We start from the raw sequence: 144,141 nt of genomic DNA on the forward strand, positions 1-144,141 counted from the left end.
GTTGAAAGTATCAACCTTAACCGTGCTTCATCAACCTTCACAGTGTTGCTAAATAACAATTATTCCTCGAGCCCGAATGAGATCTGAGTCCATAGCCCATGAGGCCGAAGGCTGAAAGAGCTATTGACTCAGAAGCCACGAGGGCGAGAGAAATAATTATTTTAGTAAAATCCAACTAGTTGGTCAAAAACATCGAGACAAAACAACTTTAACTAGCAAGACGCAATTCAACCGCCATTGTTTTGGTTATCAAAGCCGGCGCTTTTCGCTACAAGTAGGCTATAACATATAGCCTAGTAGTAGCTCAACCAATCAGAACGCAGCTTTGATCATAGACCACTATTTGGATATTACTGATGTAAGTTATCCCACATAGCCAATAGAACAATACAACGTAACCAGGTAAAAAGCAATGGATATCCGTACCTGTAGTCCTAGTAGTAGTATAATAGGAACTGGTTAGAACCCCTTTTTGCGGAGGAATACATCAACGCCGGTGACGTCGTAAATGAGATTGAACCGCATATTATTCCTAGGATAAAGAAGGCTTTGACGTATTTGGCGTTAATGTATCCCCAGCAAGTTGTTGACATTCTAGCCTGTGTACAGCCGGCCCCTCCACCAACAAAAAAAGGTTCTGGGTATGTAAACGGATAGCTGTGTTACAGTCGACTTTTCTGCTGAGGATACCTTCGTTATTTTTACCTTTTTAGGTGACTGTCTTGTTTCAAGGCGAACCACAGTTTGGTCACTGTAAAGTCAATGACATCATGTAAGGATGAAGTTCAGATATTTAAGGAAATAATGAAGACTTGGTAGAAGGGTACCACACCATGTCTTCATAGCAAAGCTGACTTCAGCAATTTTACACGATGTAAACCTACCAATAATAAATTCCTCCAATGAATCTCATTAAATCTTCTCCTTTTGATTAAACAGTAACAATCACTTAAACAGTGATTCGCGATGAAAATGACCTTAAGCCTTTTTATGACATCTTCTTTAACAATCCCGTAAGATTGGTTTAGTGCCTTTGGTAAATGTTGTGTCTTACACAGAAAAGAGCGGAAATACAAAGATCAACAAAATATGTAGAAAAAAAGCCTTTCGTCTCTAGAGAAACTATTTCTTTTTCAAGAAAACTTGTTTCACTAAATTAAAAAATGACACAGCTCTCGTGTTTATGAAAAGCTTTTGTTGTTGTTGTTGTTGTTTTCTGCTTTTTCATATAAATTGCTATTATAATACACGTTGCTTCATTATTTTCGCCTACAGAAATGGAAGTGTTGTGGTAAACTTTACTTTGGTCTTCATCAGGGGAAATAAATCTGTAGACAACCTGCTACAGGTCTTAAAAGAGTCTGTCGACAACGGCAGTGTTCTAGCAATTCCAGTAGAGAGAGGGACACTTCACTTCATTTTACCTTGTGAGTTAACACTTTGTATCTTACCAATCTCGTTGCTGAAATAGGTTGTTGGTCCTCAACAGGCCCTCGTCGTAGAGCATTTCATATATGCGTATTTTTTGATCCTAGACATTACAGCCCTGATAAACTGCACAATTGGCCACCATATGTTTAATGGTATTCGTGAAGTTGAAACATGTTTTACCAGCCAGATAACCAGATATTGCTATTGGCAAATCACCATTTGCTTAATCTACTAAGCGACAAGGAGGTGCCCTCGTAGTGTGCAGAAACCTAGAAGCCAATACTACTGGTCATGCCACGTTGTCTACTTGGGACAGTCATGTTGCATGTGTCTGGAGATATCAAACGAGAACAGACCACCTGCTTTTGCGAACTTAGCCTTACTGAATACTATGTTGTTTAGATGCAGGCAATAGGAAACAAATGTGTATAAATGCAAAACTAGCACAGGGGACGGGGGCTTCACTACTGTCACGGTCAATGTGTTGGTCAGCCCTAATTGCCGCCTGCCCTTTTTTTACGGATTATCGTTTGTAATTAAGAGGGTGGCCACTGTGTGAAATCATGATTAAACTCGTGACCATAGTCTATTTATAAAAAACTACCCAAGCTGTGACTAGGTTTGAATCTACTAGCAGCTACTACTGGCAAGGGCATTAGGTAACTGTACTATTTTTTTTTGTCCTTTAGCTACCACAGCTCCCCCAACCACAGTTCAAGTTCTGCCACCGTCAGTTGCTGCGCGGAAAAAGTCCATGTCTCCGTGGATAATTGCTTTGCTTGCTGCCATTGGTGGACTCGTTTTCTTGGTGTTCATTTGTGCTATCATACACTGTTGTGTATTGAGAAAGAGAAAAGTCAAGAAGCGAGGTATAAAAGAAAGATCTGTTTGGAGGCATTCTTATTGGTCTGAAAGGCCCAATATTAGTGTCTCCAAAATCAAAAAATGTATGCGTTACAAGATGTTGGGGGCATAGAAAACTTCCGCCTCTATGATGTATTTGTGACAGCCTTCGATAGTCAGAGTCAATTTCGTAAACAACTCTTCATTTCTTTCGTTGTGTTGTTACTTCATTTGAATGGAAAGCAGTATTTTCAGCTTATTGTGAGTAGGTTCTAGCATGACAAATTGTACGTTCACACTTGGTTTAGCAGATCTCAAATTAAATTTTGTGGCTCTTTTTTGGTTTATCTTTATCACTAGATAACTAAATTTGTAGTTCGTGAGGTATACAGTGGTCACGGAAATGATCATTGTGATAAACAGCCATCCCATATGGGATGAAGGCAGTAGCGATAGTTGCTTTTCACTCTTTCCACCTCGCTAAACCACTGGCTTTGTTTCTTGTTTAATGACTTACTTACTTTGCTATAATTCAACATGTGAATATAGGTATAAATACCCTATTACTATGTATTATAGCAAATACTTTCCTATCGGCATGAGACCATAGCGACATCCCAGAGAGATTTTTCCTTTTCAAGATGGAGGCGAGGAGAAACACTTTCGTAATGCTCCCCAAATTTTTGAGGATTGTGGAATGTTTTTTCCCATGACCTGGTAATATAGCGTAAAGACAGCGGAAATAGCCTTTGAAAGACAATAACCATCTTTATTTTTTTCGTGGATTATTTGAGAAACCTGTCGACCATACTTGCGAGTAAAGGAAGGCCCTGGAGAGAAGTTAGCGAATTTGTTTACATTGCATGCCGACCATGAGTCTTACTCATTTGTTGACATGGCATTTGTCCTTGTTTACCTATTGCAGGCATATGTCAACGTTACGAGGAATCAACGTAAGTAGTGGTCGGCTTCTTTATTTTGTTTTATTCCTTCGAAGTATGCCCTCCTTATTACTGTGACCAAAACTTTGCTTTCAGTGCTTCTTAGAAAAAAAAAAGTTATCATTTTGTTAGGGATCCATATTTTTGGCTCCCCTTCAACTAATGTGTTCTTACAACCCCTAATCCCCTTTTACGGGGAAGATCAAACGAATATTTTAAGGTGTTGATTTACTTCCTTTTGACAGTGGTAAATGGATCGATCTGCCTCAAGTCGGTGATGGGAAAGGATCTGACGAGGTTTACGGGTATACAGGACCTGGAGCTTATATTCAGGAGGGACCCACTGTAAGGGTACCAGCTAGCCAGGTACATTTTTTTTCTGACTTCTTGGCAGAAGAAAATTAAATTTGCGAAACCTTGAAACATTTTCTTTTCACATGGGACAAGAAATGGTTTGGACAAAATTCTGTTAGGACAGAGAAAAAGTCAGCTTTTTTACTGCGAATCAGGGAAAACGGGAATTTTGAATACAAAAAAATGAATAGATTAAATATACTTAGGTCAGAGCAGAAATTTAGGGTACTGTTATCCAAGGAATATATGCAAACAATACAAGGTGTTAGATATTAAACAACTACTTGTCCAAAAAGTGTTTCGTTGAAATTCTACCAAACATTGGCAAATGCGTTGGGAAGCTTCTTTATATTTAGTTAGGAGATTTTGAGAATGGTCTCTACGCCAGCCTTGTTTATGGAATATGTTAGTCAGGAGAAATCCATCGTCCTAAAGTAACTTCAGTCTAAATGTTAATATTTTTCAGGAAAATGGCTATCACAGTGGTATTTACGAAAGAACTCCTGATGAGCCAAAGCCATCTGTCGTTCAATTCAGTGATAAAGCTAATGGTAATGTCTTGATTAATGTTTCTGCCTGACAAAAAAGGGCAGGTCGTAATTGATATTAGGTATTTTAGCTTTTTGATTGCATTAGATGAGCATGGGAACCTGAAGTTAGCAATTCTGTATTGTTAAGCACCTGCTTCAGTGCCCTAAATTCCCTGTAATCCATTCTCTTAAATAACTTAAAGCTGGCTCCACACAAGTTATTTTTTTGTCTTCAGCTCACCAAAAGATCGCTTTGTGTAGATACCTTTCTAGTGCACTAGATACATTTTACACGGCGTTTTGTCTCATACTTGTTACCTCTGGGGTACGTTTGTCATGTGATATACTTTTCCCCATGTTACCATCTCCTTTTCTTTTTGTTAAAGGGAACCTCCACTCTTACTACAGAATAAGTTTAAATCGAATAAAATTATGTTGATAAACAAATTTGTTCGAAATTTGTCCTTAAAAAAAGTGTTTATATCAGGAAAAGTGAATTTTAAAATCGCTTATTTTCACTTTCAAATTTCGCGGGCGCCGCCATCTTGAATAATTGTGACGTGTTACGGTTGCTCTATTGTTCTGACACAAAGAGCTTTGGTTAATAACAATAGGGCAACCGTAACACTTCACAATTATTCAAGATGGCGACGCCCGCAAAATTTGAAAACAAAAATAGGCGAATCTATAAGTTATTTCTTTCGGATACAAACGCTTTCTTTAAAAATATTTTAGATTGACTTGACTGTAACAGTTATTTCCTGTGATTTAAAGTTATCTTTTTGTTCAAGTGGAGGTTCCCTTTAAGCCTGTCAAACCTGTATTAGATATAGGCAGCCGGCCTGTTGGTCATTTTTTAAGGGCTACTGCTTAATGCAGGTGTGACGGTATTTTATCTTTATCGTCCTACCTTCTGGGGTCGGGACTCGAACCCCTTGTCTTGTTATTGGCAAAGTGCCTTCGTAGGCTTTAATCTATTTATGCTTCACCGATCCAACTCAATTTTGGTATCTCTTTTTAAGGTGCGTCCACAGAGTTTTAGTAAGAGTCTGCGGTAAGGTGATGGTGGAAAGTGATCCATGGGTGGTTATGTGTAAGACCCATACTCCTCGCAGCAGTTTAACGTTATCAGAGTGGAAACTACATAGCATTCTGGTTATGTAGAGAGACATCATCCGCCTTTATTTTGTCAGTGGAAAGATTTGCCAGAATCAGAAACGAGGAAATCTCGTGGTGGAGCACTCTATTCTTTGGACTGCAGTGTATACACATTTTGATGTTATTCTGCTTATTGTGTGAGCAGCAATTAAATTTTTTTTTTTATTTTGTACCTTTGACTGACTTTTTGGTGAATCGAATCCGTTCATACTTTCCAAATTAAATTGGTTACCTCGTCTTTTTCCAGACATCACTAACACCGAGATTGGCGAGGTTTACCGTTACAGTAAAAAAAAAACCGCGACTAAGAACCTGCATTTTGACAAGTTAGCCTAAACAGGTTCTTACATAAATGGTAATTAGCACAGATTTAGGCTATTTGGTCTCTTAAATAGGTTCTTGTTTTCTGAAGTAAAAAAAATCATGGTACGTATGAGTATTTAGTGAAATTTAGCTTATTCCTTAGCATACGAAATTAGTATTTATGTAAAAATGACTTTTAGAAGAAAGACTGAAGCACTGACCACATGAATTTTAAAGTTCCTTTGTCCAAGTTTACAGAATTTTATTCATAAATTTTAGAAAATAACAACCTGTTGGAAATTTTTAGGCTAAACAGGTTATTGTATAGAGGAAGCATAACAGGGCCTTAGAAACGAGGTTCTTAGTCACGGGTTTTTACTGTACTATCACCTAAAATACGAAGAAAGAAACAATGCTTATGCAAAATGTTGGGGGCGGGGGGCAAGTAAGGTGCCTTATGGGAGATGTGCAAGTGGCGAACACAATAATTGCTAATTAATTATCCATGGTGCTTGACACTCGACGATAGAACAACACTATGAAAAGATTACCATAGTTATACACCACACTTCCTTTGGCGAAATAAATTTTGGAATTAATCGCAATTACTTTTGGAATTGTCCGTCTTAAAGTGTCACCCATCTTGGGCAAAATTTACAGAGAGGAAAGGAGTCTAGTAAAAGATCATTGCAGAAAATGTGGGAAAAGATGGTCTAGGGTTGGTAACCACATCCCTCCGTTCCTCATTGGGGCGCAAAACGTTTTCAGAACCACTTATTAACTGACGAAGCAATGGTTGAACGAGTCAATTTCTTAGTCCTAACGACAACAGAAGGTCCGTTTTGAAGATCAATAAAAGCAGGGTTCATGAGAGCTTCGTGGCTCCAGTCCTCATAGTTGGCCTAAGGTTTAAGCCTTTAAGTGCGTTTAGTTATACCCATATATACGGGACACATTAGCTACTTTTTGCAGTTGTCTTTTTAAACAAGGCAGCGTAAGAACCATGCGACAGCTTGAATCACATCATAAGCGGGTCAAAGGTAGTAAAAAAACAGTGTAACAGACAAGACCCGCTACAGGATTTCCATGAGTACGTGTCTACTTACACTCCAGTTGCCGTGTTAGAGACTATTGTCTACTCAGATGTATTCGACTTAAAAGCGCACAAACATAGGTTATTTCAAAAGCTAATATTGGTACTTATTTTCGTGGGTGTTCAATTTTGCGTTTTTCGCGATTGTATTTAAAAAGAGAGAAATTCAAGGCCCGCGAATAAAAATTATTGCGAATGCATTTAATACCCATATAGAAAATCCAAATCACAAAAAGATTATTTCCAGAAACTAAAACTGCCGCGAACTACTCGTTTGCTTAAAAGCTGACATTTAAATATACATTTTGCTTGTGCTAGTTTTTAAAAAGCTTAAAAGTTCAGACTTTTTGAAAAATAAAATGAAGTTGAGAAGCTTGAATCGCGAAATTTAATGCCCTTTTTTAATATTTGCCTATTGAAAACGCGAATTAATAAAACCCCACGAAATACTGGTAATAACTGATCACTAATTGTTTACATCGACTCACAAACAATGAAAAAGAATCTGGCCTCTTTCCAACAAAAGTTTATTTTGGCCTGTCCAGTATAGCAAACGTGACCACAAATTATCGAGCCCGTCTGCTATCAAACGATCTTGCTATCAAGGGGGCAGTCTGGTTAAAAGCATTGTTTTTTATTTCCGCCCTTTTTCTTAATATCTAGCCAAGATTTCATTCAATCAAATAATGACTCATTTAAGTTGGAGTCCTTGGTTCAATAATTTTTTTAGAATTTTTGGATGGTTTTTCGAATGTTTTTAATGTAAAAAAATTAGGGAGAGGGATTTTTAATATTTAGGAAAAACTGGAAAATACTGGATTTGGGGGTTGTCAAAAATTAAAATATGACGTGAATAGATAGATAGTCCACCACCACAACAAGGTGCCTCTGATTCCATAACGGACTAACTGGTTTATGTGTATACCTTTTCCACACTAATTTATTTCCTTTCCAAATCAACATCATTTCCCCAAAATAAGACATTGGAATGCCCCTTAAACGCACTGTTCCTTTCGCTTGGCGCATTTTGCGAATGTACGAAATCTCTTTCAATTACTTGCACAAAGTCAAGTCAATCATCAAACTTTATTCACGTTATCACTTCATCATTAAAAATACTCTTCGAGTGAGCCATTTACATAACAAGTTGCAAGAGAAAACTACACTAAAGCTAAGAAAATGTAATAGACAATGAAAATGTACAGCTCAGTGACAGATATTTGCGCCTTACATCCTTTAAATTATTATATCAAATTATAAATTGCTACTGATTACAGGAGTACAAATTATGTGAAACTGTCTGCTTTGAAATTTAAAGGATATTCCAAATATAAACCTATTTACCAAAGAAATTAGAAAAATTTTAAAATCACACGATTCTTGATTAACAATAGTCTACAAGCGAATCCAATATAGTGACTTGAGTTTTTCAATACGTCATTTGTAGTGATCAAAACCATCTGCTAATAGTTAACTAGCTTATTAACCGAACTCAAACGTCCTCGAAAACCTCAAGAGAGCTTGCTAAAATCTCCTACCATTGTAATATTCAGATGTTTAGCAGGTATTGACGGACCACTGGATTCATCCAGTGCATAGTGTCATCCACCTTCTGAACAACTAGGGCCTGGTTGATCAATCAAGTCCCGATCTCATTAACCGTCTGTTAGTTAAAGCCGTGATATAATTGGCTATAAAGACTCTAACGCCCCGTCCAAACGGAGCCGAATAGTTTTGAAACCGCATATTTTCTACAAAAATCGGCGCCTTCTGTCAACTCAAAACCAGGAATCGGATCATTTATCCACGGCCAATTCGTTCTAAAAAAATATGTGGTTTTGTATGGAGGGGGCTTAAACGTGAGCGGGGCGTTTCGATTTGTCAACATGGTAAAAATCAGCGGCACCCAACAACGGTTTCCTCCTAGTAAACACATTGAAAAGTCTTTTTAGGCTATCCAGAGTCCTTTTTGATCTCTAGAAATGCATTGTAAGCGGCGCTTTAAAATTTGTATCTGTTCGGTCATCCTAGACGTTGGGGCAAAGGTTCAGTGCGAAGGTTGTGGTAGTTCATCGGTAGAGTTATTTTAAAATCGTGCTTTCAGTGCATTCCAGAGTAAGTTGAAGTGGAATACTGTTGAACAGTGATTTCACGCCAGAAAAAAACTAGTTTGAGGTCGTCAGGTATCTGTAATGTATTCATGACGTCAACAGAGTTCTCAGTAGACTGCAGTTAATGTCCAAATTCGTATGTCAAAGGTTTCATCAGTACGTTGGTTGTGTATTTAGGAGGGGGACATTGGGGGGTACCCAATACCGTAATACCGTAAGAAAAAATGGCAAATACCGAAATACCGCGTCGAAAATTGTCCAAATACCGATACCGCATATTTTAATCATATTTATAATCGTTTCCGCATACTTATAGTTGCTTCCATCTAGTACGTTTACTTATCTCAGGCATTTATGCACCAGATGTGCATGTTTTTTTTTAAATATTTTGGTAGTTAGCAAAATTTTCGCAAATTTTCACGGAAAAGTAAACTACATTCGTTCAACCTTTTGGTAGGTGGACCCAACAGCTAATTAATAAAAATAACTCTTGAAAGCGCGAAAAACAAACCAATCCAAACCCTTTCCACGCACGTCTAGTGCGAGTTTTGATAAGTGACTGACCATTAGAAAACTTATGGGGGGGGGGGGGGGGGGCGAAGTACAAAAAAAAATATTCGCGCAAGAGAAAATTAAATGAAAAAAAATTCATACAAGGATTTTGATAACGAAAAAAAATTCCTGCGCCTCGAAAATTCTGTCTCGACTGTCTCACACGCCGCGCCGGTAAGAGGCAAACTTACCAAATTTTAATTCTCGAAACCCGACATCTATACTTTTCTTGTTGCGATAATGTTAGCCTCCTTCGCCCTCTTCCAAGAAACTGCCACACAGTCAATGATAACCACGCCGCCTTCAACCTCAGCGATCTCAGCCATTGTGAGAAAACGTGTAAGACCTCGAATTACCACCGGCTCAAGAGTTTGACTAATAGTCGCGGGTCGCGGGTCGCGAGTCGCGGGTCCAAAGTCGCGGTCGCGGGTCCAATGTCGCGGTCGCGGGTCCAATGTCGCGGTCGTGGGTCCAATGTCGCGGTTGCGGGTCCAAAGTCGCGGTCGCGGGTCCAGTGTCGCGGCAGGGAAAAATGATTTGGGGTTCGAGGTAACAGCTGAGTGAAAACGGCTGATATGAACACAATATAAAGGAAAAAACTCTTTTTTATGCACGATACTCCACGGTTGCCAATTTACAGGTTACGGATGTTAGAGTCAACAAAATAATGTCTCAAGAAAAGACCTAAAAAAAAAAGCTGGCCGACTTCTGTGTTCAACGCAAGTTTATTTTGTTTTCTTTCTATCGAGACCAGTTATACTTATGCATAACAGTATCTGATAAAAAAGTTACCGTAAGTTACCATGCTTTTTTCTTGTCGATGAATTGCTCACAAATGCTTAGGGGTTCATTTACTGAAAAATATGCGATACACTTCATAGACTACAGATTATAAACGTTACAACAACTTAAAGCCTTTTTTTAAAAAAAGCGAACTCGGGTTCAAAAAGCTACGAGTCTGTCGGTAGAAGAAACGAGAACTCTTATATTTAACAAATGTTTTCGACAAAACTGAAAGAAAATGTAAACAGGCGCATGAAACTTCATCAAGCGGTATTCAAGGCATGAATTTAATATGGAAACAAGTAATAATCCACAGAAAGGAGTCTGTTCCTCGAAGCAAGATTTTCGCTTAATGCTTTTCTTTTTACAACTGAGACGGCAACCCGGAATGTTCAATATAACTTCTTGTTCTCTTCACCTAAATGGCAACCAGGACAACCTGACAATAGGAAGCCATTCAATGTGCGTCTCAGTCAAATCTTGAAAACATGCATCGTAAATAACCAAGTGAGTAAGTAGGTAAGGAAATAATAATGCCCGATATCATGAAGCTGAAAAAGAAAGTAAACCAGACACTGAAAACGGTAAGTTATCAACTCCACCAGAGCTAAGAAGAGACAATAAATTAGGTAAGTAATTCCAGACTCCAGGTACTGGATTGAAGTCTTTGTCAGTAGAACCAAGAGACTATGGTCTATTCTGTCTTGGTAGAACTTGGATTCCGGATTTCAATCGTTAGTGGGAACAAACTCCTTTCTGTGGACAAGAGAGGATAAAGCTCGAGCTTTATCCCGTCTTGCTGTGGATTATTACTTGTTTCTATATTAAATTCATGCCTTGAATACCCACTTGAATGTACTTTACTGGCACTTAAAGCCCAACGTCTCTCCTCCTCTTTCCAGTTACTTGAGCAAAGAGTTTATTTTGGGAGTTTGCGACCAGGAAGTTTTTCAACAAGCGTTTTCTTTATTTTTGCCGAAAACATTTGTTAAAATTGAAACAGTTCTCGTTTCTTCTACCGACAGACTCGTAGCTTTTCGAGCCCGAGTTAGCCCTTTTTTTATAAAAGGTTTTTAAGTTGTTGTAACGTATATGATTTATAGTCTATGAAGTATATCGCACATTTTTCAGTGAATGCACCCCTAAGAATTTGTCAGCAATTCATAGACAAGAAGAAAACAATGGTAACTCAGGGTAACATTTTTTATCAGATACTGTTATGCATAAGTACATTCAAAGCTGAATTTATAGATAACTGGCCCGATAGAAAGAAAACAAAATGAACTTGCGGTGAACACAAAAGTCGGCCAGCTTTTTCTTTTACGTCTTATCTTGAGACATTATTTTGTTGACTCTAACATCCGTAACCTGTAAATTGGCTACCGTAGAGTATCATGCATAAAAACGATTTTTTTCCCTTCATATTTTTTTCATATCACTCGTTTTCACTCAGTTACCTCGAACCCCAAATCATTTTCCCCTGCCGCGACATTGGACCCGCGACCGCGACTTTGGACCCGCGACCGCGACTTTGGACCCGCGACCGCGACTTTGGACCCGCGACCGTGACTTTGGACCCGCCACCGCGACTGTGGACCCGCGACCCGCGACCCGCGACCCGCGACTATTAGTCAAACTCCCGGCTCAAGTACACAGATCGAAAAGCCTGGTAAGGCGACTTGAGATGACTCATTATCATTGGATGCAGCAACAATCACATTGTATATTATCGACCATTAACTGTCACAAAATGACCCACAAATGGTGTAATCATTTACTGTTATGTCTCAAGACTTCTGAATTTTAACTTTTATTGACCTTTATGTCCTACTGTGTTTTGTTTTGCGTATTGTATCGAATGAAAGCGCAAATAAACGGTACCGTAATACCGTGAACAATCTTATTTCACCGAATACCGTCAACCAAAATGATGAAAAACCGCATACCGCAGAACTAGATGATACCGCAATACCGTACTTTAAAATGAAAATTACCGAAATACCGCATGAAAAAAAGCCCAATACCGTAAACCCCCATGTCCCCCTCACAGTTGGTAAGTGGGGAACCCACAAAATAAGACTGTGAATAAGCCGCACAGGTACGCTGGGTTTGTGTAGCTTCGGTAGTTCATACAGTTTAGATGGCTGTTGAACTCTACACCGCAGCCTGTTGTAGCGTCAAAGGTCGATTGTTTCAGTTTTAACAGTTTACGTTGCAGTGTGTGTGTAGGTCTGTTTGTTGCTAACAAGTGTCCATTTTGTCGTGGTAGTCTTTCTTGTCCAAAACACAGTCACTTCTCTCTTTTCTGCGGGCAGTATGACTATGTTGTCATTCGTTTTCAATCGTTTCAGCCCCTGCTGTTTGTCCATAGTTAAGTTTTGATGTCTAGTAGAGAGGCAATTGTAAAGTACAGGCAACTCTATTTCTGATGTTTTGCTTGATCGATTGTGATAGCTCGTGTTGACTAGACAGAACGGCCTCAACTACATACAATAACCTCCGTCAATATTCGTTTAGGTGTCACACAGGTTAGGACATTGCTTGTGCTTCAGTCTCGTCTAAGGGATGGGAAGAAACATTCCTGACCCATTTGGCGTCCGTTTTCCGTCGTTTAGCGTTTCTTTCTCTTGGAGTCGTGTCTGTCTGGTTTTTGCTTTCGGGCTGTGCCTTTCAGCAGTCTTGTTAGCGCGTTTGTCGGGAACAGAATTTATGGTACTAAGTAAGTCGTCCTTGTAATTTGGTGATATAGTGGTCAATCATTCGTCTACAAGTGGCTTTGTCGATTTGAATGGCCTTACAAACGACTTCTCGACAAACTCGAGCAAAACAGACGAGCTGGGTGCAATCGACGCAAAATGCAAATAACTCGAAGACTTTATAAGAACTTGATGCTGTCAGGAACGAGAACCACACCTTACAACAAGAGTTACAAGTCGCTAGAGTTCACTAAACCGAGCTACAGAAAGAATTTAAAGCTATTCGAGAAGAAAAAGATTTCTTTGAAACAAGCGCTTCAAATAGTCTCCAAAGATTTGTATCATAACTCATTTGTCATGCAACCTGACAACATCCGCGTCGACACGGAGTACCAGGATGCTCAACATTTTGTTTTAGTGGGAACAAAAGAAGAAGACCGGTGACCAACTAAACCAGTCTTCTACAGAGACAAACGCAGACAGGAGACATTCGCATTCGCGGAGTCCCACAGGCCAGTATTCTTGGTCCTACTTGGTCCTTAATCTATATAAACGATCTTCCAAACTGCCTATTACAGCATGAGCAAACATGTTCGCAGATGACACAAACATTACCATTTCTGGTTCCTCTCTAGCTGACCTTGAACAAGAGACTAACTCAGAACTACTGAACCTTCACTGTTAGCTAAAAGCCAATAAGCTTAGTCTTAATGTTGCGAAAACCCAGTTTATGGTTATTGGCTCTCGCCAGACCCTTTTTAAGGAAAGCCACAACGAAATAAACATCAAACTAGAAGACCAAGTTACCAGCAAAGTTGATCACGCAAAATCATTAATTAGGTCTCATTATCGACATCGGCGTTCCTGATCTTATCATGTTAACGAATTGCGTAAGAAGGTAACTTCGGATGTTGGTGCCCTTAGACGTATCAGGCCCCTTATCTCCCAATCTACCGCGGTACTAGTCTCTAACTCCTTAATTCCTCACTTTGATTACTGTAGCCTCGTTTGGGACGGCTTAAGGTGACTCGACCCAGTTTTTTTGGGGGGGGGGGTACCATCCTACTTTGAAGCTCTCTGGTATCCCCACCTTTACTTTTATCGTAAGTCTAACACATAGAATGGATAACATATAGATCAATCTACAATATAACATAAAATTTTTGGCGATCGGAGTAAATGTCACGTGGTTATAATGCCACGCCCCTTTGAGGTCTGAGTCGAAAATCGGCTGTTGCCGGCATTTTTTTGTGAAAATCTCTCGGCTATACATAGTGCGCATTAGTGCCTTGAGCTGAACAGAGTTTCACCAAAATCGCAAAGACCCAATTCGAGAAATTCAGCGCTTTCCAAATTTAGGTCATAATTTATGCGAAAATGATAAGCAAACTTTACACGGATTATATATAATAAACTATGAGATTCATCCCTTTATTTTGGGCATCGTTATAACAGATGGGTCCTTACAAGTCAGCAAAACGCTTAAGAGCCTTGTAAATGCGCGCGATTTCGAGCAAAGCAAACATATAGAAATTATAGTTTTCGCTATTTGTTGACGTTTGTTAGCGTTTAAGAGTCCTTCTCACGAAAAAAGAATTTTCTTAAAAATTCGTAGTTTTTTTTCCTTCAAATTTTTTCAGGGCCACAATTGATTAACTAACTACCCGGACTCTGAATTTCATGGTCATTGAAAAACTGTGACATTATCTTCTATAAGCCCAAACTTGAGTAAACATTGAAGATTTTTAGCGTTTTGGCTGAGTTTGTGCTTTGGGAGTTCTCTATTGTTTCTAGTCTGTCATGATACAGCATTCTTGTTCAGCACGCGTGCAATGACCGCGCTTGGCTGACTTCCGAACGCTCGCCGAGATATTATGATTTTAGTGCAGTGAGACAGGCCATCGCGTGATGCATAGAGGTTTAACTAACAATTTTTAATCAATTCTGGTGCTTCTTGTGTCTTTGCAAAAAAATCAAGAAGTGCTACACACTAAATCTACTTACTATTACAAAAATATCATTTTTTCATAGGTTTAATGCAAGCCAATAATTAAACCAACTCGTGACGGGAATATCTCGGTGAGCATTCGGAAGTCAGCCAAGCATGGTCATTGCACGCGTGCTGAACAAGAATGCTGTATAATGACAGACTAGAAACAATAGAGAACTCCCAAAGCACAAACTCGGCCAAAACGCTAAAAATCTTCAATGTTTACTCAAGTTTGGGCTTATAGAAGATAATGTCACAGTTTTTCAATGACCATGAAATTCAGAGTCCGGGTAGTTAGTTAATCAATTGTGGCCCTGAAAAAATTTGAAGGAAAAAAAACTACGAATTTTTAAGAAAATTCTTTTTTCGTGAGAAGGACTCTTAAACGCTAACAAACGTCAACAAATAGCGAAAACTATAATTTCTATATGTTTGCTTTGCTCGAAATCGCGCGCATTTACAAGGCTCTTAAGCGTTTTGCTGACTTGTAAGGACCCATCTGTTATAACGATGCCCAAAATAAAGGGATGAATCTCATAGTTTATTATATATAATCCGTGTAAAGTTTGCTTATCATTTTCGCATAAATTATGACCTAAATTTGGAAAGCGCTGAATTTCTCGAATTGGGTCTTTGCGATTTTGGTGAAACTCTGTTCAGCTCAAGGCACTAATGCGCACTATGTATAGCCGAGAGATTTTCACAAAAAAATGCCGGCAACAGCCGATTTTCGACTCAGACCTCAAAGGGCGTGGCATTATAACCACGTGACATTTACTCCGATCGCCAAAAATTTTATGTTATATTGTAGATTGATCTATATGTTATCCATTCTATGTGTTAGACTTACGATAAAATTAAAGGTGGGGATACCAGAGAGCTTCAAAGTAGGATGGTACCCCCCCAAAAAAACTGGGTCGAGTCACCTTAAGTGATCAACTGAGTGACAAATTACAAAAGTTACAGAACCGTGCAGCTAGAGTAATTTTAAAGGCCAACTAAGGGACTAGCACGAGCCTGCTTCTTGATATACTCAAATGGGACATGTTAGTTATAAGGAGAAAAAAGCATAAAGCGATAACGATATTTAAATCTCTAAATGAACAGGCTCCAGTGTACTTGAAGAACCTATTTCGGGAAAGAAGCACAGACTATGATTTGCGCAATTCCGTTCATAAATTGACATTGCCCAGGCCGCGTACTAACTACTTGAAACGAAGTTTCAGTTACAGCGGTGCTATGTTGTGAAACTCTTTACCCGAAATGTGAGAGAAATTAAATCAATCAGGAAATTTAAAGAGCAAATCAATCATCTATTTGAGTCGTGGAACTCTCACTCGGCAGTCTTTTAAAACAGTATGTCGATAGCTTTTAGTCTAATTAATTGAAATTAGATTTTTACTCTATTATTACTGAAGATTTCACCGAGTTTTAAATAAAGGATCTACCCACTTACCCCACAGGTTGACGAAACGTCAGTAGCTGTCAACAACAGTCCTTTCCAGGACTACACTCACCCAGACGGTCATATTCCAACAACTTTTTATAACTCACACTGGTGAGGTTTAACTCACGTATGAGAAAACTTAAATATGTTAACGAGCCAAAGCACCTATCTCAATACGTGCTCTGGTGCGTTTTCACTCCATAGTGCGCAAGTTAATGTTCTTTGCAATTCTATGAATCGCCATAGCACTGGTTACATTATTTGTACTGGTAGGGTCTTACAACCTTGGGAATAGGTTTATCGCCCCATGTAAGGTAATCCTGAATCCGGAATCCAGGTAATTTTGGTCTGTGGAATCCGGAATCCACGGCTTTGGAATCCGGAATCCAGCTAATGGAATCCGGAATCCAAGCATTGTAATCCAGAATCCAGGTTGCTGGAATCCGCTCTGTTGTGATGGTTCCAGGGCCTCTTCTTTTCCTTTAGCGACTGTTGCGTGAAAATCTCATGTCGCAAGGACGCGCAACAGGCATGTTCACGCGTGTTTCACTCGCAGGAACATCCCTTGTCATTGTGACATATCGGGTATCAATTTGAAACAATGGTCACATTATAATGACGTGACAGAATCCCAGGGAGTGATTCATATTACTGTATATTATCGCTCTTTATAAGACATCCTTTCGACCTTTTTCCCCGTTGCGCTTTTGGAGTCGGAGGTTTAGATTCTTTTCCTGTTTGGGCGCAATTGGAACTAATTTTTGGATTTCAGGTAACGTCAAAAGAATAATAATATAAAGTATCCTTATTCTTGGCCGTAGTATCAGTAGTCGCGGTGGTTGCAGTTACTGGCTTCTTTCAGGCACATGTCATCAGTGTCACTCAAAGAATGACATGCTGCACGTGGTGTCGACGTGGTGTCTTTCATTCAGTCCAGATTCAATCAGTCGAAATCAGACATCTCGAGAGATCACTTTGAATTTTTTTTCTCAATCGATCGTTATCAATCTTTGTCAGCATGGGGAAGCACAAGAAAAAGCATGAGTCGGAAAGGTACGTACGTCTATAAATTCGGTGTTTGTGACTTTGTGATGGAAATGTTTTGGCGGCGTGGTTTTGAATAGATCAGAATGTGTGAAACAGTAATCTAAAACTTCGAGCAGCTATATCTGTCTGTTTCTATCATGTTCAGAATTATGAGCTAACTATCTTGCAAATTTATGTACAGGAGTCCAAGAAAGAAAGAGAGAAAAGCGGAGAAAGAAAAGAAAAGTTCAAGGTCTGTGGAGTTGTCGTTGTTTGTTCTATTCGTGTTTTCTGCTCAAAAAGCGGTGGTTGTGCGAACACTTACTGAAGCGTTTCTGTGATCAAACTTATATTCGAAGGTGACAGCGTTTCCATACCATTTACAGACATGCTAATTAAATAGAGCATTTGATCAATGAAACGAACATACCAAAGTGAATCCAAAGTAAATTATCGAATTTACTTCACCGTAGAGCTCCGGAAATTGCTTGAAAAGGTCGGAAAAGGTCTTCTTCGCCCTTGTAGTTTGTGCATGAGAGAAGATAAAGTATGCTCAAGACTGTTCCTATTGGTTTGGGCCACTGACTGCGATCCCAAGCAAAAGAGCTTTATGAATTCCATGCTAGCAGACAGGACGAAGTACCCCTACCAAGTCCCTATTCCTGACTGCCCACACAACATCAAGTCAGTACGTTCTGCAGAGTTCTGGCATTGGATTGACATTGATGGATACCTAGTGAATGTAAGGCTGCTTTTGGTGCTACGTAGAGAATACGAAGACATCAAGAAATCAGTTTTATTGAAAGCAGTTCGAAACAAAGATCGGATGGATGTAGAAACATTAGTGGAGATTCACCGGAAAGCGATTCAAGATTCCATTCCAGATGAAAGAGTGAGCACAACATTAGTTCCAGAACTGGAATTCAAGCACTGGAAAAAGAACGGGGCCTCTCTTTTAAGCTACCCGGTAGGATTGGCATTCTCCCCAAAGCATAGCAGGCTGTTTATTACCGATAGACGTCTCCATGCAGTCTTCATGGTTGACATGCACTGTCCAGCAAATGTCACATTAATCGCTGGTGGTGGTGAGCCCGGGCACACTAATGGATATGGCAACAAGGCCAGATTTAGAAACTCAGCTGGTATTGCGGTGAAAGAGAGCGGGAAGCTGTACGTTTGTGACCAAGGAAACGGAAGAGTTAGAGTAGTCAATTTGCGAACGCTTTTCTGTCACGCTTCCCAGATTGTACAAGGGAGCGCCGAAGAAAGCCAAAGTGAGGAAGAAGATTGCGCCGGTAGACGTATCCGTAAAGTCCATGTACACGATCTTTCCCTTATTTCTGAAGGTAATGTACCGGATCTGGTGTCACCATTTGCCATATGTGCGTCTGCAAAGGGTAGCGTTGAACTGTTTGTGTCAGACGTTGGTCTTGGCAAGATTTTTTCAATTTCTGGTGTTGTAGACGATGAGGAAACTAACTGCGCCGGCCAGTTAAATGAATTGTTTTGTTTTGATCGATCTAGTTTATTAACTTCATTAGCCTTAACACGTGACGAGCAATACTTGTTAGTTGCAGACGGGAATGGTTCATGTATTCATCTTTGTCAAGTGAGAGGACGATTGAAACTGAGAACAATTTCGAATATTCCAGGCCTCATGGGTATTGCAGTGACAGATGGTGGAACCGTGTTCTTGTCCTCCAGCAAAGAACACGCACTGTTCAGTTTGAAGGAAGAAGAGATGCTTGGGGGTAAAGAAACCCTAACAAAAGTGTGTGGAGAAACTGCAGGCCATCGTGATGGTGTCCAAAGTCGATGGAACAAGCCTACTGCTTTATGCGTATATCGAAACACTGTTTTCGTATGCGATACCGGTAACGTAGCAATAAGAATGTTGACGTTAGCGAAAGGACTGATCCCCCTGCAAAGTAAGATGGCCCAATATGCAAACCGGTTCCGACTCGACAAGAAAGCCAAAGAAGAAGACCTACCACGTACATTTGAAGATCATGTGAAATCTGTCGAGGAGTTGGTTGCATTCCTCTCTAACCACGAACAGGAAGCCCTGTGGAGAGGACGGGCAAGCGAAATACCAACGGTCCCGACATGACCATACCTCGATGCACCCGACAGTCCTTCCTCATAGTGCTAGAATCGCTGACCAGCCTTACCAACACGCTAATGGAGATTGGGCATAGTCACCTTCTGGACAGGATCTGTTTCGAAAGTATGACAACTTTGGGCGTGGAATGCTATTTCAAAGGAATGCGAGCAGACCACGACATGCCTACAGTGGCTAACTACGCTTACAGAAGAGCGCACTGCGTGGAAGACGATATGCTGCGCATTTACCAGAAGGATTTCTCATATTTCACTGGGCCCAATTCATATTATCCGGAGAAAATTATCAAAGGTGAACCCCCAAACATCAAGACGCGACCAAACAAGCTGTCAGCAATCACTGAAGGAACAGGTAGCAAAGAAGAAGACACAAGGCGAGAAACTGTGATGCGAGAATTTGCTAAGGAGTATGGAAGAGGCGTAAGACAGGAAAATGTCCGCTCAAAAACGAAAGAGCTAACTGGCACCCTTCCTTATGCCCTTAGTATGTGTCCCACTACCATCACAGCCTCATTAGAGGAAAGCGAAGACGTAACAACAGCCTGCCAAGTTGTGGATGCTAATGTGGCATTGCGGAGTACGGCTGTACGGGTGCAAACCATTTACCAGAAAGACGACATATTGGCAGTAAGACACAACCGTAGAAGAGAGATCTCACCCTTCTGGTTAGCAGTTCTTCTGGAGGATGTACAAATAGAAGTGAATGGTGGAAATTTTGTGCAGCAAAGAGTATCCCTAAAGTGGCTAAACCAAACAAGTGATTCACTAACATACACCTCTGGTGATGTCTGTAATGGGAATTCCCCCAAGTGCATTCTAACCCGAGTACTCGACTTTTCTTCCGATGGATCAGACATCATTTTAACAACAGAGGAGGATAACAGGCTCTGTCGAATTGCTAATGGGGACTACGGTGACGATGATGACAATGAGAATGAAACTGCACCACCAACTGCAGAGGATGAGGGAGAAGTATCCCTCCCGATAAGACTGCCGGGAGTTAGTTTATCAGGACGGAGAACGACACGGTTTATTCTGAGATAAACGTTTCCGTTGCCTGCGTAGCTTGTAGTATAGTAATTGGACTATCTTCACGCTATTTGTTGGTAAGCTGTAACTGAAGTTTTACATTTCTGTGTGGCAATTAAACAATTCGGAGACGAATTATGTTTGAACCTGAAAAGCACTGATTTTGGCAATGTGTACCTCTTTTGTTATTGTTGACGCCGTTGTTATTATTAAAATAAGAATAGCCCTTCCTCGTTAGTATTTCTTCAACGATGTGGACTCAGTGGACTTCAGAAACCGCTCCTATATTCATAATCCTCTCGGGTAAGGCCAAGAATTATATTTTATACTTATATTTTATATAAGACAATGTACACTTCCGGTAAAAAAAGAACAAGCTTTTTTGGTGAAAACAAAGTACAAAGGAAACGTTGAAAACCAGAAAATAGAATTTTGAAATCTGGAATCCAGCCACTTATGGAATCCGGAATCCACGGATGTGGAATCCGGAATCCACAGGCATGGAATCCGGAATCCACTGCGTGGAATCCGGAATCCAAGACTCTCTTGGATTACCTTACATGGGGCGAGGTTTATGTTCTTTGCATAGCAACAGTCAGCTAAAACACTTCATGTCTCATATATACTTGCTATTGCACAGTTTTAAAGCCTTTCTCACAATACTTACTGTAAGAAACGTTTCATTGCGGTCTGTCTAAGTTCTTGCTACTTGAAACTTAACGACGGATTAAAGCACTTATCAAATACTTGCGCTGATAACGCTTCACTCCTCTGTGGGTAAGTTCGTGTTGCTTGCAAGCTGACCAGTGACTAAAAAACTTGTTACAATACTTGCACTGCTGTGGTTTCAATGTCGGCGTGTGTGTAAGTTGGTGTTGCTTGCAAGCTGACAACTGGCCAAACCACTTGTCACAATGCTTGTACTGATAAGGTTTTGCCCCTGTATGTGTAAGTTCATGCTGCTGACAAGCTGATCTCTTTTTAAAGCACTTATCGCAATACTTGCACTGATGAACTTTCAACTCTGTGTGTGTACGTTCGTGTTGCTTGCAAACTGACCTCTTGCCAAAACACTTGTCACAATACTTGCACTGATAAACGTTCACCTCAGTGTGTGTAAGTTCGTGTTGCTTGCAAGCTGACAACTGGCCAAAACATTTGTCACAATACCTGCATTGATGAACTTTCACCTCTGGGTGTGTAAGTTCCTGTTGCTCGCAAGCTGAAAACTGGCCAAAACATTTCACCCCCGTGTGTGTAAGTTCGTGTTGCTTGCAAGCTGACCATTCGCTAAAACACTTTTCACAGTACTTGCATTGCCTAGGTGTTCCGCGTTTGTGTGTAAGTTCGTGTTGCTTACAAGCTGACCGCTGTTTAAAACACTTGTCACAGTACTTGCACTTTTCAGGTTTCACTTTCGCGTGTGTAAGTTCGTGTTGCTTGCAAGCTGACCATTCGCCAAAACACTTTTCACAATACTTGCACTGATGAACATTGACCCCCGTGTGTGCAAGTTCGTGTTGCTTGCAAGCTGACCATTCGCTAAAACACTCTTCACAATACTTGCATTGCCTAGGTGTTCCGCGTTTGTGTGTAAGTTCGTGTTGCTTACAAGCTGACCACTGTTTAAAACACTTGTCACAGTACTTGCACTTTTCAGGTTTCACTTTCGTGTGTGTAAGTTCGTGTTGCTTGCAAGCTAACCATTCGCTAAAACACTTATCACAACGCTTGCACTGATAAGGTTTCATGCTACTGTTGCGAATACTTGATGTCCTCTTACATTATCCGTCCCCTTTGATTGCTTGCTTCCCCTGTGAGTGTTCAGAGGAGGAACGTGTTTTTCAATCTTACTTTGCCTTGTTTTGAAGGAGCCCTCGCCACCAGCTGATCAATACATGTCGTAAATCCTTTCCTTCACCGGGATTAAGATAATCTGTAATCAAATGAAAAGCCAACCAATGAGAATGACATTTCTGTATTGTTTTTATGAAAATCCCTCCATCCCGAAAATGAAATTTTTCTTTAAATTAAATTCCTTTTATACGTAAATTAAATTGCACAATTATTATAATAAAGAATTCCATCAAGTAATGTTGTGGCGAGCCAATTTCCACAATAGAGACTCGAAAATAAAATGATTAGCTAGTAAACCCGTAGCGTTTCCATGAGTTAAGTGGTTGAGGGTATAAAGATGGATGGATGAGTGGCAGGATGCATGGCTGGGAGGCTGGGTGGATGGATGGATACATTTTACTAACCCACGGCAGGGTTCTATCTAGGATTTATCGTTTGTCTGGATGATTTTTCCGATATGGTTACTTATATACTGTAATGATAACAACATCTCTTGGGAGGAAGCTTCTACCCCTCAAATACCCTAGATAGAACCTTGCAAGGTAATTTTATCAAAAAGGAAGAATTGTTTGAATTCACAGGTCCACGCAACACGTAAAAATAACTGACTGGTTCCTCTTGCCGGATCTCTAACTAATGAGATGCTGTAGCCAGACGTCACTCTTAAAGTGCAAAATAAAACAAAACTGAATGCAGGGCTGGCACTACGGCAAAGGGCTGATTTATCTTAGGCTAATATTTCGGCTAACAAAATTAGCCTTCCTCAGGGCTAGTGCACCGTTTTTCACAAGAAACAGTGCATTATTAATACCTTACGTGTAAACCTTCTAGTAATCAGTTTAAACCCTGTCTGGAACTTAGAATGAGTCATGTTTAAAAGTGTTAACTTGGTATTTGAGTGTAATTATACCCATGTGGATTAATTTTTAAGGTCACGGCGATCCACCGAAATCCACGAAATCTACTTGCTTTAAATTCTTAATCTGGCACACCTTTTTAAGAAACGGTTTCTCAACCCGGTAAAATGCCAAATGTTTTGAAACTACTAATTCTTAGAAGAAAAAATGCCGTTCCAAACCCAGGTGTATAAAAAATAGTTTCGGACTTCTCACCAGAACCGAGTAATAACGCTCTAAAATCACGAGAATCACAGCAAACTTGTATTCGCACATTCCTCCAACTAAATAACCAGAAATTAGAGCATTTCTTCATATTATCATCGCTATTTAAGCAATACAATACACTTTCTATGGGTTTACCAGCCTGATAACCCACGCGGAATGTTGGTAGAACAAGAGAAAGCTTGTAAATCACGAACCGAAGGACTAGGCCAAACGTCGAACTTTTCATTAGACGAACCAAAATCTAATTTGGGTCGACCTAAATTAAGTTGAGATCGTCTGTTGGGTCAGAAGTCGAAGCCAGGACGCATCGAACCAATCGACTGAATTAGATCAGGAATAAATTTTCTCTCCAACAAGGCTAATTATACATTATCATACAAATTTTAATTTATTAGTTTAGTTCGTCGCATGTGAAGATCGACTTTTGTGCCGGAGACGATCTTCAGACGTTTTTTACGTCTGAAGCAGACGGATAGAACGTGTCGGACGACCCAAACTCATTCAGACGAACTTAACTGAGCCAGAAGTCAAACTTTTCATGAACTTAACTGATTAAGTTCGGTTCTTCTCATGAAAAGTTCATCGTTTGGCCCAGGCGTAAAAGAGGCAGACGTCCAACTGTTCATGAATGTAACTTACTATAAGTTCGGTTCGCCTCATGAAAATTTCGTCGTTTGGCCAAGGCCTAAGTCATGATAAGCCAATCGTTCACTCAGGATTTAACAGCGCAGCAAAAATTATCTACCATCGAACTTTCTCAAACGTCAGTTCCATCAAACAAAAAAACAGCAGTACTCAAGAGTCCATGTTTTTTTGCACTCATTGAGAACTCACGTTTGCTGTTTTACAGGAAAAGTCAACACACATTCATGGCTTGTAAAGCAAATATACACTGAAAGAATAAGTTCACTTGATGGTTTGTTTAATACAGAAGCAGTTGGATTTTGTTGAGTCGATATTCAGTAATGTCGTGTTGACGGACGGAACTGGCAGCTGGAGTACTTCATTCACCGCAATGGTTCAATATCTGTTGTCTGGACTCTTTGATGATCAAAAACTGTAACGACATGGTTGCATTTTGCGAAGATGCATGTATGTACATAGAGCGATCGATAGCATTTCAGTAGTAAGTCTAAATTGGGAGGCAGGATTTGTTGCCTTAGCTTGATTTTAGCGTTAATATTTCTCTTGGAAGAGCCAGAGGCTTTAAAAAAGGTTATGGCATTGACATTACCCGAACGATTTGTGCAAATATTAAATACAAGTAGATTTGCTGATAGGAGCAACAAATGGGGATGCAAGAGGTTATCACAAGGACTGCAGTTCAAGCTTTCGTTCGCAGCCGAATGCTCTCAGGATTTGGTCCCAGCGATTTTTTCTCTGGGAACTAGAAAGTTTTTATTTTCTGTTGAAACTGAAGTCTACGGTGGCCGGTAAGGGACATTAAAATATATTTTTTTTGCTTAAGTTATCGCGCGATAAGATTAAATTATCGCGCGATAATTAGTCAGTTTATCGTGCGATAAATTGCAACATATCACATGAAAAAGAGAAGCTGGAACGTTGCATGCATGTATGCGTGCATTATCTTGATGTTGACCCTTTCTTTATCATACTAAGAAGGAGTTATAGTCTAACTTTTAAGCCAGATTAATAGGGTTCATTTGAGTTGCCAAGCTAGTTTTCCCAGCAAGGATTACAGCATTTTAATCCTGAAGGAAAAGGAGAATAATTAGATTTACAATCAGCTATATATATGTAATCAAGTATCTCTCGTTTCAAAACTATACAGTGAGAATCAAGCCAGGTTACTTCTTAGCTTCAAGTTTAAAGTATTTTATTGTCCAACAGTGGTCCCTTTTGTTAAGTGAATTGAATAAAGGTTATGTTCTTGTTATGTATTTACAGAAAAGGACTGAGTTCTCCGGCGGATTAGAATGCGAGCCTCTGTCAATCAAGCGTTCTTTGAAATTTGAGTTGCTAGCCTTAAAAACATTCTTATGAAACACTGGCAACTGATAGAGAACCAACCTCTTCTTAGACAGATCTACAAAGAACCTCCAATCATATCGTACAAACGAGGAAGGTCTCTCAAAGATATAATTGCAAAAGCTAAACTCTGAGAATTAAAGGCTATAACCACGTGGGTGGAAAGCGTGAGTCAGGCTTCTCTTTATCATGTGATATGTTGCAAATTTATCGCGCGATAAACTGACTAATTATCGCGCGATAATTTTCTCATTTATCGCGCGATAATTTTCTTATTTATCGCGCGATAACTGTTCATTTTATCGCGCGATAAGTTTGAATTATTGCGCGATAACTTAAGCAAAAAAAAAAAATTGTAATGTCCCTTACGGGCCACCGTAGAAGTCTACATGTAGCGGGTTACCTTTTAAAAAGTCCTCAATAACATGACCAGACTGGGCCGCATGGAGTCATAATCGAGTGGGTTTTCGCGTAGGTGTAACGTGACCTAGGTTTATTTGGGGAGGGAGGGAGACAAATATAACAGTAGAGAGTGAGAGAGGCCGAGCATAACGTGTCGGAGTAAAATAGACCAGTAGCATTCTAAAGAGCGGAGTTGAGTGTATCATGCTGTTCTGAATACAGCCATCTTGACGTGGAGTCGGACATCAATTAATAACTATCACTTTCTAGCAACCAACTTAAATGTTCCATTTCTGTCCCGTTTGAACTCTCAACAGCACCTCTAAAGGACAATTCTTTCAGCTTCTTTCCGAATGCGAGATTAACGAGAGAGCTTAGTCGCAAGGTACCTCAAATCTTTGTTGCTTATTATTGACGAAAACGTGTCACTAGTTAAGTTCCAAAAATTTTAGATACACAAGGTGTATACTCTGTTACTAAAATTTTTAATCGAGACGGTTATGTTCAGAAAAGAACGCATCATGATTTTGCTCAACTGGCGTTATTGTCTATCATATTTTTGACCAGGCATAACACGGTTTCCAGAAGCCAGCGTTTCATTGGTCACGACAAAAGCTTAAGGCTTTCACTGATGGAGGCTGTGAAGCATTAGCAGAGATTTCGTATTGAGTATAATAAGTAAATAAAATAGATGCATAACAAGGTGAAACAGTCATTAAATATTCGCTAATCCAAACAACCGTTATCTTTTCCTTTTTCTCTCCTTAACCGTTTTGTTTTGCAGAATGCGGCGATTTTCCCTTATAAGTTCTCTCTTATGCCTTGACAGCATAATAGTGAGAATTGACAGAGTCAGGTTATACAAAGAAAAGTGACAAGGGAGAAACAGCCAGAAAAAATACGCTAGAGGACAAATACCTGAAAATCTTTGGGGTCCTTGAATAAATGATTGCAAAGGTTTTGCTTTATTGCAATGAGAATATTGGAAAATGCACACGCTCAACCAGATCTCATGATGCTCTATTAAACCAATCTTAAAATGCCCAGCTCCAAAGAAGGGCAAGTAAGAAAATGATTTTTTAGTCAACTCTCTCTGGTTTGCCAACTAATTTTATTAGTTTTTACACTAGTGCGAGCAGATGCCCTTCGATCTTCCTATACAGGTTATTTGGGAAGATCGAAGGCCCTCTACTTACAGGGTAATTGGTTTTGCGCCCCTATTATGCACAAAAAACGGAACGCACCTCCTCATATCTGCCTTTGCATTCTTTTTTTTTTGTATGCTCTTGACAAGAATGTCGCAAACAGGAGTTTGTCAATATTATGTGTATTTAAGTATCCGTGAACTCCAAAATTGCTCAGACATGCAGTTACCGTCACCGGGACAGTTGACTTTGTTTTTTAAAGAACATTTGTCAAATCCTCACTTTGCTTGCAGTTGGAATAGCCCCTCTCACTAGATAGTTAGGGCTTTACCTAGGAACAAACTGCCCTTTCAATATACACACTTTACCTCGTACCACCCTCTGTGGGTAAATAGAGGTTTTATCAAGGGCAAAGCAATGAGATTACTGTGAACAATCTCTTCGAAATCAGCGTGTGAAGAATCATAAGATCTAAGAATGCCTTACGAACTTCAAACAACGCCTCGAAACAGGCGGGTATCCTACACAATATATAGAAAGGTGTTTGTCAAAGGTTAACTTTAATTCAAGACAATTGCCTCACACAAAAGGAAAAGAATATGTAGTAACGTCCATGTTTCCACAAAGACGCAGATGGTGTGGCCAACCTTAACGGGTTGTGGGATTGGGTAGGGATGGCACCTTGCATCGGACCTGTGAGTCCCGTTCGTGCCCATTCCCTCTGGGCAGGCCTGTGTCCAGAAAAGCTTGTAAAACTAAATTTGGTTTGGCTATATCTTGTTTGCTAGACATCAAGTGTCACTAGCACTCTTCCCTTCCGGAGACACGTAATATGGGGGTTAGGCAAGTTGGTTCGAGCCATGTTCGTAGGATTTGACGTTCATTGAGAATTAAAAAAGCAGCCGGTCTTAAAATACCGGCAAGATTAATCTTAAAATACCGGCAAGATTAACTAAATCTTATCAATAAATTAGCTTATCTTGGCAATAAATCCATTGTGAATGGAGCTGTTTTACCCCGATGTATAAGCCGAACACAAGCTGATTGTGACAAATTATCGGCCCATCTCTGTGTTGCCAGCGTCAAGCAAAATCATGGAAAGAGTGCTACACAATAAAATGACTGCATATCTTGATCGATTTGAATTCCTGTATGGACACCCGTATGGTTTAAGCTTAAACAAAATACAGCACAAGCTGTGGGGCACTACTGGGTGCTTTAAGCCATTGATACTTCTTATTTTTCGAGTTTGATAATGAAAGTACCGGGCTGTTGTGTATCTTGTCGTAAATTAACCATAATTTTTAAAAAAGGATAGTCTTAGGCTCTACAAATTCACGTTAATTACGCTTTATTTATTCTAAAGTAGGTGGTGGTTTATTCCTAAGGTATGCTACTTTGGCCACCACACATCCATATTTGTTAAAATTCCTTAGCCCTCCGACCTGAAACGAAGTCAGGTCTCGAAACTAAATTTACCTAACTTTTAGTTCCATTGGATAGTGAAATACTTCCGAAATCGGTTATAGCGGATGCAGAAGAAGAATACTTTAGGGGTAACTGGTAGACTGTACTGAAGATACTGAACAAATGATGATTGAGTTGATACAGTTTGCTACTGGATTGACTTTGCTAAAGTATATAAATTTACACAGGCCTACTGCGGAGCTTTCATTAAAATCTTGGCACAATCGCCATTAAAACGGGCGAAGGCCAAGTACCCTTAGTACCTTGGTGTCTATAGAACTTCTAGACTCTCCACTCAAATGCGAGACAAACGAGAAAACCGCACATCAGGCCACTAAATCTTGTGATCTCAGTGTAAGCGAGGATTCAAGGATCAAATCGCATAGGTCATACACATTTTTAAATATGAATGACTGTCAATAGTGACGCCTTTTTGACACCTTAAAAGGCGTCACCGGCCGGCTTTCCTAGTTTAACAGATGTAAGGTATGATTAAAGATAAACGGTTTCCGAAGTTCGCTTGAAATTCCCGAAGTTCACCACGGACTTGACAATTTCATCACGCATTTGTCAATCAAATCGCGAACTTGAGAGCGAAGGGATGAATTTCACGTGAACGTTCGAAGTTCGCAAGTTACTAGCCAGAGTAGCATGGCGGTTTTGTCGGGAGCGCTACTTTCGCTGCCCCAATCTCTTTGCCGTTTCTCTACCCTGGCCCGCCTTTATTACTTTGCGCGCCCAACTAAAACCGCCATGCAACCCACGGGTTAGCACGTTATGAGTTTCTCAAGCTCACAAGTACTAGCAAGTTGCTTTTGAAATTGAACTGCGTATTTCATAACGGTAGATTTATCGAATTGGATGGAAACCTTCAAGGACAAAATGGATGACAAAAGTTATCAGCTTATTTTTGACACACTCGCTGCGAACTAATTTACGAGTTGGTTTATTACTGAAACTTCTTAACTCTGATCAAGTCGACATGCTGTTGTCAAATTTAAGGAACTAACCTTACCTTTGGGTGTAAAAAGCTTGCTGATTTTCAATCTCCACAGGCTCAATACAGTGAAACCCCTATTAAGCGGACACCTTAATTCGGGACCTTCCCAACTGTCTGCTTAATAGAGGGTTTCCGCTTAATAGAGGTTTGTAAAAATTGGGCAATGTTTGTGAACGATTAAAATTCAACGGTTACTCTGTACTGTGATTTAGTTCCATGTTGTTGAGGAAACTAAGGAAGCTAAGGAAGCTGTGCTGTACTTTGCGCAAGACTTTTGGGTGAACTTTGATCGCGGATGACAATTATACTGCAGGATATCGGTGTAATCTACAGTTTATTGACAGCTAAATGTATTGATTTATCTTTATTAATCGACTACAGTATGTATTTCAAGGAAGAAATCCAATACTACTATTGTCAATTCAGTCCGTAGCCTGCGAGCAAGCTCTCCTATTTGGGTAAGCGAAGTGAGCCTCGCGAGACTCGCTTCACTCGCCCAAATAGGACAGCTTGCTCGCAGGCTATTCAGTCCGGTGTCCGCTTAACAGAGGTTTTTAACAATGAAAATTAAACAAATACGACTTATCTTAATGTCCGCGTCCGCTTAATAGAGGTGTCCGCTGAATAGGTGTTCGTTGGAAAGGGAAATATAAGACGTTAATTTCGGGACCCGGCTTAGTGTCGGCTTAAAAGAGGGTGTCTGCTTAAAAGAGGTTTCACTGTATAAACATTAACATCGTCAGTACGCCCTATTCAACCGAGTTTTATTTCCTCCTTTTTCGGCTTCTGAATTCCCTCTACGAACGATGATGGTGGCAAAGATTTTTTTCTGCAGTCGTAGCTCTTTGTGTTAGCCCTTTCCCTCCTAACCAGCTTTCAAAAATGTTCTCCCTAACAGAACTTGGGATTGCTTTTCCTTGCACTGTAAATGGATTCATTTTAAAAATAATTACAAAAACAACTGTATTACCAAATAGCGTGAACTTCCCTCTCAACGAACGTGGCAACTTCCCAGCGAAGTTCGGCGTGAAATTTACAACTTTGGTTCAAATTTCGCGATTTGAAATTCGTGGCGAACTTCAGAAACCGTCTGTCAAAAGTACTGTGAAACGCACTGTATAGTAACTTCATTTCTAATCTTGTACTTTACACAACCCCAAAGCTTATGCTTTGACTTTTTATCGTTTTTAAATAAAGGACTGAATTGGATTGAATGATGGTTGATGATTACGTGTGACGCATTCGTGACACATACCCGACGTTTCCGCGTCCAAACTAATACCTCAAGAGTAAACCAGACGACTTTTTCGACATTTTCCACAAAAGCTCTGGATATTTATAAACTGTCACATTCTCTCATATATATGAGTACAACAAAAAGAATGAGCTGCTTTAAAAAGTCGAATATATTTTACCCCACAGTTCCAAGAATTGTCAAGATATTCTGAGAAACGTATCTCCTTAATTCACTTTCACTTGCTTGCAAACTCTTTGGCCCTCACGTCTCACGTGAGTCAAACCAAATGCACAAATTTTTATCGAAATGCGCGTTTTTTCCTTTTGAATTCGGTCGGCCTAAATTCGAATTCGATTCGGCTCATGTGAAGTACGGCTTCTCAACCGGGCCATTGCCCTGGCCGTAAACCTTCGCTTGATATTCCAAACAGGTTCCCCACTGGAAGTTTGTTACATCCCAATTTATCGACGGGTTGTGTTTTTCTTTTAAAGTATTTTCGTTTCATTTCCAACGATAAAATGATGTGTTTTGTTTCTCACTTGTTTGTCTCACAATAGGCAAATTAAACCAGACTCGTCTGCCATACTACTCAGCTTCGTAGCAACAAAAGCAATAACTCCTCAGCTTGCGGTTAGTAGTTGACTTTTAAGTCCCGAGGAGAGGCCCCTACATAAACTGGGCGATCTACATCCATATCTCAATCGCAAACGGGAGAGATACCAACTACGGAGACTCTGGAGAAATCTTCTGACTTTGCGTATTGAAGAATAAATTGAATTTTTTAAATATTTTCTTGAGGAGATCGAGCTCTGATGCATACTTGACTGTCCGATTTCCACAGCTTAAATCGATCGTACTATAAAGTCTTATGAACGTAAGTTCGACTAATGTACTAATCGACTAATGTAGTAGAATGTCTGATAACATTCGCTGGAAATTTTCCTTCTTAAATAGCTTGCTGAACGGCGCTCGAATGACGTTTGATGGGATGCTTTTGCTAGCACGATGATCAAAATTCTGAACAGTCACCAGCTGGATATTTCATCATAGAAGTAAAACAACTATTGTCTTCTTACCTTCAAGGAGAACATCGACGTCTCTCTAAAAGCAAAGGCAACTACAAGACGCAAAAATCCTTTCTGTTCCAGAGCTATAAAGCAGAAAAACGCGGAAGAGATCTCCGCAAGTTTCCCTGCACTAGTTACTCATTCTCATCCCAAGACAAGACCACGTGACCAAGAGAAACAAAGGGCTCTGGGGACGAGAATGCCAGTTCCTTTGCATACCTCATCACAGACTCAAGAAGCGCTTTTTTTTGGAGGTCGTTCCGAGAGACTAAGTGAAATAAACGAGGGGCAGATATTTGCTCCTTGTGAAGCCATTTCATTTGTTTTAGTCACTTCAACACCACAGTCTCTGTTCGAGCCCCCCTCTAAGGGTAAAGCGCAAACGAGCCAAAGGCCCACACAGCCGGAGCTTATACCGGTTTCCGTAGCACGATGCATGCCTAGGAGTATTGCTACTCCCCCCTGGACGGGATACTGGTCCATCGCAGGGTTACCCCCCAGCAGTATGTCGCCGGTACCCATTTATACACCTGGGTGAAGAGAGAAAGTGGAGTTCTTGTTCCTTGTCTAAGGAAACAACATAACGGACGAGGCTCGAACCCCAGACCTCCAGATCCAGAGTTCGGGGAGTTAACTGCTCGGCCACACACGCCTCCACAAGAGCCCCCCTCTGTGTAAAGTTAAAATCCGGTGTCATAATGTAATCTTGGAAACGGCCACTAGTTTTGAGAATTACTGGTAAACTAGGCCCAAATTGAGTAAAGTGACAAATTAGGGCATTAGAAATTTTTTTAGTGCGGACACTCAAACCGGGACACTTGGAAGAAGATTGTCCAACTACAAAGTTTACTGAAAACAAAACATTGTCAAGTTTTTGGCAAATGGATCAATAAAATTCACGGTTTACGTACGGTTTAACTATGGCAACGGTACAAAAACTTTGAAACCGTTTGTACTCACCTGACCTCTCAGGAAACAGCTATTAAATTTATGACTGCTGTTGATCTGTTGGCAAAAAAATTGAGAATCTTTTGTTTTCAGAAAAAGTTGTGATTGAACAATGTTCCTCCAAGTGTCCTGGTTTGACTGTGCACACCGTAAAAAGGAGTAGTACATTTTTTATCCCCCAACATATTCTGTTTATTTCAATTGCTGTTAAATTCCTAGCTAAAATCGAAATACTCCTCTCCTTGACTTCTCGATATCCCCCTGATTTGTTTCGAAGTACTTTTTGTAGTGGTTAGTTTTTACTTTCCTGGTATTAGCATACGTTGTTTGAACATCTTGTAGTCAACAAACTTCGTGATCTTTGGTTTCCCTTTGGGAATAAATAATTCTCCAACGACGTAGACAAGAGAATGGTTACTAATACCAATGTGACAGACCCCGGAATGCGTATAACGTTTTTGTTATTTGTAAGAAATAAATTAATAGTAGTTGCGGATTTGTCAGTGATTTAGATGTGCACATTTATAAGCTGCTGGTATAGGCAAAGTTGCAGATTTCTAAGAGATTCTTTCTATGCGATTCTAGTGGACAGGCAGCCACATTAAAATCTACGCCGCCCAAAATATTCACTTTTAACCTTTAATATCCTGTAGGTGAAATTGCGTCTACATCAGCGTGTGGGAGTCTACTCCAGGTACTCACAATAAAAGGTACAATTATACCAATCCATTTGAGGGTTTCGAAGGTCATGAAACCTTAAGGCACTATGTTTAAAATTTTCATCCAAATGTTTCATTAGTACTGAACATTATTTTATTCCAAAAAAACTTGTATACAATTGGAAATTTCTTTAACGGATCTTCATAAATAAACTTTACCGATACACATACAATTGTGCTTTAAATATAAAAATACGATCTTGTTGAAAATATAAACTATAAAAATATTTAAATTAATATCCAATATTCTTCAAATTTACCCTTCATTACTTTAATAATGATACGACATTGGACAGCCTTAACATCTCCATGATATAAACCTTGATATTCGTAAAACTGATGATAATTAAAATTATAATTTATACAGTACACAAGTAACTTCAGTAGAGCAAAATATCTGAAACGTATTCAAGAACCCATTTCCTTTGAGAATTCCGAAATGTACATCCACTGAGCAATCTCCATCTGTTGCTGTCCGCATTACAGATATTTAGAGTGACATATACGGCAAGTGGCAAATGTCAAATTTAAGTTCAGAATTTCCCAAATTAAAAAATGTACAGCTAAAAACAGTCCAATACATTTGTTATAGACAAAAGTAATGTGAAGCTACTAATTCTGGGTAGAAGAAATTAAGAGTAAAGCACAAGTTAAAAGGGGAAAGTTGGTCACGTGAGATTGCCGTTTGTCTTAAACGTGACTCTAAATCTAGCAAAAATATCCTAACTAAATAATAATTCGTTTTTCTCGTTTAGTATAAAAATCTCCAGCTGTCTTTTCAAATAACTAAATAAGAACAAACAGCCCAGCTTGAAAGAGCATTACTTTTTTTCTTAGTTTTTCGATTGTTTAGGTCACAATGTGGTTCATGATGTTCAATTATTAATACATGTAGCTTTCATTGACAATTCATCAGTCGAAAAGAAATGTTGGTCTTTCGACGAAAGATGAAAAAAATGTCGAAATATGTACTACTTAGCTATTAATAATAATAATAAGTTATTACAATTATTATGAAGGCAACAAGAGAGATGCCCCCCTTTTTCCCTGTCAATGTCCTGGTCTTTAAATGAATGTTGTGTTACTTCCCTGTCGGAAATGCCTTGCTTTTGTAACATCAGAGGTTTGAGACATGTTCTTCTACGCCATCAATTAAATGAGTGACGGACTGAGGTGGATACGTTCCCTGCATTGCCTGCAAACAAAATGATAATTAAAAAGCATTTATTATAAACAAAAGATAATTATTGTCAATATTCGTCATTTTACCCAAACAAATTGAAAAAATTACAATATTGGATGTTTGAACTATTACAAACCGCAAAAGGCAAAGTTTAATGTTAGAATGATATACTCTGTAAATTTAAGGCTGAACAAACACATGCAGGAAACTACAAAACTTTTCAATTTTAGTATCCCCATTATCATCATCTTCGTTATAGTCGTCTTCATCATTACCAATATGATGGTCATTACTAGGAATGCTATGTTTAAGCCACAGATTGTCTCCTATGAGGTTGTTCAAGTGAACTACATACAGAGCGTTTTCACCTGTCGTCAAGGCGGCCATATTGCTGTTCCAAAACAATGAAACGGTGGCCATTTTGGTGTACCAAACTAGTCCTGTGGGAGTTGAGCTATTTTCTTATGCAAAAGCTTTATTTGTTCCAAGAAATTTGCCCCGATGTTTAAGCCGTAGAAAACCCTTCCCGGCTATATTGTGGTGTTTTATGTTTGACAATTCCAAAAAAAAAAATTAAAGTCGAGCTCTTTTTAAAAAAAATAACAAGGTTTCGTTTTGCTTGTTGTCGCAAAGTTACCTCGCCTAGTCTGACATCATCAACACTGAAAGAACTCTTCATCGGTAGAGCCTAAGGAAAAAAAAAAGAACAATTATTGCGTGTATTATTTTATTCTTACCAACTAAATACCCATATCTCTAAAATTGCCATCTTTGTTTTGCCGCTATTGGGTGACTACACTGCATTTTCAGGGTAAAAAAATTACCATATCCCCGGATATAAGAGTTAGACGAGAACAAGCTACCCAAGTTATTAGTTTCACGACATTTGTATGTTAAACTAACGCTTACCTCGCGGCTCGCTCTAACGTCACCCAGACTAAAACCTCCATTAAGATGATAATTCTGCAAAGTAATAAAAAGCAAGATGAAGCGACAATGAAAGGTCCTCTGTTCACGATAGGTAGCCTGTTTCCGGATCGAAGAAAAAGAACAACCTCCTTAATTACGTTCGAAATAGACCCACACACACCTAATACAGACAGTTAAAGCAACTGTGGGTGATTGAACGGATCTAGCATACTCGCAGAATCTACAACGGAGAATGATATCATCACCAACTTGCCAAAGGAAAGAAAGCCAGTGATCAAGGTCGGTCGAACCCTTTAATCAGCTTTCTCCAGTAGATCCACGATGTAACAAAGGGCCAAGAGACTGGCAAATTAAGCACAATATAAGGTTCTTTCCCATATCATACTTTTACAGGGTTGATAAACATTATCGTTCATTATACCGAGGACTTCGTTTAAGCGAATTGAACAACATGTCGGGAATTTCACCCGCTCAAACGTAACCTGGCCTAATCCCAAGGGTAGCCCGGAAGGAGATACCTAGCTCGGCCTGTTTGTAGGAGAATATGTTTGTTTAGCGGCACAATGCAAAGCTTCCTTAAGATGTTTTATACTTACCCCGTGGCTCGTTCTTAGGTCATTAAAACTTAAGGCTCCGTTAAGATGAGGAAACTGTGAAAACAAAGGAGGACTAAAATTATGTTAACGGTTCTCGGACACTTGGTCTAGATAAAATAAGAAAATGCCACTCGATGATTTTATAGTATGCCCAGTCATAACATTGTGCAGCGAATTTCTTTTGTTTTTTTGTTCAGCTAATTATAGTGAATGTGGAAAATTTAATAATTCTAACTTTTATAGGCGCGGACATTTTAAAAGAACAAGGCCATTGCAAAATAGCGGCTATCCGCCTCAGCGAGAGGGGCTGGAGGAAATTTAGTGTATTTCCAAATGATGCAGCTTGGAGACAAACAAACGTTCACCACGTCATTTTCATATAACAGTTCTCCTAAATAAGGTACAACCCACCTCACGGCTCATTCTAATGTCACCAAAACTGATGGCTTCATTTAGTCGAGGAATCTGTTAAAATGAAGAACACATTAGGGATCAGCGCAACCAAGTTAATTCTTGCTTTTTTCGTGTCTATTAAGTCCCTGCAGAGCTAAGCACTTATTTTGCCTTTCTTGGCAAAAAAGTGAGTATGAAGTCATGACAAACTTTGGTTTGCATTTTTGGGTTGCCAATTACAAACATTTAATTTTGATCCCTTCGTGGTCACTTTCATCGTTTTAAGGAAATTGCTTACATCTATTGTTCGTAAAACATGTAAAAGCTGCGATTACCGACACGTAGCAAAATCATCGGCCGCGAAATTAAAAGAATTCTGAAGCCACTGTAGTTTTACAAACACTGTCTTTGAAAGGTAGGGTGTAAAGAAATCTAACAGGTGAGATGTGGGTAGATTTGTTGGATAGCAGTGACCTAACGGGTGAGGTGTAAGTCAATTTGCCGAGAAGTCCTCCCGCCGAACTAATCTCGTCGAGAACATTGAAAAGTAGCTTGCGCTTAAAAAGATTCTGCCTGCCAGTTGTTAGAACAGCAGAGTAGTATTCTTTTGACCCCATTACATTCAAAATTCAAGGACTTTTCAAGGACTTACACAGAAATTCAAGGCTTTTTCAAGGACCCCCCCTAAAATTTAAGGACTTTTCAAGACTCTGCGAGGAGGAAGGATTATTGGAGTTGGTTGGTGCGCGTCCTTCTGTGCGGGAATTCACTTTTTAAGTGACGTTTCCGTAGCCGGAATAATAAGGCTAATAATGCGGCTAAGACTGTTATCTAGTTGTGTCTTAAGAAATGGGCACCACAGCTGCGTGGATCTAGGCAACGGAATTTTTTCCGTCAGTCACATTTTCCAAGGAACATCTCCGGTCATTTCTGCTAATCAGCTTTCTCTGACTGGTTCATAGTTTTCGTGTAGAGAAAATATAGTCATACCTCCGTTTGTCCATTCACATTATCTACGTAAAAGGCCCCTGGGCCAACATGAGCTTCCCTTGCATCTTTGGGCCTGTTGTTTAAGAGAAAAGAGAACAACCTCTTTAGTTGGAAGTTTTCAAAACAAAAACACATTTACATCAACTCCATTTTATGCCTTTACCAATAAAATAATCACATCTTGCAGATACCAACACGAAGCAGATTTATAGGGTCCTTATGGAAAGGAAGTTTTACGTTTCTTTTCTAAAATAAATAAACATTTACTGCCCTTTTGCCCTGAGCAAAAAAACAAATACAAGCAAATCCGCCTTCAGTAAATTTTCAACTTTTGTCAGCCATATTCAGTTCCCAACTGCTGTAAAATAACTTACTTCCGAGTTTTATTTTGAGGTTGTGATGTCTTTCTTCTGTTGTCTGTCAGTAATAAGAAAAAAAAGGTAACAATGACAGTTAGACACTAAATACATGATTTTCCGTATTTTCTAAAGATCTCATAGTTAGCTCAGCTACCTGCAGCTCCGACTATTTCTTTAACATTTTTTTAAAATTGTTTTTATTAATTGATATTCCTTCAATAAATGAAGGCATCTCTATAAAGATTTTATACGTCCACAACCATGTGTATGTGAAAGTTGAAATGTGGATAACTCCTAACGTTTGATAAGTGACAGTTAATAAATGACTCTGCCATAACATAGCCCTAAATGTGTCTATAAATTAAAATACATTATATAGTTATCGTCGAACATTCGACTAAGTAGTGCTTTAGTGTTTTTGTTCCGTTCTCATCTTATTTCTAACATCTCTAACCAACTTCAAAGTTTCTAAAGTAAATAACACTTATGTACGAAACCCGTTTTAACCGTCTTACCGGGTTTTTTCTTGCCTTTCCTGGCACAGCAAATGGAAACAACTATAGCAACAATTATGATTAATAAGACTCCTCCACCAACAGCTCCGTAGGCCCAATTAGGGAATAACTCGTAAGCTATAAAACAAATAGATATATCATTAAGACGCTCCTATAACCTACAAATATATAGATGGCAAGAGGCGACTGGAACGAATCAAGTCATTCGAATGTTTTTTCTTGCCTGATGCAGTTCAACAGACTAACGAAGCTTTTTGCAATTTTTCGACGATCGTCAGAATTAGCCTGACACACCCCTCCATCCCTTTTTCCGCTTTCACCGGCACTTTTCCATTCTATTATTCAAATGCACTATAGTACTTCCATCTAAAGTCCTTGTCACCACTTAAGTATTTTAGCACTTGCTGAGCTAAAACTGTTTCATGCATTGAATTATTTGGGTGTCTTGAGAAACAATTAAGCGGTACTTTACAAGACCCACATGATTGTGAGGTTGTCACTACTGCCAGCTTCCGAAAAACAATATATTAATCATTTTTACAGAGCACATTTAAAACAGTTGACTGAGCACAAATTTTACACGATGAACTTTCGAGACGCGTGCGCCAGGAAAAACGCAAAGGAAACTTGGCTTTAAAAAAAGAATCACAATGGTATTGTGCAGTGATTAGAGGATAGTAATTTTTTTTAAAAAATGGTATGTAGTGGGATGTGTTCCGCCAACTGCTGTGAAATATTCAGCATGAGGAAAAAGACTAAAGGAAACATAATTTAGCGTGAAACAAGGTGAGGTCAAGGTTATTTCGGAGCTTTTGGCCAAATATTTCTAGAGACAAATAGAGCAAGGGGAACGAGCGGTCTACAAACGCACAACTCAACTCCGTTAAGTAGACCTACCTTCAATAACATTATTTTTTTGCATCGTCAATAATTGCTAGTGGTCAGAGTTATTTCTATTGTACCACCTTTTAGTAACAGCGGCAGCAGTTGACGGAATCGTCTACGCCTTTTTTTCTAGACCTAACCGTTATCAGATATAATCGAGAACGGTGCCAGTACAATTAATTTTTAATGCGCATTTTTAAATGGTTTTTAGTATCACGGCACGGAGTAAGCTTTCTGTGTTTTGCGTTTTGTCAGAAGGCGTCTACAGCCACATCCTCATATCCAAAGTTAGCAGCACCTCAACTTTTAACACTACAAAATTGCTTCCTTAAACTATCACAAAACATTACGTGAACCCTCCAAACGATGGTCATGTAAAAGGCTCATTATTTTAACGTACTATGTAATTTTAGACACACGGTAGCTGTGATATCGGCGATACTTACTCGCCAAGCTAAATAGGAGGGGTTACTGCAAGTGGTTTTATTAAGGCAATGAGCTGCCAATCCGGTTTTAAGGATTCTTTTATTTCTTCCTTGTTTGAAATCAGATATCGCAACCACCACCGAGATTTACCTTAGTAAGTTTCTTGAAGTAAAAGGAAGGACGAGATAAAAGAGAAATTGAACTTCAGTAGTTTTGCTAGTGCAAGAATGCAGCTTATAGCTTTGGAAACAGATTTTGCTGAGAACAGCGTACGAAATGTCCTTAGGTACGTCTAACTCTTCAAAGGAGCTTTATCTAGTTACCTAATTAAGTAACTACTTTGGTTACAAAACCTCTTCGATAACCTGTACTAATCAAAAGCAGATACGACACACCTCTGATTTCGTTTGAGCATTTTAGATAGAGTCAAATGTAGCGAGCCTGTTTTAAGCGGTCACTTACCAAACTCCCGGAAATCATCTCTCTGATCTCTCGTTTTAAGCGGTCACCTCAACTAAGCGGTCGAGCTCACATTTTCTGAAGTCCAACGCAATATTGTTTATCATCTTTGCCTCTATTAAACGGTCACTTTGTTGAGATGTACCATTTTTTAAGTGCAATAGATACACTGTAGATGGCGTTTAAGTTTTGGCGCCAAAGAGGTAGAAACACTTGAGGTCAATGGATATTTCAATCTGCCCTATCTTCATTTTTTAAATCAACTCTTAGCTTTGTCAATTGCTCTTAACTACAGGCTTGATTGTACACCAACAATTTTTTTTAAGCGGAGAAATTCATTCGTGAAAAACTCGTTACATTCCCAAAACTGAGCCGAAGCATCATACGCACAAAACCTGGGGACGGGTCAAGCAGATGACTATTTCGAAATGTGATATTGCTACATTTTCTTACCTTTAACTGTTACAGTAAAAGTGACTATAGCTTCGGGCCCTTCTCCTACTTCATTGGTAGGCACACAGCGGTAGGTTCCTTCATCTTCAGTCTTGATACTGGGAAACGAAAGTACTCCCTTACTTGTCCTTCTAATTAATTTTCCATCACGATAAAATTGGTATACGGGCGTAGGATTGGCTCGTGCTGTACACGTAATCTTGAATGGTTCCCCTTCTTTAGCCTCTTTTGAGGGGGCGGTAAGTTGGGTCTCTGTTGGTTTGTCTGTAAAAGTGCAAATGAAGAGACATTGTTGCGGACGGGTGCAATAACCAAATGACGTACAGGTAATACAAAAGACTGAAAAGACACTGAACAACACCCACACCACAAAACAATAGCTAACAAACAATAGTTTCCGCAACACCAAGAAACACCCAACAGACGTGATTTTTTGACCGTTGCTCAGTCACACCGTGACGTTAAAAATTTAGAGCAAACAGCAGCAAAGCAAAAGCTTTCATTTTTTTCGGCCTCCATGAGCGGCTACAGCCTAAACGGCTGGTCTTTTTCAGTCAGTTAAGTGAGGAAAATGCACCGGTTTGTTTGGCTAGTTTGGAGGTAAGAGCAGATAAGGAAGCGTTTCTTAGTGTCCCCCACACGAACCCTTCCTGCGTGACAAACCTGATACGGACTATAAGAGTATCAAGAGTACGTCTATTGAATTATCAGTGTTTCCGATGCGGCGGGGGGGCGTTTATTCGAGGGCGGCGTTTGTCTCAAAATAACTTTTCTTAAATCACTGACAAGAGTTACTGTAATTCGTTTTTAAATATTATGTACTTGAAAGGTTCCAGAATCTCTCTTAATTTGCTGAGCTGAGATAGAATCGTATGTAGATAACCAAGTTGTACCCGAGTTTTTTCGCATTGATCCTCGAATAGACGCCCCATTCTTTTGATTAGGTGCGACGTTTATTCGAGGGCGAAGTTTACTGGTAATTTTGCCTCTATCTGCGGCTTTTTTAAAATATCAAGTAAATTGTAGACTTCGCCGGCTACTCTGAAACTCAGCTAAGTTCGCAATCCTCGCTATGATAATAATATGCTTAAAATTAAGGACGGGTTTGGGGGAAAATGTCATACTGAAGTGTAACTCTCTCCAAACAAGAGGGTGGAAGTATGCATTCCTTACTCTTACTGTCCTATTTTACGCACCTAAAGGAGGTGCTTAAATCATATTATTCTCCTATTCTCTCCGGATTACAAGGCTTATAGAAGAAGTTAGGCATCAAGGCTTCAAGGTGGTCCTTGGATGGATTAACGAAATGAGACGTCTGGTTGGTGATCATAGTGACCCTTCTGTTAATGCCGAATAGATGGTCTTTACTAATAGCTAGCTTACATCTAAGCTGGGTGGACGTAAGAAGCGGTCTCTTGTACTTTTTATATAGCTTCCACTTGAGTAGTGTCTCACAAGTTATTTATCGGCCGCCTTGCGCTGGAGTTCCCGACTTTGGTTGAGAAAAAAAGACCGAAAAGGTGTCTCAGTCTTTACGCGCAGGCTACAAAGGGCGCAAAAAAAAATTTAGTGTACTAAAATTTTGATTTAGAACATAAAAAGGTGAAATTACTATGATAAATATTTGATTAAATTTTTACAAAGTTTGCCTCCGATGAAAATAAAGGTCTATTTGAGCCACGAATCTCAAAAAGGGAAGCAGTTTGTTATAAAGTGATTTCTTACTTTTGCCTAGGGCAAAGCACCTGCGAAAGTCGTTTTATTTCCGAATTTCAAAGGAAAATTTCCATAAATTTTGAAAAATAAGGAAAACTTCCGTGTTTCGTTTGCAAGAAGTGCCGTGATGTTTACATGTGGTCATTTAAAATACTGGATAATTATGTCAGGTTGTGGAGCTGAAAAAGGGAAAACTGTCAGCCATTCTGTTGTTGCAGCTTGTTTTCAATCCGCATATTTTTTGAAGACAATATCATCTTGTGGTTTTGAGCTACGCTATATTAAGTTTTTGCAGGGGAACAGCATTTCCGACGATCGACGACAGAGCATTTTAAAAAACCACCGAAATAAGATAAGATAGATGAAATAAAATAAAACATAAAAACAAGTAATCCTGTCTGTTTAATACGGGTTAATAATTAAAAGAAATCTTCCTGGATATAGCTCACAGAAGATCGTAGAACCTCTCGCTCGCAGGGTAGCAACTCTATAAACACGTATCAAACACGTAGCCCATTGCAAATCGATCTACGAGTATCAGTTACAGCGGGAAAGCCGGATTAGAGAGGGGCTAAAGACGTGCCTCGATTGTTCGATGACATTAAAATGTCAAGCATTAACTCTAACATCTTTCCGTAATGAAAAATATCATATGCTCCAAAAATATGGGACACTAAGGTGAAAATGGTTATTAATTTTGGTATGAGCGAAGATCAAGTCGCGTACGTTTAGGCCCGGGTCGCACTAGAGCGAATAAGCCGTTCAGGATTTCGTCATTTTGACAAGATATCACTGCGAACAATAATGTTTTGACAGCCGTGATTTTGATTTGACAATGTTCGACACATTTATTAGGGGCTTACAGCGCAGGATTACTCTTGTGGTTTGTAACTGGCAGGCAAAAGTATTTCTCAACGGAGTGATTTTAATAATTTTTCTCTCCAAGGGTAACATAAACAACACGCGGTTTATAAAGTCAACACGATCTCGCTTGGGAAAATACAATTTCTGAATAACAATGTGATAATTTAGTACCGGGACTCAATGACCAAGAAATCGTGAACTGGTGATCTTTGAATACGCGTTACTTGAAACTATGTACAGGTAGGCGACTTTTCCTTTCTTTAACTTAGATAATGTTATTCACGTAAGCAGATGTGGTTGTATCAAGTCTGTGTTCGATCGCGCGTGAAATATTTGGAAATGTTGGACCATGACTACGACATTTCACTGATGCTTTGTTTGCGGATAAAAATTTTGCAGAATGTTCTTTACGCTCATGTTTCTGAGATTTTAGTGTGGTTTTCTGTTGATAACATATACTGACTAAATATACTCACATTGAACATTCAGTTCAATCGTACTTGGAGTTGTGAAGAAACTGCTGTAGAAAGCACACTGATAAAACGTGTGATCCTTAACGTTTATATTCTTCAAAGTCAAGCTGCCCTCAGTGAATGAAATGCGTCCAGGATCATCATGTATAATTTTGCTACCAGTCAACTTAGATTTTGCGGCCAAACCAGTCCAGTTTTTGCTGTTCATGGGCTCTTCTCGCGTCCATGTTATCAAATGGAATACATCGGCTTCCTGCTGCTCTTCTGGAGTGAGAATATATTCGCAAGGTAGCGTTATATCTGACCCAACAGCTACATCTATTACATCGCTTTCTTGTTGTCGAAACGACCACTGAAATCCATCTGAAATAAGACAAAAATGAATCAACAAGGCATCTAAATTTCCGAATAAGATGACATTCGATTACGTCGGCCGCCGTTTCAACTAATCACGACTGTAACGGAGGGTTAAACAACAAGTTTTAACCCGATGGAGTTGTATATCCTTTTCTCCAGATATGGTAAAGACACGTAAACAAAGGTATCACTTAGTTTTTCCGTACTTACCTAGTAAAATAAAGTTATGAATCAAAAAGAAAATGCCGCAAACAACGTTAAAGTTAAAAACCTCCATCGATCGTCGTTTGTTCGTTCCTTAGAATAGCTCAGGCATGACATCCTTTTGTATTTGTGCGTATTTACGGCTTCTGACAGCCACTCGACTTTCAATAACCTTCCGAGGCCTCCATTATTACGTCAGATGTCTGCGTCAAGGGTAAATTCTTTTATTTGCATGTATAAATGTTTTCAACAGAAACAGGAAAGAAAGTGAAAATGTTTCCGGAACGTTCCCCGCCGGCAGCAAGTAAAATTTACATCGACTGAGGTTCAGCGTGACACGTATCGTTGAAAGTGGTATCGTTTTCGGTAAAACAAAAGGAAATTGAGGTATTCGTAGAATTTCGCTGACGAAGGTATGAAATTTGTCGATTTTTACTTTAATTTCCGGGGTAAACTGCACTTTCTGACAACTTTTGTTGGTCGACGATCCAACACAAGTGAAACAGCGGCTTATTTGACACCTGTATCTGAGGAGTGAAATGGAGCATGTATGGAAATCTATTACAAGTATTAGGATTTGTATGCAGTAGCATTGGTTATATTGAAATACAACGCATAAACTATACTGTGGACTTTAAAGGGGCACAGTCACGACCTGCGCATGCTCATTGAGTTCATCCTATTCAGGCACGGTCCATTTTGGATTTTGAAGGTCGAAGCACAAATTTTTGTAAAAATTACCTCGTTTTCACGTTTTTTACCTCCTTTGATTACTTACAGAGAAACTACAATTACAAGTCAGTCTTTTGCGGTTTTAACATGCCATCGAGGGGCAAGATTCGTATGATTCTACCATTATGCTGTTGTAACGACGAAAATTTTCATCAATATGTCTCAATTAATTCTTTTAAAAGGTATTGAAGATATCTGTGTACAGTGGAATCTCGAACGAACCTCTAACGAATAAGTCCTCGGTATATCCGCTATGGGACGAAGTTAAGCTTATTGACCGAGACCCTCACTGGTAGTCTCGTAGAGTTAAGGAGACTATCCTCATCAGACTTCACTCTAACAACATCTACAGGGACAGTGGAATTGAGATTCCTGAAGCGTGGATGCCTACAAAAAAAACCCAAAAAACATGACAACCGACCTCACTTTACCTCTACCACGGCGGACCGCTGGGGGATCAGTTTCTTCCTCTCACAATGCCAATAATGCTTTGGCTCGAAACCCACCAACCATGAGCGAGGTTTGAGATACACCAATCACTAACAACCACGGTGGTACAAAAAGTTCGACTCAGTAAATCGACACTACCTGCAGTGTGCAGTCGAAACGTCGCAATCAATATAAAAGTGACAATCGTGAGACAAACGATAAACTAAACCCTTTATAAACTTTTTTCACATAGCAAAATATATGAAAGAGACCCTCGAAATAACGAAACCTCGTTATAGCAACAGATTTTGCCAGTCTTTTTGCCCTTCGTTATATCGAGGTTCCATCGTATAATTTTTTTAAAACAAAAGGCGTAAATGAAAGAAAAAGAGGTAGTAAAAAAAGAGAACAAAAGAAAAGAAAGGAGAAGATAGTGACGCCACTTGAAAATGAAATTAAGTGACCCCACTTAAAATTAACCACTGAACCAATGATACTAAAAATCAATGAACCGATGAAAAAAAATCCATGAACTCAATGAACTAAAAATCAATGAACCAATGATACTAAAAGTGGGCTGGTTAAAAGTTAACGAAGGCCCAATTTTTAAAGAATCCCTCTCAACGGCTTTACTGTGTTAGCTAGGCCAGGAGCGCTAACCATGTACTACGGAAATTTCGGTGAAAAATTTTCAGTTAAATGGTTCTGGTACTTTTTTTTGGCACCAAAAACAGGAATGTAGCACTTACAAAATACCGCTACATTTTTTGCTTTCTCTTGAGAGGAAGCCTGGTATAATCCACACAAATGGTGCAGACATTTTCCCTCGTTTCCGTAAAAGCGGTAAAAAGATAATGCCTCGGAAGGTAATACCTTTTTTCCGAAGAATTTTCACCGCGTGCGTTGAACCGTTCCGTTGAATTCTTATCGGGATTTCTCGCCGGAATTAGCGGGTTTTCCATGCAAATTGTAAGGTGGAGTATTCTTTCTGAAGTGAAATTACAGTGTAATTTCGTTTACGATCATTATATGTTACATGATGAAATTTACCTTCCATACAACAGCTCTTCAATTTGTGTTAATTCAGCTGAAAATTGAATAAGATGCCGCGCCATGTGTGAAAATTTTGTCGCCCTTGCAATCAAACCGTTATTTTTTTACGAAATTCTGTGACATTCTTAGCTTCCACCTGCTTTTTTAAATGCAAAATATTTTTATAACTGCGGATAATTTCGCTCCTTTTTCTTTCCTGCAGGTAAACATATTTCTGGAATATATTCATGAACATAAATGTCAGCAACATTCCAAGGTACATTACAAGCCTGAACTCATTCTATGTTTTGCTACGGTTTTCTTGTGCATTTTATATGGACGCTTTTCTTCCCATATTAGAGTGCTAAATCACATTAATAAAGGACTTACTGGAATCCCTGATAATAAACGTCAGGTTGTGTTTTTTGTTAATCAATACATGACATCTAGAAAATATGTAGTTTTCCTATCAATAAAATAACATTAAATTAACAAACTTCAAAAACGCTAGTTTTTTTTCAGAGTTTTTGTGTGTTTGTGTGAATGTTGTTGATCAACAACAAACTACGACAATGCCATGGATTAACTTAACATCTGTATGGGGCAGAACTAAAACTATAGAATCGATCTTTGTGTTTTGTACAAATTGACGTCAGTTTTTATGTGTTTTTTGTATCAACAACAGACTTCGACAATGTTTATGACGTAATTTATCATCTCTAAAAAAACTTGTGTCAATTTGGTTTTTACATTCAAATATTGACAAATGTCAAACACTAGCCATAGCAAAAATGAAGAAAAAAGACAGGCTAAATCCAAAATGACATTTTTATCATAATGACTTCTATTCAAACTAGTACAATATTGCTAATAACACGTTTGGCAATTTCATTGGCTCCTGAGAACCAGCAGAGGAATTTCATTGGCTACAAGTCTGACAGCTCGACTGAGTCTACTGTTTGCATAAATTTGGAATTCACTTGTTATTCAGAGTTCAGAACCAGAATGCGATCAAAGACGTTTACCGCATTGAATTTCACTTCTGGTGCTCTAGTCTGGCAGTTCTGAAAAAAACATCGCGGAGCAGAAAATCTTGTGCCAGTTGATTTATTTAAAGAAAAAAAGTTATGTTGTTTTTCACCACTGAGGTTTGGAAATAAACCAAAGGTAAGATTTAAAAGCGCTATGAATTTGTTCCAAAACGGCTGTTTTGCCCGACGTAAAAGGACCAGAAAAGCACTTCACCGTTAACAGAATAAATGTGTTCGTAGCATGTTCTTTGCTTATAGTAGGAATAATGCTATTAATAACATTCTTCAATCTTTTAGAAATTTTCACACTTGAGAATAACTACAGACATAAAATTACAAATGGCTCCGCAAACATGCATCCCAGTGATAGGCTCTAAAACCCGTATCCTAGGTTCTGAGAACCAAGTTGGCCGCTGACTTCATCTTTCGTTGCTCTCTATAATATCACAGGTTTTGCATCAGCATCATTATAGCCTTTTTCTCTGCAAGAGGGCGCATGCGTCATGTGCTTTACAAAGAAAACAACATTGAAGTCCCACACAGGCTCCTTTTTCAGAAGTTGAAATTTCGTATTTACACTTGTTGGTGGTGAATATTAGGCAATCAGCCCGCGAAATCGTTCACTTTTTGTAAAGAGCGTTTTTCCCATGTATTAATTTTCCTATATTAGTTTTGACGAAAGGTAACCGATCCATAAGGTTATTTAAATTGACGCACTAATCACTGAACTTCAGAGCTCAGAACTTCAGACTTTAAAACCTGTGGTTGATAAAAGTATCAAAGAGATTGTACCATCCGACTAAAGGTACGGAAAAACGGGCAACAAAGAACGTGCAACTTGTCTTGCAACATTGCTGTAAAACGAGTTGAATAACGATGTCGCGCGTTTTACCACCCCCGTTCAAACCCGTCAACAACCTGATTTGTTGTAAGTTTGATGTGGGTGGTAAAACGCACAACATCGCTACTCAACTCGTTATGCAGCAACGTTCAAAGACAAGTTGGATGTTTTTTGTTGCCCGTATTTCCGTGCCTTAACGTTTTCTTGCTCTTCATTCATCATGCATTTAGATCTAATATTTGATCAATAAGGCTGTGTACATACTAATACCGGATAGCTTTTCCTGTAGGCACGAAAAACTAACATGGCCTAAGTAAAATTGCGAAAAAGGCGAATAACACCAGTCATCAAAAAATTTAGATAAAGAGCAGAAGCATTAAGACGGAATCCACCAAGAAATTGAGTAATTTAATTTTCAGTGGACAAAAACCTTGTACCAGAATAGTGCAATCTTTTCTGCATTTTTCAAGGGCTATCGATGTAATTTGTTATCTGTATTAACACCAAAGAAAATTTCTTATGGGAGCCCGAGAAAACAAATGTCAAATTTCACAAGAATTGTGAAAACGCAGGTAAAATTCTGAAAATTACACGTGTAAGATTAGCCTGAATTTCAGACGATAATTGCGAGTCGTTTTCTCTCAGTTACTGAGGGAGTGAAAACGACTCGAAGTAATTGTCTGAAATTCAGGTACAGATAACTAATTACATCTTTAGCCCTTGAAAAATGTGAAGAAGAATGCAATACGCTTTAAATTATTCTGGTACAAGGTTTTTGTCCACTGAAAATTTAAATTACTTAGTTTCCTGGTGGTTTACGTCTTAAAAAATTGCAATTGTTTGCACTGTAGTTGCTTTCTCTTACAGATCCGAAACCCACTACCAGAGGATGAGTAACAATTGGCAATGGTCAAAGTAGCAGTTGTGGTACTCTTGTTGTCACAGTTCACGTTGTCTGGTAAGACTTAACAACCAACAAAAAGCAACAACAATTAAATTTTGTCTCACATATCAAGAACATGATAAGAATATATCTAGTATTAAATTAGGGCAAACAATAACTTAGAGTAGTAAAAAAACGAAACGTGCTGAGAAGTCACAAAAATTATTATGTAGTTTCTATAATACGTAAACCGCGCGGCGCGGTGTGCGGCGGTACAGTTAATTCGAGGCGTCTTATAGGTCCTTATACAGCTTCGTCTTAGGGCAATTTATTCTGCTGTCTTATCAAACATCGTATCAAAAACTACAATAAAATAAATGTCGTAAGAACACTACGAATAAAGGAAAACTAAAAATAAACTTTAATGTATAGTGTCCAGAAATATACGAACAAGCAAACAAACAGCTATCACTCTCCGCCAGGATTATGTAAAAGAAATTTGCCGCCTAGCGTTTGGTTATACGTGTAGTTATTGAACAAGGTATGTGACCAACCATAAGGTGCTATATCTAAGCGTAACGAAATGTACGTGAGAATTGGCGGGAAAGGAAAGAAAGTGTGAAATGAAAAAATGAAAGCCGGAAAGGAATTTTGAAATCGTCCGTTTCCAAACAACTAGCATAACGCAAGAGTGTCTAAAGAAAATTTTGGTTATTGATTATTGAAAATGATTAATCCATAGTATTTGTGTGATTAAATAGATTCTTTTTCGTGGAGAACTAAACAGCCAAACGAAGTCCGCCTAGGAGCACCCACCACACTACAATGGACGGTGTCATTAACCGCGGAAGAAACATCGAAAGCAAATCGCTTTTCACTAATCATCTTGGAACGCGAAATGTTCCTATACAGCAATCTGTGGCAGATTATGGCAGTTAAGCAGTTTTCTGGTGGAGTTTACCAGGAAGTTGGCAACACAGATACTTTCGATGTCATTCAAGGAAATGACATGAAACTCCAGTTGAACAACGTCACAGATACCGATGGCACGCGGTTTCGCTGTACATTTCTCAGCTCCTTTTCAGCACCAAAGAGTATAATTCGAGTCCAAATAACAGGTAAGGCTATGTATGTCTGGATATTATGAAATGATAGTACCAGCTATTTGAGTCTACATTGTGTAAGCGAGTATACAGTGCGACTACTATTACGGGGGCCACTTAGACAAAGCTGACCAGTCGGATTACTGGAAAAGAATAATACATTCTAAGAAAGTTAGTTGTGGGCCAATCAGCAGGTCTCAAAAATACAATAAGTTACTCCAAGCACAAAATTTAAATATTGATAACAAATGTTTTTTAAGAAAACAAAATGTTTCGCCAGACAATGCTTTTCAATTCGAAACGTTACATATAACACTTAGGAGACATGTTTGTTTAATTGACACAAGCTGTTTGTTTTTATCTACTAGCAATTTCTTCGCCACAATACCTCGCAAAATTGAGAACGATTTTGCAGTTACATTGTTGGCTTAGTATCGCTAACTCACCTTACTTTTAGTCGTTGGTCAACAAAAAAAGGGGACCTCCAGAGCCTGTGGGGGGAGAGGGGTGCCCACCCGCCGCACCTCTCACCTTACGGGCCTGCCATTGCCGCGTTTTGCAATAACATCATAACCTCAAGTCAAAAATTTATCTTAAATGTTTACGTTTTTTTGCCTGCATCTTTCACGCTATGCCTCACTTTGTCTCAAACACCTCAAACACCTCACTATGTCAAGCCACGTCAGCAGTGTATTTGCGTTTCAGCATCTCTTGCACTACGAAATATATGTAGGGTTAGGAAATACTTAGATCAAACGAGCACTTTGCCTTGTACACGCATTCATCTCATCCTGACTCGACTTTTGTAGTAGCTTATCATACGGTTTACCAGCAAAGGAAACTTGCTTTCAATTTTGCAGTAAACTCGATGAAACCTCTTGGAATATAGATAGTGAATAATTGGTCTCGTATGATGGGTGGTTGCTCATAAAGGCTTGACTGGAGTTTTTCGCGTAAAAAGATAACTGGCATCCAAATTTTGAACGAAGTTTGAAAGATGAGAACATTTTTGAACCTACCCGTTTAGTGCCGCTAAATCTCTACCTAAATGGCAATAGACATTTTTTGTCACAGTGCATTGTTACATTAATTTTCCGCTTCATGTTTTTATGTTTGCGTTTGGCCTTTTCTGGGTGGCTTTGTTGGTGAAGAATACTTCAAGTAAGTGGACCAAGATTTACAAACGAGCGGTGCATTTAGGGTAACTTTATAAACTTGAACTGGGTCAAGTGGTTCCAAATTCAAGTTAAAGTCATGTTTTGCTTTGAATGGCGCTATCAATTCAGTATTGGTGTACGTGAGGGATCAATCCATCGGATTTGGTCGAGGGTTCTTTCAGGTGATTGCCGCATGCGCAATTTAAACGAAAATTTCCCCTAAACTTCTTCATAATTGATCAAGTTGATTTATTTTCTTCTCTTGTTAGATCTTCCCATTAAAGTTCGTCTCGTTAGTGGCGAAACTCCTAATAAAGGCCGAGTAGAAGTATATCATAATGGGTTTTGGGGCACCGTATGCAGTGAAGGTTGGGATCTGCTGGATGCGTTAGTTGTGTGTCGAATGTTGGGATACACGGGAGCTTGGTCCGCCGGCTGCTGCACTGAATACCAAGGCAATACCGGTCCGGTGTGGCTGAATGAGCTTTCCTGCACCGGAAAAGAAACGTCCTTATCAGAATGCGGCCACAGTGGTTGGGGTGTGAGGAACTGCGACCATAGAAAAGATGCGGAAATAATATGTCATATTCCGTTCACAAGAATACCACCATATTCCAGTATAGAACCTACAACATCCGCAATAGTGTCAAACTCCAACCGTCACCACACAATAACAACTACCGTAGCAACATTATCATCGATACAACCCATCGTGCAATCCACAGTTCAATCCTTGTCATGTAGAACTCGTATACAATCTACGTCTTCTCTAGGGCATTCATATTTTACGGCTACCTTCCAATCTGGTTCACTCACACAAGCTGTGTCCTCCATCGTATCTCCTTCTTCAGTGATACTACCTACCACGCCACTCATTCCTGGTTTGCTTCCTGGTAAGTAGTCTAGATATCGATTGATAAAAACAACTGTTACACCGCCACTTAGTTGACCATTAAGGACAATAACCAGCGCGATGTACGCCGCTTTGACTCTGATTATGACCGTTGAGGTTGTTGAGACACCAGCTGAGTAACTTTCAACGACAGGTTTTCATACACCTAGACGATCATATCTCACTTTCTTATGAGATTACTAATGGGTTCAAGGATAAATTGATGTTGATGCCCACTGGCCTTGCGCCGTTTTGACAAAAAATCCCTGTTGGAAATTCCGGAAATATCATATAACAATTAGACCTTTGCTTTCAGTTTGCACAAACCTACCTAACCAGCTTGGTGGAGTGATCAGCGCGTCGGCCTCGCAATCCGGTAGTTCTAGGTTCAAGCCCCGTTTTTGACTCTATTTGGATTTGTCCCGAGTTCAAAACCTCGGTCACGCTTGTGGTTGCCTCCTGCCAGTTGGAATTTTTTATCCTGTGATGTTCTATTTGAATGTATTACTTGTTTTAAACCATGTACGTGGAATGTCTGCAAACTAGCTAGAGCGGATAAGGGCAATTCCACTATTATAATCATTAAATCAATCATTGGCTCAGTAGAAAGCGCCGATCAATTTCTTTGGTGCCCAACAGACGCTAAATACTTTCACGTACTTGCGCTACTTGAGTAAGGCTATGTTCACAATATACTAGATAGCTTTTCGTACCGACAAGAAAGAATAGGTATCCGCTATCTATGGTATGAACACCTATCCGACTCTCCACTTAAGAGATCGGCGCGGCGCAGCCTCGCTTCGTTACAGAAATCACCGTTCTTGTATATGAACAGAAGCCTTATCCGCCATGGTTTTCCGACGCAAAAGCTATCTGGTATAATGTGAACATAGCCTAAGACAGATACGCAGAATTTGTGTTTGATTGTTACTTTCATCTTTCTCTAGTGTTATACATCGAGTTGCTGGATGATCTGTATGGTTTTCCCAGTCAAGGTCGTGTGTCTGTCTACTTCAATGGCCAGTGGGGAACGGTTTGTGACGATTCTTGGGACTTAAATGATGCAAATGTAGTGTGTCGCATGCTAGGATACCCAAGGGCTGTTGGGTACACAACAAGTTCTAGATTCGGTGGTGGAAAAAATGGGCCCGTGTGGCTGGATGAAGTGAAGTGCAGAGGCGATGAGAGTACACTTGCATTGTGTGTACACGCCGGCTGGGGAAACAGTGATTGTGATCATACTGAAGACGCAGGAGTCATATGTGACTTCAACTACACAGTAGCTGCCAAGGGTGAGGTTGACTAAATTGAAAGTTTTTATCACGTCCTTTAAAACTGTGACTAAAAAGCAAAATTCATTGTGACACTTGATGGTGGTCAGTTAAAGATTCACGTGTGAGCACCTTTTCATAATTAACCATTAGAACTTTTACAATTACGTTGCCTTTTGCTTTAAAAGTGATGCAGGTATGAAAAGCATGCCGTTTAACAACGATACGAAAAATAAGAAAACGGGCCTACTTTCATGTTCTACTAAACCTAGCGCTGTTCAGACAATCAGGGTCCATAATAACCCCTTTCGAGTCACTTGAGGCTGTTTTCTGCACAAATAAGAACTCAAGAATGCGCTTAGACTGCAAAGCAGTCGGGCTTTCCCCATAAAAGTTCTTTTGAAGGTGTCCGAGTGAGTTTTTCGCACGAATAGAAAAGCGCGAGCGTCACACGCCCGTAAGAAGAAAAATATCTTTTCGCGTCTCTCACCAGGCTGAAACTTTGCTTTCACCCTCGCTCCAGGACTTTTGTTTAACCGCTCCCTCATGTTTGGTCTGATCATCTACGCAAAAATACGGGCTGTATTGACTAAGTTTACACTTGTTGGTACATAAAGTCTATTTTTTTTAGGTTTTGAATATTCTTAGAAGAAATTCGCGTATGAAACGTATCACATCTCGCGCAGGCTCGAAACAATGGCAATTTCACTCTGCACTTGTCCTACACTCCTAACTTGTTGACTTCAACACAGTAGGTTTTTCTCTAAAAAATCTGTTTTTTAAGGTGCCAGCATAACTTGTTTTCGCTCTCGCTTCGGCTCGCGCGTTTCTGCGCAAAAATATGGGCTGTTTTGCAGTCTATAGAATGTGGTAAGGATCCCTCACAAGGCGACCACATTGAATATTCTTTACAGATATTGCCTATACTAGCGACCAAATTTTCAAGGCAACTAATCGCTAATCGCTCCCATGTACGTAAACTACTAACTACAGTACTTATAATTTGCCTGCAGATGCTAGCTGTAACTTTGACATATGGTACTGTGGTTGGGATAATGGGCCTGATAGCTCGGCGTTTAAGTGGATTCGCCATATTGGTCCTACACCATCGCGTGGCACTGGACCATCAAAAGATCACACCTCAGGACAAGGTGAGTGCGATAATGGCTTTTTAGTATATACTAAAACAGTGGATAGTGTTTTTCGCGCGCTCTGATTGGCTACTCAATCAGTGAATATCCTGCACTATTCACTGATTCACCTCCAGTTCCTCCGAGCGAGAGACGCCAAACTCGCGTAAGTTGCAAAATGCCTTCCCGGTTTGCTGCCGTAACAAACAAAGAAATTTCACAACTAATCAAGCAAGCTGTTTCCAAAATACACGAAGAAAGTGACGAAGCTCGGGGTGGAAGTTTTCACAGGTAAAGCTTTGTCTTTTTTACTTGAATTTATCGATAAAACCGGCGAAAAAGTTTTGTTGTTTACAAATGCAAATTAAGTTTAAGTCTTGCGTTACTTTTTTTAGTTGACTTGTTCATAAATAAGCTTAAAACTAAATCTAATAATCCTTTTTACAGAATGATTTTAAATACAAAAAGAATTCACAGCTCCTTTTGAGGAAATTTCCCCGCAAGAGCTAAACAAATGCCTTCAAAAGTTTTATTTGCCGGCAAGAAAAAGCGACGACAGCGGCCGTTCGGTCATTGCGCGCCAAAATTGTAATCGTTGCAGGCAACAGTAAATGAGTTAAAAATCATCATTTTTGGGCTCAATTATCTCACTGTTTTAGTATATACTAAAACAATTATTCACCTCAGTGTCGGTGGCTAGTGATGGATATTTACCTCGCCGCTAACGCGGCTTCGGTAAATATCCATCACTAGCCACCTCCACTTCGGTGAATAATTGTTATTTATTATTCATTCAAAAAATATTTCCCCGATTCTGATTGGTTAAAAGCACACGCATAATTCACCATAACCGGTTACTGATGACCAAATTTGGAAGAATTTCGTATTTAACGAGGAAATGACGTCGAAAATGCAGCGTTCTTGCAGGTTAATGCACCGTTAACCGAGAACACCTGGGGACGAGGCTGAGTTGTTTTGGGTGTGAAAACAAAAAATGGCGGACATTTTACTTGTTTCAAGAGTAAGAACTAGGCGAAATTATAGCTAAAAACATGACAAGAACAGCAAGAAGACAACTCGAAGGGCGACATCTGCTATTTGGAGAATATTTGCGACTACCCTAAACGTGCACTATCGAAGGTTAACTTAACATCGATGGAGGTAAGCATGTTTTAGCTTTGTTTTTAAATTAGGAATTATTTTGAATGAATGATAAAACAATTATTGAATTCGGCTTTCGTATCATATGAAGAATTATAGAGATGTCAGAGGGTGTTATTCGCCTCGGCCTACGGCTCCGACGTATAACACCCTCCTCGATCTCCATAATTCTTCATAAGATACTCAGCCTCATTCATTAATTGTTAATTAATTCATGGGCTGCTAAACTGTGTCTGTAATATGGATGAATCAATACTTAAAATCTGGAAAAAGCCTATTTGCGAACAATTATTTGCTGTTTTCTTTAAGAGACCTCATACACAGCAACCTAGTCAGTGCCAGCTGGCAACTTGGCCGACAGCCTTTTTTTCGTTTATGAAATTAAATATCATTCTTTATATACTTACTAAGTAGGATTTATGTTGATAGCACGATTTGTGATCGTTTCCGCGTTGGATAGAACAAGACGGGTTTAACACTTGTCACTGACCTACTGTCTGTCAACTGATTATATGTTACTTTCCTAGTAATTTGTATGGGGGCAGATTTTAACAAGAGCTGCCTTGAGCGGATATCTTTTGATTTACAAAATACGATTAGTTTTACGAACAACTTAAAATAGCGTCACCTTTTTGTATTGGTATACAAGGGCGTCAGTCAACTGACGATGGCGAAGCACTGATTAGATTCTCAGTTGCCAACACTTTCTTATTTCAGGTTACTATTTCTATGTAGAAGGATCAGGAAATACGTTCAAGGTTGCCAGACTCAATTCACCATGGATAGAAAGCAACGGAAGTGCTACATGTATGGTGTTTTACTATTACATGTATGGGCAGTCTATCAATAGTCTTCGAGTGAAAGTTGCAGATCAGATTGTATGGCAGTTGTCAGGGAATCAAGGAAATGATTGGTACAGAGCCACGGTCCCTCTTAATTTTCTCGGGAAATACAAGGTGTGATGACTTAAGGAATGCCTTAGCAAGAATTGTTGTAGTAGGATTTATTGCCAAAAAGTGTATCTTTGTTGTATATGGAATGTTTATATACCCTTGCACGGTTTCTTCAGGTTTTGACTGGGACAAGTGACCGAAAATCCGTCAATACTCTTGGAAAGAACGCCTTAAAACAGTCCAGTTGCCAAGTTTAAGAGTGATTTGTTGAAAACTAACGAGAATATAGATCCACAAAGTCGGATATTTTACAGATGTTTGTATGTTGAGGGGGGAAATTTCTTCGCCTGCTTAATTCGGAAGTATTGCATTTTAAGAACTTGGTAAGGTTACTAATTTTAAGAGAAGCGCTTTCTAGCGGTGTCGATGGATACTGGCTTACTGCTCGTCAAAACTGCAGAAAAACCGTGGAGCTCTATTTGAAGCGAGGAACTTATTCAGGCAAGAAGAAAAAAAAAACGGTTTATTTAGGGAGGAAACCCAAAGTGATTAGAGTTGGAGTGGGAGAAGGGGCTTGATCAACGTAATATTCTGTTTCTCACAACAGGGGGTTCCAACGACTGTTTTTGTAAAGTATCTGTTCGGATAAGCAAATACTGCCTAGAATTTTATATTCCTTTTGAAGGCTAAAAAAATTTCTATATGACCGTTCCTGTCATGTAGAATTCTCGAAGCTTATCCAATGAGGTTTGGTTATTTTTCGTGAAAAACGAAACCTATAATTTTCGGATTCAAGAATGTGATGGAAAGAGGGATCAGAAAAATTCTCAGTTTCGAAATACCAGGAGGGTAGCGTGACAAGGCAAGGCAAGTACGCACACGGGTCCATGTGGTCTCAAAAACTGTTTTTGTTTTCCTTTAATACATATTTCGGCAGTTTACAGGCTGGTTTAAAATAGAACGTGATATTAAAGAAAAGCTTTTAAAACGTTCTTCTTTGAGCTGGTACTGGAATGTTTACAAGCACAAGGCGAGGAGCCTCCATTTTGGTGCGCAAATTTAGTGTGACCTTATCAACATTAACATCTTTGTCTTTAATATGTACATGTAAAATCGACAAGGATGAAAGTAGCTCATTTATCATCGTATTACGTAGTGAAGTCTTTAGTCTTTTCATCGAACTAACACTGCGCACGCCGAAGTAGGGTAAGTAAGAAGTGTCTTACTGGATAGAAGGCGACATTAGTTTGATCAAGAGTTTCCAAAAGAGTCTCTGGAAGGGGGCATCAGGTGGCCTGATTGACAGCGGAGCCTCCACCTTGTAATCTCTTGCTTAAAGGCAGTTTCCCAGTTGAGTGACTTTAAAGAAGTCTTTGATAGACTTTTTTGGACATTTATAAAGACGAGAAAACTAAAAAAAATGAAAGCTTTTAAATGGGAAAACTTTCCAGATCAATCTTCAATCAATCAGGGTCCATTCTTTTTTCCCTCGCACCTTTGTTGTACGCTGAAAAATGTGTTTTGCATGAATTATACCAGTCCCCCTTCGTTTTTTATGAATACGCATTATATTGTGGAATCGCCTGAAGGCAAACATTTCAAGAATGGTTCGAATTTATCACATTCCCCTTCTCAAACTGTTGTATTTTTCGGGTAAAAAAGATGCGGAAAAACAGCGAGACAGAAAGAGACAAATCTGCAGAATACAAGTTCAAGTTACGACACTACAAATGGCTTTTACGTATAACAGAAAGTCTTTAAAAAATCCCGCCAATTTCTAGAGTACACACGTGCGTATTTGCGTAAAGGACGCTACGCCCCTGAATACGTTAAATTGCATCTAAAATTTTCGGGAAAATAAAACTGAGGCCCTTGTAATTTCGAAAAGACTCAAGTTCCCTTAGGAAGACCGAACAGATACAAAGTTTATAGCGCCACTTAGAATCGTTCTAGAGATCTAAAAGTACTCTGAATAACCTCAAAAGTGATTTCAATGTATTCAATGTATTGGTGCCCCTGACAAGAGTAGATAAAGCTATAACCTTTCGATGGCCTGGATCGGCCTTTTGTGGCTATTTAATCTTTCTTATTAATTCACGAGATGAAGCGTTTTCAATCATTTCTGACATATTTTAAGCCCATCAAGATGGGTTTGCCTAGAAGTGTATTCTGGTGCTCTATCATTGAAGCCAACCCTGTTATGTTCACGGCAGGCTCTAACTATGAAAACTAATCAATTATAATCATTCTTACATACATTATCGTATTGTGGAAGACGTTCATATCTCGTGCTTACTCTCATCAATATCAACAGTCATTTGAGTGATAGCTTTGATTTTCCTATCCTGTAGGTTACATTTGAAGGCGTGGTTGGCCATGATGCCCAAAGTGACATTGCTATCGACGATGTTGAGTTCCAAGAAAATACAGTTTGTGATAAAACGGCTGAGACCTTCGGTAACTAGCGATTTACATTTAGTTGCGATATATTTTAAAGTTAGTTTTCCAAAACGACGTCCAATTTTGATTACATGTGCTCTGGTGAGCTTGTTAACAATAAAAAAATAAATTAAACTAAAGAATTATATCGCGCACTTATCACTAGCCTGAGAAGACAGCCGACATTTGGCGACGCTACCATTGGTTTCCCCGCCAAATGACGTCTGAGAAACGAGCGCAGAAATTTCATACTAATGACGCGTCACTACCCAGATCTGGGTAGTGCTTCTGATTGGTTGAATCAAATTTCCACGCGGCACGACCAATCAGAAGCACTAAGGGTAGTGACGCGTCATCAGTATCGAATTTCTGCGCTCGTTCCTCAGACGTCATTTGGCCGAAAAACCAGTGGTAGCGTCGCCAAATGTCGGCTGTTTTCTCAGGTTAACTTATCACTTGCGTTTTATGGTGCTCCAGACACAGTGTCATCTACTCGATAAGTTAGAATCATAGAGAAACCTGTAAGACTGGATCTGTTAACATTTTCCCTTCTATGACATGACTCTGCTGTTCCCGGCGCGTAGTCACTCGAAGATTGTATGTCGTAGCATCCTCGGCCTGTACACCCATTAGTAAATCGATGTGTATAAGCCTTGCCGAGCGGATGAAAGTTGTGTTAAAGCCTGTGGTTCTTCGCTTTCTTATCACTTTATACGGTACTTAATGATCATAGCAGTCGTCAGTTCACATTTCACTGAAGCCCCTGTTTTTTACTTGTTTTTCCCAGCAAATATTCACCCATCTGCAAATGTACTAAAAGCGGCAGTTTCATTCACGATTCTTCAGGTTGCACTCTGTCCTTACTATGTTCTTTGTTCAAACCAAACCTTAGTAATTTCTTAGAGAACAAGAATGCAGTATTAAGAATGTAAAAGTGACTCAGTCTTAAAGACTTTCAAAGATAACGAGTCTTGCAAATTGTCCAGTGTCTTCTAGAATCACTTGGATTTCTGCCAATCAGACAGCTGATCTCGACGGTAGCGTGACACTGGGATGTACAGCGATTGGGCGGCCAACACCCCGAGTTATGTGGAAGAAAGAAGGGAGAATTCTCTTAGAGAATCAAGCTACTGCCAACATAACTCTTAACACTGCAAAAGAACACCATGGTATCTTCGAGTGTTGTGCAGTTAACATTGTCGGAAACGACACGAAAACTACGGCTGTTGATGTCCGAGGTTGGGATAACAAACAGTTTGTTTGATTATATCATTCATTTCTCTACAAAAAGTGCCCGTAATCAAAAATTAAATTGAACATAGATCTCATCTATTTTGGTCGTAAAATACTGGACCAAAGACACAAAATACTTTGCAAACGTACAGGTTTCTTTGAAATTTTTTGACAACATTGTTGGAAACGACTCGAAATCTACGGCTGTTGATATCCAAGGTTGGGATAACAAACAGTTTGTTTGATTATATCATTCATTTTTTCTACAGAGAATACCCGTAATCAGGAATTAAATTCATCTATTTTTGCGCAAAACACTGGACTAAAGACACATAATGCCTTGCAAACCTATAGGTTTCTTTGAATGGTCCGGTGGAGAAATAATGGCAGAAATCTTACCAGTACGTAGAATCACAAGACATCTCTTCATAAATGAATTTAGGAAGGAATTTCATTCTTTTAATTTGCACCATTGAAAAGGATTTATGCATTCGTCATTCAAACTTTGGGTCGATTCAATTAGGATTTACCTTAGGAGCTCGAAAGAGCTCAATTCAAAGCATACATACCCTTCTGTGGCTCGATCAGAAAGTGATGATTTGTAGGAAAATGCAATAAGAGGAAGTTTTCTTTTTTCTTTTCTTTTTCGTGCGTATAGGAAGCCCAAGGAAAACCGTCATTAGGACAAACCTGCCTTATAATGTGGCTGTCAAAGAACAGGTTGTTATGCTTTATTGCTCATCTGATGGTTTCCCAGAGCCGGTTTGTCAGTTTTACAAGGATGAGCAGTTAGTGAGCGTAAATGGGAGTGGTTACATTGTTCAGAACTTCACAGCGGCAGATGAAGGTGAATACACGTGCAAGTGCTCTAATGTAGCTGGTGAAGACATGGCTAATATCACTCTTGTTTTATATGGTAAGTAAATACTAACAAAGAGGATACCCTAAATTTTGGGAGATTGAAAGACGTCCGTCTCATTAGACCTATGAATAAAAAAATCAATTCAAGTCTTCGATAAAGATGGGGTGTAAATCAGGATGTTGAGTTTAAGTTATCTGCCCAGTTTTACATGCCACAGAAAATTTCCTGGCTTGCAAGTCAAAGGGGAACTTGCCGTTTTGCTCAAAGTAGGAACTTTTAAATCGATGATGAGGCCGACAGATTATTTATAGCCATGAGACTTGTTTAAAAGTTGCAAGTTTTACTCTTGTTTTTAGAAGACTTGAAAGAAAGATTGACATGTTTAGTGGCAACAGTATCAGCACTGTAGTGCCAACATAGACTGCGAGCAGTGTCTTATTTTTCTTTTGTGTCACAGTACATCACGAACACGCGCGAGGGGCGAGCGACGGAGCCGCGAGGAACGCGGGCAGAGGCCCGATCTCCTGTCTCCGCTCCAATCTCTCCTTCTTATACCATTAATTTGCTCAATTTTACGTTTTTGCTCGCCAGTCGTGGCTCTGAGGAAAGAAGGACGACCGCTTGCGGTCTATTAGAAACATCTCATGAGCTCTTTGTTGTATTTTTACTTTCAAATAGAGTCGCCACGTATCCACTCCATTGTTCCCGTTCATCAGTTTGTCAACGAGACAAGTAACTTCACGATTTTCTGCAATGCCACGGGTTACCCACTCCCAAAAATAATATGGAGAAGAGCAGGCAACAGCAGCGTGATACTTTCTTCAGAAAAGACATTGACAGTACAAAATGTTGGCAAATCGGAGATTGGAACTTATGATTGTACAATAGTGAGCGTGAGTGGAGAGAATGTTACTGCTGAAGCTTCAGTTGAGCTGGATTTTTGTAAGTCTTTCCCTGAGAGGTGTTTTTCTTTCACGAAATGGAGGGTTCGGAGAACATAACTTCCCTGCACTTCCACCAGTCCTTCCCTCTTTAAATAATGAGCGGTTCATTGGTAGTTCTTTTCTAAAAATAATGTTCAGAAACGCTTTTGTAATGATTCCTTAAGGGGAGTCGTTCAGCCTTTATGTGTTCAACCGATACATCATTAGGTAGCCTGTTTCAAGCTCCGAGATAGTCGAGTCCGCGAAATTGAGAAAGCGCGATGGGGAACTGGAAAATAAAAGGAGAGGAAACTGGACAGAGGAAGGGCGGCACCGCCCCCTTTTCCCAGATCACGCACTCATATTTTCGCGTGTCTTTTAACTTACGCGTCATCCCTACTATCTGAGAGCCTGGAACAGGCTAGTCAATAGGCCATTTGTACGATGGCGTCATTTTGCTACTACGACCAGACTCCTTTTCGCTTTTCCTTTCATATTTAAATTTGGTAATCCCAGTGAGGTTGGAAAAACAAAAGCTTTTATTTACACAAGAAAGCAAAACCCTGAAGGATTCTGGTCGTAGTAGTGAAATGACGTCATCATACTAATGGCCTATTACTAAGCGATGCTTTCCAGTTGCTGAGTATTTTATGTTGGTTTATAACAAACCTACGAATAGCGCGCACTGCGATTGGTTAGCTCGGAGGTGACAAAATACTACTATAATTTTAGGATAGTCATTTTACTGGTTTGTAATATTAATAATAATATTTATTGATTTGTTTTGCGCAAATATCATTTTTTTAAAAATTTCATCTACGCATTACATAAATTTCTCAATTTCCTACTTACAAATCCTATATTAATCTAAAATAAAATACACTCCTAGTAGACATCCCAATTCTTAAAACTCTAAAAACAATGACGAATCATTCCTTAAGATCCTATTTAGAAATCCTATTTGATAATTTAGAAAAATAATGATAAATTAGCTAGGAAACGCCTTCTGAAACATATTAGCAGACTGTTTCAGCACTTTGGTAAGTAATTGTTAAATATTTCTACTTCTAGTCTCACCAGTTTTTGATAAAATCCCTCGCAACATCACTGTCCTGGAAGAAGAAAGACGCAATGTAACACTTAGCTGTAATGCTACAGGCAGGCCAACGCCAAGATTGTCTTGGTTAAGAGTAAGAGACGGCATCACATTAGCCTCTGGAAATAACCTACTTATTACTAACGCTGACAGATCATTTCGCGGGGAATACAGATGTGTTGCAGACAATGGTGTTGGCAATCCAGTCTCTGTGCCAGCGTATCTTGATGTACATTGTAAGTGGACTTCAAAAACGTAATAATGTTCAGTAGATGTATAATCCAACGCACTTCACTAATTTAATCCCATGTAAGGACCTTTATATTGCAATGCTGAGCGAGAAGGGGGAGGGAGGAATACAGGCCAGATTAAGTGCTCTAGCTGTTTTTAAACTGAAAAATCAGGGAAGGGCTTTGTATTCATTCTTAAGGAAATACGAGGTTGAGTGACTGAGACAATGGGATACTGAGGGTATTTTTTCACTATACCAGATAGCTTTTGCGCCGTTACGAAAACTATGCTGGATATGACATAAAAAGGGTGATTTCGGCGCAATTTCCCTAACGGAGCGAAGCTGCGCTGCGCCGATTCTAAAGTGGAGAGTCACATATTGGGTAGGTGTTCACACTTTACCGGATAGCTTTTCGTGTCGGCACGAATAGCCTGATTAGGATAAACATTTTATGTAAAGGATACTAATAACCATCAAGTTTTATGTCAGATTTTATCGGTCATCCTAATTTGCTTCTAAATCAGTAAATCCTAAATTTAAGGGACAAAAACCCTGCGACCTTTCCAAACTTTTTCTAAAAAAAAAAAACGAAGTTTTTCAACCTAGAAAACACCAAACTAATCCATTTCTGTGATACGACTGCCACCGCGCCGAGAATGAGTTGGCAGTTGAGTCACAAACAATTCTTTCCAGTCACTGAACCGTTTGCAATTCCGCAGAATCAAATAAAATGCAAGCTATACCGCTTCACAGTTAGATTAAGCGACACTCTCTTGGGGCAATATTTTCCCTCCTGTATAATTATTAACAGTGGAAGTTTTTTTCATTTGTATTGCCGTATTGCGAAGGCAGGAAGACGCTTCGGGAAATTGCATAAACAGTCCTATATACAAGGTCCTTGTAGATACAACTTCTAGTTTGAGCTTTCTTCGACTACTTAAAAGCATCGAAATAAGTTGCGACCTTCTGAGAATGAGTGATTATTTTCCTTAGATACAGCGTCTTCCACAAGCCTGACCACCGATAAACTGAATGCAGTAGTTATAGGGAATGGTCGTATTATACTGACGTGCCTAACAGATGCCAACCCACCTCCCAGTCAATACCTTTTTTATCATAATGGAGTTTACTTTAAGACAAGTCTGACGGGGAAACACGTGATCCCGAAGGCTAAGTATTCTGACGCCGGAACCTATCTTTGTGCGCCACTTAATAGTCTGGGATTTGGAACGAACCGCTCGGTCAATGTTTCTGTCTATGGTAATTATTCAATGTATCTTTGTTTATTTTTCTTCTGGCAAACTTGACTAGCTTATGTAGCTGGCGGTATTGTTGCAGCTTGTCACGAGGAAGGAACCGTGTGCTACGCAGGCTATACTCCCTGATCAAAACGAGTAAGGAACTGTAGCAATTTCACGCTTACGTAAATGGAGAATATCTTCCAAAGAATGTATAAAAGTTGAGCCGTGATATCAAGCTGTCCACCATCAGTCAGATAAATAAAATGCACGTTAACACTCCTCAAGTTATATGTGTTACAAACAAATCGTTACCGCCGACACCATAAGCTAACCTTAGAGTGCATTATCACTATATCTCTTAAACTTACATAAAAAAGTTAAAAATTTCTTTTAGACAGCGAATATACCGTTTTACAGTTATGAGCTTAGTACCCTAGCCTCTGAGTGAATGTGAGGCTGAGGTTGACCTTGTTCTGATACAAACCTCTTCTTATGAAAATAATGCGAAAAATAATATTATAACATAGCGCGCGTGCTTGCCCTATATAAGTCCTATTGAGCCGCTATGAACAAAATCTTTATTTACGCACGCCCGTGCGTAAATAAGATGACGTAAGCATTTTTTTTTTACCTGGCTGCAGAGTTGTCGTCTTTTAAGCTGCAGTGCAGTTTTCCTTCTCTTTAAAATATGGAAGAAACCAGCGAAGAACTGCCCAATTTTTCTATCGGCATTGACCTTTTAGGTCCTGATCCAACATGCAGCAAAAATAGAGGCGAATTAAAAAAACTCGCATGTTGCGCGTTTCGCAAATTTGTCGGAAGACCAGCTGCAGCAAATTTTGACCGAAAGACATTCACTGGGAACAGAATAGACACCAACTGGTCATGAACAACATTAAGAGGTTAAATTTCCGTTTTTATTGTTGTTTTTAAATTTGTTATCCACTTTTGTTATCTCCGGACAATCCGACTGAAGCAGGAAGATTTCTCTCGCAATAACAACACAAATTACACAAGAAGACAAAAATTTATTACTCACAAAAACAACTGCTGCTAGGTCTTCTCAACAAGCCGTAATGACCAGCCAATATTTGTAAATGAATATGAGTTTAAAGAAGGATAACAGTCGTCTTCGCTAAAAACATGTTTTCTGGATTTCGCCGAGCAAAACGTAAACATCTCTTCAGCAAATCCGTACCATACTCCACGACTTCTTACGAACATGTTAGTATTTTAACTTTAGGTGAGCTTTAAGACTCTTTTACCTTTGTTTCTGCTTAGTTTCCATTGATCGTTAACGAATAAAGAAGCAAATTTTCTTTCTCAGTTTTACAGAAAAGCTACAGAAAAAATATTTTCATTCAAACTAGATGATTGTGGTGTGTTCGTAATCAGCCAATAGAAGCGTTTGTTATTGTGTAGCGCGTTACGAGAATTTTGTAGTTAATCAAAAAGCAAGCATTTTTGTCAGCTATGTTATAAAAGAATTTGCTCATGCTTTTAGCTGTGCGTATATCGAGTTATGGATGCACTTGGGAAGTTTGGAGAGCACTCAAGAAGCTAGAGTTGCACTCGGCTATCGCCTCGTGCAACTCTTACGCATCTTTCGTGCTCTCCAAACTTCCCGCGTGCATCCATAACTCGATATACGCACGCTAAGCATGAACAAATTCTTAAGTTAACGTTGTATCAAAACAAGGTCAACTCCAGCCTCGTTTCCACCTGTAACTGTAAAGTGGACTATTTAATCATGGGTAAAACAACCTACTTTAAATAGATTACTTTTCCAATACAATGATTTTTAAACCTCTGATCCATTTCTAGGTGCTTTGTCGATCATTCACTTCCCGCAAAACAAAACTGTGACCGAGAACGGAAGCGTAACATTTTTCTGTAATGCGACTTCTTATCCTCCACATGCAAGTCTTTCACCGCACATCACGTGGAATAAGCTGGGAGATAAGAATAAAGTGTTTCCACCGGGAGAGCAGCTTGTTTTACAGAATGTTGATCGGCACGATGGAGGAACGTATGTTTGCAAGGCGGAAAATGGACTGGGATTTCCCGACACGGCTTATACTTTTCTGAGTGTGCTACGTAAGTACATTCATGCTATCAATTAACAAAAAGAAGCAAAAGGAAATAAGTCTTACTGTATCAAAAAAGAAACATAGGGGTGTGTGGAATGAGTTAGGTAAAAGAAAGGTCATACAAATGTTTAGACTCACTTTCACCTCCTTGTTTTCATAACAAAGTCAGTTAACAGTGTCAGAGGATTTTTCGGGAGAAAGCTTGTTTGCCATATCCTTGAGAATTCAAGAATGGCAAATGCAGCGACGTCTTCATTATCGTTCTCGATATTTGTGGAGTAAACACATCCGACAGTTGATAGGACGGTATAGAGGGCGTCTGTGGCGGCGCAGGTGCTGCTTTCGTTTAATAATTATAATAGTTGTGAAGTATCTAATACATTGAACACCATTGTCCATCCTCTTCAGATAAACCTTACGACACTAAACTGGAGGCTTCAGTTCCAGACAACATTGGGGTAATCAACTCGTCCATCGGGTTAACTTGCACCGCGCATGCCAACCCACCTGTTACCGCGTACAACATTTATCACAGTGGCATCCTGGTTTCTAATTCATCCAGTGGAACTTATAACGTAACGCGTGCTCTTGTAGAGCATAGTGGATTCTACATGTGTATGCCTTACAATGATCTTGGTCGCGGAGACAAAGCTTCTCTAAACGTTAGTTTTGTGGGTAAGCTATAAAGTCAGAAATACGCCACTTGCACTAAGAGGAAACGTGACCACTGCTTCCTTTAAACAATGAGTTGGAATCTTGCTGATGCCAAAAATTGACAGAGCCAACTAATCTTACGCCTGAAATTTGAGAGGAAACGAATTTAAGGGAGATATTTTATGGCACTTTGGTTTTTCAACAAAGTAGTATGATTTGTACTGGCCGCCATGTTCGAGTGCATTCTCTTGCCCTCCAACAAGGCGGCCAAAACTACTTTTTGCTTCTGACAGTTACGCTCAGATGTGCGGTAAACGTTACCACATCATCTTTTCAACATTTGCCTTGAAGTTTAAGTGCAAAATTTGTGTTCAGAAAGAGGTAATTCGTAAATTTAAAAATCACATTTTGGTCACGTGACCAGCTACAAACTTACTCATTTTAAGAAAATGGTGCGGGTTTGAAAAACCAAATCACTAAATACACCAAATCCACGTAATACACATATGGGCCAATAATTACCAAGCTTGGACCATATATATCCCATACCATTTGATTTCATAAGGGTTTATATTTTAAAACAGAATGTTACCTAGCCTACAATCCGCCTTTGAGAGAATAACGGCAGTCCGCCCCGCTACATCAAAAAATAAATTTTGAAAATATAAAAGTGCCAGTTACGAGTATTTGGTCACAAGTCCGTTATTTTTCTTTTACAGGTCCCTGTGGTGTTAAGCGGGTTCACGTTTCTTGGTCGCCGCAGATCGTAGGAGGAGTGGCCGCTAAGCCAGGAGAGTGGCCATGGCAGGCTCAGTTAAAATACTCTGACGATGGTGGAAACTCTCATCACATCTGTGGTGCATCCATTCTGGATCATTACTGGATTGTTACCGCAGCGCATTGCGTTGTGGGTAAAAATACAACTAGTTTTAATGTCACTGTTGGTAGGTACTCTGAACAGAGAGATATCAATAGAATACATTCGATTAGCCTGCTTGGCAAGCGTCGAAAAGGCCCAGGCGAACTCCCATATGAAAAGGGCGGGGATGCTCGTCGTCTCGATTAGGGGTGTAAATCTCAGATTTTGGTCTCGCTTAGGGTGTTCTGGTCAAAACGCCACTATATTTAGCCCTAAAGGTCTCTTCTAGGGTTGCACTCGAAAAAATATTGAAAAATTATACATCTTCAATTCGTTTTATTTACTCGATTCATGTAATCAAAGTTTAAAATGGTCGCTTTTAGGGGTCAAAAAAAGGTTGGACCACGCCCAGATTGGTCTCCTTTAGGGGTTTAATTCAAAGTTTCCGACGAGCATCCCCGCCCCTTTCATGTGGGAGTCCACCCAGGGCGAAAAGGGTGGGGCAGACTAATATGCCATCTATTTGTGGCCTTCCTTTCAAAACAATGTCTGATGTGAGCCACACATACCCAAAAGACCTATTTTCAAATGAAGGGTAGTGTAGCAGAAAAAAAGCCCAGCAGTAGTCGAAACTGACTTTATATCTTACAAGGGTAATTTACCGCTGAGCAACTTTCAAGTTTGGGGAAACAAGAGCAACATATGTAATGGAAAATATTTTTCATCGTAAATAATGTGTAGTGTGCGTTTTTCCGTTAGCTTCATCTGCTGTCGACTCTTGCTTATAGAAAAGTTTTTGTAAGGAAAAAGAAAAGAACGGGTTTCCACCGTAGTCGAGGTTTCTCCTTCAGTTCTGATAACTATTTAATAATCATAAATTGTGGCATTTTGAAATTTCTTTCCATTAATCCTCAGGAGAACTTGTCAGAGGAGTTTTCGAAGGAACTGAACAAAACCTCGCCGTAGAAAAGATAATCACTCACGAAAACTTTAATCATCATACTCTTGAAAACGACATCGCTGTCATGAGCCTCAAGCAGGCAATTCTCTTCAACACACATGCGTCACCAATTTGCCTACCCAAGATGGACTTCCCTATTGGCACCACTTGTTACGTCACAGGCTGGGGTCGGTTGGGACCTTTTGGATCTCCTTCAGTTGTTCTTCAAGAGACCACTGTTCCTCTTTTAAATCACACATTGTGCAAGCAGTATTATAGCAAGAATAACATAAACGTCGTGACATCAGACATGCGCTGCGCAGGGACACTTACACAAAGTCAAGGCACATGTAAAGCGGACAGTGGTGGACCGCTGACATGTGAACGAGGCGGCCGTTGGTATTTGCTTGGTGTCACAAGTTGGACTAATGGTGGCTGCATGGATCAAGGAGATCCGGGAGTATTTTCCGATGTTTTGTTCTTCAGGAACTGGATTGAAAGCAATATAAGGTCAAACACGAGAACAAGCGCGTAGATTTATTGGGAAGTTTTGAATAAATGGCAGGTGATCAGAATCGAGATCACGCACCAAGGACAGCTTTAAAATTTACTCTCAAGTCACCAAGAACAGAGAGAAATATCTCGATGAAGAAGTGCACCCCCGTCGCTAGCTGCTTTAAAAAGAGGAAGATAAAAGAGGATTTACACGACTGAAGGAATATAAGGTGCTGGCCAACATGTCTTCATAGGTCCGGTCTTATGTTGGACAGTTGGCCGGTTGGCAGTATTCAGTACACGAGGAAGGTTTGCACCCTCATCCGTACACTCTCAATGTTGGCCTTAAATAGCATCAAGGTATTCCCAATGGCGAAGTTGGGGGAAGAGGGGATGATACTACAAGAACGAGCATTCGCGTAAGTGGACTGCTCTACTTACTGCCTCCTTGACAAACCCTGTTTGAACTCACCGCTCTCAAAAATCTTCCCGAGGGCCTTCGTTAGTAAGATTTCTGAAAGACGTGCAGTCACTGCGTCGACTGTGAAACTATAACAGCACCTACACGGGAAGTTAAGCAAGAGATAAACTACTATTTTTTTACATATAGAAATAGTACTTGTAGCGTTTGCAAAATCAATTAAAATTGATTATATTTTGATTTTATATTGAGACGGAGAAAATACTATTATTTTTTTAGAAAAAAAATATGTACCAACTGACAAGAACGATATTCTGCTAACACACATTTCAGTTGTCGATTGTATTTATTACAAACTAATGATGTATAGATACAACAAAGTGTTCATAGCTATTTTGGGGCAGTTTCTCTATTCATGGTTAAATATTCTTGGCCTGTTGATCAGGGCAAAATCCTTTCCATTTGCCGTTTTATGGGGACTCGGTGTCCAGTGACTGTCAAACCTTTGGTTTTAGTATGTCATGAATTTCTGTTCGAGTTCTACTTTGTGACATGTAATCTCACGTGGTTTCTTTTTTCTTTTTACGGCGTTTTCTGTGTATGGTGGGCATTCATGGGCACATATTAGATTTTGTACTCTTCTTTTTCAATGACCTTAAATGAATTCTGGTGCGATTCCTTGACAAATTTGTGGACATATATTGTCTCGTTTATGTTACAGTATTATATTTTAGACATGGAAGAAGGACTGACTTTCTCCAGCACTTTAAAGTGGTTGTAAGAGGTTCACTTACTTAATGCGAAGGTTTTTAAACATAAAATATGGAACAACTGAGTCAACATTGAATGATATAATCTCAACCCTGCAGTGTTATTGACTTTGTCAAGTTTTGTTTTGTTTTACCGCTGAGTTCATTAAATTTACCTCCCGGTGCAACAGGATAAACCTAAGGACTCTTTCTGATTCTTACACAGAGTTCTCTTTTATGTTGTTGAAAATTGTTAAAGCGTGGAAGAAGGATCAAAGTAACTGTGGGAACGCTTGGACGCGTTGGTCGAAAATAGAGAAGTTGGATAGTACAAGAAAATACTTTAAGCTGAAATTATATACCCAAGAAAAATTTCGGCTTATGCCTTCGAAAGAGAGAAACACTAAAACACGCTTCGCGTATCCACGAGTTAAGAACTTTTAATTAAGGTATTTGCGTTCATGACATATCCTTTTAAATTTCATGTTACTGAAAACGTGCTGTGTTTTGAAACATTGAGCGTTGTCTCGTGTTCATGGTATTTCTCGAATAGTGGGTAAGCTGGATGAATTTCTCACCAATCTGGATTAATTTCTTTGCTATTCACTTGTGTAAACATTCAATGAAAAAGTCAAACCTACATAAATTCAAAACAACTTGTATTACTAACAAAATTTCATTTTCATTTTCATTTTGTAGTCGAGGTGAGAATAACGCGTTGACGCTTTATTCACCATCCAGCTTGCTACTTGTGCGCTCTTTTACCGCCTTCTCTCTTGATGCATGTTTGTCACACAAGAATCGGTCCACCTATAAATCACTTCGCTTCTCTGAAAAGGCAGACATTCGAGTGTGAAATAAAGTAGTCATTTGTTTTAGAGGTAAAAGTTCAATGAAACAAGTGGAGTTAAATGAGCCTTTTTAAAAAATATTTAATTTATTTGCACTTTTTAATTATTCACTTTCTTATTAATTTTATGTTGTTATTTTTTAACCCTCGCCTTTTTCAGGTACGCCCGCTCGTGCGCACCGCGCGTAGGGGTGTTAAAATATGAAATTGCACATCTGGGGCTACTTTCAAAAGACTGCGTACTTTGCTGTTTAAACACGTATTTCTTTAAGTCATACTGTATAGATCTTTTTCAATATAAAACGGTGTCGGAAGAAAGCAAAAAAAGAAACATTAACCAAAGACTGCAAGGTTATACGGGTATCATCAAACGGATTAGCGAAAGATAAATTTTCTTTCTTAGGAAAACGTTACTGACCTTTTGGTTGAACGTTTGTTAAGAAAATTACATGATTCGGAAAATCTATTTCCAAACCTTTTCGCAACAATTTTTTCAAAAACGGTGTTGCCAATGCGAACGAAAAATAGCGTCTATGATAACGATAGCCTGGAGAGTCTTTGGACCGGAGTATTCTTGAGCGTGATTCACGCATGTTGTTAGGTAACCGTCGCACAACTAAATGAATAGTGGAAAAATCCTGTTGCAATTTGTTTGATGTTACACCACAATTTGAATTCATTAATTATTCATGCAGGCAAAAGCCAATAGATGACGACCATTTGGGTCTTGTGGATGAATCTTGATACCTAGTAAAATACCAGATAAAACACCACCAGGTTTTCATCCGAGATGAAGCATGTTTTTCATCTGAGAGCAAACACTTGCATTTTAATGAGACCTTTTACTGATAAAGACAACTCATGGAAACAATGCAGTACCAGAGTTATTGCTTCATTGGAGAAGACATGTCAAAGAGTTGGGATTCGTGCTTCATCAGGTTCCAAACGCTTGCTGATGAAGCAAGAAGCCCGAGTTTTTGACATATTACGTTAAACACTCTTTGCTTCTTCTCTTGTTTTTGAACTTTGAGTTGTTTTATTTTGAGAGTTGTAATTCGTGATTTATTGACTTTTTTCTGTTGGTACCGAGGCACAGATTGCGAACAAAAGAAACAATACAACCAAACAATAAACCCTTTACATTATCGTGTTGATGTTAACTACGAGTCTATTTGGTACCCAGAAAGACTGAAAAGTCTTCCCCAATGATGTTGGTATGTTGAGATGCTACTCGTAAAAACAAACAGGACGTTTCGTCACAAGGTCTGCTCAAATCATTTTGCATAAGGATATAGAAACCCCCAATGTCGCACACCTGCTTTGTATATGAAAGGTAATGACTCTGAAGGTAAATTTCAAAGACCTGCTCCTTTGCCTGCGTGCAGACGTCTCCTATTTCCTTACGTCTCCTATTTCCTTTGTTGCACGCGGAAAAGGGACGTCTGCGTAACGCCGTCGCTAATCGTGTTCCAGCGTCCTGCTGGGTTCCCAAGATCTTGGGAACACGCTGTGATAGGCTGACACACAGTGCGCATTGTTTGACTTAACGCTGATTGGTTGTTATCGAATGTGGTCTGATAATGTATGCGGTGATTTAAGTGATTTATGTAAGCGGGGTTTTCTAACCAAAACAAATCAAAACATGTGCGATTGTGTGCTGTGTTTTTCGTCGATCGAAAAGCAGAGCTATCGAAATCTTGGCGAGGACGCGGAAAATTTAACGTGTACGAGGAAATTATTTCTTTACAATTTACTGTGCACGACACATCACATCATATTTGTAAACAGTGTCTGAGAAAACTACAAAAGCGGCGTGAACTTCGCACCAGGCAGGCATTTCGGAGAAAGCCAGCCAAAGAAACTAAAATCTTTATTCAGCCGTAACAAACAGAGGTCAAGAAAATTTAAACCCTTTACAACTGCATCTGAAATCAAATTCTATCGGGAACACCCACAGAAGCATAAACTACAGGAAATGATTACTCAGTATGCATGTAACAAACCTGCTTCATGACCTCTAAATGGAAGACTTAGCGCGGCAAAAATGAGATTTACTCAGTCAAAGGTTAGAATGCTACATGCACTGTGTAGTGCTAGAAATCTTCGCGCGCGAGAGAAAAGAAGAACAACCTCTGTTCAAGCCGACTCTCAAGGTCACGTTTCGCCCGTATCACGAGCTTATGATGTTTTGTTTGGCCTGTCAACTCTTATTTCTAACCGGATATTATTTCACAATTTATGCGAAATAGAATACCCTGCCAGCGGGACACTGGAACACGATTAGCGACGGCGTTACGCAGACGTCCCTTTTCCGCGTGCAACAAAGTGCAACAAAGGAAATAGGAGACGTCTGCACGCAGGCAACCTGCTCCTAAGATCAGAAGCATGGAGGTAACATACAAAAAGACCAGAAAAAGGACGCAAAGTGAAATGGTCAGGTGAATGATGACGTTCCATTTAAGAAATAGAGGATATTACATGGCCTTGCGGAGACACGAAATTTCTCTTCGAAATATTTCACGAGTGCACACGCGCCTCAGTGAATGTTATTTTCGCATGTGAAGGTATCATGTTTTTGCGCGAAAGCTCACTTGGTAGTTTACTGGTGTTTATATAATAAAGTTGCTCTTGATGATGGTGTAATATTGGTGAAAACATTGACCTTGCTAAGCTCTATTTCACCAATGGAGGTCCAGATAAATGTCCTAGTGTTTATAAAAGAGAAGTAGCTACACAGACAAAAGCGAAGAGGAAAAAAAGAGGGCATATTTCATCAATTAAGCAACATGTCCTAAACAGTGTCATCAATATACACGTTATACTAGACCTAAACGTGATTCAGTATCTTAATTTTTAGAACCGCAAAGGCCACTAAGATTCATTACTGGAGGGGTAGTGAGAATACCAAAACATAACGAAAAAAATAAAAATAAAAAGACTGCTACATGTCTCAACGATGAAGGTGTTTTGACACGGAAAAGGGAGCAACTTTTGATGCTTCGTTCCTTTCCTTTTGATGCTATCCTTGATTTGAGAATGTGAGAATTATTATGAGTAAAGAAATCAAGTGAAACCAACCATTGCCCCACAACAAGAGCGAAATTTATTCTGATGCAAACAACACGTGTTGATACAAATCACGTGATCTAATCGCACAGTAGAACCAATCATAACTAGAATAACAATTGACTGTCTGGAACTGTTTATTCAAAAACCAGAAATCTCTTCAAACCAAACGATTACTTTGTGTAGTTACAAGCACTGGATTAGGAACGCTGCTAAGTTGTTAGTTTGAATAACACCAACTGATGTTATTTCATTTATTCCTCCTCTAGTGACCTCTGCTCTTCACAAAATTACGGCGAAAATGGGTTATCTAAAGTCTACGCAACACTATTCTAACGAAGAAACAACTCTACGCCATACATTTCTTTGTATCGACTTGCAGTGTTTGCTCCTCCTGGCGACCCCAGAATCCTTTTCTCGGATAAGTCTCCGATTACTGGAAAATCATTTATTCTTAACATCATGCTTAACCTCATCCAATCAATTGCTAAATATGAGATATCAACTATATTTTGATTTGTTTTTAGTTTTAAGTGACCTCGTCACTAGGGCTGGGTCGAAGTTGGAATTTAAGACTTTTTGGCTTGCGTAGCGCTGGGCAGTTCTTAATCTGTCAAACATTTGTATTACGATTCTTTGGCTCGGAAGGAAAATTTGACGTTAAATCCCGTGGTTACTCCAAATACAGAGAGGCTCCGGTTTAAGGTCCAACGCCCCTACCTTTTGCATAAAATGTTTGAGAGAAAAGGTACCCCTTTCGTATACATTCTACAGACAAATGGTACCCCTTTCACATACCTGGTTTCGATCTTTGCATTCCTTTTAACTGCTGTAATTGCATCGTCTGGAGTGGTGACTGTCCCATATGTCCACTCATTCACGGAGAAAATATAACGTACTTTCACAAAACACAGGGTAGCCACAGTGGTTAAACCTCAAACCACCCTCAGACAGGTTTTCGTTCACCCGAACGACAAAGTTGAGAAGCAAAAAAAGGCTGGAGTGGTGTACAAAATTCCACGCAACCATTTCGAAAAGGTATACATTGGTGAAACAGGGACACAGCTGGGAAACACAGAAAGCGGAAAAGATCTCTGACAGAAATTTCACGAGATCCAACTGCAGTGCTTCTACCAATGAGCACCATAAATCAGCCTTAACAGACGATGTCTGTCAGAACAATCATATTATGAATTGGGAAGCAAGTGAAATAGTTGAGCAGGAAAGCGACAAGCTTATAAGATCGATCAAGGAAAGCATATTATGTGGTAGATCGAACACTCCTACTATGAACAGGGACGAGGGAGCCTGTCAGCTTTCTCCCATATGGACGCAAGTGATCTCCACCCCCAACCAGGGGAGGGGGCGTCTACAGAGTGACTTGGCGCGTTAATCGCAATAATTAACACTTTCAGAATCCTATTTAAGGCTTCTGACACCTTTGACGATTTCCAAGTTTTGACAAAGATGGCTGACAGTTATCGAGACTGTCAGCCTCATTAAGACTTTAAGTCTTTGGCTATGTTTTGAGAACATTTAAAGAGATATGCGCTGTCTTCTAAATATGAATAAATCAAAAAACCGTTTTCACGGGCATAAAATGCATTTATTAGCCCTTTTGTCCATTTTACGACCGAAATGACAGATTTCCCTTCCCTTTTAGATAGTCGCTAACTAGTGAAATCTACGTGAAGCCTAAATAAAAGCACCCCATTCAGGCGGACCTTTCCCGTATAGGCCATTTTAGGGAGTACCCCCGGGCATTAAATAAATTATCTTATCTTAACTTATCTCTCATCCGGGACATGGAATTTAATCAAGAGCATGACGTCCAACGTTATTATGACTACAGCCCTGCGTTAATGCGCGAACCGTTGGGTTTATAGTATCAGTCACGTCGGGAATCGATCGCATTCCGCGCAGTGGTCTTCCAAGGTCACTTCACCAAATTGAACACGCACTAAGAAAATAATTTGCTGTGAATATGAAGACAACCCTGGCCTTTCTCATCGCATGCTTGTGTGCAGTTGCTAGGTCCCAGACTGGAGGAAACAAAGCTTCAGTGGGAAGTGACACCTTCTCTGATGGCAAAGTCGTTGTGCAACAACTTTGTAATTCGGGTGCTCCTACAAATGAAAGCAGCGCCCTCAAGAAAGAAATTAAGCAACTAAAAGAGGAATTACTTCAACGACTAGACGAGAAGTTCAGCAAAGGTAAAGAGAGCAATGAAAATTCTGACCATGATTTCTTTCACACTAGCTCACACTGTATTGTGCGCAACCTAACTTCAACTTACTGCAGGTTCCGACTGGACATAGAATGCTTCAACATTTGCAGTACAACAGTCCTGATAGCGATTCGTATCGGAACTGATTATTGCTCTGGGAGGGCCAGCCATTTTATTCTTCTATTACTGTTGCTTAGCCAACCCTATCGTGTAAAAAAATGCACCTTGGCCAACTCTTTCAGCTTGTCTCACTTATTATTCTCATTTTTCATTTGCTCCTCATTTTTTGAACCAACTAAGACAACGCAACTAAGGAGAATAAAACCCCTTGCCCCCTGAATAAATTCTCAATCCATTGTGTAATCTGAAATTAGAGCCTGGGTATTAAAAACTTGAGTGCTGTGAAAATCCTGTCGCGTTTATTTTTTACGCAAACCATTCACCCTGGGTGGTAAATTGAATATGGCAGCTTTGAGAGAAGGCTTCCTGCACCATTGTAATTATTTTCTAACTAATGTAATTGCGTAAAAAGTTTAACTTACGATTGGAAAGCTGGGAAAAAACAGATTTCTCAAATTGAAATTATTTACTTAGCTGTTTAACAGTAGAATTAAAAGAGTAGTAACAACAAAATGATTTTCACGTCACTTGAAACACTATGTGCCTTGACGGATGTTGAAGGTTGATGTCACTGGAAAGCTTAATGTTCCAGGACGAAATTATGAATTAGTTGACAAAAAGTCAAGACTGAAAAATCATGTCGCATTTTAATTTGTCTTGCTCGGTTTCGATTGATTTCTGATTATGTTGCTGAAGTAGCCAGGATGATGGATCGTTTAAAATCACCGAGTGGAACTTTTCATGTGCAGAAAAGTTACTTAATCATAAAAAAATTAAAGACAAACAGCGTTGATAAACATTGTGAGTTTTCGCATTTTCATAAACTTGACATTTCGTATGCTATTCAACATATATTTTCAAAAATGATCTAAACTGACTGTTAAAGAAAGTGACGAGACTATATATTCAAAAATTACAAGGGGTCTGGAAACGAGATTAAGAATGTAAAAATTCTTAATAGTAATAAATACAAAAGGCAACAGCTAATAAAGCATCATCTTTTCACTGCTGATGTTGACTCGTTCAAGAACCGAACAACTGATAAAACTGGACCGACATATCGACCGATATCAGTATCGAGCGACGCCCCCTGTAAGACAAATTATTTTTCATTCAGGATATTTTTTCATCTCTGATTGGCTTGAATAAAACATCATTTGATAAGACCGACGTAATGGGGAGCAGCTCGTTTCGATCGAAGTCTTTTCAGTTTGCTGACAATGGCTTTTAAATTTGTCAAAAATGCCGTACCAAATAACCACGAGTAACCTGGCGAGTACAATCGATAAATAGGAAAACCAGTCTGTAAAATCGACAACTATAGATAATTCATAGCTAATATTGATATCGATATCGATATATCTATCAATCAATAAAAATCAATGGCCACACCGATTCTATCGATTTCACTGGCTTCGAGGACAGCTGGTTTTCCTAACGCCCTACTTCCAATAAAATACATTGGAAACTGCGCGTCTTCAGATGAGCGTCACGGTGTTTGAAGAAGACGCGTTAAGCTAGGGATCGGCAATATCTTGGAAGCTGCAAGGGTTTTGCTCACAAACTGTACCACACTGAGAACTATGTTGAGCACTGGGCTATCCTGAAGACTTGAAATGTTGTACTAACATGTTATCAAAACATTCATAGAATAGTAGTGATATTTTGTAAGTGAAGCCTTTCTTTTCTAATGTTTCCCTACACTAAAACATGTTGAAAAACTTAGCCCCTATAAAATCGATAATTTTGATAAAAACCAATTAAGGTAAATGAAAAATTTATAGTTATTGATTGGTCATAACTCTTCCACTATCGATTTTCGATTCAATTAATCAACTTTATCAATTGTTATCAAATGTTATCAATTGTCGGATTTTTGCGGATTGCATACATAGGCCTATAAAACTCAGTTCCATGAATTGTATATATTTTTCTTTAGACCCTTGGATTAAAGTAAATACTGCGCCAGTGTGTTTTGGTGCGAGAGATGACCAGTTTGGTAAGTTCTTTGTCCCATCCAGTGGCAAACTAGCCTCAGTGAAATTGGTGCACGTCTATGGTTATGTGACGTGTGATACGAACAAAGCTTACCATTGGTCTTATTGCGGATGCGGGAAGCACTCCAGTTTGACGAATCATGTAGACGCTACAGTAACAACCTCGGACGGTCAAGTTCTTTTGCCTTCAAGCCAGTTCATCACTGACGTGACACACAAGTGGTCGTTGATTCCTGGTTACAACTCGCTTTCTCCAGAGCTGGTGCTGTCTGCTTTCTCCAACCCTCCAAACGTGACTGGAGGACAGGAGCTACGTCTGTGGTATGGAGAAGATCTAGCAAATAGCAGTGAGGCGGACAATGGAGGAAAGTCGTGCTGCGATATTTATGCTCGTTTCATATGAATATCAGTTATTAAAAGTTATTTTTTCCGCTTTTTTGTAGAAACGTTTATGTGATAATTTCATTTAAGTTTTTGATTCATGAGTATAAAGTTTAGTTAAGAAATTTCCCCATTTGCTTCGGTTTGCAGTAAAAAAAATGTTAAAAGCAGTTAATAAATTAAACTAAACTCGTATTATCTTTCAGTGCTTGTTATATTTTCTCGTACGTCAAATATGCGTAAGCCTGAAACTTAACCAATGAGCACATCAGTTTTAGCAAAGCAAAGATTTGCGATACTGAGATCGAAAGAAAAACTGCGAATGATACTTTTGATGGTTCAAGCCGGCCTTCTTAAAGATTCTTGAGTGGCGAGCGAAGGTCCTCGTAATTTAAATTAATTAACAGTTTATGAATGAGGCTGAGTATCTTATGAAAAATTATGGAGATCGAGGAGGGTGTTATCCGTCGAGGCCGTAGGCCGAGGCGGATTACACCCTCCGAGATCTCCATAATTCTTCATATGATACGAAAGCCGAATTCAATAACTGTCTTATTATTCATTCAAAATAGTTCCTAGTTTAAAAACATAGCTAAAACATGCTTACCTCCATCGATCCATCGATGTTCAGTTCATCTTCGATAGTGTACGTTTAGGTTTGTCCAGCTCTGCAAATATGCTCCAAATAGCAGATAGATCGACATGTCGGCCGTAAAAAAATGTAAGCAAATCACGGCGGCCGATCACAGCGTACGCCACATCACGCTTAGTGAATCCGAAATTAGAGGGGAAAAACTCGAGCAAAACGATGAAGTGTTGAGTCGAGGAGAGGCTAAGAGGTGGCTGAAGTGCCGTGGCTGTAGAAATTTACGCGAACTCACCTTAGTTTTTAAAAAAACCAAGTAAGTTTAGGTGGGCGTAATTGTTTTTTCAATGTTGCGACTTTTATAATTTTGGCAGGAAATTTTTAGACTGGTTTTGACGTGATATTGTTTTTTGTCTGAAAGAATCAACTCGTACATCCAAAATGGATGGAATAAGCTTCTCCTGAAGGCTCTACATCGGAAAATCCAAGAAGAAAAACCTAAACGCCGAGGAGCGACTACTAGAAAAATTACTCGAGGGAAAAGCCATTCTTATGGCAAGGGTTGTGCTGAGCTAAAAGCTCTAGTTTCTTATTAGAACAAGACCATTTTTAATGTCCCTAAATATATATCAGAACTGCAGGCCTTCTTGTGCGCTCTTTTGCTGGTGTTGCGTTGCATTCTAGCTTTGCTTGCTGATCGTAGCGGATCAATTTTTTGCCTTCTTGCAAATTATTGCGGGTTCTTACTTCGTCGTCTCCTCCCAACCTGCCTAGTGGTTTCCTAGGTATTTTCTCAGGTACGTATTCTCTTAGTTAAGTATCTCCACTGAATTTATTCAGTGTGACGGTGCCGGTTAGTTGCCGTTCCTGGGGTCGTTCCCGCTTCCAGGGTTGCCATGGATACCTCCTCTCTGCTTAGTGCAATTGTCCCCCACTAATCTTTAAGGCACCTGCTTCCAAGCTCATCATTAGCCATGAGTTTAAAAGCTTTAAACTCAAGTTGTAATTTGTGTTTAGAAGATTCTAATTCGAACAAGGCATCATTGAAAGTTAAGCAAAACACGTATATTTCCACCAGTCGCAACTACAGTTATTTGTAGGCAGATCGCTGATGTGACTTTGTGATTGCAACCTGGAGTGATTTGTTCATTGGAAGAATTACTCTGAACAGAGAATGGTTTTATTTTATTTTATTTTATTAGCTTCGCCCCCCCCAAAAAACAAAAAAGCAAACAAACAAACAAACAAACAGTAAGAACGTTGACAGGGACACTGCAACATCTGTGGCCAACTACAGCGGGCCTGGGGCCCGTTTCTCGAAAGTCCCGGTAACTTTTCGGGCCCGAAATCAAATATTCAAATCGAAATATAAAGAATAAGAGCGCGGGTCCTGGCTAGCAAACTACTCCATTTTGTTTCATTAACTGACAGTTTTATCGTGTTAGATACAAAACTATTGAAACCTCGATATTTAATGTAAACGGAGACAGCTTACCGGGCCCGTTAATTATCGGGACTTTCGAGAAACGGGCCCCTGGATGCTAATAATACTGGTTTCTGCCAGTATCCATGAGTCGGAGAACTTCTAGGACTCATTTGTTCTTCCTAGATTGGTTGCTTAATGTCAGTGCTATTTTATTTCTCACAATATTTTAAGAAATCATCAGTATATTTGTTAGCCTCAGTGTTTTCATTAAGAAAAGGCAAGGTAACTTCGTCTAAAGCCCCTGAAGTTAATCCAAGAAATCTATAATCTGTAATTAATAATGACAGAAGCGTGTCCTCCCCATGGATTAAGAAACAAATCAAGCTCAAAATGAATCGAAGATTCAAAATGTTTAAGAAAGCCATTGAAACCAAAGAGGCTGACAAGTGAACTGATTACAAAAAACTAAGAAATGAAATAACATCTGACGTTAGGAAGGCAAAAACAGCTTATTTAAAAAAAAGGAAATTCGATGACGTTAAAACCAAGAGACTATAAAGGGGACAGAGAGGGCATCCCCCATATACACCCTATTCCATAGGTAATTCGTCTCGAGTTATTTTTAGAATCGGGATAAAGTTACCTCGTGCGAGGCGTGGATGTTTCGTGGAGGTTTCGCATGACCAAACGCAGTGCAAAACATGTCGGGCGAGAGGCAATGAAAGCGTAAAAAGATCGAGAGCATTCCTGAATATTGAAGCGAAATGAGTCGGCGCTCACCTGGGAAAAAGGAATCGCTGGACTCTTTGACAACCCGTGAAATCAGTTTAACTCGAAGTTGTCGTAACCTCAGTGCTTTAATAAAATGAGAAATTTCGCCGGTCTATTGAAACCGGTCGTTTGTACAATTTAGGGAGTTTAAGATCCAACGACGCGGACGACAACTAGAACGTCAAAAAAAAACAATAGGTTTAATTAGCAAAACAACAACTTCGCACATGTAACACACTTTTTTTGTTCATTTCTTTCCCGTTTTTGCACGACTACGACGTGAAAATGCCTAATTTCGCGTTTTATGGAGGACGTAAATAAGCAACGACGAAATTTTATTTCTCTTTCTGAGCTTGAATATGGTCCCTTGAAATTCAGCTTTAGAAGGGTTCGCCTACAATTGACAAAGCAAGTGGGTAGGAATAATCGCTATAAAGACTGAAAAAAAAATAAACATCAAACCAGAAATTGCTCTCTTCAAACTGTAAATTATAAATGATCCTGAGAGAATATTCAGTGTGTTAAGGATTTCCCTGCTCTACTGTTAGCTCTATACAAGAGAGGAAAAGCGATTCTTTTTTAATTTCGGTTTCACTGACACAGCTTTCGCAGAAATCTCGCTGTAGTCGTTTTCGTCGAAAAAAGGAATAGCAAAATCGCTCTCCGCGCCTTCCCCCATTTTGTTCTGCGTCATTTCGTGAAGGACGCGTGGCTCTCAGCGTGGGTCATCCACGCGGAACACATTCGCGTTATGTGATTGGCTGTTGTCTAATCCCCCTTGAGATCTGTGGTGTTAAAAATAACTCGAGACGAATTACCTATGGAATAGGGTGTATATGGGGGATGCCATCTCTGTCCCCTTTATAGTCTCTTGGTTAAAACCACTTCCGCTATTGGAATCTACTGTTTAGAGAAACCAATCCCAAAGCTCGAAAACCAATCGGTCCGCTAATGTGATGACGAGTCTCTCGCTGTCGATGATAAAGAGAAAGCTAACTTATCAAATTGTTTCTTCGCCACTGTTGGAATGAAACTGGCAGACTCCTTTAAGCCACAGCACCAGACACTAACCACTACAAAATCTAAGCCTGTTCCATGTATATGATGCCCGAATATCATGCAGTGAAGTCGCAAAGAGACTTATTACTTTGAAGAAAAACAAAGCCACTGGCCCGGACGGTATTTCGCCACGGTTACTTGGAGCTGGTGAAACATCTATTGCCGTGCCGCTGACTAACCTGCGTCTACGTAGCTTGAGAGAAGCTAAAGTTTATAATGGTCGGAAGGTAGCCAGATTAAATCCCATATTTAAGAAAGACGACGAGTCAGATAGAGGAATTATCGCCATTGTCTATGCTAAGCGTACCAATAAAAATCCTAGAGTCTTGTGTCACCGACTCTATTGTAGAACACGTCCTCACTCGCAATCAGCTGGTAACTGAAATATCAGTGGGCCTACCGTAAGGGACACTCTACTGACTTACTATTAGCAGACCTAACAGAGACCTGGAGACGCACCCGAGACGCCGACCTTGTCGTTGGCGTATTATATATTGACTTTCAACTGAAAGCATTTGATAGCATTTCACACAAAATCTTAATCCACAAACTTGAGCATTATAACGGGATCAAGGGGAACCTACTCGACTGGGTAAGAGACGATTTTAGTGAAAGGAAACAATACGTCGTTGTAAAAGGAGTACTTTCAGACCAAGATTACGTAACCCCTGGCGTCCCTCAAGGTTCCGTGTTGGGACCACCACTTTTCGCCCTGTACACCGGCGATCTACCTGAGGACCTGAGGCAGTTAGTTCTGCATCTCTCTACATGTACGCTAACGACACGACCATCTATTGTATTATAAGTGTGTCAGTGGACTCCATCCGGAACATTCTCAATAATGCAAGGAATTAGAAGATTGGAGTGTGAAGAAATGATGTTACTACAGGGTAGTTTTACGTGCCCGCTCAACACTCTCACACTGTGTAACCACACGATAAAATGGGTGACCCACGCACGATTGTTATATTGGCGTAACTTTCGATAACAAAACTTAGACGGTCTCATCATATTTTTGAAGTGTTAATTTTTTGCTAGCCTGGACTAAACATTTACAGTGACACCCACTTCCACAAAAAGCTTCTCACTTCTTGTTAAAATTTTTTAATTTTTTAAAAGGAATAAGCAATAATCTGGAACTATTAAGCTTTCAGAAAATATACGATTTATGGGGGTATTTATTAAAACCGCAAGCGCTAGCGCCGATCAAGGCGAGGAGGGTGCTTGAGGGTGGATAATAACTTAAGATAGCCAAATGGGATTCTTTACACTTTGTGTACCAAGTAAAGTTGGCAACATTAGCATATAAGATCTTTTATGATTGCACTCCTCCCTCCATGGGGCATATATTAACAAAAAAGAGTTACGAACTAAGAATAAGGTAATAGTGCCACCCTTTAACACATTTTTCGTGAAAAAATTCAATGACACACAGAGCATTTATTGTGTGGAGACTTCTTACTCCTGACCTTGCAAAGACATCCAACGTTAAAAATTACACCATAATGGCCTCTAAATCTGACAACCTACGTAATTTAGATTTTCGGGCTGAACCTCCACAAACAATGCCTCACAATAATAACGATATTTTTTTACTTTATTAAGACGATTTCAATATACTGTTATCGCTTAAGTTTTAGTTAGCTTAAATGCACGACCCCATAAGCAACAACGCTTAATCACCATCGTGTTGAAATAAGTTATTGTATAGTATTAGTACTGTAGAACACTTACTAGAGTTTCATTCTCTCTAAGGCATGAGGCAATCACTGAATGTTATCGCTAAAAGCTGTCCTGAAGTTCCCTTTGTACTTGAATAAATTTGAATTTTTGTCCAAAAAATGGTAAAAGTTCTAAAAAATGAGATGAACATCAATAAATTAAAACTAAGAGTCTAAAAACATACATTTAATAACATACATTCAAGTAGGTAGCGTAGGAGTGCGACTTTTGGTCAAGGTGTCGAGGGTTGAGGGTACCATGTCGAGGGTAATGGCGTCATTTCGTTGCTATGACAATTCCGATGTCATTGCAACCCTGATCATAACACATTTTTATCTTTATCCAACACAGTTGTGGTGGTAATTTTTTCAAATCCTTGCTAATGGCAACGTAGTTTATGCTCAAACTTGGGAGGTTTTGACCCGGAAAAACCCTATCGAGGCACCTTAAATAAGCTCAATTTTATTGGCTACTAATGCAGTAAATACCTTTGATGATGTCTTGTCTATTTTCACAAATTCCATAGGTATGCATTTTTTACATATTATGTATTTTTTTACCTTAATTATACCTTAAAGGTAAAAATGCTCTGTTGACGAGATTGGCAACGTTTTGCGTCGACCCATGCATATTACGGCTGCGTGAAATAATAAAGGGCTAACCTCTCATTCATAATTTTGCATGTGAAGAAATAATGTTGTCAACGATGCTGTTAACTAGACACGCCAAAATGGAAAAATAGACAGGCTTTGGGCAAGGTCCTTGTCAAATACTTGACTAATCGCTGGCTGTGAGAAAAATTGACTCAACAATAATTTGTAGACGAGCCAGGACTCCGTGTTTGTTAGTGTTCAAATGAGGGAAATTAATTCAAAATAATAAAAATAAAAAAGATTATTCAGTGCACATTTTTTTGGATAGTTTTAACAAGTGAAAGATCAGCGCCGGTGTGCACGCAACTAAAGCAGCTGTGAAAAAAAAAAACCTGAAAAGAATTCAGGCAGACATTTTACCTTCAAAAACATTTCTCCCCTAGTTCGAAGAGAGCATTTACCAATTTACTTTCATACCGTCATCTTTTATGGGTAAGTTGCGAATTCAAAAAAATGCAGAGCATCTCCCAGCTGGCTGGATAGCTCAATTGGTTAGAGCCCTTCATTGCTATGTAGGGTATGGGTTCGGGTCCGGTTCAAGTAAGACTTCAGTTTTTCAAGTTTTTCTTTTGTAGCTACTTTACTTGCATGTATAACTGCGATGATCGTTCACGTTTTAAGGTGGCTCGACTGGATTTTTCACTGGCGACACTTCCTATGTTTGAGCATCAACGGGGTCATTAATAAAGAAAATAGAAAAACGATCACCACAGCTGCATCAGACAAAGAAAATTTGCTATGAGAATTGTTAAATTGGCATCAGAGTTGTTATAGTAACGCAACGACTTCACTACCTATTTTACTTGTAGTCGTATTTCTCGGCACTTCTAGGTTTTTCTTTTCAAAATCGTTCACGGAGATTATTCCTCCAATAGCTGTCTCAATATTCGAAAAAGTCTAAGTGAAATCTGTAAGAAGTTTATATGTATGTATTTATCAAGTCACCATGTCCAACTGATAGACATTCTATTTAAAGCTACCTTAAATTTGGATTCGAGTTGCTCTTCGCCCAGACCGTGTGTAGACAATTGTCGTATTGACATTAAAGTTCTCGGTGCTCTCAATCATTTCTTCTTCTTCAGTCAACTCCTCTTTCTCTTCAGAGCTTGAAATACCAATCTCTCAAAGGACACAGTCTCCTTCCTCTGAGTCGTCTTCTGATTCACTACTGAGTGAATCAGAAGACGACTGATTGTCGCTCTTCCCATCCTCCTCTCTCTCAATGCGTTTAGCAAGTTCTTGGGTGATATTTTCTTTAAAGAATGGTAATGGTGATGACAATGATGATGATTATTAAATGCTGGAGATAACAACAATGATGATGATGGTGCTGGTTATGTTTACAGTAGAAATAAAATCAATGTTGTAAGATACTGATTTGTAAGTGTTAATAAAAGTTGCTGTATAAAACTATTTTAATAGGCTGTATTTGCTGATGGCATCCAGAAGCAACTTATAACATTTTTGCTGGCAAAACGTTTGCATATTTTTTAATGCCCCCCCTTTAAGCCATGCATAAAAAATGGTGGCCCACCCCCTATTTGCACCAGCCCCCCCCCCCCACTCCCGATAAGTAATGACCAGTCCCTAATCTTTGGCTAAAATGTATGTGGAAATGCATTTTTTCTCATAGTAGTTTCATACCAAATAAAAACGTATGTGAAGTCATCAGGGGGATAGTCTTAGACGACTGCCAAAAATAAGGTTTTAACGCTCTCTTTGTACTTTTTACACCATTCTGTATAATTTTGTCTATTTTGCTTTCATAAATCTGAAGCATATTTTTAACGTAGGCACGTGCGTGTTGTGTTTAGGTAACGAGAGCAAAAGCCAACGGACATGCATTCGTTGCGTGTTATGTTAAAATGTCATTTATTTGACAAATTCTAATGTAGTTAAATATTACCTGTAAGTGTAATTGTTTTGTACGTCGTACATTGGCCAGCGATAAGTCACTCATTGACAAAAATAAAATAAATAAATGTTTAGGACCTGTTCTGATTCACTGTAAACCGTGGTTGGTGAGATACGTTCTGTTGTTCAACCAGTATTTAGCTTCGTTTGATTCAGAATTTCTTTTCAATTTGATTTCCTAGTCCTAATTATTCATGACAGACATATGAAATTCTAAGAACGGATTTTACGTACAACGTTAGACACCTGAAAAATAAGTTATTTAACATTTTCCCATAGACCATAATGCACTCTGTTTCCTCGCCAAAATATTGCATAACCATTGTCTTCGTCTTTACTTGCGACGACTGTATTACCCAGGAGAAATTAAAAACAATCGATTTACAAAATTTTGCGGGGTAAACACGGTGGTCTATGTAAAAATGGTGAATGCAAACTGCAATTTGCTTTACACATTAAATAAATTTGAAATATTTTTTCTTTGCATTAACGTGTGATAATTCTCTGTAATATGCACACTAATTTCGTGAGGGAAAAACAGTGTAATTTTGCGAATTTTGTACACCAATAAGGTGATGTAACCATATCTCTCTACTGATAATGGTTGAGGGAAAGAAGGCAAATATCACGGTCCATCAACAAACCTTTGCCTTTTGTTTGACATTTTTTTTTGTCTGCGGAGCAGTTTGTGAGGAGTACTATGATAAGCATAGTTGTGGCATCGTATTTCAGTTGCCAGTGACGGTTATATAACTTTATCATAAAGTACTTGATGGCATGCCATATCTCATGTGTCTCTGACCGAAGTCGAGTTAAAAAAAGTTCTGAAAACAACAAAGTTCTGTGGCTAAAACTACATACAACATTACTATAATTAGTATCGATAATTTTACCCGATTGTAGGATTTAGACCGTGGAAAGGTCGTGTTTTCATTCTTTGGCCAGAGAACGTTTAAGAGTCGTTACTGTAATTAATTCTTACTGCAACCCCACTGTCTTTTTACATTATTAATTTCCTTAACTGGGATGAAGCTTCTTGCAAGAACATTCTTGACCAGGTAATAATAACCAATAGATTTCCTTACGATAATTGGCGTGTGCTTTTTTTCCAACAAACCGGTTTTAAGGTACTTGGAGACCTTTATTAGTGTTTTCACATTTCTTCTAGAATTTCTCTTTAATTAAATACCGACTGCTATATTTACAAGACTAAAAATTTATAAATGTTAGACAGCAGTTCTAGTATTGTTCTTCACTGCCTCGTCGATCCAGTTTCTAAAGTACAAAGCATCAGAAAACACTCCCGGATCTCCTTGATCTACACAGCCACCATTACTCCAACTCGTTATGCCGACCAAGTACCAACGGCCGTCTCGCTCACAGGTCAGTGGTCCTCCGCTATCACCTCTACATGTACCTTGACTCTCACCTATTTTTCCAGCACAGCGCATATCTGATGTAACGGCTATATCACTCCGATTGAAATATTGTGCGCAAACGTCGTGATCTAAGAGAGGCATGGTGGTCTCCTGAAGAATTTCTGGTGGCGACGCAAAACGTCCTAACAGCCCCCATCCAGTGACGTAACACGTGGTGCCGGCAGCAAAGTCAAAATCAGGAAGACAGATGGGCGAGACATTCGCATTAAAAATTATTGGACGCTTGAGTTTCATCAACGCGATGTCATTTTGTAGAGTGCTGGGGTTGAAATTTTTGTGAACAATGATCTTTTCTACCGGGATTTTCTGCTCCATTCCTTCTGCAATACCTCTATGAAGTTCTCCTAAAATTCAATCGAAAAGAGATCAATAGAAAATTCAAATACTTAAAATAAAAGTGTATTTGCGAGCTCTCATCTGTTAGATGTTAACAAGAAAAGTACTGCAAAAGCACTTATAGCGGCGATGTCCACGTTTATTTTACCACATTTTCTTCAAATCACCTAAATGTCAAACAGCAGTGGATCTGCTATCTTAGTGTACTTTGAAAGGTATCTAGGGCATAGTGGAAATGGGGAGCAAAAAACTATTTCAGTGGGACAGTGACTAGTCACCAAAAATCAAGACTATCTAAAAACTGCTTGATTGTTTAATTGGAGATTTTTGGTGTCCATTCACTTACCCACTGAAAGAGCTTTTCACTGAGTACTCAACCTTTAAGGAAAATGAAGAAATAGATATTTTTTAAAGTAACTCTAAAACAAGAATTAAAACGCCTCACAAGTGTCAATACAACTTCATTTCCTTTCGCTTTTTTACCTTGATCATAAATGGAAGAAATGATTCTTTTACCTACCTACAGTTAGATTAAAGTTAGAAGCATTTCTCAAAGTCAATAGATTCACCATACAATGAGCTGCAGTAACAACCCAATAATGGTCAATGATGGAGCCTCCACAGAGGTGGGGATAACTATCTTTATCGTCAGAGTATGCTAACTGAACCTGCCATGGCCACTCTCCTGGCTTAGCGTTCACTCCTCCCACGATCTGCGGCGACATTGATACGTGAACCCGCTTAACACCACAGGGGCCTGTAAACAAAAATAACTTTTCAGTCAGAATTGGCTTGTGAACAGGCTCTCTTGTGTTGAAATAATTATTTTATATAATAATAATTTATTATTTGTAACGCGTAAAAACAACATTTAAATATGATCTAAGGCGCTCAGGGAAGGGAAGGGCGAAAAGACGGCGGGAAAGCTCTAACAAACAGAGAGCGGAGGAGGGACAGTAAAAAAGGAAGGACTATAGTAGACCTACCGTAAATCCTCTATTAAGCCCCCTCTCTCAAATACGCCCCGTCCCACTAATAAGGCCCCCCTTTTCAGGGGAAGAAAGGTAATAAGCCCCTTCCTCCCCTCCCCTAATTATTATTCACTATTAAATGATAGACTGTATTAATCAATCACGACTGTAAAAATTCCTGTGGACTGATCCGGGATGGTTTATTTACTAACTCGAAGTTCGGATTTGATTATGATCCTCAGCTGCATGACCTTCTGCATGACCTTCTTGAGCCTGAGTTTTTCCACTTTGTATTCTAGTTCTTTATGGAGAACTGATGCCATCGTCTTTTCTAAATTAAATAAGTCCCCCCGTCTCTATTAAGATCCCCCCTCAAATAAGCTTGAAATAAATAAGCCCCCGACAAGGGCTTAATAGGGGATTTACGGTATGTACTTTATTTCGGCAGCTTATCATTTTTGGTCGACTAAATGGTTTATAAGCCAGATAATATTAGGCTGATTTAGCAACAGAACAGAAACGTCATTTGACGACGAAAAAGCGCGTTAAGGACGAAACTAGACTTCCGGTGCCCAAATTGCCGCTCTGCCATTGGTCAAGCTAGTTGTTTGATTTACTTACGCTGTCGTTAAATGACATTACCATTCTGTTGCTAAATCAGCTTAATACGTTGCCGACTATGCATGGATGATATAAAGTTTCATACCGGAAGGCTCCTTTTCCCTCTTTTTTTAATCGATTTGTTAGAATGTTTATGAAAACTCATAGAATAGATCATAAAATATTGGCAGAAATCTGCGTAAAAAATGAAAGGCATAGATTACGCTTGTATTCAAGTATTGCACCATCACCTACTCTTTTCTGCCTAAACTTTTAAGGATCAGGTTGGGGACGCATTTCTTTCCGTGTTTGTGGAAGTAAGGGTTTTATTTCGTCAGAGTCTTGCAATAAAAGGAAGATCTTCTCCGCATAAGCCTTTTTGAGACCTCCCTCTCAGTACAGCCAAATAGACCGGTCAAAGTTTCTACAACCTTTTGCTCCTATCCCGAAGAAAATTTATTCCTCGGTTTTGATATATTATTACAAATAGCTCGGGATAGTTTTGTATTGTTCTATTGCTGTAACTAGAAGAGCAATAAATTGCTAGCCTAATTATACTCAATCCTTTTCGTAAAACTTACCAACAAATGAAACATTTATAGGTGAACTTTCTCCACGCCCAAATTCATTGTAAGTTACACAAACGTATGTTCCTTTATGCTCAGTTAGTGCACGTGTTATGTTATGAATACCAGTCGATGAATTAAAAACGAGGACACCATTGTGATAAATATTGTACGTGGTTACAGGTGGGTTGGCATGCGCAGTACAACTTAAGATGATCGACGAGTTAATTATACCGACGTTGTCTGGAACTGAAACTTCTAGTTTGGTGTCGTATGGTTTATCTGGAGGAGAAAAAATAGTTTATCAGAAAAAACGTTTAGCAATTACACCGTCCAATGCAATTGAAATAAATGGCCTCGTACCGCTCAGATGTGAATAGCAAGTGCTTTTACAGTTAGACAGTCTTTAAGGTGATTCCCTAGTAAAAGAACCTAACATAGATTGTAGATGAAACTTGGTACACTGGTGTAACAACTCAAGAAGATGATAAAAAAGTAATAAAAAGTGGGGGTCACCGTGCTCGTTTTGACGTCACAATGCTGAGAAATACGGCTATTTTGGACCCTTTGTCAAAAACCGCGCGCAGCCCAAAACTAGACAAAAACGAGAGATTTTTTCGATGAAGCATGTGGTATCGCACAGAATTTGACTTTATTGTATTGTTTATTCACTTACATACCAGAAAAATACCTGTGAATGCTCCTGTTTTTATTTTACGCTCCAAAGTAGAATTCAATTGGACACGCGCTATTCGGCCCGTGATAGCTCAATCCGTACAATTTAGTAAAATTGCCAAAAAAGTGAACGTAGATTTGTGCCAATTTTTTTCTCATCGAAAGGAAGCACTGTCCTTATTAAAATCATGAAATAAAAAATGGGGGTCACCGTACTCGTTTTTGCGGTAGAGATGCAGAAAGTGCGCATCGAATGCATTTTCTCCGAGTTTTGAGAGAGGACTGGGGCGAGTTTCAAAATAGAATGCATGTGAAAGGGGGAAGAAAGTATTAAAAAATCTGGTTTTACAGAATTTACATCGAGATATCACATTTAGGATACAATGTGATAAAGAAAGCGTTTAAATAAAAATCAAAGCGAGTAAGCACAAGTTAAACATCCACTATCGAGGTTCTCCGTGAGGAAGTCGAACTCAGCAACACGCGTACTGCCTACGTTATGCACATTCCCAACACATTGAGTCTCACCTCGGCAAGAAACAACCGCAAGCAAAAATTCCAATAGCGTTTCTCTTCAGTCAACTTCATTTTAATATTGTTACTTCACATGCTCTTTTTTAGGGCGGCCATCTTGTTATGCGCGGTAAGAGATGCGGAGTGCAAAACCAGAGAATCACCTTAACTTACAATTTATTCCGGTCCGCCGTTCATCCAGCAATTGCCTTTGTTCAATAGGGCTACTTATACGAGGACTGAAAAGTAAGACGCCCCTTGAATAAGAGCGCACTGTACCATTTGCACGAGCATGTATTTCAGACACTTAAGGTCCGTAAGCTGCGAACAGATCGTATCAATAGCTTGACTCTGCCCAAGAATGCAAGACGTCCACTTATATGCATGCTTTCCGTCATTTACTTTGTCATGTCCAACAGTCCTTCGTAAAAATGAGCCTATTGTATCTCAACAGCAATTATACCTGTGCTTCCTTCATCACAAATAGATCCCATTTCCATCCGGTCTTTTTTCCGAAGGAGGTTTTAACCGGGATCATCAGATGGCTTAACGGAAGATGGCTTAACTTAATTACAAACTGGCCAATATAGTAACATCAAAAACAAACACGATTATAAGGTTCGGTTTGAGATATGCAATAAACAATCCGCAATTTTGGACATTTTCATTTGACCAACAAAAGGTAGGTACTCACGTAATACATCCAGTACGGCAGATGCAGTATCAGGCAGTCCCAGGTCATTCTCGGCCTTACAGACATACGTTCCTTTATCATGCCGACCCACATTCTGTACAACAAGCTGCTCTCCTGACGGAAACTTTTTGCTACTGTCTCCAAGCTTTTCCCACGTGATGTGAGGGCGAAAGTGCTGATATGGAGGATAGGAAGTAGCATTACAGAAAAATGTAGCACTTCCGTTTTCAGTTATAGTCGTGTTTTGCGGAGAATTGATAATTGAGAAGGCACCTAAAAGGAAAAAGGTAACATATTCATTGCTCTATCATTAACGATACACCACATGTGTACCATAAGAATTCAGAGGCGTAGCCAGTCATTTTTTGTTGTTAAGCCCAATTTGCATGAGTCTTGAATGGGCTTGTTGAGGACATATTAGCAGGCCATGCTAACACTGACCCATAAACAATTCAGCGCAGTAAATAAAAGTAAAGTAAACTAAGAAACCATTGAGATGGATTGGTTTGTTGGAAGTTGCGTTTTAACAACGATCAACGATCATGACCCCTCAATCATTTTACTGCTTTAATATTGATCATGTATAAGTAAAGGATATTCATTCATTAATCAATACAGAGTAAACATAATTCAAGCAGATGATTAAAGAAACCAAAGGAAACCCCTCTACGTCGAATCTACTTGAAAAACCAAGATGGTTTTCCCAGTAAATTATGTGCGTATCTTGCAAGCCCATCACCGCGACAAATTGGCTCACGTGCCTGAATTGAAAGCAGTGGACCTTTTTAGCCTGTATATTCAGACCGCATGACGTTCTCTAGATAATTTGCCTTTTTCTTGTCATAAATAATTTATTCCATGGATGTACGTCCATAGGACGGCATTTGAAAGAATCAGTTCTCTGGGGAACCATCACGCGTTCTGAAATGGGAAAACAAAACATGCAAGCTAGAAAGGTCTATTTCACGCCGCCCATGAGCTCAATTTCACCCAATTTTTTGTTAAGCCCGGGCTCAATGGCTTAAAGGTAACTACGCCACTGGAATTTTCTATTGGGAGCTGTCTCTTTCCTTTTTTAAATAGCTTACTAGTCACATTAGGCATGGCTGAATAGTGTATTTGAAGCGGTTAGTCAAGGACAAAGGCAGAGCAGTCAAAGATGCGTCGGCACGGCTTCGCGGCTGTACCCAGGGACAAAGGAAACTGTCCATAATAATCAGATGTATGTAAAGCGAGGTTTGACTGTACGTATATTTGAATTCAAAATTATATTTTTCAGATACTCTGTACATTTTCATCTACAGAGTATTTCGAGGCCGCACCTCATTTGAGTGGCAAAGGACCAAAAGGCGGGTCTTTTGCGTTCAATAAGCCCGAAAATGACAATAGGTCTAGACTGGCCGAGGAAAAGGACAGGTAATCCAGCGAGAGCGCAAAAGTAACGAGCAATGATCGCACTCTTCGCTATTATGTTGGCTGGTTTAGAACGAAAACTGCTACAGAGATATGTCCATTACGTAATATATTCACTTTACATCTCCAAGAGACTGAATTATCTAAATATAATGACTAATTCAAATAGTTTCTCATGACAACTTGTGAATTATCCAGGATTAAGTTACCGACCTATCACAGCGATCGTAACAGAGATATTAGCACCAGTCCCCAGGAGGTTGATAGGTACGCAGTCATATGTTCCTGCGTCAGAGTGCCTGGCCTTCGGTATCACGTGAGTTCCTGTTAGACTCGTTCCAATGTAAACACCCTCACGATAAAAACGGTACTGACTGGCCGGAGGGTTAGCTTCTGTATCACAAGTCAGTGAAATTTGATCGTTACCAAGAACGACTGGATTCAGTTTATTTGTTTTCAGTGTTGTGGAAGATGGTGGATCTAAAGTGAAGAAGAAATGAAATAATTATTAAAATTATAGGTTAGAAAATAAAAGAAAAAATACCAGAGTATAACACCCACTTTCCGAATTATCTTTAATAAAGTTTGAAAGTAAGTCTTATTGAACCAGTCCTTTTATGTGCGAGTAATTTTTATGAGCATGTAAATTTAACACATTTTATGAAAATGTTTGTATAGCAGGACTCAATTTCAAAAAGAGGAATATGGGAACTTGCAAAGAGGCTATATTTGCAATGAAACATTTCATTGTCAGTTTTTGGCTTGCATTCATCGCAACTAATGTATCGTACCTAAGCTTTTAGAAGTTTAGGACGGAAACTTACATTGAACATCGAGATTGGCGGACTTAGTCGCCGAATTTCCAACACCATTTTCCGCTACACAACTGTATTCCCCACGATCGAAACGGGCAGCAGTCGTGATCAATAGAGTATGCCCAAAAGCAAGTGTCGCGCCGTCTTTCACTCGCACCCACGACAGTCTCACCGCTGGTTTTCCTGTGGCATTGCAGAACATGGTGACGTTTATTCTGTCTGTTTCTATTACAGTGCGATTCTGTGGTCCGTGGTTAATTTCTGGAGAGACTTTAATAAAAGAAAAACAATTTTTTTTAGAACCAAGAAAAAACTAACATGACATCTCTGGCGTTTTGAGTCTAGTATGACGATCGACTATAGTTACATAATTATACATAATTACATAATTATACCCCTGATATACACCATAATTAAATAATTATACCTCCCAAAAGAGCAAAGATAACGTTAGCATCGTGGGGTGTATACTTTTTTATTTACAAGTAATTACCCTTGAGAAATTATACAGTACTCACATTCAAATGTAATCCATGAATTACCCAAGAAACATATTTAATTCCTATTTGGCTTCCGGGCTGAGGTGGGTAAAACAAGGAAATGGATAAAATCTCAATGCGGTTTATTTTGTTATATTTCCCTCAGCCTCAAGTATGAATTTTGATTATTCGAAACTAGCCCAATTGCACCGTTGTTTAGCGTCCCCAGACCATACTTAAAGAAACCCACCGCCAGAGCCCAAATCCCTACTTTGCTAGGAGAGCACACTTAGTCTATACCTTTCTCTAAAAATTGAGTCGTATATTTTTCAAACAAATTTGGCTCTTTATTAAAAAAATTAACATAAAACTTACAATTGTCAGGGTCAACTGATGCTTCAGAGGTTATATTCTCTCCCCGCGGGCTGATTGCTGTACACCGATAGGTACCAAAGTCCGCTTTATCAGCATTGAGTATTCTAAGTGTTTTCCCTACAGGAAACGCTTTGCTACTGTCGCCTACTTTTCGCCATATTATCGCCGGTGGAGGGTTCCCCGTCGCGTTACAAAAGATCTCAAAACTGTCTGTTTCGTTGACCAACTGATAAGCCGGAAGAATGGCATGTATTTTTGGAGAATCTATAAAAAGTGAAGAACCACAAAGTTAGAACTTAAGTTGTTTGTTTTTTCTGACATTAGGGGGGTTTCGTCGCCAGAAGTTTTGTCTTGGTTTTGTTTACTTTGAATAAAGAAGTATACTTTCAATAGACTGTCAGTAACCTTTAACCCAGCTAACGGGCCCATTATTTAAAAGGAGTCTAACTTAAGCCGCGGTTTAACAAATCTTTGGACCTCAAGATCTCTTCCTTAGAGGGTTATTTAAGACTGAGATAAATACTTTTCTTGTCTACTCTGTCTGCTTTCATAAACTGTTCACAATAAATGGTGTTTAGATAAAACTGTGGGGCAAATTGAAAATGGCTTTGATGAACGCGGTTAAACTAGGTTTAAATAACTGGCCCGTTAAGGATTGCTCAGATCGCTAACTTCTGACTTAGCAATAAGTTTGCCATGTAATCAGTTATCAGAAACCAAAAATTTCCTAGGTGAAGCTCTATAAAAACAGCGTCAGTTGTTCTATTAAATGATGCCTTATTAATTAAAGAAAGTCAAAACAAATTAGTGAGTTAAGGGGTGCGAATATTATCCTATTTCTATTCTGTTCGGTGAGTACATCGCTTTTTCAGGCCCTTGTGAGCGATCTCTTGATAGTGGGGTGGGGGGGGGGGGGGTGGGGGGGTGGTTAATTGAGGCTTTTAAGGACTGCTTTAAGCTTCAACCTTTTTGCCGCAAGAATCAGTTCATCCGCTATCCAGTTTACATTTCAAATTCCTTTTAACTTACCATAGAGAGTAAGTGTTAAGTAAGCTTCTTTAACACCTGCTACATTTGAACAATTACACACATAATTGCCCTGATCTCCTTCCGCAAAGTTCTGAATGACATGAAAACTTCCATTGATGCCAAGCATGTTTCCCTTGAAGTAAATTCGACAAACAGGTTCAGGAAATCCAACAGACGAGCATTTTAGCGAAACATAGTCACCCGGAGCAGGAACGTTGTAAGAAGCGTTGGCCGTGAAATTGATTTCTTTTGGGCTTCCTAAATAAAGCAAGAAGTAATGAATGTGATCACTATTCCGCCTGAGTAAGAGTCAGTGAGGGATATTATTTCTCAAGGGATTAAATTAAGTGTTAAGATGAAGTAAAAAAAGTCAGCGGTGATGCTCAGCGGTGAGCTGGCCAAGATGGAGGCTGAGTTTTAAGCTCCTCTAAACTTTGAACTTCTCAGATAGTAACAAGTTTCCTTTCATTTATATCACTAGAAGCTAATAATACTGTTCTTTTAAAAACGGAATAAAGTTTTTTTTGTTGTCAAAGTTAGTATGTTTTTCATAACTTACATCGAATGATTTCGGATGACGTTGTGAGAAACCGTGTCTCATAACTGCCGATTCGAGAGGTTTTTACGTCACACGCCCTTTCCTTGTAAAAATACTTAGAATGTGTATGGAACGCTCGTCCGAAATGCAATTGAATTAAGTTTAATTAAGTTAAAACTTCTTTAACAAGAGAAAAACAAAATTAAAAAAAAATGCTTCATAAAGCGTCAATGTTTTACCACGAGAAGTAATTTCTAGACGAAGGAACCGCTAAGGTCTAACACTTTACAGAGAAAATGGCAGTAACTTTAATTCTTAGTTTCTTTAAGACCCAGTAGGCGTTGGTCTCCCGGTATTGAACCCGAAACAGTCTGCAGTCGAGCGCTCTATCGACTCAGCTAAACCTATAAACGTAAGTAGTTTCCAAAAAAGCTTCATTTATGGGAATTATTTTGCACAGTTTTTATATTCGTATTTCTCAATTTCAGAATGTTCAACTTGAATGTTATTTTCGCCGTTTACCGTAATCGAGGTCGTACATTTCTGAAAAGTCAGTGTATGTAATGAACACCAAATAAGCAAAAATGGCTGTGGCGCCATTACATAACCTTAATAAAAGTTCTTGACAGGGGATTCCATATTAAATAAAAGCATAATCTTGATGTATTCCTCATAAAGCACTATTTTCGTTCTCACCTTCAATATTAATTGCTGTTGTTTCCGTGTCATTTGCAAAAATGTTAGTTGCCAAACATTTGTACACTCCCCCATTTGCTTGTAAAATGTTGGAGATAGTGATGTTGACAGACGATTGTCCCTCGAGAAGAACACGGCCGTTTTTCTTCCACATGACCCGAGGGGTGGGCCGCCCAGTCGCTATGCAAAATAACGTCACAGTGCCACCAAGTTTAGCTCCTTGACTTGGGGAGATCGATACGATCCTAGACGGAACTGGAAAGTAATTTGCATCGATGAGAATACACCTTTTGCAGGAGTGATTGCATCCAAAGTGTTAAAGAAAACACTCCGGTGAAGGTTTAGGTCCCTATGTACGTGAGCCAAAGTTCATTGTTATACTGTCTAATTGATTTTTTTTTTAAGTATACTGGCTTCATTCTGAATTTGTATAATTAAATCTTTACCTAGGGTTTCAGCAGTTTTAGCGCACTTCGTGTTTTCTTGAAACTCTACATCATCAATAGCTATATCACTGAAGGCATCAAGACCAACCACACCTTCGAATGTTACCTGCAAAAAGCGTCAATACACAATATCAGATTATTTTAGCAATTCTCTCAAAATCGAGGAGACATTAAAGATTTGCTATTATTGATTGATTCATTGATTAATCCATCTATTCATTCATCCATGAATCCATCCCTATATTTATTTTTTTTTCATTCATTCATCCATTCATCCATTCATTCATCCATCCATCCATTCATTCATTCATCCATCCATCCATCCATCCATTCATTCATCCATCCATCCATCCATCCATCCATCCATTCATTCATCCATCCATCCATCCATCCATCCATCCATCCATCCATCCATTAACTTACTCATTCATCCATCCATCCATCCATCCATCCATCCATCCATCCATCCATCCATCCATCCATCCATCCATCCATCCATCCATTCATTCATTCATTCATTCATTCAATCATTCATTCATTCATTAATTCATTCATTCATTCATTGATTCACTCAGTCACTCTTTAATTGATAAATTTATCACCAACAGGCCCGCGGGGAAACATTTCGTAGCGAGAAGGGGAGTGTACAGTGTACAGTGCTTTAAGCTAAGTAGATATTCTTTTTACTACGTCGTACCTTGTATGTACCGTGAAAGTCAAGGGGCACTGTGGCTTTGTACCAATCGTTTCCTTGACTACCTGATATTTGCCACAAGACCTGATCTCGAACTTTGACTTTAAGAGTGTCAACCGACTGTCCATAAAGGTGGTAGTAGAAGACCATGCATGTAGCGTTTCCGTTGCCTCGTATCCATGGCGTTTCGAGTCTGGCTACCTTAAAATTATTTCCTGTTGCCTCTATATAAAAGTAGTGCCCTAAAGTAAGAGGATACATGAAGATGATTTAAAAATATGAAATTGTTTATCTTGAAGAAAAACGTTCATATTAGACCTATGAAGGAGAATAAGCTATGATCTAGGAAATTTTCCAACTAGGACCCTAGGAAAGGATATGTAACTCATTCTTACTACCGGGTGTTTTGCCGCATAGGTCTTGAAGACAGAGTACGTGCCTTACAGGCGCCAAATTTAAAGCATCGTGGGTGCATTAAAAATCAGTTAAAAAACTTTGTAAATCGGAAAATTTACTTCGACTTTCTCATTCTTTAAATTTACTGAGACAATTATACTCAAATCATTATTATGTTTTAAATAGGCCATTTCCGAGTTCCAAAACATCTCATTTTCAAAGCGAGGCTAAGTGCGAAGCCATTGATATGAAAATGATTTTTAATTATGATGCAAATAAAACTCATTTTCACAACAAAGGTTTCGCACTTAGTCTCGTTTTGAAAGTGAGATTTTTTGGAACTCGGAAATGGCCTGTTATAATAATTGCAACTTACCAGTCCCTCCGTGACCTCTTGAAGGTCCAGTGTCCCTAGAAGGTGTAGGACCTATATGTCGGATCCACTTAAAGTCTGCTGGATCACCAGGACCATTATCCCACCCGCAATACCACGTGTCAAAATCACAACTTGCGTCTGTTGGGAAGGAGGTATTCGAACATCAGTTTTTTAAAAAGAAAATTGTAAAGGAGTCACATCGCGCTTTTGCAAGCAGAAGAAATCCATCACTGTATAAGTTAGCAACAGCAGGTACTGTTCTTCAGCGAAGATAACGTAGAAGACTCCACCTGGTCAGCGGTCCGAAAAGATGGCTGCGTTTATACTTACCCCTCGTTACCAATTCAGTTTTTAAAAGAATATGTAGAAAAGGAGGAGTCGAACTGACAAGTGGGAAGGGAATCGTCTCGTTAAGAGAAAAGACACTAAGCAATTCACACTTGGTAGTGTCGAGACAATTTAAAAGGGAAAAGGTCTCACTTCCGCGTTTATTACAAAAATCTGCATATTTTGCAAACGTAGCCTCACCTTTTGCATTTACTGTGTAGTTATAGTCACAAATGACACCTGCATCTTTTGTATGATTACAATTACTGACTCCCCAGCCAGCATGTGGGCACTTTGCTAACGTGTCTTCCGTTCCACTGCAATTTACTTCATTCAGTAATATAGGCTCACTATCTCTAGCACCACCAAATTTGGACATTGTCGTGAAGCCAATAGCTCTTGGGTACCCTAACATGCGGCACACCACATTTGCATCCTTTATGTCCCACGAATCATCGCATATTGTCCCCCACTGGCCACTGTAGTAAAGATACACACGGCCCTGATTGGGGAAACCATATTTGTCATCCAGGATCTCGATGTGAATCTCTGTGGAAAGATTGTAATTCAATCAATCAACGTTTTAAAAGCAATTGTAATATTATTATTTACTTCGAAGCAGGTTTTAACCAAATGGGCCGAAACTGGGGACAACAACGGAACCTATGATAGAGTCAAACATCCATAAGCTGCCACGTCTCGTAAGCGACTAGCTCCAGCAGGTGACCACTTATTAAAAACACCCAGCATTTCGCAGCCATTGCGCATTTGATCATATTCGAATGTTAATTTGCGCGCTATAAGCAATAAATATTAATTGTAAATAGACCCTTCGTATGTGACGCACCTCTCAGCCATTACAACAGTTCTGCGGCTAAGCCGGTTCATTCAGCTCAGCTGTTTGTCAATGAAAAATTCCAGAGAGTTCTGTACGTCTTTACATGCTACGCAGAGACGAAATATTCGAAATAATGGCTGAGAAGTAAAGAAGGAATTCTCAAAATTTCAATGGAAAGATGTAAACTCTGAACGAGAAACTACCAAAAAATACTGATCAAAAAGTTTGAATTGGTAATAGTAATTTGGATTCTGCTTTTGATAACTGTGCAGATGGTGGAGGTTGTTCTCCACCTTAGTCGATAACAACCTCCTCGAGATGAAAACGTCTTTATTATAACAATCAAATCTAAGTTTACTCTTTGCCACTATCATCCTCGGAGAAAAAGCAGCTCCGACTCGAAAATAATTCGACTTAGTCAGATAGTTAGAAAGCAACTTGACAACCATCCTGTATAATTTTCTTTATGCCAAATCATGAAAATGACTGAACAGTTAATCAAAACAGTTATTTGCTGCTGGATGCCTAGTTGCATACAAGCTTTGCCCGAATATTAACAAAGTGTCTGATCAATTGGAAACCACGTCATCTGAACACATTTTCTGGAATGGTATCAATTCATACCTGGAATTTTGTTCTTACACACTACACCAGCATCTTCACTGTGATCGCAGTCATGTGATCCCCATCCACGAAATGAACAAGAAGCAACGGAGCTCTCATGTCCACTGCACCAAAGGTCATCCAGTAGCACTCGCTGGCTTGAGTTCCCAGCACCAAACCTGCCTTCTATCTCCGCAGAGATGGCACTGGGAAAACCCATCATCCGGCAAATAACATCTGCATCGCGGATATCGAAATCATCATCGCAGACAGTTCCCCATTCATTCTTGTAATAGACTTCAACACGGCCCTCGCGATCACTTGATCCATTAACCAAGCGAACTTGAACAGCTAGAAAAAATTATTAAGACACACTGAAGTCTAGAATCAGATCCATCAGATGAAATAGAATTTACTTAAAGGTCATTTGTGTTAAGCCAAAATGTCAGCAATTCGCTTGCATAAAATTAATTCTAATCCCATATTTACCACACTAAACGGAGTCTTTTTGTCGAATTGAAACTGTTTGGCAAGCAAGTGCTGTTAGTATTTCAATGAGAAGACAAGCTAAAAAGTTTTTCATTTTTGATGATGAGGCCAATCATGATCACCTGGCAATCAAAACCTCTTTTCTTGTAAAAAAAAAAAAAAAAAAAAAAAGAAGAAAAATAGTGCTTTAAGGTGAAATTATGTTGTCTCCTAGGTCTTTTAAGCAGTGTTTTCGTCAACGAGAATTTGTAAAAACAATTGGTAAAGATATGTATAAAGGAAGTTCCTGGTTATGATTCGTTATCCATTCCGTCTCTACTCTGCTACGTCGCAGAGAGGTTGACAATGAAAAAGTAGAGAAGATTTTAATTCCGACTTAACTAATTACATTCAAGTCTACTGTGAATTTTTCGTCCAAAGAACGTGTAACTAACGGTTATCAGAAAGGGAGTGAATCGCATTAGATAATTTTAAGATGTATGTGTTACATTTCCTACTTACAAGGCGGCACTGCGGGCTTGCTGTAAGTGTTATTGAATACATTTTCTTCGGGTAAATGGTTTGGTCTTGGTGAGTTACCGCATAAAACTCCAGCATCTTCACGATGATCGCAGTTATGCACCAGCCAACCATTGTGACTGCATTCGGTCAAAGAAGTCTCATTGCCGTTGCAAGCAACATCGTCAAGCCATATAAAACCAGTTCCAATAAGATGAGTGGCTGGATCATTTTGCAATACCAAATGAGCAAAAGAAAGTGCAGTCCAAGCGTAGCTGAAGCCAAGCATTCGACAAACTACAGAGGCGTCTTTGATATCCCAATGGTCGTCACAAACTGTGCCCCAGGTTCCATTGTGCAAAATCTCCAGTCGGCCAAACGTATTGTCACCATCACGTAATCGGACGATCGGAGCTGTTCATTCGCATGAAAAATAATGTACGAACAGTTTTAGGTGACTATAAAAACGCGAATATTCGTTTCTCTGTATAGGTATGATCAGTGTTTTCTACTTTCTTTACGCTGTTTTACAGGGTCAATGACTTGCCATCTTCATTTCTGCAACTTATAGCGTTTGTCGACACAACTGCATGTGATCGAAGTGTAAAAGAAATCTTTGGTAAACCTTCTTCAGCACGCATTTCAGTCCTCGCGGAAAAAAAGCGGTCAGTATAATCGCCAGTCATTAGTTGAATTCAAGGAATGGCCATCTTTAAACTGAGAAGTTTTGTTTCGACAAATATATTTTCTCGGTAATTAGCATAGAAACTCGTTTTTCCTTAGGCCCAGGCAAAACGTCGAACTTTTCATGAGACGAACCAAAGAACCACAGTTAATGAGTTAAGTTTATGGAAAGTTCGACGTCTGGCTCAGTTAAGTTCTTCTGAATTAGTTTGGATCGTCCAACACGTTCTATCCTTCTGCTTCGGGCGGATAGAACGTCTGAAAACGTTTCCGGGACAAACGTTGATCTTTACATGCGACTAACTAAACTAATAAATTAAACATTTGTATGATAATGCATTTAGCCTCACTTGGGAGAAAATTCATTAGCATTGTATTTGGTCTGATTCAGTTGATTCGTTCGATGCGTCCTAAGCTCGACGACTGAACCAACAGAGGATCTTAATTTAATTTAGGTCGACCCAATTTAGAGTTTGGTTCGTCTCATGAAAAGTTTCGGGTTTGCCATAGGCCTTGGAGTATTCTTTTAAACTGAAGTAAGTAAACAATACTTACGTTTCTTTTGACAAATTACCCCTGCGTCCTCTTCATGATAACAATTGCTTGTTCCCCATCTCCTGAATGAACAATCAGCAATCGACGCCTCGTGTCCACTGCAAAATAAGTCATCCAGCACTATTTGTTGGCTCTCGTTTCCTGCACTGAATCGTCCTCCTTCACCCTGCACGGATAACGCCCCAGGGAAACCTATCATTCGGCATATGACATGAGCGTCACGGATATCGAAGTCGTCGTCGCATACAGTTCCCCATGCACCATTGTAGAAAACTTCAACACGCCCCTCACGTTCATTTGATCCATTGACAAGACGGACCTGAACAGCTGCGAAAAGGGTAAATAAAAGAAGAATTATTACGTGAGCCGAAATTCACGACATTAACCTTTATTGTCCAGTCGCCTTACAGACCTTTACCAAGCCACTAACACAACTTGAAATCCAATGGAGTTGTTGTTTTTTGTGGCTCTTGCCTTAAGGGAAGGCGACAGCAACTATGACGCGGTGCTGTAAGTTTATCGGTAAATATCCATTGGAAACTCAATACAGCGACAAAGCAAATTTGTTTTTTTTGTGAATATACATAAAAGTTGATTTCACGCTTTTACGATTGAAATTATTGTCTCGTTAATTTTAAACGCGAGAGTTTGAATAGTTATAGGCTATACACTAAACTGACGCAAACAAGTCCTAATTTTCATTAAGTGTTAGAGAGTATGACCATCTTTTTTGTCTTTAAAAGGCCGACACGTGTGAAACATTAAATGACAAATTTGTCAACCTTTAATTTAATAGACCATTTCAGAGTTTTCCCGGGCCTATGTTTCAAAACGAGGGTAGGTACTCAGCCTTTGATATGGAAATCATTTTTCATTCTCATGCAAATAAGACTCATTTTCACAAGAAAGTTTGTGCACCTAGCCTCATTTTGAAAGTGAGGGTTTTTGGAACTCGAAAGTGACCTATTGCATCGATACTGCTAAAAAATACATTCTAGCTTTGGTGGGTCAACCACCGGACCAAATCTTTGCCACTTAGCAACATATTTTAAACATTTTTCCTTTTTCAATGTGGCTACCTTAAGGAATGATCATTACAGAAAAACTTACAGGTTGGTCGAGCAGCCTTATTACTCGGGTTAACCGTACTTGCTGCTATATTATCTGGCCTTGGTGTATTACCACACAAAACTCCAGCGTTCTCCACGTGATCACAGTCATGCAATAACCAGCCATTGTGACCGCATTCGGTAAGAGAACTCTCATTGCCTAAACAAGCCACATCGTCAAGCCAAATAGGCCCTGTTCCAGGGGTATTGTCAGGATCTTGGTTTATGATGAGCTCTCCGTAAGACATAGGGGTCCAGGCATATGTAAAGCCTAGCATTCGACAAACCACAGTAGCGTCTTTAATATCCCAGTGATCATCACAAACTGTGCCCCATGTTCCGTTATGGTAGATTTCCACTCGACCAAGATCAGCACGCCCATCTGCCAATCGCACTATTGGAGCTGTTAGAAATTAAAACATAACTTTTGAATGCAAAAATAGCAATAAACCCTCAAATATAAGAGTAAAATGGGTCTGTTCGATGCGAGTGGGTAAAAGAATCTGTTTGATGCTTTTAAAGCATTAGCCCTTGTCGGTTTTTGAAAAGCGTTAACAGTAGGCTTTAGTATATCACGTCAGTATCTTTTATTATTTGTTCCCAGAGATACACAGCACTTTCCTGTCGCAAAAATCGGATAAAAAGTGTCATATTTTATGAAAAGAGGAGTGATTTATGTAAACAGGTAAATAAGAAATAGCTAGAAATAATCTAAATATCACAGGCCTCTCGGGGAAATCATTTATAACCTGCGTATATCCAAAGCAAAGTCTGGAAGAAAGTCACTTTCTCATAGAGCTTTCCCACTAAATCTATCCATACATCCATGATTAAACAGAATCGGTGTAAAAATTTCAACCTTAGCAGTATGTTTGTCATATACCAACCAAGTTTGTATGACCATGGTTTGTATTTACCTATAGGTAATCTATCTGAGAAGTTATACCGGGTAACTGAGGGAATGTCATTCGTGTGACCTATCGCTTAGATTTTTAAAGCTGCGCTTCAGTGTTTTCAGCGATTGACATAAATTCACATTATTTGAGTGTCAATGTATTCAATACGAAAGTACTAATTGGGGACATTATTTTACGTCTCCTACTGGAAACGGGACCGCCATTTTGCGTGGACATCCGACCCACGCGAAGATCTAGCCGTTTGCCGGGCAAAGGCCGCAACACCTTCATTTCTCAGTAATTAAGAGACCCTGAGTATTGGTCCTGCCCCGGGAATCGAACCCGCGAACCCTTTTATTGTGCAGGTGACAAAGTCCAAACAATAGACCATTTTACCGATACGACGGCCATATTGAATTAATTCGATTTAAGGAGTATTATAGGATGCCCAGGGGGCATGAGCACATTTCGTTTGTATTTTCGAGCGCTTTTCGGGACATTTTTTCTTAAAGTTTTCTTAGAATAAGGTTGTAATGGGAAAAAAGTTCCCTGTGCCGTGTTTGGACGTAATAATGATTACCTTTTTCCCGAGAAATATACAGTGAAAGACCATATTTCTAATACTAAACTAGAAAAAGGCGACCATTATTACATCCAAACACGGCACAAGGATCTTCTCTCTCATTACAATCTTATTCTAAGCAAACTTTAAGAAAAAATGTCCCGAAAAGCGCTCAAAAATACAAACGAAATGTGCTCATGCCCCCTGGGCATCCTATAATACTCCTTAAATCGAATTAATTCAATATGGCCGCCGAATCTGTAAAAAGTTCTATTATCTTCTATGTGTAAACTTACCAGCCGGTGTAGTGGAAGCAACTGAGCTTGATGAGACCACATAAGAAGAACTTGGAGATATCAATGATGGCAAAACGAATACAGAGGGACTGGAAGGTGAAGGCAAGAGGACATTCGTGGTTGTTGGGTTTGATGTTGTTGATGTAATGTGATCTACTGAGCTAGATGCCACCATGAAAGAAAAACTTGGAGATACCGCAGATGGTACAGCAACTTCAAATGAACTGGAAAGCAAAGTGGATTGTACATTTGAGGTCGTTGGACTTAAAATTACGGATGTAGATAGCTGGAGTGTTGATGATGCTAAACTGGAATATGAAGGCTCTAAGACTGCCGCAGTGACCGCACTGGAGAGCGATGATGTCGAAGTTACAACCACTGCCGTTGTTTCTTTACTATAATGCGGTAAAGGTTTATCGGTCGGCGGACTGTGACATATTATTTCCGCATCTTTGGTGTGGTCGCAGTTAGTTACACCCCATCCTCTGTGGCTACATTCTGATAAGGACTCCTCTCGTCCATTACAGTTAAGTTCACTCAACCAAACTGGGCCAGTCCCACCTTGGTATTCAGAGCAACAGGTGGCAGACCACGCTCCGGAGTAGCCTAACATTCGACAGACAACTGATGCATCCGGGAGATTCCAACCATCACGACATATGCTACCCCAATAACCATAGCGGTATACTTCTACTCGACCTTTGTTAGGAGTTGTGCCACCGACAAGACGCACTGCTATGGGAAGATCTAAAGAGAAAACGAAAAATTTATTTCTACACTAATAAAAATCATTAAGATTACTTTTATCATATGTTGTTTGTTTAGGGGAACCATCGGTTAAAACGGTTGAGTACTTATGGGGTCCGCACACAAGTATAATATAAAGACCTCGTTGAGTTAATGTGGAAAAGGTGAAGACAAGCCTCGCATGCTTTAATTCGTTTGTGATTTTTTGGGGTTGGGGGAGCTACAAAAAGAGGGAAGAAATAATCTAGACAATCATGAGCTCTGTTTTGTTTCAATTGATAAGTTATGGTTTGTGTTTTATTCATTTCAAACTAAATTCCTGCATCTCGGAGTCTTATTTCAAATCGCACAATGTTAAATACCCAATCAATCATTTATATGAAATAAAGAAAGAAAGTGAGATTTAAGCTCGGTAAATGAAAGTAAAAAATGTGATATATCTTGGATAAAGTGGTTGCTTGTAGTAGATAACCAGATTTGTAATTCGTTAGCCACAAAATTCCCTACCTTTTATATCGACTTGAATTATACTCTTTGGAGCTGCAAAGGAGCTGAGAAATGTACAGCGAAACCGAGTGCCATCGGTGTCTGTGACATTGTTCAATTGGAGTTTCATGTCACTTCCAGGGATGATATTGAAAGTATCTTTATTGCCAACTTCCTGGAAAGCTCCACCAGAAAACACCTTAACTGCCATAATCTGCCATCGATTGCTGTAAAGGAACATTTCGCGTTCCAAGACTATTAAGGAAAATAGATTCGCTTTTTCAGTTTCTTCTCTATTTAATGACACCGTCCATTCCAGTATGGCGGCAGATCCTCTGCGTACTTCGCTTGGTGGCTGTACACTCCATTTGAACGAATCTGTTTTAGAATAAAGATACTCAGTTTCACTCCCAAGTTTACTTGAATTACCGTAAAATTCCGAAAATAAGCCCCTCCATGTATAAGCCCCCCAACCCGGTAACGCGAAAAACCCTCCGTTAAATCGCACACCCCCAGGGGCTTGTACGTGGAAAATTGCCCTCAAATACAAAGTAAAACAAAGTAAAAAAGGAAAATTTACTTCCAACTGTAAGGTTAGCGCAATCGATTTTGAAACGCAAATTTCCCTCCGTAGATACGCCCCTCCGAATATAAGCCCCTCCAAAAATAAGCCCCTCAAAAAGGGCCTTTGAAAAATATAAGCCCCGGGGCTTATTTTCGGAATTTTACGGTATACCTCGTAGTAACAATACTCTAAGCACTAAAGAATTAGTGCGTTTATTTCCTACTCCTCAACATGAGTCAGTTGATGCTATGTCAGTTCTCCCCTCTTATTCTAGGATTATTTTATGCACAATGTTCAAAGTTACTGGAATCGCGATTCTGAGGGAGAAACGGGCTTTGTTAAGGGTTTTAACAATATGTATTTTAGGTCAAGAGCTTGCCTTGTCATTTGAATTGCTCAGAAGTGATAGAAAAGAATCTTTTCTCTCCCGTGACTCAAGGGGGCATACACCCAAGAAAGCGTTTTTAATATTAGTATAACGTTTGGATAATTAAAGATAAGAACTTAAAAAACGTAAAATTCTAACGGTAGCGTCTTCCGACTAACTGTTATTTCTATGTATTACTTAATATACGTATTGCGGATTTATGAAAACAAGGACAATCTCGAGATTTTTAAATAAACTGACCTGTGCTTTTTACATAAAAGAAAAATAGCTTTAACTCGGGATCTCTTTTAAATACTCTGTGAGGAACCACGTAAGTTAAGTTAAAATGTGCTTTATTCGTCACTTGTCCTGGTCGCGGTAATGGGCAACGATACATTCAGTTTTGATAGTTATAATTTAAATTTAATAAATGATTTTCACGTTCGACGTTTCTTTTATTACGTTTTCGATATATCCAGGTCTTGTCATGACATATAAACACAACCTCTGCAAGAGATGAATAATGGATTATTGCTGCCGAAATATTAACAATAACAAACCAATATTGATTGACTGATCATGCCTTGAAAGCCGAACTAACTTTAAATTCCGTCATTATGTAAACCTTACATTCTTTTAAATGTCCTCAAACGTTTTTGAGAAAAGCTAAAACAGATTTGAAATAAATGTTGTGGGTATTATTTCCTATTATTGAGTTTTATTTTATTGACCATCTCTCATGCATGAAAAATCTTCGAAAGTGCATAATCAACACTGAACTCACTATGCTGAAAAATCTCAAGGGACGTAGGTGTATCAAACCATAGTTGTCTATTTGTCTGAAATGTTTATAGCGGACTCTCTTTTACTTGAAAAATTAACCGATTGCTATTTTTAACAACTGCGTGTAGTGTCCTAAAAATTAAGCAGTGTTTTAACACACACAAACAACTTTTTTACGGTTAAACGCTTGACAAAGAGGAGCGAATGTTACATTGAATACCGTCTAGTTTCCTAGAATTGTTTTAAAGCATATTTTTGTCGTTGACACCACAGGATTTTGAGGATTCTTACTACTATTAAAAGTCTTTTTGCCAGTATAAAGGTGAAAAGTAGTTCCTATTTCAGCTAGTTAACAAACACATATCTCTGCATTCCTTCGCATGATCCCTTTCATGGAATTTACATAGTCAGTCGCAAGCTTTCATATTACCTGATAATGTAAACACAGAAAGTAGTAGTGCAAACGCCAGGAAATTGTCCATCACCACTGCCATGGGATTGAGCGAAAAGTGCAAACACAGTATAATTTGTAATCTAATCCTTTCTGACAAGCAACTCGAGTTTATGACATCAAAGTAAACGAATAAACTGCCTGACGTAATTGACGGAGTATGAATAATGATCAACCCTGGAATGTTCGTTCACGCTTGCCGCACATGAATTATGGAATGTTTTGAATGAGTGACGTAATGCTACACTCCCTTGTCGCTTAATTTGGTGGAATGTCTACGTCAGCTCCCAGCACAAAGAAGTTATTATCCTGTCATTGTTGATGGTGATATTTATCTCCTAAAACGTGTATTGTCTGTTGGCCTCGTCTTACCTTATTTCGACAGTCCAGTTTCCTATGGCGGGTAGGGGGACGGATCATCCATATAAAAGCAATGGGAAATTATTGTCTCGACGTGGTTCAGGTTTAATTTGACCACTTTAAGAGACCAAACTCCAACACGTACGACCCCAAGCGATAACTTTATAGGTACAAAAGTATTGGCCTTCTATACTATCCTGAACATCTAAGAGAGAATAATTAAAAAGCTGGAATTTTATCCCTAAGCGATACGACGAACATCCCCGCCGTTAATAAGGAGAACATGTATATTAAGGAAGTTTGAATGCACTGAAAAGTAACCATATGGCATGGTGTAACTCCAAACAGTACTTAATTTCGAGCCAAGAAGCTATTTTGTGCTTGCCTTACTATAATCGGCAAGGACAGTGTGGCTGTGTTTAAAGTGTTAAAAATCCATATCTCTATATTGGGCTCATGGGAAGGGAATTTGGCCGCCGGAAACAGTGCCGACGAACGGCGGAAATAACTTTTTGATACAAGTATGCCCAGGCAGGTGAGGCGAATATTGTCTAAAAAGACCACCTTTTTCAATAACCTTACTTATTGACAATAGCACAAAAGAAAAACTTCTTTGGAAATAGGCAATGAGGATCAGGAGAAATTGAGGGATGTCTGCGGTAGGAGCCCTTGGTATGAAGCAGGGTGCAGGTTGTGAGTAGCACTAAGAGGTATTTTAGCATTATGGAGCATATTATGTATACCGAATGCAATGCAAACCACATGTAAATGCCACATTAGCTGAAAGGTGGTAGTGACTTCCTCATTGTAAACCTTCCTTTTTAGTTACCACATAGCCACATCTTTTATATATGAGTTAAAAAAAGAAAAAATTGAAATGGGTATGGTGAGTCTCCTGCTGTTGACTTTGCGATCGAATAACTTTCCTCAATCAAACTCACAACCCTACTACAGTGGAACCCCGATACAATGAATGTACTTAAGAGGCAGTCTCCCTAAAAGCGGTCCACTCGATTTCGCGACAAAAAATACTTTTCCTATATTTTTTGTCGGTGAAGAGGCTTTAGTAGGTATATACTAAAATCGCGATTTTTGTTTTCAAATTCTTATTCTTAGCTCTGCTACGAGCCAAAAACGAATTGAGTCCGTCTCGCCTTCTCAGAAAGTGTTTCAAAGACTGAAATTGATGGATTTTGAAAAGCGCGTTGCAAACAAACGAATGCCCGCACAAAAAATCTGTTCGATCCAGTTTTTTTAGTCAACCTTCGATAGTTTACAGGCTAAATAAAAATATCTTTGATCAAAACGTGTTCAAGTTACAGTGGTTCAAAGAATACCTATTTTGCAGCTTAATCCAAACCCTGAAAGTAACAAAGATTTGAGGGAAAATATCTCAAAAGTTGCGGCCTAAATCTGGTTTAAAAATCATATCAAAGTAAAGTTTTAAGACTACTTTTTTGGTTTATAGGCTCAGACTTGTGGGTATCTTCTGGGATTGCAACCAACAGTAGATTATAATCTGCCATTTTGCGTATTTGCATAATTACTGGCCGTGTCAGATGTCATGATTGTACAGATTAAAACAGGGTCGTAACATGGTATATCCGGGACCCATTGATCCCTATTTTCTTGCCGTTATTTTGATCCCTGAGCCCCATTTTCCCCAAACTTTTGATCCCTGAGCCCTGATAAAAAAATTGATCCCATCCATGTTTTCACACAAAATTTAACCTAGACTCCAAATATAGAATATAGAACATGCTCAAATAAGCTGATGAGAAAATCATTAACTTTAATTTTTAGTGCAAGTTGTAGGTTCTATCAGAGCTTTAAAGATCAATATGAGTCAACATCTTTTTCTGCAATATTCTATTTAAAACACTTTAAATATCATGTTTGGCGATACTAGACAAATGATAAAACCTGATGTTTTTGAACGGGAGCTTTAGTAAGATACACAATGTAAGTTATTGTTAATTTACACATTTAAAGTAGTCCACTTCCCTTTATATTTTTAAGTATCGTACATCTTGAAAGATCTTGCGGCGGAAACTTGATTTTTTCAGATGTAACGTTCATCAAGAGTATTTACAAGGTTTATTTTCAGTGTTGCTGATACGAGCAAGGCCACCCGGAGGTTTATAAGACAATCACAAGGAAGCATTCAAATGAATACAAAATTTTTGGATAAAAAATTCGAATAAATACATTTTTAGTCAAACCGCAAACACAGCTAGCGCTGGTTGGTCCCCGGTTGAATTAATGTCACTGTTAGGTACTTCTGAACTAAGGTCTTCCTCTAGATTTCCAATTCCTGTACCGTACGAACATCTGCTTGCCCAGATAACTTGTCCAGTTAATCAATGTCTGATCTGTGCATGTGGGTAATAGATGTTTTATTTCCAAAGAGACTCTTGCAACCAAAAATTTCACGTCGGCCTGTTACTGGTCTACAATATTGATGTTAATAAAGTGTAATCGTTTGTCTCACGATTCAGTCACATAAGGATGTAGATCGCGACATTTCAACTGCGTACTTCAAGTGTTCATTAGAAAAGCAACACTTAAAGACTTTGCCTTGCTAGTCTTCGTCGACTGGTCACACGTGAACTTATATTACTCCAAGCTCTGGTTCTTGTTGGTCGATTATTAGCCGCTGAGATTGGTGCATTTCTTACTCCGTTGTTTGTATGAGCTTTTGCCTCACTGGTCCGCTGTCGTACGGATCTCCTATTGCTGTGTTTCTTGATTAAGGGCAACCAAGCTTCTGGACTTTCTATTCTGCTATCCCCGTTAATGTTGTTAGAGTGTACTCTTATGTGAATTTCCTCTTTCACTCTGTGTGTGTTACAGTGAGGATCACGATCAATTACCAATAGCAAAATACCTGCTTTACATGAAGTAGAAAAATTAAATGATGCAAGCCACAGGTTCTACAGTTTAACAGCTTTTCTGTGTCAAGCCCATTAATGGCTTTTCCTGGCTTAATAACTATTATAGATTGTTAGAGGACATATCTGGTTGCAGGTCTTCCAGACCTACTCCTTCCAGTTTCAAATCTAATTGGCTCTGAAAAGTTGTCTGCCTGAGCTTGCTCCCCTTCCTCTTCGTCACCACCTGGCGCAGGTGAATCATCTGATTCAACTGACCCCTGGAGCAATGCAACTAGGCTTTGCTCTTCAAGGCAGCTCAAACAGAAGTTGTTTCCATCTTTCATTATTTGAACTTTCCCGATGATACACTTAGGTGAATTTCTATCGTCACGGTGCCCAGTCTGGTATACAAGGGGATCTTCTTCTGACTGTTCCAGCCATCTCAAACCAATGTGATCCCGGGAATGCGTCCCCCAGCGTTATGGTGGAGATCTTTTAAAAGAACTACAAGGAAGCAAGGAATGATATACCTCTTGTAATTGTGGTTGAGAGCAACTACGTCTCTTTTGAATAAATAATCTCATATTCTTCGGCTGCGTCTTGAACTGTAGTTTGTCCTTATTCACTCCCTTGAACCTCTTTTAGCAGATCGACTTCTCCATGTGCCGACGCATTCCTTCTGAACATACTCAGAGCAAGTGCAAGTGTACCAACTCTTTCTTTGGTCTCTCGTTCGTTGCTGTCTTAAACCGCGTCCGAATTCTTTCGCAAAGCTCTGCAATGCCTTCCTTTGTCGCTCCTTTCCCTCCACGCTCGTTTCCTCGTCCATATCTTCCTTAAGGTGTACTCTTGCCGTGCGACTTTCGAAGCCATTCCGGTGCCTTTTTACCCAGCTTTCTCTGTGTGTAATGGCTTTTAGGACCGGTATAAGAGATAAACGAGGATTGGTAGAGCCTCTCTATTGATTCTAAAAGGCAGCTGGGCCGCCGCGATGTGTATTCGTTCAAAGCAGGTGTTCTCACTTCACTAAAAAATTCAGGCTCCAAATCTAAGGTGGTGATACCTTTCGGGGCCAACCATTACATAAGCCGAGGCCGAATAGCCCAAAGGGCCGAAAAAATTCTTGTAGATCAATATTGTCACTAAAGTCTGTACATTTCGTGGAAAACAAAATTGCTGCTGCACGAATGAGGTCCGAAAAAATCTTGCATGAAAAAAATAACCCATTCCCGGCTCAAAAATCAAATAGTGGGCCCCTTACTGGTGGCCCTCCATGCTGAGTGCTATAATATATCAGGGGCACCCAAGGTCAATTTTCGGAAAATATCTGTTCGGAACACAATTTGAGATCTAGAATTTTCGGAAAATGTTTTGTAAAATTTCTTGCTTGCCTGCCTTTCCTAGGATTTTCGAACATCTAAAAAATGGTATAATTGCCCATTTTTAACGGATTTTTACCCTAAAAACGTCACCTAGAATTTTTGGAGCCTTTTTTCTGGCTGAAATTTTCGAAAAGGTAAGTTTTGATCCCTATAATTTTCGAATCACTAGACTTTCAGCTGGAAATTCCGAACAGATGAAAAATTTTTGGGGGTTAAAAATATGCCTATATCTACCGTTTAAATACTAAAATACGTTTAACAATGCTATGTTTAAGTGGTTTTGAACTATATTCTCGTTGGACGTCCCTGATATATTAAATTCCTGCAGACTTTGCAGACTGTACCTTTGCAGACTGCAGACTGTACCTAGTCTGCAACATTCCTTTCACCAATTCAACCAATTATTTCATAAAAAAAAAAAAACTTAAGAAAATAAACTATAAAGGCTTTGTTACTTTTATGTCACCGAGGTAAGTCTTTGGCGTTCCACTTATTTTCACTAATTCTACATTGTAATTTCAGACTATTTATCATACAAGCATTTATCAGTTCTACAGTAATGGAATGGGATGTGTCCTTTACTTTCCCTGCCCAATACTAGTACTGGTAGGTGAACCGATCTCGGTTTCTCATCAGAGTTCGAGATAACCCTAAAGTTCCATGCAATTAGAGCAGATTTGTTAAATTGCGAGAAAGCATCTATTTTGCAACAAAGCGCGCGAATTCATTGTACTTTTGTATTCTACTTTTGATGTCCATTCTAATTATCTAAATCCTTTTAAGGGTTAAGTTACTGGTCAAAAAATACGAACCTCGATTTATGGTCGCCTTGTGACTTGCTTAAGGCGATGAGGCAATCGGGACCTATACAGTAAATTCCGCTTTCAATGAATCGGTTTGTCTATTGTCCTGGCGGTGTTGTTGTGTTTGATCGGCCGAAAAACTCTATGCTTGGACCCTTGCCAGGAGTAAATCAAGGAAGTACTTACGTACCTTTCTCTGTCCTAGGATTTCTTTTTGTCCTTTTTCTTCTTCCCGATTTCTCGCGAAAAAAGATATGTATAAATCGCTTTCTCTGCCTTCTGGCGTTGACAGCGCGCTGAGGAGTTGCGTTACAAGGCGAGAAAAGTGACTTGAGAATCATATTACGGTGCCCTGGACAATTTAATAATAAATTAAGAATATGATACCGTGTTTTCGTCAAACAACCAGGACTTCGTATGACAGGAACTGCCGCCAGCCGGAAGCAAGAATAGGTACTGTACCACGGACAGAAAATTCTATGGACACAAACCTTATTATGCGGAAAAATATTGTGATAAGAGATTTTTAGACCGTGTAATAAATATGATCCCTGATTCGGGCTCAAAAGCCTTGTGATCCCTGATCCCATTCTTCTGAGCCCTGAGCCCTCTCCTCTGAGCTCTGATCCCAGTCATATTTTGGGCTTTGAGCCCTGAGCCCATATACCATGTTACGACCCTGTTAAAAGTTCCATGAAATTGCCTCTTTTGACACTTGAATTCGTCTCCGGCCTCTAAAAGAAAGTAATTAGGCTTCTTTAAGTACTTTTGAATCGAAAGAGATATAGTAACAGGGATTATCACGCATGTTACTGATTACCGCGATCAACTGGCGGGCGCCGCCGTCTTGTAAGTTTTTGTAACTACCTGCACGGAACAGTAAACAATGTTTTTAATAGAATTCTCTAGATCAGAAGTTGATCCAAGCTCTCTAAGTAACGAAAATAAATATCACTACCCCGGGATACAAAACATGTACAAGAAAGGCAACGTAGAATTTTAAGTTCTTTCCGCAATTTCAGAGTGAATTTCACCGCGGTGCATAAATTATTGTAACAATCAGGCTGCTTAAAAACGTTTGACGCACAACAAAAACAATTAGTCATTTACCGTTTTATCTGTTCTCGGTAAATAAGACGCTTACCTTTACTTTAGATTCTTGATGGAAGAAGTCTATCCAGCCAGCTGAAGTTATGCAGTTTCGTAATTTTCAAAATCAAATCATAGCGTGATTTGTCACGTAATGTTATGGTCACGTGGTACGTAACCAGTCGACGGCCAAACGGGTATGTGGCTGCTCTAGTGGATGTTTAAAGCTTTTCGCAGCATCCTAGTGAGGGGGGGTGAATAGGTTCGCGGATCGGCGGATTTGGCCTTAAAAAGCTCACGGATTGTGGATTTCGGCGATAAATTGAGCGGATTCGCGGATTTGAAAAATACCGTGGATCGCGGATCAGCTGAAAGTTTTGGCCCGGTTTCCGGATTCTGTCAGTCTTGAAGTTCGGATCGTGGATCGGATCATCAATTTTCTGTCGGCCTTGGTCAATGTGCTGGTGTTTTGTCGGCTAACGTTTCACTTCCGAGGTTTCCGGAAGACTTTCTCGTTACCCGACTCATACAGTATACATGAATTCCAGTATAGACAGCGTGGCGGAAATGACGTCAGGTAACCTTGCCATGGTTCCTGCATGGTGACACATGGTTCATGTAATGGTAGTAATGCTAAGTGACCTGACAGGATCTGTGAATGCGTTCGTGTAGCCTGCGTAGCAAGCGTTTCCTCGCGAGGTTCGTCTAGGAGAAGAGCAAAAAAAAAAAATGAATGACGGGGGAGGGGAAGGGGAAAGAAGGAACCGCTTGCCCGCAAACCCCACGATTTTGAAAAACTGCGTTCGCCCACGAACGCAGCTTCTGATTGGCGCGGTGCGTGTAATGTTGATTACTTAGCATTCGAAACATTAATCAAACTAGGTATGCTTTGTTTTCGTGCGTCACAGATCTGGTCTCATCTGATTTGTGGTCTCAGATTACAAATGCTTTGGACTGATATTTATTTGAATCGTGTTTGTGCGAAGGTTTATGAGATCAGAGTCTTCAAAGTATATTTGGAGATCGAGCAGTAGAGACTAGGGAAGGCCAATTTACTGAGAATGACGGCGTGCGGATCTGACTGGAAAAAATGGACTGTTTGCTGGAGATAACATCAACATAAATCAGAACATGAAGATGAAGTGCTTTGAATGTTCTTTCTTTTATCAATTCCCGCTAAGGCCAAGGATAAGGAAGATTATTTGGCAAGCATCTGTCACTAAGCGCAACGAGATTGACCCTGGCATTTATCAGAAAATGTTTTATCGGCGTTAATTTCCGGTCATAAAGGCGAGAAAATTACCCTTTTTCGCTTGTGAAGACGAGTTGATTTCACTGTTTTTTCGTACTTTGTGGGCTCTATCTTGATCCCAATAAAAACAGCCTTTTTTTAACCTGCAGAACGCCAGAAAAGCTCCGAAGCTGAAAAAAGCGCCTGTTCTGCAAGCTATTTCTAACATCTTCTTTAGGCTGAGATATTTTTAGTAGCCGAAAACGTTCCTCCAAGGGACGGACCATTAGTGAAACTTATGGGCGGGGAGCGGGCGAAGTACAAAAAAAAATATTCCCGCGAGTGAAAATTAAATGAAAAAAAAATTCATACACGCCAATTAGCCCTAAAAATATTCATGCTACGGCCTAAAAAAAATTTATACACGGAATCTAATAACGAAAAAAAATTCCTGCGGCTCGAAAATTCTCAAACCCCTTCCCCAATAACTTTTCTAATGGTCCGTCCCTAAATTGTCTATATTCTGAGCTAAGTTCGGTAAATGATGCGCCTGCAATGCGGGGTAGCTACATTTATAAAGGAACGATTAGCCTTTATTAGTTTGTTTCGGGTAAAATGTTCCTTTCAATCAGGGGCACCCAAGACCGTTTTCTGTAAAATTTCTGTTCGGGGAAGCAAATATCGCCTAGAATTTTCTATTGCTTGAGAACGGCTAAACATTTATAGACGAGCGTTCCAGTCAGGTACAATTTTCGAAGCCTTAAGTTATCTAAAAAAATTCCCTACTATTTTCTCAAGTTTAATTTTTCGCATTTTACTCCCGTTACATGGGCTAATTTTCTTGGAAAATGGAAATCTAAAATTTTTGGATTCATAAATGTGATAAAAAGAGGAATAACAAAAATTCTCAATTTCGTAAAACGTTCAACTGCATCCAGGGCTCGAAATAATTTCCGGAGAGTCTTCCGGTGAAATTCATTTTAGCTCGGTCACCTATCGTTTCTGGCCGGTCAAATTTATCTGATACTACAGTAGCATTATATATTTCCGAAAAAGTCCTTGCTTGGAGCTTATAGCACAAAAGCACTCATTATCAACAATAAAAAATTAAATTATCGGACACATTAAAAATTCGTCCGGCGCCTCCAAATATGATGATTTGTGGTGTACGTATCACGGTGTGAGAGCTTGATCCTAAAACTCCGCCAGTAATCCATGTTACTCCCCATTACATTTAATAAAAGGGGAGAAAATTTGTATTCATCGAGAAAATGAACCAATGAAAGTGAAAATATTTTAACTTTATGACTGAAAATGCGTGAACTTCGCTGTCTTTCAATGAGCCAATTGTCAACAACGGTTCTAGTTTCATTTTCACCCAGGATTTCAGATCAAAGTTCCGCAACACACAGCGACTCGCTGCATACTGATAACAACTGAAACAACTGAACAGCATGGTGGCGCTATAAAATTTGTATCTGTTCGGTCATCCTAGGAGGACTTGAGGGTTTTCGAAATTACAAGGGCTTCAGTATTATTTTCCCGAAAATTTTAGATGCAATTTAACTTATTACGGAGGTGATAATTTTTCCGATTCCTCTCTCCACCGAAAATTTTAGGTTTCCTTTTTCCACGAAAAATAGCCTAACCTGGGGCGTGAAATGTGAAAAATTAAACTTCGAAAGTCGTAGGGAATTTTAAATTAGATAAGCTTCGAAAATTGTACGTGAATGGGACGATCATCTAGAAATTTTTAGCCATCCTCAAGTTATAGTGAATTCGAGGCAATATTCACTTCTCCGAACAGATATTTAACAGAAAATAACACTGAAGCCCTTGCAATTTGGAAAACCCTCAAGTTCTCCTAGGATGACCGAACAAATACAAATTTTATACAGCGAATTTTATAGCACCGCTTATATGCATTTCTCATAGATATCCATTGTAGCTGTATAGCTAGCCAGCGGTTCAGGCGCATCGTTTGTGCGGCGTAGAAAGTAGAGAACGGTCTGCCGTGTCACGACAATTTTATAGAACGTTAGACCGATTGAAACTCAGTCCTCCAGAAACACAAACACAAAAATGTGATCTCTGACTGTCGCCTCATTTCTTCCAGTATGATCAAACACAAGTATAACCACACCCCCAAAATACTTGAGGTGTTTGGAAGGTGCCGCAACTCATGCAGTGAGAACACAAAGAAAGACTTTCTTTGTGTTTGTCCTCCTTCGTATGACACTGTGTCATACGATAAAGCTCAAATCGAAAAGAAGACAAAGAGCAAAGAAAAAGAAGGGAAAATGCATGATTTCGAAATGTAGATTTACAGCATTTTAACACGAACGTTTTATATAACTCAATGATCACTCTCTACACTACAGGCGTTTTTTTAAGGGCGGTCGAAAGCTGGAAGCCAGTTTAAGTTCGAATTGCAGAGGCCGTCACTCGATGAAAACACCTGGAAAGCAGAACCCACGCTTGTCAATTCGACCGGAGAAAAACACTGGCCAGGTTATCAACATGAAGTATATAAACAATCTTGCGTCACTGAAGGTTTTGGCGGCACACTTTGATGTAAACGACCGAAAATACCACTGAGAAGTTTTGCTCGAGTTTCGAGTACGATAAAGTTTAAAATGTTGCTGACATGAAAATACACTGTATAAATGCAAGCAACTAGGAGGGAAAGTCTGTTTTTGCACAGGGAGACTTCGTAACTCAAATATTGGCAGTTGAGAGACGAGAACCTTATTCACGTGGCGAAATTTAGATCGATATAAAAGAAAAACACTCAATATTTAGTAACTGCCAGTAACTACAAAGTCATATACTATAAAGCAATTGACCTGGCACACGTTACCACTATCGCGGGCACTAGAATATAGACGGGTCAAAAAATATGGTATCCGTTCCTCGTCAGTACCAGCTGTCACTACTGATAAGAAAAAGTCTCCCTTTCTAGCTCGACTGGTTGGCAGGACGCAGTTCGATTGTACAGCCCAGTTTTCACTATGAAACTGAACAGAAAGCTTCAATTTATTTTTAAATTAACTGCACGCTCTTACCTTAACTCCTTTGCTGGACCAATTTTCCTCTATATGATTCAATTTGAAGCTCCGCTACAATGGTCTGAGCTGAATGGGAATACATGTAATTTTAGTGAATAAGAAACACTAAACTTGATAAATGTTTCACTAAAAAACTCAAAAATTGCTATCAATAAAGGTTATAAACCACGGCAAGAATGGTGGCGTGCTCAGTGCGAATTAACAAAAAAGGCATAATTTGCCCGCATTTTCTAACATTTACCGGGTGGAAAACTCTTCGTTATCCGATGCGTAGTTCACTCCGGTTAATTCGAGTATTCGTTCAGACCACTCACACAACACATACTAATGCAAAACGGGTGTACGATCTATCAGCTACACTAGAGTATTTCAATAAGAAAACCTTATCAACTGTGCTAACGCGAGACAACTATACTTATTTTGTCGGGTCACTAGCAAAAAGTGAATTAGTAAGCAAGTATTAGTAAGCACTTACCGTTACAAAACAACACTAGGCTTTGATCCCGAGAAAATTGGTACCACGATTCCCGACGAGGACGAAATAGCTTTAAAGCATTCCAGTTTGGACAGCCAGCTCAAAACGTCCCCCGCTCTCTCTCTCTCTGGACGTACCGGTATATGCGCAAAGTGAATGAAACAGTTGATTTTGTACTGATTGACAGCCAGTTGTCAGATATTGAATAGAGGAGCGTAGAAGAGTTTTCATTTAAACAGTTTCAGATGTCATCCGCACGTCATATGATCGGCGTTGTACTGGACGTAAACTGCTTGAAGTTTTTGCCAGCAAAGCGATAAAAAAAGAGTGTGTGAGCCAGGAAGTGGGCATTGTGTGTCGAGTCCCAGCCAAAAATAATTTGGGTAGAAAAAATCGCCAGCAAGCTATTATTCATTAACTAATTCCCAGCCAGTTTTTCATCTAAGAGGCTATACTTCCCAGCCAGCATCACGATGCCTGAGGAACGGCTTTTTTGAATATCGGCTCCACTGAGCACTCCTGGAACATCGGTACTCGACACTAGCTAAAGCCGCCATGGACAAGCGATTTGTCAGCTTTTTGAAGTGAAAAGATTCTTTTTGTTTATTGGAAATTTAGCGGCATCTATTGTAGAGAACGTTTCGCCACAGGCTGAAGAGCAGCCGCTCTGCAAAACTTATACCCGGCGGAGTGAATTGTTCCGGACAAATAATTTTTGACATGTCGACAAGGTTTCAGACGAGATAAAGCCACACAATAAAAAACAAGAAATTCTGCAGCAATCACTCATAGTTTTAACTTTCTTTTATCGTAAATCTTTTTTATTACAGTTCTTGCAATCGCCTACAACGTGTTCTATTAGAGAACAAAGTAATTTTACAAATCTGGTGATCCAGGGGTAATCTGTTCGTAATGTTTCTATTTTGACGAGCTGTCAATTTTCAAATGAACCGAACCGTGAAATATCAAGGGGCGTTTTCCAGAATCGTGGGGTTTGTGGGCAAGCGTTTCCTCTTCTCCCCTCCCCCTCCCCCTTCAACCTTTTTTTGCTTCCGCTCTAACTTTCGCGCAATAACTCGATTGGAAACGCTTGCTACGCAGGCTAGCGTTCGTGTAAATTCCGGTTTAAATTGCAAAATGGAAACTAGAACTATCGAGTGTGTAGGCTTTTTCTACCACGAAGGTGCCAAAGGCGATGACTTTATTCAAAAAAATAAGTTTCGATACTGCGTCGATTCCAGTCAGTGGGGAAGTGTGGTGAAGCTAGGCGAGCACGTTCGGTAAGCTTTATATTTGGTTTATACATGAACTGATATAGATTATGTTCTTCGAAGCTATTTCAGCTAGTTTGCTTGTCTTGATCGTTAACTTAATAGACCTTTTCACGGTTTCTCTCGCCATCTTGGTTGAGGGCAAACACGGCAAAAGATGAACCATGGAAAGTACTTACTGGTAAGCAAATTACCATGAAGTTGAGTTCTGCCTCTTCCGAATTTTTCGGCTCGACTAGAAGCATGTCCAAAGTGATGTCAGTAAGTAAATTTATTGAAAAATTTTTTACGCAATACCAGATACTTTCATTTTGCAAGCTTGCAGACTATTTGGTTAGTCAAATCTGTATTGTTGGAAGAAACATTATAAGCTCTGTCCATAGTTAGTAGAGGGCAAGTCCCCCTCTACTAACTATGCTCTGTCCCTAATGCTTAATGTTTTGAAGCTGTAACGAAAACTTTTTAAACATGAAGTCCCGCATCTGTTGCGATTACAGAACAGCTATATCAAGTAATTCATTTTTTCATGTTACAACGCTACTTTCTATATACCACGAAAACTTTTTAAAGTAACACGGATTCGGATTTGAACAAAAATTAAGTCGGATCGACGGATCGGGCCTTAAAATACCACGGATCGGCGGATTTGCATACCCCTATTCACCCCCCTCCTAGTGTATGTTCCATCCAGCGACTTTTCTTGTGCTTTTGACAGAGCCCAGCTCTCGCACCCATAAAGTAAGATTGATTCGATGGTGGCTATGAAGAATCTGATTTTCAAATCTTTACTCATATTGGACTTCCATATTTTCGTCATACCATTCAAAGCTCTCCAAGCCTGCGCTTTCCTTATGCTGATGTCTTTTTCTGAGTTATCAACCCATGACCCTAAATATTTGAAGTCATCCTTTCATTCCAGATAAGTACCATTAAATGTATGTAATGGTGTTCGATCATCAATGTTATAAGCAACTAATTTTGTTTTCTTAGCATTCAGTACCAGGCCAACTTTCTTGCACTCTTTTTCAACTGTTAGCAGTAATTCCTGAGCTTGAGCTATTTCATCCGACAGTAGTGCTATGTCGTTTGCGAAGTCTAAGTGAGCAAGAACTACTTTGGGGTGTCTTCTTGATCTTCGAGGGGTGATGGTAAATCCCAACTCTTCTTCTTTCCCAGCCATAGCTTTACTCATAGCATAGTCAAGCACGATTATAAACAGGAAAGGAGCTAATGTGTCGCCCTACAGTACGCCGGTTGTGATGTCGAACATCTCTGTTTCTCCATCTGGAGAAACCACTTTGGCCTTTGTATTCGTATACATCATCTCTATAGCTTGCAACAGGTTAGGTGGAATCCCATAGGCTTTAAGAATACGCATCATTTTACCCCGATGAATTGAGTCGAATGCCTTCTTGAAGTCAATAAAAGTCATGACAGCTTCAATGTTATTTGCTTTAACTCCCTCGATTATTCTTCTGAGTGTTAATATTTGGGCCACTGTAGATCTTTTGGGCCGGAAACCGTTCTGGTTCACTCTGAGTCGGATGTCAATTACACTCCTGATTCGGTTTAAAATCAGGCGATTATACATCTTGGCTACAAGTCCCCAGATTTAGGTACAGGGATGATGTAGACAATCGCAACTTTTTTGCTCCTTGGGGGCTTCTAAGCAACGACGTTTTTGAGCGACGCACGTCAACCGGAAGTGAACTTATTCTCATTTAATATGCCTTTTCGCGTCCAAATTTGTATTACTAAGAGTCTTTTCTCTTATAGAGACGATTTGCCCAAAAATTTGTTCAAAATCATCGCTCAAGAGTGCAAAAAGTCCACTTCCAGTTGACGCACGTCCCTCAGAATGGTCGCTGCTTTTTAGACATCATCAATCAAAGATCCTTGTTCCAAAAAAAATGGGAAATACTGTGCAATGCACCATCCACGGACCGGAGAACCCTTGGAAGCTGTTGATCACCACAAATTCCTTGGAGTTGAGCTATCCAGTGACCTAAATTGCTAGGATTATGGCAAAAGACCAACAGATCTCTTAGCGTTATAAAAAGAAACTTAAGTAAGTGTCCAGAAAACGTAAAAGGCTATCTTACTTTAGTTAGACCACAACTTGAATACGTGGATGTTGCGCATGGCATCAGCACATTCAAAAACAAATAAAGGACGTTGAGAGTGCACAGAGACGATCGGCACGTTTTGTTAAAAATGAATGTGGCACAACTCCTGGAACTATTACCAAAATTTTGAATGATTTGAAATGGCCAATAGTCGGGACGTTTTTTAAGGTTTATCATTTGCATGTAGTTCTGATCGCAGTCCGTTACACTAAAAAAAGGAACAAATATGTAAATCATTACACTTCACAGGTGTTTTCAATACATTAGATTCGCATCATTTTTTTACGAGAACCAAAATAGAATAATGAGTCATCTATATTCACCCATGCGCAAATAACCCCAAAATGATTTTTGAAATTTCCTAACGGCATCGTAGTTTTGTCTCTGCTGAACGATCATGGATCGCTTGTGTTTAACCATACCTGATGAAAGTTACTGCTGCTGAAACTGTTCGCTCTATTGCAAGGTGCATGGTATAACATTAGAACTGTACCAAACAACTCAGTGAAGACATTCAACTCGCCAATCAATATGGGACAGATTTGAAAGTGTAAGTGCTACAGCTATTGCTATATCTCTTGCCTTTCTCTTGTCTGAACGAATTGTCAAAGAGCTGCCAAGTGCACACACTATTTAGACTGTGAACTTCTTTCTCAACTGAAACCTTTCAGAGTGTTTTATTTTAATCGACAGTTGTATGTTTTTCCTTTTTCTTTTCCCTCAGTTTTGAGAAGTAACATTCAGTGCATGGTTGAGTGATGAGGAACGTAACGAAGAGAGTTATCAGCTTATGGTAGAAAAACAGCAAGATATTTGTAGAGGTAACTATCCAAGTAAAAAGTCACCTTAACCAGGACAATTGTAAACTGACAGAAGGAAAAAAATGGCTTTAATATGGTGATAGAAAACTTGTCAGTTTTTTTGTAGGATACCTGAGGTCACTATAACTTAGTTTGTTATACCCGATAACGAGTTGAAGTATGATTGATTTTCTCCGGACAATATTTGCTCCTGAGTGATTTTACATTTGGCAATATACTAATTAGTTTTACTAACATTATCCCTATGAGCAAATAGACTGCGTTATATAAAGTTGTCATTACCTATATATTTACTTCAATGTTTTTTTGAAAGTTAAACACATAAGAGCAAAATGGGACATGGGTGTTAGAGAATAAAGAGCAGAAATTATATCGTGACAAGTTCTCTTCTTAGTCTGCAACCATTTGTTAAAATGAAAATCATTTCCTTTTCGTTGGAGAGTCGTCCAAATTTGTTTTTACCTTTGTACTGTTTGGCTCAGTATCATCCCTTGAAATCAATTCTTTCCTTTTCCAACTGTGCATGTCTCGGACAAATGAAGCATTTAGAGGGCACTCAGGCCCGCGGACAGAATTTTTACGATACTTGGATTCTCTCACGGGGAATATTCCCTTGAATACACTGTAAGCCACATAGGGTATGTGCCACCCAAAAGGATATGGTTTTTGCGCTTTTTCGGTCTAAAAACGGGTATACACTTTGCTCATTTTGGTTTGGAATTGGGTATGGTTTTCGAGGGAAAAACGCCGTAAAAGAACGTATTTGTCGTTTCAATTCCAAATTAATGAATAAGAAAGAAAAAGAAATATTTGCTTATTCTTTGACATAATTTCTGCCCAGAGGCCAGGACTAAAAAAAGGCGTGGACAATGTCATTTTTTTGGTCTGAAATAAGGCCAGGAGTTTAAAGAACAGGGCGGCTCGAACCCCCACCAAGAAATCTCAGGAGCACCCCCCCCCCCCCCCCCAGAGATTTTCTTCAGAGTAGTAAATGATGCAAAAAACGGTCAAGGTTTACATACTAGGGCTACACGGGAAAAACGTGCGGACCGATTACGAAATGATTCTAAAACGCAAGTGCCTGCTGTAACAACACCTCCAGCTCCGGCCCTTAGCTTACCACCATTATTCTCTTTCCTTGCAATTCTTACGACTTACTTCAATGAATTTACGACTATATATCTTTCTCAGTCCAACACATAAGCCAAAAACAAATTTCCTCGCTTTGAGTTAGATAATCAATAAAGGGTTAGGAATTATGTATTAGCTAAGGAAACACGGCTTGTGTTAGGTAATCACTGATTTCAAAAACCTGTTACGATAAAATTTTGACTGTCAGATAAAGAGTATTTCAAACAAATCGTATCCAACTTCTTCTTTAAAGAGTTCTTTGTTATGCTTTAAGTATTGTTTTTGTCTTGTTCACTCATGTAGGCGCACAATCTAACAGAAGTACAGTCATTAATTGCTAAGTGCGGACCCAACTAAATCGTTGTAACAACTCGCATCCCGATCTTTTGTTAGTGACTTTGTGAACTGACTACTCAGGATCTCAGACTACAGACTTTGCAAAATGGCTCATTTGGTAACTCTTTTCGTCTTTACTTTTTACGCAGTCATCCATGCGAACTCAAAATCAGTCAAAATCGCTGAAAATACCTTTTTGAAGGCAAAAAGACAATATATATTAGGTAAGGTAGTACACTGTTTATTTAACATTAATCTATATACATAGTTGGCGATATATTGCTACTGTAGCTTACTGTAAAGATGAATTCGAAGCAAACTCATTTACCAACAAGCAGATTGTGTGGCATCCTCGGAGACCCAGGGGCAGTTAGTCGGGTCGATAAAATGTTCGTGGTGAAGGTAAACTTTCACCACGAACGGTTTATCGACGCGACTAACTGCCCCTGGGTCTCCGAGGATGATTGTGTGGGTAACCTGTGGTATAAACCACGAAGGAAGTCCTCGTCCCAGGGTCTACTGGTGTCCCGGCCAATATGGCGGCGTGGAGCTGTTAGTTTGGATCTTCCATCGCTCACAGAGTCAGTCATCAGTGTAGCAGTGCAAACCTAATTTAAGCTTAATCGTACCTACAAAAATTTCAAGAAAGGACTCTGCAATATAAAAACCAAAATACCAAAGAAGTCAATAGAATTAGAAGAAAAAGGTATACATATTTACAGGGGGCACCCAACGAAGATTTCCTCCTAATTGCGTTGAAATTATGAAAGAGTTCTCCTTATCGAGTAGATGGCTAGGATGTAAAAGTAGGCGGTGATTTCAGGCTTTATCTTTCGCACCTTCCTGTAGTTCCCAAAGTAGGCGGCTCAAAACTCGAAGTAGCCAGTTTTTAGCCGGCTGCCGCCACTTAATGAGAACCTAATGTACGTAGACTACAGTACTTTTAAATCTCTAGAAGTGCATTCTAAGCGGGGCTATAAAATTTGTATCTGTTCGGTCATCGTAGGGGAACTTGAGGCTTTTCGAAATTACAAGGGCTTCAGTTTTATTTTCGAGAAAGTATGAGACCGTAAGTTAATTAAGTTCATTTCTTTATCACCTAGAGATATGCCAAGAGATCAGTCAGGCACAATTTAAAAGATTTGACCAACAAGAAACAAGAAAGGTAAATACAATATTAAAATAATTTTATTCTATTTATATACATTAAGCAGTCAAGATAGCAACACAGTGTAGAAGATACCAGAATTCAAGGTCAAAACAAACTACACTGTAAAATTCAAACTGCATGATAAATGGCATAAGACATAATGCTGCCCCTCTCAAACATACAAAGGAATACTCCAGTTTTAAACCTGTGAGAGCAACAATTAGGATGCCAGGGAATTATGTTTGATGCCCTATGATATATTCTAACTTTTACATAAAAACTTTGATTAAACAATAATATATACTTAGGGGTCAACTGGGATTCGAACCTAGCAAAGAAATGGGATACACATTTCTCCCTGAACTATAACGTGCAAAGTCAGTCTATAAGAAAATATACACCAACTCAACTGTTATTCATACTCAGCAAAGAATTGGGAGGCAGCAGCTTTCTGAACAATTGAATACAAACTTTAATTAGTTTTACGAGCATTATCCTAATGAGCAAATAGACTAAAATGGGACATGGGTGTTCGAGAATAGAAAGTAGAAATAATATTGTGACATGCTGTCTTCTTAGACTGCATCCACTTACTAAAATTTAAAAAATTATTCCCTTTTTCGTTAACTGAAGAGAGTCGTACAACTTTTTATTTAAGCGCCTTTGAACTGTTTTGGTTTAATATCAACCCTTCAAACCAATTCTTTCCTTTTCAAAGTGCCTCGACCAAATGAAGCATTTAAAGACACCCAGGCCCGTGGACAGAATTTTTAAGATGCATGGATTTTCTCCTGGGGAGTAATCCCCCTTATATAAGCCAACTAGGTATGTGCCACCCCAAAGGGTATGGTTTTTGCACCTTTTTGGTCTAAAAACGGTCAGGACTTGGAGAACCGGGGGGCACACTCCTGGGATTTCAGTCACTTTTGTAAATAACACAAATAAGCAGCCACGGTTTAAATACTAGGGCTACGCGTGAATCGCCGAGAGAGAGAGTTAGCTTCCTTTATTATGGGGTACTTTGTTTTGCTCTGCGCATAAGTTTTGATTACTCTTTTTAGATAACTCAATCTAAGAGAGGTGAAGGTATATTAAAGTTGTTTCAAACGTGCGGGCTCCAAAAACAAAATGATTTGAAAGGTCTTAATTATGTGCCAGTAATTTTCCTTGCTTTAAATTAGATAAATAAATCCAATCATGGTTAGGGATATTATGTACTAGCTAAGGCTAGGGAACCTAACTTGTGATAGGTAATCACTGATTTCAAAAACCTATCACAATAAAATTGTGACTGCCAGATAAAGAGTATTTCAACAAATCATATCTGACATCATCATTTTGTTATGCTTTTACTAATTTTTTTTTGTCTTCTTCACTCATGTAGGTAACAATCTAAAAACAATCTAACAGAAGTACAGTCATTAATTGTACAGTGCTGACCCAACTAAACCAGGATATTTTCAAAATGGTAAGAGCTTGGAGGTTGTAACAACCCCAATCCCGATCTTTATTTAGTGACTTAATAAATTATGGCTCCTAAGGATCTTCCTTGAAGTATTAGAATACATAAAAATTCTGATATTTATAAAAAGCAATTTACATTTACAACTGGGATTCCAACTCACCAAAAAGGGGAGACAGCTGCTCCCTAAACTATGACATAATACATAATATTTATATAAAGTTAATAACCTCTCCCCATTGGCAGTAGTTTTGCATAAAGGTTTTATGCCAGATAACACTATGGAAACACACAAAAAGTAATGCTCCTCCCTGGACTAATACCTTAGTCTATAATAGATGGCACTTACTATTTTTAACTTACGATTTTTAAAAACACTAGATAACCTGGCATTTCCAACCCAGCAAGCAAGGGAGACAGGAGCTCCCTGGACTGAAACTTCAGTCTATGATAGTTACAACTTACTATTAAAACTGTGTAGATAAACTGGGATTCCAACCCAGCAAGCAAGGTAGACAGGAGCTCCCTGGACTGAAACTTCAGTCTTTAATACTTATTACTTACTATTAAACTTAGATAAACTGGGATTCCAACCCAGCAAGCAAGGGAGACAGCAGCTCCCTGGACTGATACTTCAGTCGTTAATAGTTATTACTTACTATTAAACTTAGATAAACTGGGATTCCAACCCAGCAAGCAAGGGAGACAGGAGCTCCCTGGACTGTTACTTCAGTCTTTAATACTGTTATTACTTACTATTGAAATTAGATAAACTGGGATTCCAACCCAGCAAGCAAGCGAGACAGGAGCTCCCTGGACTGATACCTCCATCTTTAATAGTTATTACTTACTATTAAAATTAGATAAACTGGGATTCCAACCTTTCAGGCAAGCGAGACAGGAGCTCCCTAGACTGATACTTGTGTCTATAATAGTGTTATTACTTACTATTAAAATTAGATAAACTGGGATTCCAACCCAGCAAGCAAGGGAGACAGGAGCTCCCTGGACTGATACTTCAGTCTATAATATTGTTATTACTTACTATTAAAATTAGATAAACTGGGATTCCAACGAAGCAAGCAAGGGAGACACAAGCTCCCTGGACTGATACTTCAGTCTTTAATAGTGTTATTACTTACTATTAAAAGTGGATAAACTGGGATTCCAACCCAGCAAGCAAGCGAGACAGGAGCTCCCTGGACTGTTACTTCAGTCTTTAATACTGTTATTACTTACTATTGAAATTAGATAAACTGGGATTCCAACCCAGCAAGCAAGGGAGACAGGAGCTCCCAGGACTGATACCTCCATCTTTAATAGTAATTACTTACTATTAAAATTAGATAAACTGGGATTCCAACCCAGCAAGCAAGCGAGACAGGAGCTCCCTGGACTGATACTTCAGTCTATAATAGTGTTATTACTTACTGTTAAAATTAAATAAACTGGGATTCCAACCCAGCAAGCAAGGGAGACAGGAGCTCCCTGGACTGATACTTCAGTCTGTAATAGTGTTGTTACTTACTATTTAAAGTAGATAAACTGGGATTCCAACCCAGCAAGCAAGCGAGACACAAGCTCCCTGGAGTGATACTTCAGTCTATAATATAGTTATTACTTACTATTAAAATTAGATAAACTGGGATTCGAACGAAGCAAGCAACGGAGACACAAGCTCCCTGGACTGATACTTCAGTCTTTAATAGTGTTATTACTTACTATCAAAAGTAGATAAACTGGGATTTCAACTCAGCAAGCAAGGAAGACAAGAGCTCCCTGGACTGTTACTTCAGTCTTTAATACTGTTATTACTTACTATTGAAATTAGATAAACTGGGATTCCAACCCAGCAAGCAAGCGAGACAGGAGCTCCCTGGACTGATACTTCAGTCTATAATAGTGTTAGTACTTACTGTTAAAATTAGATATACTGGGATTCCAACGCAGCAAGCAAGGGAGACAGGAGCTCCCTGGACTTATACTTCAGTCTTTAATAGTGTTTTACTTACTATTAAAAGAAGATAAACTGGGATTCCAACCCAGAAGGCAAGCGAGACAGGAGCTCCCTGGAGTGATACTTCAGTCTATAATATTGTTATTACTTACTATTAAAATTAGATAAACTGGGATTCCAACCCAGCAAGTAAGGGAGACACGAGCTCCCTGGACTGATACTTCAGTCTTTAATAGTGTTATTACTTACTATTAAAATTAGATAAACTGGGATTCCAACCCAGCAAGCAAGGGAGACAAGAGCTCCCTGGACTGATACTTCAGTCAATAATAGATAAAACTTACAATTAAAACTAGATAAACTGAGATTCCAACCCAGCAAGCAATGGAGACAGGAGCTCCCTGAACTGAAACTTCAGTCAATAATAGGTGAAACTTACTATTAAAACTAGATAAACTAGGATTCCAACTCACAAAGCAAGGGAGACATGAGCTCCCTGGACTGATACTTGAGTCAATAATAGATGAAACTTACTATTAAAAGTAGATAAACTGGGATTCCAACCCAGGAAGCAAGGGAGACAGGAGCTCCCTGGACTGATACTTCAGTCAATAATAGATGAAACTTACTATTAAAACTAGATAAACTGGGATTCCAACCCAGCAAGCAAGGGAGACAGGAGCTCCCTGGACTGATACTTCAGTCAATAATAGATGAAACTTACTATTAAAAGTAGGTAAACAGGGATTGCAAGCCAGCAAGCAAGGGAGACAGGAGCTCCCTGGACTGATACTTTAGTCAATAATAGATAAAATTACTATTAAAACTAGATAAAATGGGATTCCAACCCAGCAAGCAAGGGAGACAGGAGCTCCCTGGATTGATACTTCAGTCAATATTTGATAAAACTTAGTATTAGCACTAGATAAACTGGGATTCCAACCCAGCAAGCAAGGGAGACAGCAGCTTCCTGGACTGATATTTCAGTCAATAACAGATGAAACTTACTATTAAAACTAGATAAACTGGGATTCCAACCCAGCAAGCAAGGGAGACAGGAGCTCCCTGGACTGATACTTCAGTCAATATTTGATAAAACTTAGTATTAACACTAGATAAACTGGGATTCCAACCCAGCAAGCAAGGGAGACAGCAGCTTCCTGGACTGATACTTCAGTCAATAATAGGTGAAACTTACTATTAAAACTAGATAAACTGGGATTCCAACCCAGCAAGCAAGGGAGACAGGAGCTCCCTGGACTGATACTTCAGTCAATAATAGATGAAACTTACTATTAAAACTAGATAAACTGGGATTCTAACCCAGCAAGCAAGGTAGACAGGAGCTCCCGGACTGATACTTCAGTTAATAATATATGAAACTTACTATTAAAACTAGATAAACTGGGATTCCAACCCAATAAGCAAGGGAGACAGGAGCTCTCTGGACTGATACTTCAGTCAATAATAGATGAAACTTACTATTAAAACTAGAGAAACTGGGATTCCAGCCCAGGAAGTATGCTTGGAGACAGGAGCTCCCTGGACTGATACTTCAGTCAATAATAGATAAAACTTACTATTAAAACTAGATAAACTGGGATTTCAACCCAGTAAGCAAGGGAGACAGAAGGTCCCTGGACTGATACTTTAGTCAATAATAGATGAAACTTTTTATTAAAACTAGATAAACAGGGATTCCAACCCAGCAAGAAAGGGAGAGAAGTGCTTCCTGGGCTGATACTTCAGTCAATAATAGATGAAACTAATACTATTAAAACTAGATAAACTGGGATTCTAGCCTAGCAAGCAAGGGAGAGAGGAGCTCCCTGGACTGATACTTTAGTCAATAATAGATGAAACTTACTATTAAAACTAGATAAAGTGGTATTCCAACCCAGCAAGCAAGGGATTCAGGGGCTTCCTGGACTGATACTTCAGTCTATCATAGTTATTACTTACTATGAAAATTAGATAAACTGAGACTCCAACCCAGCAAGCAATGGAGTCAGGAGTTCCCTGGACTGATACTTCAGTCTATCGTTGTTATTACTTACTGTTAAAATTAGATAAACTGGGATTCCAACCCAGCAATCAAGGTAGACTGGAGCTCCTTAGTCTGAGAAGAAGAACACCCAATTGCATTTGCCTGAAATCTGCTGTTAATTAGGACCAATGAGATATACCCTTAGAAAGTTTCCACTTGAGAAGATATGAGAACTCCCGTAATGTCTTTGCCTGATATCTGCTCTTAACTAGGGCCAATGGGATTTGCAGTCACTATCATTTTATTTGAGGAGAGAACTGTTTTCACTTTAATTTAATTTATTTTTAATTGCGTATAATTTCATTTAACATGGAAGAGACACTTCATGGATCTGTTAAATAAACTTTTAATAGAATTATTACTATTATTATAATTGTTATTGTTATTATTATTATTACTGATATACCATTAGATGATTAGATACCATAAAAAGATAATAACTGTAATGATTCAAATTGTATATTTCACTTAGTAAACATAGATTTGAACCTGGAAATTATTTAAGTGTTTGACTCTCCACTGTTATATCTTTGCAGGTTATAACAAGGCTTTTGCTGGACGCTTTGAATATATCTAAGTGGAGACGTCGGAAATGAATTTATTGTATTTACAGTGTAACTTTACGATTTTGCGCAGTTGTTGTTACAGGGAAAATGCTATCTGAGGGTACAGTCAGAGTCGACTTGTCTTTATTGATATGATTTTTTTATGTCTCGGCCCACTAAGAATATCTGCTGATGGTCAGATATTTTTAGTGGGCGTTAAACTTCATTTCTTATCTATATCCCTTATCGGCGCAAATCAAAATAGGTTGTATTAGTTCAATTTACGTCTGTTGGTAACATCCTCTAAGCGCTTGTTTCTTTTTCTTTAGCTTTTTTATTTTCTAGATTGAATCTACCCGGTTATTTTTGTTCATCACGTGGGGAGGCGTTTTCTACGCTTCAGGTATAATGGATATGTTTCTTTGCATTAATCCCCGGTTTTCTCCTTAAGCCTAGATGTCGAGCACCACGAGGAGCTCGAGGAGTTCGGATTGATATACTCTAGAATAAGAGCACAACATCGTATGTGTAGTACCCGGCGTCGTTTGCTAGTGAGAGAATAGAGAACAAAGAAGTGAACGACTGAAATGAACTCATTTATCTCTATAGCAAACGGGAGCCAGAAAAATAAGTTTCTTATATGTGCTTATTGCAAAAAGTACGTTTAAACCCGAAAATGGTGTTGGGTTTGGCAGAAGTACCTGAATTTTTTATCGTTGAGATTCTTTATATATATTTTGCTAACAGATACTTACTTTGGTCGTTATATTTACTGAGTTCAGGTTCCTTTTTTAAATTGCACTTTTATAGTTTACAAAGATTGAAAAATCGTCATCTGGTGGAACCTGTACTAGCTGATGAAGCAACACCAACAATGAAAGGTACGTTATCTCTTGAGAAGAATTGAATAACCCCAGTTTTTACAACAGGGTTCGAACAGGGGCGGTCCAAAAAATAACGGGCTGTTAGACTGTAAATCACTTAAATAACTAACCAACGCGAAAAACAAGAGCACAAAATAACCAGTACTCAAATTTCTCTATTTCTACAGTCTACTGATAAACATTGCACTTTCTTCTGTTTTAGGACGTGTTTCTCAAGTTGGACATCTGAAGAAATGCCTGCGTGTTACGATACAGCTAAAGTGAAGATGTAGCGATCAAGATGAAATACTTTAGAAAATTAATCTAAGAATTTTTTTTTCCAGTAATATAAAAGCTAAATAAAACTTTGTAGAATTCTGCTACAGTAGCAGTCAACATTTTCGAAGGAGGACTTTCCTTCTTAGGGAAACAACTGCTACTGGGCAACAATGGCTTTTTTTTGTGCGTTCTGAAATTAAGGATAGGTCTATTCAAAATATCTTTAATGTTAATCTTCGTGTTCCTAAACACTTAAATGACTGTAATGAACACTCTCGCCATTTTTCGGGGGTACTCGTTGACTACTTTGGCTTGCGTTAATCTTCATATACTAGACCTACCATAACTTCGAACACGCGCTATGGTAAACGCTTACAGTAATGCCTTTACAAAATTGCTTTCATTGAAATGAACACTGTCCCCATCTTTCGGGGATACTTTCGGCAACTTTTGACCACTATCTTTGACTTCTTCGGCCTGCGTTAAGTCTTCATGTTTACTTACCATTTCTACGAACCGGCGCTATCGTAAATGGCTATATGCCTTTGTCAAAATGAATACTCTTGCCATCCTTCGGGGTACTTTCGGTAACTTTCGACCACTATCATTGACTACTTCGACTTGCGTCAGTCTTCATAGAACCTTATGAGTATCATTACTTCGAACGCGCGCTATCGCCAACTTGTGAACACTAAAATGTTAATGAACACCCTTCGGGGTACTTTCGGTAACTTTCGACCAGTATCGTTGACTACTTCGACTTGCATCAATCTTCATAGAGACTTATACCATTACTTGGAACGCGCGCTATCGCCAACTTGTGAACACTATAATGTTAATGAACACCCTCGCAATCCTTCGGGGTACTTTCGGTAACGTTCGACCACTATCATTGACTACTTCGGCTTACGTCAGTCTTCATAGAGACTTATACCATTACTTGGAACGCGCGCTATCGCCAACTTGTGAACACTATAATGTTAATGAGCACCCTCGCAATCCTTCAGGGTACTTTCGGTAACTTTCGACCACTATTGTTGACTACTTCGGCTTGCGTTAATATTCATTATAAACTTACTACTGATTAATTCGAACGCGCGCTATAGCAAACATTTAAATGTCTTTGCGAGCTTCGCGCAAAACCGGCCTCCTGTAAATCTAAAAAGGGCCTCTAGCTGTCACCATAATGTTTTAAACCAAATTTATACCGACTTGTTTAAAGGTGTATCTTCTTTTTAACACTATGTATTTACATGAATGTTTTTGCGCTCTTGTTAACCTTCCGTCGCCGTTATCAATTATTTTATGCTTTGTTGTGTATAGAGTGCTTTAGTAACCTTTATTTCCATAACTAATACGCTTTCGATCGCGGGATTCCGTACACTTGGCGAACGTGCATCAACTTCGTTAACTTCACGTAGTGTTACCCGATCTTGTAACTTTTCATTCTCGATCCTCAACTGTGGTCTCGGTTGCCTTGAGGGTAGACGGTAGAGATTTGCTTTGCGTTTAAAGTGAATGAGATTTGGTTAATGTATATAACGTTATACATAATAAGCCCAATATGTAATGTAAAGGAGTTGATAATGGATAAGCCACATAAAGAATGTGGAATAGTGGGTTGTAAGCTATTGATTCTATAAATTTATACCAAGCTGCAACTGTTGAGTTAATCAAGGGATTGACTTTTAAAGAAACTGCAGTGATAAACTGGTGGGAAAATTAAATAAAAATTGTTTTAATCTGAGTTTAAGCTTGTAAAATAATTTTACCGCAGTAATGAGAATTAAAAGGTTGCTTCTCGAGCGCTATCCATTTTGTGCCCGCAGGTAGCTGAGAAATAGATGATTCACTCGATTGAAGCTTATTTTTCTGGTTTGCTTTCGAACCACAATGGGTTTATGCGGGTTTAATTCAGTAGCTCCTCTAGATCTCGTTACTATCGAATTTCGCGTAAAAATGCCTTTACAAAATTACGTTCAGTGAAATGAACACTGTCCCCATCTTTCGGGGTTACTTTCAACAACTTTTGACCACTATCGTTGACTTCTTCGGCCTGCGTTAAATCTTCATGTTTACTTGCCATTTCAAAGAACCGGCGCTATCGTAAACTCTCGCCATCTTTCGGGGGTACTTTAGGTAACTTTCGACCACTATCATTGACTACCTCGACTGGCGTCAATCTTCATAGAGACTTATACCATTACTTGGAACGCGCGCTATCGCCAACTTGTGAATGAACACCCTCGCAATCCTTCGGGGTACTTTCGGTAACTTTCGACCACTATCATTGACTACTTCGGCTTGCGTTAATATTCATTATAAACTTACTACTGATTACTTCGAACGCGCGCTATAGCAAACACTTAAATGTCTTTGCGAGCTTCGCGCAAAACCGACCTCCTGTAAATCTAAAAACGGAATGTAGCTGTCACCATGATGTTGTAAACCAAATTTATACCGACTTGTTTAAAGGTGTATCTTCGTTTTAACACTAAGTATTCACATGAATGTTTTTGCGCTCTTGTTAACCTTCCGTCGCCGTTATCAATTATTTTATGCTTTGTTATGTATAGAGTGCTTTAGTAACCTTTATTTCCATGACTAATACGCTTTCGATCGCGCGATTCCGTACACTTGCCGAACGTGCATCAACTTCGTTAACTCCACGTAGTGCACGTGTTACCCGATCTTGTAACTTTTCATTCTCGATCCTCAACTGTGGTCTCGGTTGCCTTGAGGGTAGAGGGTAGAGATTTGCTTTGCGTTTAACGTGAATGGTATTTGGTTAATGTATATAACGTTATACATAATAAGCCCAATATGTAATATAAAGGAGTTGATAATGGATAAGCCACATAAAGAATGTGGAATAGTGGGTTGTAAGCTATTGATTCTATAAATTTATACCAAGCTGCAACTGTTGAGTTAATCAAGGGATTGACTTTTAAAGAAACTGTAGTGATAAACTGGTGAGAAAATTAAATAACAATTGTTTTAATCTGAAATTAAGCTTGTAAAATAATTTTACCACAGTAATGAGAATTAAAAGGTTGCTTCTCGAGCGCTATCCATTTTTTGCCCGCAGGAGTCTAAGAAAAAACGAAAGAAACTGATAGAGCTGAGAAATAGATGGTTCACTCGATTGAAGCTTATTATTCTGGTTTGCTTTCGAACCACAATGGCTTTATGCGGTTTTATAATTCAATAGCTTCTCTAGATCTCGTTACTATCGAATTTCGCGTCCGCTCACTAGCGTCTTCTGCGGCCTTCTTGTTCGCTCCACCAGATCCAGTTCGCCTCGAAAGCAATGCAAGCGCATGGAATTCTTATGACATGCAGTTACAATATTTTAATATTAACTCCCAACGGTTTAACTCCAGATTAGGCAGCTGGCAATCAGCATCTTGTTTTTTCTCGTTATTAAAGTATCGTTGCTTGTCTCAGTCTTCTTATTTCCTTATTTCCTTGGAAATCATCCCAAACAATGCACGTTCTTAAAGGGGGAGGTAAGGGGGAGGTTTTTGATAAACGCTGTCTGAAGTGTTTATCTGAATTTCTTCAAAAATTAACATCATTTTAAATTTATTGGAAAGCAGATATAACTCGGTTAAGTCGACAACCTGTATTTAATATTATCTATCCAATACTGTGTATTTAACAATTCCTGTCTTAAATTGTAATAAAATCAAAATTGTAATGAGTGTGTTAGCGTAAGTAATACTTTGTCTAATAACGTATTAGTTTGTGTAATGGATACTAAGCTGTTACATCGCACGCGATTTAAATTCAACGGCGATTTCACATAGTACAATATGTAATTCTGAAGATGACAAATGTACCATCAAAAAATGTTTGGTAAATTAAAGAAAGTTGTTTTGTTTATAATTATGCGACTATCGAAATTTTTGGGTCTGAAATAGGGTAAAGGTTTGTCCTGTCTACAGCTTTCTCTACTAGAACCAAGGTCGTCTCTTTTACTGTTCATCTTTTAAGAATGGTTTGAAATAGGATGATGTGCCACTAGCCCACCCAAATTTCCTATCGTATCCCTCCACGTATCATCTCTAGCTGAAAGATGAGGCATTTTAATTTCCTACTAGCCTACGAGCAGACTCACTTGTGAAATTTCGGGGAAATTCCTTCCCCATTATTTTACTCGCCCATTTCCTCGCCTTATTATTCTCCCCGGCTGACGCTGCCTGTCGTCTCCACGGCAAACATTTTCCCCGAAATCGCACCACAGGTGGCCCAAGCGTAATATGGGCCACCTGTGGGGTAATACGAGAGTTTGTATGGGAAAAATAGAGTTTGAAACTTACATGAAATAAATGAAGTAAAAGCGATAAAAGCTATCAATAAAGTGTAAATATTGTTACCTGGAGTCGTTGTCTTTGTTTTTACAAAGTTTCAGCGCGATTTGAGTACTTTTACATCATCTGACCTGACAATGTAATAATAAGAGACAATATTTACACTTTATTGATAACTTTTATCGCTTTTACTTCTTATTTCATCTAAGTTTCAAACTCTATTTTTCCCATACAAACTCTCATATTACGCCACAGGTGTCCCATATTACGCTTGGGCCACCTGTGATCGCTCGAGTGAGCCTGCTCTTGGGCTATATATTTTTCCCACAAGCCACCTTTAAACCTACCAACGTTTGTCTGTTGAAATCAGACAGTGTGCTTTCCACTTCCATTTTGCAGGGTCCTTACTTCATTTTTTCCCACTTATTTTTCACATAACTTCTTTCTAGTCGAAAAATTTCACCCACATCAGATACAATCTTATCAGAATACACGGCCACTGTCAAAGCAACAACGATTTCGTACAATCATCGCTTCTTGGTAGCAAAGAACAATATCGATTCCCATCGATTTTCCTCCCCGTCTCTAAAGCATAGAAATTCCGAGACAATGCTGTTTTCTAAGGAAACTGGCGATTTTTAAAACTCTAAACTACGACCTTTTTTTCAATAATTACAGCAAAAAGATAACCATCACATATTGTTATTTATTATATGGAGGAGAGTGTTTTACTGGGAACTAAACCACTCGTAGATTCCATACGCCACTTCATCCGGGACCCGAGAGACGTATTTTCCGTATGTCACCTTTGTGAGTGTCGTATCGTTCAATGACGTCACGATTCCCGCCTTTTGCTTTTGTTGAATTGGTTTCTCCATATAATAAAAAGAACATTACACGTTGGCTCGAAGATATGAATTTTATGTTCAAGTGGCAAGAACAATATCTCACTCGTTCGCTTCGCTCACTCGTGAGATATTGTTCTTGCCACTCGAACATAAAATTCATATCTTCTCGCCACCGTATAATATCCTCTATATTTTTTTATTACGTACCTATTAAGATTTTGCAAGCAAGGTTTGACTAGGTTGGAAACTAATGATATTAAGGGTTGGCGAAATTGACGAAGGTCGGTTGAGCTGCCATTGGCTGGTGCTGACAAAAAATTGTTTTTAACATTTAAAAACAAACCACTCTCCAGCAGAGTCTTGGTCGAAGATAAATGTAATATCAAAAATGTAACTTTAGACGCCGGCCATGTGTTCTTCATTATTCACTTGGTTTCTTCTTTTCAAAGTTTTACTGTCAGTACTTGCTGAGACAGCTTATACACAAGGTCAGTTTTGCTTGATTATCTCAGTTCCTATTATTGTTATGAAGTTGTTATTTTTCAGGCATTTTTAACGGCCACAACAAGTTTGTGTCAGTAACTTTTCTGTTTTTTGTATTCTGTGTAGTGCACAACAAAACTAGGCAATACATCGGATAACAAAAGGAGTCTAAAGGCGTCTAAGAACAAACATTATTAAACTATTTTCAGTCGATATTCATGATAAAAGTGATACCTAGAAACCGAATTTGATTCAAGAGATGCGTGATATTTAAGCTAATAAATTCTGCGAGTGATTTTTGCTTCGAAAGTATACCGAATGGAACGAAGGGGCTTTTGATTATGGTTTTCATACACGTACCATGCTGGAGCCCAAAAAAGATTCTTTTTGCTGGTTGTATTGCCACTTTTCTTTGTCGCTCAAATTGAAATAACAAATCTGAAAACACAATTTTTTAATAACGTGGTTTTCTTTACTAAATTAAATTGAATTAATTTTATAAAAATTTTAGGAATTAATTTTAAAAATCTTGTCCTGGTGTTTTTAAGTGTCCACAAAACACTAATATTAACTTCTTTTTAGATTTAAAACATTTTGCGCTATAAAGGCGTTTTTGCTTTGAAAATATATTTTAATAACTTTCAGCGTTTTCGATACTCTGCTGTTTTTCGAATTTTTTTAAATACTGTCCTTTCTACAGGTTTGGACTCCGGGTTTCGCCAAGATTTTTTCATGCAAGACGATCATCACTATCTAAATGTTCCTAGACTTGAAACATTCACTGTCTCCGACAAGCTTGCCTGCAACATTAATTGCTTGAGAAATCCTTCTTGCTTGTCTGTTAATCTGGCCGCCATCGAAACTGCAGCCGATGAAAAGATTTGGTGCGAGTTGTTGTCCTCTGAAAAGAACAGCAACCCCGAGAAGTATAAAAGAAACAAGACCTCCCATCATTTAAGTTCCTTCTTGAAGGTAGTTGTAAATTCAGTAATAATCTACTCTAAATAACTGATCTGTTTTTGTAGAAAATGTTCAATGATATTTCGAAATATTACTATTTCAGACCTCTTGCGTTTCCTCGCCGTGCCGCAATGGAGGTACGTGTGTGTCAAGCTTCAACCATCACACTTTTTATTGCAATTGCAGAGAAGGTTTTGTTGGAGTATCTTGCGAAGTAGGTAATAAACGTTAAGTTACGCTTTTGTGAAAAAAAACCCACACACACACAGTTTGCACGGTCGGCACATCCTGCAAAAGTCTGCGTAGTCTTTGCAGTCAAAACAGTCCGCTTCATAGTCTCCAGTCTGGACAGTCTTCGCAGTCTGAACAATCAACAGTCTTCGTTGTCTGCAGTCTGGGCAGTCTGTGGTCTGTGGTCTGCACAGGCTGCGCAGTCTGCCGTCCGGATAGTCTGCACAGTTTGGACAGTCTGTAAGGTCTGCAAAGTCTGCAGTCTGAACAGGCTGCAGTCTAGCGGTGCGAAGTCTGCACAGCCTACACTCTGCAGTCTGCACAATCAGGACAGTCTGCAGTGTCTGCACAGTCTGCAATCAGCAGCCTGCGTTTCCGCATGACCGCGACTGAGTCGATTATCCGCGATGTTATTTGACAAGAAAGACAAACTTGAAATTGTCCAGTTTGTTCCTTATCAGTAACTCGAGCTTGTCTGCTAATTTCGAATCGCGCTCAGCAATAATGTAGCGAGAGAACTAAGTTTTCCGGCCTCGGTTCCCTTTTCAATTTTGTAAGGTACTGTGTGTAACAAACCGACGAACTGCCTAGCCAGTGTGAACAGCATGCCGACTGGGATTGCGAAGATCGTCTCCTATTATCTTAGATGAGGAAATTGAACCGATTCAAAGAGGAAAGATGGATTGTTATTTCTTTTTCAGCTATAAAGTCATGTCAAGACTTGTATCATTTTGAGCCACAAAAGTAGGTAACATGATCAACGTCTTTTTCAACATCTTCTTATATAATTCACGACAAATGCTTACAAACAGAAAGATTCCCTCTACGAATATAAGTACATTAACTATGGGTTATAGGGGGAGGACATGGCAAACTCATTCCCAGGCCCATGGATTTGCCGCTGAGAGCCTGAGAAGGAGGCTGTAAAAGAGTTGTATATTACATACAGTTCCAACCGACATGTTATATTTCATAAGCTCAGTAATGAATACTATTGGATCAT

The 144,141-nt window shown here is 39.2% G+C and overlaps 6 protein-coding genes, 1 long non-coding RNA gene and 1 pseudogene across 11 annotated transcripts in view; 5 read left to right on the forward strand and 3 right to left on the reverse strand.

The window, feature by feature from the left end:
* Positions 1-5,429, forward strand: part of LOC140950319 (uncharacterized) — a 6,180-nt gene extending 751 nt beyond the window's left edge. Inside the window, exons 2-8 of the mRNA XM_073399543.1 lie at positions 714-772; positions 1,276-1,427; positions 2,121-2,300; positions 3,200-3,227; positions 3,461-3,581; positions 4,036-4,120; positions 5,122-5,429. Coding sequence (XP_073255644.1) covers positions 714-772; positions 1,276-1,427; positions 2,121-2,300; positions 3,200-3,227; positions 3,461-3,581; positions 4,036-4,120; positions 5,122-5,141 — 645 coding nt within the window. The 3' untranslated portion in view covers positions 5,142-5,429. The remainder of the gene's footprint in view (positions 1-713; positions 773-1,275; positions 1,428-2,120; positions 2,301-3,199; positions 3,228-3,460; positions 3,582-4,035; positions 4,121-5,121) is intronic.
* A 13,720-nt stretch (positions 5,430-19,149) lies between these two features.
* LOC140950304 (uncharacterized) lies at positions 19,150-20,757 on the forward strand (annotated as a pseudogene).
* A 13,284-nt stretch (positions 20,758-34,041) lies between these two features.
* LOC140950307 (uncharacterized) lies at positions 34,042-44,468 on the reverse strand. Its single transcript, XM_073399533.1, has 11 exons — positions 44,173-44,468; positions 43,609-43,968; positions 40,553-40,816; positions 38,330-38,446; positions 37,830-37,872; positions 37,456-37,528; positions 36,484-36,537; positions 36,073-36,126; positions 35,456-35,509; positions 35,184-35,234; positions 34,042-34,558 (listed from the first exon to the last, which is right to left on the reverse strand). The coding sequence occupies exons 1-11, from the start codon at positions 44,237-44,239 to the stop codon at positions 34,481-34,483; spliced, it is 1,215 nt and encodes a 404-aa protein (XP_073255634.1). The 5' UTR covers positions 44,240-44,468; the 3' UTR covers positions 34,042-34,480.
* LOC140950273 (uncharacterized) lies at positions 43,150-71,149 on the forward strand. 3 transcript variants are annotated; one of them, XM_073399488.1, is made up of 18 exons: positions 43,150-43,372; positions 46,583-46,636; positions 49,083-49,189; positions 49,876-50,232; positions 51,644-52,267; positions 53,214-53,558; positions 54,551-54,688; positions 56,546-56,784; positions 59,073-59,178; positions 60,147-60,398; positions 61,052-61,309; positions 61,934-62,197; positions 63,250-63,510; positions 64,500-64,766; positions 66,572-66,844; positions 67,246-67,512; positions 68,211-68,435; positions 69,266-71,149. In XM_073399488.1, the coding sequence occupies exons 3-18, from the start codon at positions 49,138-49,140 to the stop codon at positions 69,823-69,825; spliced, it is 4,488 nt and encodes a 1,495-aa protein (XP_073255589.1). In that variant the 5' UTR covers positions 43,150-43,372; positions 46,583-46,636; positions 49,083-49,137; the 3' UTR covers positions 69,826-71,149. The 3 variants fall into 3 exon arrangements, with proteins under 3 accessions (XP_073255589.1, XP_073255588.1, XP_073255591.1); XM_073399487.1 differs by having other exon boundaries at positions 49,099-49,189; XM_073399490.1 differs by lacking the exon at positions 49,083-49,189.
* A 16,519-nt stretch (positions 71,150-87,668) lies between these two features.
* On the reverse strand, positions 87,669-111,176 carry LOC140950272 (uncharacterized). Of its 3 annotated transcripts, XM_073399485.1 has the most exons (21): positions 111,014-111,175; positions 108,890-109,246; positions 108,018-108,382; positions 107,636-107,696; positions 105,883-106,284; positions 104,773-105,099; positions 103,537-103,947; positions 102,568-102,897; positions 101,307-101,654; positions 100,779-100,916; positions 100,010-100,248; positions 99,313-99,418; positions 98,867-99,121; positions 97,633-97,890; positions 96,604-96,867; positions 95,759-96,019; positions 95,148-95,414; positions 93,522-93,794; positions 91,655-91,921; positions 90,023-90,259; positions 87,669-89,510 (listed from the first exon to the last, which is right to left on the reverse strand). In XM_073399485.1, exons 1-21 carry the CDS (start codon positions 111,075-111,077, stop codon positions 88,954-88,956), a joined length of 5,787 nt encoding a protein of 1,928 aa, XP_073255586.1. In that variant the 5' UTR covers positions 111,078-111,175; the 3' UTR covers positions 87,669-88,953. The 3 variants fall into 3 exon arrangements, with proteins under 3 accessions (XP_073255586.1, XP_073255585.1, XP_073255587.1); XM_073399484.1 differs by having other exon boundaries at positions 107,636-108,382; positions 111,014-111,176; XM_073399486.1 differs by lacking the exon at positions 108,890-109,246 and having other exon boundaries at positions 107,636-108,382.
* A 13,650-nt stretch (positions 111,177-124,826) lies between these two features.
* LOC140949639 (uncharacterized) lies at positions 124,827-125,177 on the reverse strand. The gene has a single exon (XM_073398792.1). The coding sequence runs from the start codon at positions 125,175-125,177 to the stop codon at positions 124,827-124,829; it is 351 nt and encodes a 116-aa protein (XP_073254893.1).
* A 9,185-nt stretch (positions 125,178-134,362) lies between these two features.
* On the forward strand, positions 134,363-138,126 carry LOC140950350 (uncharacterized). Its single transcript, XR_012167177.1, has 3 exons — positions 134,363-135,564; positions 135,972-136,042; positions 136,248-138,126. It is a non-coding gene; the product is annotated as an uncharacterized lncRNA (long non-coding RNA).
* Positions 138,127-141,873: 3,747 nt separating this feature from the next.
* Positions 141,874-144,141, forward strand: part of LOC140949640 (uncharacterized) — a 4,230-nt gene continuing 1,962 nt past the window's right edge. Inside the window, exons 1-4 of the mRNA XM_073398793.1 lie at positions 141,874-141,952; positions 142,648-142,919; positions 143,011-143,125; positions 143,840-143,882. Coding sequence (XP_073254894.1) covers positions 141,874-141,952; positions 142,648-142,919; positions 143,011-143,125; positions 143,840-143,882 — 509 coding nt within the window. The remainder of the gene's footprint in view (positions 141,953-142,647; positions 142,920-143,010; positions 143,126-143,839; positions 143,883-144,141) is intronic.

Source organism: Porites lutea, chromosome 10 (assembly GCF_958299795.1).
Source record: "Porites lutea chromosome 10, jaPorLute2.1, whole genome shotgun sequence".
NCBI lineage: Eukaryota > Metazoa > Cnidaria > Anthozoa > Scleractinia > Poritidae > Porites > Porites lutea.

What these genes read in the sequence shown, in the direction of transcription:
- LOC140950272 (XM_073399484.1), bottom strand. Translation starts at nt 111,077, where the DNA reads ATGGCAGTGGTGATGGACAATTTCCTGGCGTTTGCACTACTACTTTCT. An exon ending in TGCTTCCACTACACCGGCTG is followed by an intron (nt 106,285 to 107,635) that starts GTAAGTTTACAC and finishes AATTTCTAACAG; the next exon opens with CTCCAATAGTGCGATTGGCA. An exon ending in GGTAATTTGTCAAAAGAAAC is followed by an intron (nt 103,948 to 104,772) that starts GTAAGTATTGTT and finishes GCGAATGAACAG; the next exon opens with CTCCGATCGTCCGATTACGT.
- LOC140949639 (XM_073398792.1), bottom strand. Translation starts at nt 125,177, where the DNA reads ATGTATAATCGCCTGATTTTAAACCGAATCAGGAGTGTAATTGACATC.
- LOC140950273 (XM_073399488.1), top strand. Translation starts at nt 49,138, where the DNA reads ATGGTCAAAGTAGCAGTTGTGGTACTCTTGTTGTCACAGTTCACGTTG. An exon ending in AGATCACACCTCAGGACAAG is followed by an intron (nt 54,689 to 56,545) that starts GTGAGTGCGATA and finishes TTCTTATTTCAG; the next exon opens with GTTACTATTTCTATGTAGAA. An exon ending in AGCGTATCTTGATGTACATT is followed by an intron (nt 63,511 to 64,499) that starts GTAAGTGGACTT and finishes TATTTTCCTTAG; the next exon opens with ATACAGCGTCTTCCACAAGC.
- LOC140950307 (XM_073399533.1), bottom strand. Translation starts at nt 44,239, where the DNA reads ATGGAGGTTTTTAACTTTAACGTTGTTTGCGGCATTTTCTTTTTGATT. An exon ending in GAAAGGCAAGAAAAAACCCG is followed by an intron (nt 37,873 to 38,329) that starts GTAAGACGGTTA and finishes TATTACTGACAG; the next exon opens with ACAACAGAAGAAAGACATCA. An exon ending in ACATTAGAATGAGCCGTGAG is followed by an intron (nt 36,127 to 36,483) that starts GTGGGTTGTACC and finishes TTGTTTTCACAG; the next exon opens with TTTCCTCATCTTAACGGAGC.